The following is a 144,179-nucleotide window of genomic DNA, read 5'->3' on the forward strand; positions in this document are numbered from 1 at the left end:
ACCACTAGATGCAGCTAAATTGTACACACACCACCTTTAACACTAGTAAATTCGTACGCAGAAAAATTTACCTACAATATATTTATATACATACTTCCATTTAAAACATGGCTCATTTATTACTTAATTTTGACCTGAAATTAGTTGGGCTTGTAAACAGGCACTACAGTGTTTACTAACTGGATTGGGTTAAATGAGTATAAACTGCCATACATTCACTCATGTGAAACTTTAACTTTCTCATCGTATTACTATTAAGTGATTTTATTTGAATGTCTCTTTCCTCTCCCATAGTTATTTAAATTTCAATCAGTATTTTATTTTAGTCATTTGCTAAAGGGTCGTGCGATAAACAGGATAATTTAGTTATCATCATAATGCGCAATGTCCCAAAATAAACCCCCTCAAAAAAGCTGACTGTAATGCATTTACATTAGTACTATATGAAACAAAAAAGTGCATACAATCGTATAAATTAAGTCAAAGTATTGTACAGTCAGTAGAGTCTTGTACAGTAGAGTATTGTACAGTCTTAGGGGCCAGTCACACCAAAAGCATTTATGGCAGTTGCAGGCGCCTTTTTTGAATGATATTCTATGGGCAGGGCGCGTTTGCGCGCTGTTTATGCGCGCCGAGCGCCTTGCGGTTTTCTGCCGCCTGCCGCGCACGCGTTTTTGAAGGAGCGCTGAGAGCGGAGATGCGCCCGACGTCATTCGCGTCTTCCATTGTCCAATCGAATGACGGGAGAGGCGGGCCTTACGTTGTGGTGAGGGAAGTTTACAGTTGCTTTGAAGAACCGGACTCCACTCGCTCACTCTCTCCTGCGTGTTTGTGCACCTCTCACCCTCAAACAAGGCCAGAGCAAGCGCCCTCTTTTTAAAGTTTCTGCTAATATGACAGTTAACAGCAAAAGAGCGCTCACGCTTCAATATTTGATTGACAAGACAGCTGACTCGGTGGTTGCTTAGCAATATGAAAAGCCGCGCCGCACTGCTCTTTTTTTAAAAAAGGCAGTGCGTTGCGCCTTGCGTTTGCAAGCGTTTAAAACGCTTTTGGTGTGACTGCGCCCTTAGAATAAATATCCTTAATGCATCTGGCAGACACTTTATTTGAATCAACTTACATTGCATTAAAGCTATTAGTGCTGGGAACTGAACTCTTAACTTTATATCACTTTTTTTTACATTCTTGCACTCACATCCACTCTTTTCATTAAAGTAATAAAGAAAATCTGAGTGTTCTTGTAGTTCAACAGGCTGGGCATTATGTTAAAAGCACAAAGGTCATGGGTTCGATTCCCAGAGTATAAACTTACTGCTAACACATATATTTTAAATGCATTGTAAGTTGGTTTGGATAAAAAACGCCTACCAAAGTAAAAGTAAAATATTGCATGCTGACCACCACCCAGTTCTGTGGTTCCCCACCCTGACTAAGTTCCAGATTTCCAGCAAGGGTATCAACACCCAAGTATTTCTATTAAAAACAACTTTCCATTCATTTCCGAAGGGAAACATATGAAAACAATGTGAATGAGGAACAGCTAAATACACACTAACGGCAAAATGACTTAATGACAGGCATATCAAATGCATTAAGGCACACAATCATTATAGCTACAAATTGAAGGAAGTTGTTTACAAGCAAAGAAACACACCCATTTACTGGTAAGCCATTAGCTTACATGATCATACTAAAATTAACCTAGCACAAAATGCGAGTTAAAGTTTTAAATATATTTCAAAAATATACAAAATATGGCCAAAATATATGAAATATATTTTGGAATATGTTAACCAAAATATATTTTTGGCCATTTTTTATATATTTTGAAATATATTTAAAAAAAATAAATACATTTTAAAGCATTAAAGAATATATTTAGCTCTCCATATATTTAAATCCAAGGACCTATATTACCCTTGCATTGAAAGAAAAACTTTTTTTTGTTTTTGTTACGAACCTGTAAACATAACCATTTTAAAAAGCTTAAAGTTAAATATAGTTTCAACATCAAAAATATACTTTATAAAATTAACTTGTACACTGAAAAAAATGATTCATTCAATTTACAATTTTTTTTAAGGTAAGTGGTTGCAATCAATGTATTTAAGCTACATTTAAACAAAAACAATTAGTAAAATAAAATAAAAAACTTTAAACGTTGTTTAAATGTAGATTAAATAAATTGATTGCAACCACCTACCCCAAAAAAAATTGCAAATTGAATGAATAATTTTTTTCAGTGTATTTATTTAAAATATTTTTCTAAATAAATAATAGATTTTTGCCATATGGGATGTAAAATTAGAAATGTATTTGCTTGCACTTAAAATACATTTTGAAATATATGAAGGTTAAAACTAAATATATTTCCAAATTCAAAAATATATTTAATTGAGCATTACTTTCTAGAAAATGTATTTAGCATATATTTAAAATATATTTTTGCCCAGAGAAATTAATTTTTTGCTGTATGGGGTAATCTGATTGGACAAGAGCCATACAATGCTGACATACAACCGTAGTACTCTTTACTGTTTTGTATCACGTCCCACCTATTGTAACAATACTATTTAAGTTTACTTTTAAAGTCAATAACACACGCTTTCTTTGTCACTCATCATACACCAATTCTCATTCATCCATTAACTTCTCAGAAACAGTCCTTCCTGTTATTGCTAGTTTTATGTTAATTAGCTGATGCATTTTAAACTAGCACTAGCAAATCATAAATTCACTTTTCTTTACTCATTTTACACTTACTTTTGTCCACTAAATTGACTTTATAAAAGCAACATCACATTCGCTATCATGCCGTTACGGCGGATATCAGCATGCAGTTATTACTTGTTGCCTGATTATATGACAGCACTGTTACAGATCACGTGACTATGGTGTTATTGCTTTAATATCGCAAGGGCTACGCAGACAGCACCTCTCTCAGACTACCAGCTACTAGTAGTAGCAGAGCGACATGATTACATTCACTTTAACGGAAGCATTGTAACGTTGTGCGTTGCGAGCGTCAACGTTTTGAAAAGTTTAACTTTATGCAAATGATGATCAAGGAGAGCGAAGCAGTGGAGTTCACTTCATCCGTCTCTCATCAGTTATTTTATATATATATATATATATATATATATATATATATATATATATATATATATATATATATATATATATATATATATATATATAATTATTGTATTATTATATAGAATTATTATATATGTTATAACTTATGTTGTTTTTCTTACTTTTTGTTTTTGTTATAGGTCATTTAAAAAAAGATGCACACTTCATGTATGCAGTATTTTGCATTTTAATTAATGAAAACTCATATTTTCTTTTTTCATATAAAAATTGCTGTTTAACAGAGTTTAAAGTTAAAGTTTAACAAAGACAAATGTTAATAGTTTTTTTTTTTACAAAAAATGCATTTTATAATTTTTTTTAAAAAATGTAAAGATACGAACCGCCTTTCGATTGTACACTACATTCAGATGCCACTGCCGGAGTTCGCCCCCTAGTGGGCGCTTTGTAATGAAATTTCTGTTTAATCGTGTTAACATAGCAGGTATCTTTATTGACAGATAAAGTTGAAACGCGCATCTTCCAAGACACCTTTTTCCCTCCTCTAGCCCCGACAGGCCAGCTCTGGCCCAAGGTACTTGGCAGGCAAGAAAACTTGACCTTTGCCCCCGGCGAGGCACAAAGAAGTTGACTGTGCAAACGCGACCGGCCTTGGCATGCCTGCTTGTGGCACTGTAATGCAAACACGGCTATTGAAAGAGACAGGCGGCACACAGCGAGAGCCAATGGTGGTCTGAAAGAGGCGTACACACTTTATAGCGGCTTGCATCTAGCAGTGCATTAATGATAGTATTAGTTAGCTTATATCAGAAATGCATTAGAAGGAAGGGAGTGGCATTTCTAATCCTTGACCTTAAAGGCAGCAAATATAAAAGACAACGGTAACAAATATCGAAATCCATTCTTGAGCTCTACGCTGTACAGCAGTGCTTAAAACAGGCTCAGGAATCAGCTTATATTCCTTTACAACTTTGGTGTAATCGCGTTCGTGGGACATGCATTTGTAAGTGCCGTAGTCGTCTTTTGTCATTGCTGGTATGAGAAAGAGGCATTCTGATTGGGTCTTCTGGCATGTGCTGTTCTTTTCTTTATGTTCCCACCTGTAAGTTGCATGATGGGACTCGACAGGGCAGGAGAGGTAAAAGGGAACATCAGTGGGCACAGTGTGTTGAATTCTTAAAGAAACGAGTGGCGGTGAGCGCAGGTCTCGTTTGATTCTTCCTGCAAAAACATTAATTGGAGATGTAGTAATAATACATTTTCTCATATAACATGGTAAACAGTGTTACATTAAAAAAGTGACAAGGTTAATGTAAAAGCATACCTAGACTTCTGCTGCATTCACTTGTGCTTCCGTTAGCAATATTTTGTATTCCTCTGAAACAAAATTAGTAAATATTTTTAAAAACACATTTTTACATTTAAACATGTGGTGCTTGTGGAATATTCAAAACCATACATTAGTGGTAGTTGGGTGGATGGCTTGCACTGCATTGGTTTTTCGTTCCTAAGATGATCTAAGAGGTTTTTAATATGTTGCTAGGTGGTTGCTTTCACCCAAGTCAAAGCTTCCACAATGCGGTCCAAAAATATGATGGCTCCCTCCAAAGACTTAAAAGACTTGACATATCATTTATATCAACTGGGGTATGATGAATTTAATACTTTAGCTTAGGGCTTTTCCAAAATACAAGTATGAGCAATAAAGACAGCATCTTTAAACCACAACTATAACATGGGCGTTGGAACCATTATATGTGGGTGGGACACTAACTTTTTAAGGCCAGTGCAACTCACTTTTTCCTTAACGCATATGTCTGTTTACTTGTCAAGGGTGCCATCAGTAAAATCCATTCCACTAGAGCAATGGTTCCCAACCCTGGTCCTCGGGCACCCGCTCCCAGAAAGTTTTAGATGTCTCCTTATTTAAAACACCTGATTCGTCAATAAAAGCTCTGGCTCCCCTGCCAACGAGGCTATTGAAAAAGCGGAAGTTTCCGCCTTCCGATTGGTTGCGGCCGAACGTTTCCGCCTTCCAATTGGTTGCCGCCGAACCCCGTCATAGCTCAATACCAAAGCTGATTTCAACTCTACTCGACACACCGCTGCTCGCCTAACAGTGCATTCACACGGGGCGTAAGCGTTAACGCTTTCCATTCACTTTTAATGGGTGACGTCAAGCGTTGCCGAAATTAATTGTGGATCCGTCAGTGCCACGTCAGTGCCGTTGCTCGTGGCAGAAGTTGAACATTTCTCAACTTTTCAAGCGGCAACGCGTGCGTCAGCCAATCAGATGGCCTTATGCAAATAACCTAGGCAGAGCCAGCAAATTATGTTTATGGAAGACCGGAGCATAGGTTGTGGTCACTGTGATTGGCTGTTGGCCACTCTTCAGACAAGCCTTCCATTAAGCGTTAACGCTTACGCCCCGTGTGAATGTACCGTAATGCTACGTACACACCAAATGCTGGGAGGATACGTCTGATCACGTCTTTGCATTAATTTTGTACGTAATCTACTCGCGCAAATCGTTGAACTCGCATCTGGTGTGAACACACAGTAACGGTGCATTCACACGGGGCGTAAACTTTAACGTTTGTCTGAAGCGTGGCCAACAGCCAATCACAGCGGCCGCAACCTATGCTCAAGTCTTCCATAAACGTAATTGGCTGGCTCTGCCTAGGTTATTTGCATAATGCAATCTGATTGGCTGACATTAGCTTTTGACATTGACATTTTAGACATTGGCTTGTGCCGCGAGCAATGAAACTGTTCAATTAAGGGGTGCGTTTCTGAAACAACGACGTAACTCATTGCTGAACGACCATATTACAATGCATCATTGGAGAAACGAACTTACTTTTCACGACTGTTTCCCAAAAGCATAGTAACTTTGTCGCACATTCGTCATTTGAAGTATGTTGGTTTAACAACAGTTGATGATGTCACGTGGGAGGTGAAGTACTAATTAATCTGTGCAAATCGATTTAATGTCAGATTATTGCTGTAAATAACATATATTGCATCGGAAGACTGATTTTGTTACCGTGATTTAGTTATCTGTTGTTTATTTTCAAGATATTTAATTAACACGCAAGTTCCCTCTTACGTCACTCCTCCCAGTGATTTCCCAGGGTCTTAAAGCTCGAAAGTCTGCGCACATGCGCAGATTTCAAACGCCGTGCTTTGATTCTGTTTACAAATTTAAAGACGTAAAATAAAATTGTAATATATTTAGAATGATGGATATAGACTGTACTACATGTTTTTTGCTTATTTTGTTCAAAAGCATGATCAACGTAAGTCTAAATATGATAATAACAAGGAACGATGCTTCTAACGACAGGTGAAGAGCTGTCGTTCCAACCACACAAGTTAGCGATGCAGTTTGCGAATGTTCATTTGAACGATGGTTTCACGAAACACCAAATCGTTGAACGATGTTAGTAACGATGGAACTTACGATGTTCGTTGGCTAACGATGCTTTTGGGAAACGCACCCCAGATCGGCAACGCATGACGTCATCCATTAAAAGTGAATGGGCTGCGTGTACACTTACGCCCCGTGTGAATGCACGGTGAGCTCGCCGGCCGCTCTCATTGAAAATGAATGACTTTCGGCCACTTTGAGGCTCCCGCCAATGGCGGTGTGAAAGCAGTTACAATGTTTTATGTCATACATTTTCTTGGGGGGGGGCACGAAGGGATGCACTGTCAAGTGAAAAAGTTTGGGAAACACTGCACTAGAAGAATGTCCTAATAAATTAAACTCTGTTTTCAGCTAAAACATTGACTTCCACGCAGCTGCATCCGCAAATTCATTCCACTTGGCTCACTGGAAGTCCATATATTTTAATCTCCAGTGCAAGGTAAACAAAACTTTAAGGCTATAAAAGCCATTGTTTAATTTAAATGCACCAGAATACAAGAAAATAGCATCTACTCCAAAAAAAATTTCTGGGGGGCACCACATTTTTTTTCTTCAGTAGCCCATTGAATTAATGTTGAATAAATTTGCTTAACTTAATTTATACAGTAGTGATGTCCAGCTTTAAACATCACATTTAGCAGGACTCTATGTGAATAGGGCATACTTTGTTTGCGACATGCAGCCGTGTTCGGTCCAAGCGCAGTAGGGATCACGTGCAAGGACACAATCCCCACAGGATGCATTGTAGTCCTGACATCTTTGCAGGTCAAACACAGCCATCTGATCGGGATATCCTACAAACAGCTTTTTCTGGAGACACAACCGAACATAACACTCAGTTCCTGCAGAAGTGGCTGATATGTAAAATGTTGTATTTAAGAGTTTATTACCCTTTCAGAGTCAAGTTTCATAGACTGTATGGGTGCTGAGCCACTGGTCAGATGTGTTTCTGAGATGATGAAGGCTTTGTAGTCATCCTCCAGGACTTTGAGGATCGTGCCTTTGTCTAAGAGGTACAAAAATGAACAAGCATGTGCTTCACTCAAATAGCAGCCTTTAGTATTTCAATGTTTCTTAAGTCATTTTGTGAATCACATACGTGGATGGAAAAATAATATTTTGTTACAAAAATACCAAAACTAAAGAACAAAAAACGGAAACAAGGAAAGGGGATGCAAATTGTTCTCTTTGATATGAAGGAAGTCATGTACGCCGGTGTCGAATGGCGGATGGAAACATAGCCTACCTGTGGCCAGCAAGAGCACATTGTGTACGTGTCCATCAGAAGCGTTGACTCTGTCAACCGCTATCTTCGTATAGCTGTCGGTGCTTGTGAAGAAAGGTGTGTCTTTGTGGATAGGATGAATCCAGTCGTTCATCTCTGGGTAGTCTTTAATAATTTGAAGGGTAGGAATTGGAAGAGATTTGCTGTTTTGTACACACTAGGAAATGGAGGATGGAGGTTTTTTTAGGATTGAGATAAACTGGCCATTGTCTGAGGTCTGACAATTGTCTATGCAATCTTACTAATGCTAAAAACAAATGGCAAGAAGTGACCACTCATTTTTTCCAAGAGCCTATTTAGAAATCTATTGTTAGACAAAATAGCAATTCACCTTTGTGTCAAGGGTAAAATCATACAGGAAGTTTTCGAAAACAATGATATAACAGATGGTATGAATTCAAAATGTGACCCAGGACCACAAAACCAGTCTTAAGTAGTACGGGTATATTTGTAGCAAAAGCCAAAAAGACATTGTATGGATTAAAATGATTAATATTAAGCAAAGATCATGTTTCATGAAGATATTTTGTTCATTTCTTTATTTTAGTAAGTGAATGCAGTTGCTAAGGACTTCATCTGGACAACTTAAAGGGATAGTTCACTTTAAAATGAAATTCTGTCATCATTTACTCATTCTCATGATGTTCTGTATGAATTTCTTTTTTCTGATGAACACAAAAGAAGATATTTTAAGAAATGATGGTAAACACACAGCAGTAAGTGACCATAGACTTCCATAGTAGGAAAAAAAATATGATGGAATTTAATGGGTACCGTCAACTGTGTGCTTACCATCATTTACCAAAATATTTTCTTAGTCATTTATCACAATAGTTCCAAAATATTTTTTTTGCCTATTATGGAAGTCTATGGTCACTTACTGCTGTGTGTTTACCATCATTTCTCAAAATATCTTCTTTTGTGTTCATCAGAAAAAAGAAATTCATACAGGTTTAAAACAACATGAGGATGAGTAAATGATGACATAATTTTCATTTTAAAGTGAACTATCCCCCTAAAGGCAATTTTCTCAAACTTTTGATTTTTTGCACCCCCAGACTTTCAAATTGTTGTTGTTGATGTATAGATCTGAATAAAAAAAGACTTATGATTTTGTTTTGTGGTTCTGGGTCACATATAGTATTTTCAATACCAGATTATTTTGAATCAAGAGTTCACTCAGAGCATAAAATGTTATTGCAAGTACAACACATGGAAAATGTACATGTGTGGATGGGTGTTGCTCTCAAAAACATGGAAAGATATTGTGATATCGTCATTTTTGGGGTTTGTCAAAAACTGAAACATTCAAAGCAAACATGATTGATGGGCTCTATCTTACACCCGGCGCAATGCAGCGCAATGCGCGACGCAAGTGTCTTTCGCTAGTTTCCACCCTAATTTTCACGTTTAGCGCCGCGTTGTTTAAATAGCAAATGCATTTGCGCCCCCTTTGCGCCCATGGGCGTTCTGGTCTGAAAAACGAGGTGTGTTCAGGCGCATTGTTGGCGCGTTGCTATTTTGAGGCAACTAAAATAGACTACGCCATTGACCAACAAAAACCTGGTCTAAAGTCTAAAGTCAATGGCGCAATGTGTTTTATGTTATTTAAAGAGCGCTTTAGTAGGCTAATATGCGCCTATAAATGGGAGGACAACGCGGGTTTGCTTATCACAAAGTACATGAATGCGCAGCAGCACAAAAATGCTTTTAAATATGAAAGATTAAAGGATTGAATGTAAAAGATTATTATTGAGTCTCTTGGACATAATTGAGGACTTATTATGAGACGTTAGAAGGCGCAAAGAGCTGCTTCACCTGCAGCCTGGTAAGTAAATAAATGCTTTGCTTTGAACAAATGCGTGTTTTTAAATGTTTTTTTTAATGCTACCTCACGGATTTATTGTATATGATGACTCTGTACCTGTGGATATGGTGAGATGAGAAACATTTTTAAGTAATGCTTAAAAAAACTCTTTGCTAAAAAAACGCTGTCCAACGTGCTGAAACGTGGGGAGAGCCGTTTGTAAATTCTTTATCTCCTGTTTGTTACAAATAAAGTATTTTTAGAGTACAAACCTTATCTTAGATACTTGTAAATTATGTTTTGATGATATTGGATAACCATACATTTAAAGCAATTACAAGCCTGCTTTTTACTTCCATGACTAAAAGAAAACGGGTTTTAAAGGTTTCAATAAAAAAATAACAATTTCAATATAAGGGAAAAACAACACAATTATTTAACATTATTCTTAAACTGGGGATCTTCTACCTCCGCTTAGTTTTTCAGTTTACAAAGTCCGTCATCTAAATAGGGATTAGACATAGCGCCAGCGCAACTTGCTTTTAAAGGGATGAGAGCTGAGTCTCTCATTGGTTTACTGCACGTTACGCCCAAAATACTCCCATTACAATAGGACCTACCCTTTTCGACCATGCGTTCGGCGCAAAAACCATTTTTCCCGTCGTTAAATTAGCAAAAGTAGATTCGGACACGCCCATTTAGACGTTGCGTTGTGCGCTTTAGACAATGCGCTTAGATCGTTAAAATAGGGCCCTAAGAGTTATATGTGCAGTCTGTTGTTGTTACTGACTGTTTTGTTTTGGCCTTTGGTTCTTAGTGAAAAAGACGTGACTCACTTTAGCTGTTTGTTACCAAATCGTTACCATTGTAATGTGTAAACAACGTTATAAATTCATCTGTCGGAAAATTTTAATTTCATTGCATGTTGTAAAGTTGTGTGTTCCTGCAGCCTAATGCTTTAGCAGCACAAAAGGCTTGTTGTTGTTGATTCAATTCCAGGGAACACACATACTATAAAATGTATACCACTGTAATGCACTCACTGTAAGTCGTTTTGGATAAAAGCATCTGTGCATCACGTGTCTTGTCAAAATAAGTGCCTGCTGCAGATGCATCTCATGGGTTTATGATAAAAGAGACGCTTGCGTTTGCCAAATACTCGCATAATATCATGCGTAATCAAAGTTTACTGTTAAGGGAGTGTCTTGCGTGTATTTTGTGATCGTAAGCGTCTCTTTTATCATATACGGTTTTGACGCGTGTGCAGCAGGCACTAATTTTGCCAAAACACGTGATGGACATGGTTTACATGACGCAACAAACACATATTTTGAAAATGCAAGCAACACACATGACACTTATTTTAAATTAGCACCCCTCGGATGAGCAGTCACAAGCCGCCACTGCCTAAACCAGGGGTGTCCAAACTGTAATGGTGCTTTCACACCAGACACGAATGAAACATTAAGCGTGAGTGATTTAGATGTGAAGTCAATCCAAAGACCTGCGTCTTTGCATTGACTTCACATCTAAATCACTCGCGCAAATTGAGAGTTTCAGGTGTTTGACGCCCGTGATTCCTTCGAGTTTCTTTGGCGGATATTTACGCCGCATTTACCAATCAGGAGCTTGCTCTGGTGGTGACGTGATTATGATGTAGTTAGCTGAGGCAGAAATACAAAACAACAATAGAGGACAAAATCATCATAGCTGTGGACACCCGACACATCTATGTACTTTTATAGAAACAGGAATAAAACGGATCTAGCTTGGACAAGTGAGGAGGTCGGAAAATCTGGTAAGTTGTAAAAACGCTCTTTACTCAATAAAAAAAAAAAATTATATATACATATTAAGAATAGAAGCTAGCTAAAGCCAGCAAATTGAGCATATTCGCATTTAAAATTCATGTGCGAATGACACGAATTTCACATGCGAATGACGCAAATTTTACATGCAAAATGTGCGAACGAAGCGAGTTAACTCAAAATGTTCAACCGTCCAACTACGTACGAATAGTGCAATTTATCCGCTTCAATCACGTCTGGTGTGAGCGCACAGTTAGGGACACTGTCCTGGGCTGGGTTTCCCGATAACAATTGAACTTAGCACTTAAGAGCGCTTTCTACGAGCTACTTAACAAACATTCGTTGTTCATTTACGTGCGTTTCCCAAAGATGCACGTGAAACGATCGCTCGCAGCTGGGTTTTAAGTGCTACTTACGAGTCGCTATCCATTTGTCAAGTGCTGAAATGTCACCAATAGAAGGACTCGAATTCGTAGCAGAAGCTTGTTTAGGCTAATGATCTTCAGCCGATGTGCACTAATATTTTTAATAATATATTTTCATTATTGTTCAATGACTTTTTAAATGTTTTAATAATTTATTAAATATTCTTTTCCGTATTTAGTTAGGACTCGTCCCACTGCGAAATGCCTTCTGTGTTTTAGATTATTAATATTATTTGTTGTTTATTATCTATGTTTATTTATTATTATGGATTTTTGCATTGTACCGTAAATATTTATTTGGTTTCTTTAATTAGATGCCATTTCCCTTTAAAACAATGTTTAGATGAATTATAGCAACAATCGGTATGAACCATTTATCAATTTGCTATACCAACTTTTACCAAAATACAAAAAACTTTTACCAACTTGTACAAAATAAGTTTTCCTTCTTTATTAATTTATGTTTAGTCATTTAAATTTGATTTCTCGTTTGAATTTTAAATATATTATATTATATATTTAATATAAAATAAACAAAGAACCCAATAAATAAATAAACATTTAAAACATTACATTTTCGTCATTGCAGGAATGCAATTTGCTGGTTGTCCTGTAGGTGACCTTGTAACTCTTTTGTCTTACGATGCACTTATGAATGAACGATTACTCCAGAGCACTCGTAAATCTACAATGATTTTCAAGTGCTACTTAAGTTACGAAGCTTTTGGGAAACAGCCTGTAATTCTAAGATGATTTGTACGATCGTTTTTACGATCTACTTAGCCTTACGATGCTTTTGGGAAACCCGGCCCAGCATAGTTAAGGTCCAAATCGCTATATATATTTATATTTATATATATATATATATATATATATATATATATATATATATATATATATATATATATATATATATATATATATATATAGGCCATTTTTGCTTTTATTTAACAGAAAATGAGAAGAGGACAGGAAAGTACTGTGGGGAAAGAGGGGCACGGGATCAGCAAACGACCACAAGCTGGAAATCGAACTCGGATCACCGAAAGGACAAAAGCACCACACGTTGGAGCGCTGCCCACTACACCATGAGCTCCGACAAAAATTAGTTTTTGGCCTGTGATGTGCGGAGGGGAAACTCTGCAATGGCTTCTGATTGGCCAACATGGCTTTACAGTAAGAGATAAATCACCACCTGTTGGTTTGGCATGCTTTTGACAGTGCTTCATAACGGGTTTTTGCGTGTTGGTGTGGACCCAGAAGGAGGGGAAAAGTCAGCTTATAAAAATACTAGAACTAGGCCTTAGTAAGACCTTGAGTAGTTTGTTTAATTTTTAATTAAAGTGAAAGCTAAGATGCAGGACGCATGCATTTTATGATTAGACAGCCCTAACCTAAACAAACACAAACTATGAAAACAGGATGCTTAGAGGCTAATTACTTTGGAATGTGGATAAGGGCTTACCGTTCCTGGTCTTGGGGTGGGAATTTCCTTATTATAATCTTTAAATGATGATCTCTCAAAGACACCATCAAGAGCTTCCAACGAATATATGCAGACAGCCGTAAAGTTCCTATGACAAAAGTGTTCAAAGAGGTATTCAATACATCAGGTGCACATAAATGTCATTTTGTGTGATTTACTGTTTTCTATATAAAATCATAATGTAAAGAACTTCTTTGAAAAATAACCTTGATATCTTTAATATTGAAGTAAGATCATGAAATATATGCGAAATCAGTGAATGAAATCAAACTTGGATGATCCTGATCTCATCATTAGATTATAAAACTTTAGCCTGGATTTCACAGACAGTGTTACAAATGCTGAAATATTGTTAATCTCCTCCTTTTTTGCTTCCCTTTATATAGACTGCACTATTAACACACCACAATAAGGAACCTCACTAACAGAAGAAGTAACAATAACCCTTTATATTACAAAATAACCCTTTACCAGCTACTAGAGAAGAGGGCATACACCCGCGAGTCTGTCCAGTTCTCAGCATGCAGGACAAAAACGTCCTGCAGACGGTTGAAGTACAGCGACTCATTAGGAATCCCACAAACAAGCCGCGCTTTTAGGAACGAGGACCAAATGTTCTGCAGGAACTGCTTGGGTCCACCTTCATCGACCTACAGATGGATATTTTTATAGTTGCTTGTTTTATCACAGCGTTGGCAAAGATCATGTTACACTTGCTCTTCATTAATGCCCTTTATTTCTTGTTTGGTTTTATAAATAACCAAGAAAACAACACAAATCTAACAAACCCTAGAGATAGACAAACACTGTTTGTGTCAGATGTGAAATATTTGCAAAGTGTTCAATACTGAGTTGGATATCTGGGATTTTTTCAGTGGGAATCACAAATGAGATCTCTACAGACGACTACATGTTTGTCCAGTGGCAACTACCGTATGCGTTTCAAAATTAAGGGGTGATCTGTCGACTGAACAGTTGGTTGCAATTCGCAATCTCACAGCTAGATGTCTCCAAAAACCAACACTGCTCCTTTAAAGCAACACTACGTAGTTTTTTTACCTTTAAATAATGTCTCTAAAATTATTTCAGTGATAGAACAACTTTTAACTGGACAAATTGTACTGTTGCTGCAACCTGAGCAGCCTTCTAGCTGCTACAAGCACACTCTGAAAGTGGCGGTGGAGGGTAGAGCACACAGCCCCGCCCCTCCCCTTGCCTGCAGAAGAGTGTCTGATACCAGGCACTGTTGCACTTTTCAACCACATGGGGGAGCTGTAAGTCATTTTTACATGGAAACTACATAGTGTTGCTTTAATATAAGCTACATTTCTGAACAATAAAACAAGTTAATAAACTACTTCTCACAAATAACCAACTTTAGTTAAACCATTACTATGATTATTATGACTATGACAGAGATGTAGTTAAAGGTGCAGTGTGTAAATTTTAGCGGCATCTAGTAGTGAGGTTGCGAATTGCAACCAACAGCCTCGTCCGTAGCTCACCCCTCGCTTTTGAAACACATAGAGAAGCTACTGTAGCCACAACCGGACAAACAGGTCATCGTCAGAGACAACTTAGTAAAAAAAGTTTGTCCATTAAGGGCTTCTGTAGAAACATGGTGGCCCAAAATGGTGGCTTCCATGTAAGGGGGCCCTCGGTGTATGTAGATAAAAACAGCTCATTATAAGGTAATAAACACATAACGGTTCATTATGAAAGGTCTTTATACACCACTAATAATATAGTTTTGTATATTATTTTGCTTTTCTGTCAAAAGATCCTTCTAAAAATTACACACTGCACCTTTAAGATCATACATTTGTTTTTGGATTTGTTTCCCCTACTATAGAAGTCAGTGGGTACCGTCAGCTGTGTGCTTACGTTTGGAAAAACATGAGGGTGAGTAAATGATGACAGATCTTTTATTTTTGGTGAACTACCCATAAACTCCAGCCGTGTAGATTTAACACTGGTGATTTTGCTGTGTTACGGTATTGCGGATTGCCGGGAATACTCGTCATTGGCAGGGAAGTGTTTTCTCTTAATTGACGAGTTAACTCGTCAATGGCGGAGAAAGAGTTAATGATGGGAAACATACCTTACACACTCGAGCCACCCTTGATATCCAAGGATCTGCTTCTGGACTGGTGTCTGAGTTTTTCTCACGAAACAAGACGTAAATCTTCTCATTCATGGTATCGTCGTTGCGTTTGGCCAAAAAACTGGAAATGAAAGTGGGTTCTGCATGGAAACCCAGAGAGAAATGTTATCGATCAAAATTTGCTCTTTCATTACTCAGAAGATTATACGGAGCTCTTAGTTGTGTTTCATTTAAGTATCAAGTAAGTTTTACATGTTTAAAGTGCTTATAGAGAAATAAAAACACAAATGAGACACTTGTTAAAATTTTGAGTATGGAGCTGTAAACTAATGCACAATGTACAGGTAAAGACGTCTAAATTACGGTCAATTTGATGAGAAATGTTTGAGATCATACAGTATGTAAATCTTCGATAATATTTTTGATTGCAGACTTGGCAAATCGGAGCTCAGTTTATGACATGCTTGGATTTCTTTTGAAACACTAATAGAGACATTTGTGAGAATTTAATTATCTGAAACACAGTAAACTTAAGCAAATGTTTCCATTTGCTATCTATTTAATTTCACTGAAAAATCATTGAGTTATTAAAGAGATCACATGTACATTTTTCTTTCATACGAGAAGTGCCAACTTCTTTTTTGAAAATATGCTCATTTTCCAGCTTCCTTACAGTTAAACATTTGATTCTTACCATTTTGGAATCCATTCAGCTGATGTCCAGGTCAGGCGGTACCACTTTTAGCATAGCTTAGCATAATCCATTTAATCTGATTAGACCATTAGCATTGCGCTAACAAATAACCAAATAGTTTCGATATTTTTCCTATTTAAACCTTGACTCTTCTGTAGTTACATCGAGTACTAAGACCGATGGAAAATTAAAAGTTGTGATTTTCTAGGCAGATATGGCTAGGACTATACTCTCATTTTGGCGTAATAATCAAGGACTTGCTGCCGTAACCTGGCTGCAGGAGGCGCAATGATGTTACACGCAGCCTGAAAATAGTCCTTTGCTATTGAAACTTACCAAGGGGACTATTTTCGGGCAGTGCATAATATCATTGGGAAAAATAGGAAACATATCGAAACTCTTTGTTTATTTTTAGCGCGATGCTAATGGTCTAATCAGATTCAATGGATTATGCTAAGCTATGCTAAAAGTGGTACCGCTAGACACGGAGATCAGCTAAATGGATTCCAAAATGGTAGAAATCAAATGTTTACTCTTGGGGAGCTGAAAATGAGCATATTTTCAAAAAAAGTGGAGTGTCCCTTTGAAAACCTTATTTTTTTTTAAACACAGTGAACTTTGTTAATCATCAGATTGTTCTGGTGACGAGTGCATTTTGTTCTGTCTGCAGAAGATGCAAGGTCAGTAAATGCAAAGCTTGCCCAGCCACAATTTAATTATCACATTAAAACTAAAGTGTGAATTTAGCTGAGCAAGTGGGAGTAAAGCCACAAACGTTTGGTTGACTAAGCAGAGATGCTACTGATGGCTATTCAAAAGCAGTCATCAGCAATTTGAATATCAACATATTTCTTATAAATTTATAACAAATCAAAACCTGAGAGCCACTGATCATGCATCCATAAACTGATTCGGTTTCCAGCCTTCCTGCGAAACTGCAGAAGAGTCCCATCATTATACAGAGGAGCTGCAGCATAGAGATCTCCATCTTAACATATCATTAAAAAAAACAAAAAACATTAATTTACCAGATTGACACACTCACTTATACATACTATATGCATTAAAAGAAATCCTATGAATAAATAAAACTGTACAAGATATGCAGAATAATTAATGTGAGCTGAAAATGATTGGCTCTCTGATATACCTGCAACCAGCGATAAGGAGTTTTGCGTGCATGTGTGAGGTGAGATCCCAGTCCCTTCCATTGTCAGAGTATAATTTTCTCCAGGATACTGTTAAAAAGTAGAAAAAAAACTGGTGGGCTGGGCATAGTTTAGCAAAAAAATAAAAACCGTTGACACAGAACAAGCAGCTGTCACTTTACAAAGGAAGTATAAAACGAGAATACCACAAGTACGTGGCAGAAAAATTTTGAAGTTATAAATATAACAGAGGCTTAAAGTCTTCTTAAGAAATTTTACCAGTTTCCAACACCTTGGGTTTTCTCCGTTTGTTCCACACACGAATGTGCAATTTTGAAATTGCTCAATAACTGTGACGACATTCTCACAGGATTTCTGTATGGAAGAAGTAACAATAGTAAGACAAAATGTGAAAAAAAATATCCAAAACCCCATCTTTGAGGGGGGGTTGGGTCTAGAGTTATTTAATGCATTCTGACTTATTAACACAGTTTAATAGTTGGTTTCCTAATGCTAAACATAGGCAAGGTGTCAAAAAAGCAGCTGGAAGTGTGCACTTCGCCAGTATTCGTAATTTTTTTCGAACATGAGAGATTCATATGTAACAATCTTGTTTTTTTTTCTTTTATGGGCAATTCCAGTGCAGGAAGTACAGTGGAAGTCCTTATATGGGCACTTTAACCAGAATAGCGCACACACACACCAACGAAGAGATGACACAAAATCAACTTCACCAAATAAATGTGTTATTGTTTGCAAGGGAAATTTAAGTTTGTTCAGCTTCCCAATGAACCAAGCATTATGGAAACAATGGATATAGTTTATTTATCAGGGGTAGTAGCGGAGTTTGTGTGTGTGTTTGTTGAAAGCTGGATTTTGTTGAAATGGGGTGGCCCCAACCGGGTCATGAGTCACAGGTGGTAAGTAAAACAGCATCAAATGTTTGTGTTTTTTTGGCAATCGGCATGTAAGTGCATATAATGTAAATGACAAGAAAATTTAGTGAATAAAACGTTATCCAGAGACAAAGCGATTATGTTTTGTGTGTGTTGTTTGCTCGTGACTCGCTCCGCTCGTAGTACGCCTCCCAGAGTTTGGGTTTATTCGGAAAGTATCAGTACAGCTGATCTGTCTTTTAGAAATCTGATAAAATTAAGACTCTTCGGCGATATGAAGGATGTAATATTACTCTGTAGATACTTAAAGGGGGGGTTTAATGCTGCGTTCACACCAGCCGTGGAAGTCAAGCGCGAGTGATTTCAATGTTAAGTCAATGTGAAGACGCGTTGACGCATGTCTAGTTTGCGTGAATGGCAACATGCGAGTTGAAAAATTTTAACCAAGCGTTAACCAATCAGAAGCTTGATCTAGTAGTGGCGTGATGACAGGAAGTGAGCAGAGTCGCAGAAGCCCCTCCCACGACGCAAATTTGCGTGTGAATGTCTCGATGACTAGAATTTCACACGCAAATAAAGCGAGTAAACCCAAATGTTCAATCAAGCGGCGAACTAGACGCAGTAGACGCCAATTTGACGCCTCAAATGTGGCTGGTGTGAACCCACAGTAATGCTACGTACACATCAAACGCGGAGCATCGCATTACTCCCTCTAGACTACTCGAGGGATTTAACCTCGTGTCATGCAAATTTTTCGCTCAAGTTGAATATTTTTAACTTGGGCGAAGAGGCGTTTGAGGCGAATAGCGTGTGTTTTCGTGGCAAACGCGCCGCCCATATCGCGTCATTCGCATCGCCCCACATGAGGACGCGTCTGATCACGTCTTTGCTTTGACGTTATATGTAATCTACTCACGCAAATCGTTGAACTCGCGTCTGGTGTGAACCCACAGTTAGAGTTGGTTTCCTCATGCTAAATATAGAATGCTAAAGTGTCAAAAAAGCAGTTGGACGTGTTACAGAGTTTGTCTGTGCCGAATGCACTTCGCCAGGGTTCATGCAAGTGTCGGAAAGTGTTTTCGATTACGGGTCCAACTGACGTTTCAGAGGTAAGCCATACGATGTAATACATTTTGTGTTATGTTGGAAATAGGCATGTAAGTGCATCTTATATAAACGACACGAACATGTAGTGAATCATAAGTTATCCAGTCAGTGTTGTATAAAGTGTTGCATGACTTGTGACTCGCTCCTCCCGCAGCTGATAACTCCTTCTTCCGAATTTTTTCATACGTTATTAGAAAGACTCAGTAAAGCTAATCCGTCTTTTTTAAATCTGATAAAACTAAAGACTCTTCTGAGATATGAAGGATGTAATACTTCATAGCTCTACTTCACTACTCTATAGGTACCCCAGAGTAACATCAGATATGCAGAAACAGCTTGTGTTATGGGAGCTTTAAGATTAACATGAGATAAGCAGAAACAACAACATGATAACACAGCTTTAATAAAATGTTTAAACTTACCTCAGCACAAATTTCTGAACTCAGGGTAAAGTTCTAAAAAAAAGAATAATAAAATACTTAATAAAAAGCTAAAAAACACTTGCATATAGAAACAAGCTGTTAGCAAGAAGCTATTGAACCTCTCCCATTCAGTGTCTGGATGGAAACTTTGTTGTAATCAATAAACAAAAATGTACAAAACAACAAATCACAAGCTCTTGAAAACAATAGGGGATGTTTTCTCCCTGATCTATGACACCATTAATGTTTAAATAATTAAACACAAGTTTAGCAACAGCTTTCTGGACCTCCTGATAAAAGAAATATTTCATGAGTGGCGATCTGGGGTCTCATTTATAAAGCGTCTCATCCTCAGGTCCCACCCTGCAAGCCCATTCTCCCATTAAATAACCTTTGCATGTGTTTCCAGCCCCGTTTTTGTGCGCCAGTCCCACGCAAAGGTTGTGATCTATAAAAAAAACTTAATGGGAAAATGGGCTTGCAAGGTGGGATCTGAGGATGATTCATGTACGCACACTTGCAGGTGATTTGTGATTAGTAAGGTCCTACGCACAGTTTTATAAATGAGACCCCTGGACCATCCGGACTGGGTTAAATACTACACATTAATAAAAAACTTACAAAACAACCAATCAAATGTTTACCACTGTTTGCTCCCTGATCTGACACAATTAATGTATCAATAATTGAACACAATATAGCCCACTGATAAATCTTTCATGTGCACCTGTTACGTCCTCTGTTAAAACTTTTCCACTGCACTTGTTTATTTTTATAAGGACTCACAAAGCTTATGTTAAACACATGACATGACTTCTGTGGAAACTTTAGAGTCAGGAATGGAAAGCTGATGTACTGAAATCAACCCACATCTATAATTTAAATTACTTTGGACTACCAATTACCAAATAACCATAGTTTACAGCCTAAATACAGACACAGCACATTTTCATGTAATTTGTTTCATCTATTACATGGGTATTGTAATAATATGGCACTTATTTTACATAATTTATACTGTATATTAATATTATAATGATATATTGGTAGTATGTCTGTTGTTTAGTAATTACCTTTAGTATTTTTTGACCACTGTCCACATCAACCTGTAGTACATGGTTTATTCCTCCAATAAACAAATGATTTGACTCTTGAAATAAAACTGTATGGCTGCAATTTCTGTCGTATGACAGTCGCTTATCACCTGTGAAGACATATAATCCTGTGTAAAATAACACTGTCTAAAATATAAATTAATTATAATATGTCTCTCTCAAATATATTACAAGTTCGACTATCTCGTGTATTCTTTTAAAAGGTATATACAAATACACATATACAGCTACACAAAATATAGAATAAACTGTAAAATACTATCAAAAATATTGTATGCGGTTTAATATTGCGCATCATTCTTACCTTGATCGAGTGTCAATCTGGGATTAGGTGGGTCTTTAGGAAAAACACACTGAAAGCATACTCCACAAAAAAGCCATCGATACACCAAATATCTTTTGATATGGACAGAGAAACGGGTTTTCATGATCCAGGTGATTAGGCTACGTTCACTGGAACATCGCTGTGCTATCGTCTAGCAACGTACAAAAATAACAGCAGCACCCCCTGTGTTCTGAATGATATACTATAGGCGGTTCACTTCGAAGCGGCCGCCCATGGTCAACCAGAACCATAATTTTAGTTTATAAATGAACATGGACATTGACGAAAGAATTTAATTTTTAAAATGTTTATACATTTGAATGATGTGCTCCTTATGTTGTTGTGCATGTATTGTGTTATGTGCGGTTTATATATGTTTTTACTTCCCTTTAATATTAAAGTTTGGTTAGTCTTTGTAATATTTGCAGACAAGTTGCTATATGTACGCTTCAGTTTTCTTTTAAATGTGTGTAATAACAACGTGGTAAATAATAAGTTATGTTTATTTATAATTAGTATTTATACGAATCTTTTGCATTTTCAAAATTTGATTATTTGCTCACATGTGGGTGAATCCTCGTTTCCTTTCCTCGCGTCTTGGCCCCACCCTCCTAGGATGCAAGCGAGGAAGGAGGAGACGAAACATTAAAGTGCAACTATTTCATTGCTAAAAACCAACGTTTGTGTATTTGGTATAATACAATGTGTCCGCGTGGTTTATGGTTAAAAATCACATCTTTACATCACCAATCTCAGAAAGTAAACTGTTGTCTACAATCCGTGTGTTTGTAGTCCATGAAAAAAGATTTACGTTGGAGACGATAACTTGCGCTATCATTTACTTTGGGGTTTGTTTCTTTTGCATATTGTTAACATGTACTAACACACTTACACACCAAAGGAAATGTAAAATCGTGAATCAGGTGTTTTGGTGCTCTTTAAGCATTAAGTGAAATGGCATCTTTCATTCTCTATTATCAAATTATCAAGTGCATTAAAGGAATATTCAATTTTCTTAAACGAAAAATCCAGATAATTTACTCACCACCATGTCATCCAAAATGTTGATGTCTTTCTTTGTTCAGTCGAGAAGAAATTATGTTTTTTGAGGAAAACACTGCAGGATTTTTCTCATTTTAATGGACTTTAATAGAGACCAACATTTAATACTTAACTCAACACTTAACAGTTTTTTTCAACGGAGTTTCAAAGGACTATAAATGATCCCAAACGAGGCATAAGGGTCTTATCTAGCGAAACGATTGTCATTTTTGACAATAAAAATAAAAAATATCCACTTTTAAAGCACAACTTCTCGTCTAGATCAGGTCGTGATGCGCCAGCGTGACCCCACGCAATACGTCATGACGTCAAGAGGTCACAGAAGACGAACGCGAAACTCCACCCCAGTGTTTACAAATGTGTTGAAAGAGGACCGTTTCTACGTTGTTGTATGTCAACTGATACTAATTAATGTCTTTGTGTCAGTTTATTGTTTACAATGGTCCGCAAATTTGCGTTTTATATATGTAACGTGACCTCCCACGTCACTACGCATTTACGTTAGGTTGCGCTGGACTGGATCTAGACGAGAAGTTGTGGTTTAAAAGTGGATATTTTTTATTTTTCTTGTAAAAAATGACAGGTATTTAAAAAAATTGTGGAAATTTGGTAGTCACATTTCTGGTAATAGACTATAGTGAACGTCCTCTCAGAACTGCAGGCATCGTTCTTAAAACCATGGTTACCATGGGTCTGATGCCCATTCCAACTAAAACAGTAAATGTTTATGATTTAATTTGAAAGAACTACGAAAATTCTACATTCTGTTCAAATTTCATGAAAATATCTGATAAAGTGAGAAAGTTACAAGCAAAAACATGTGAATAAGAAGCATTTTTGGTCACACATCTTTCATAGACATCCATATATAATTTTTTCCTCTGATTTCTAATATTACAAATATCATAACTTTCTCAATCCTCAAAGGATTTTTACAATACATGTATCTTTGTAAATGGTAATGTCTACTCTGTAGTCATGTGATAAATTTTGAGCTTTGAGGTTTTTGAAAATTTTGTCATCATGCCTAATTTATACCAACATTTTATGCGTGTTTAAAGATGTGATGATGTGAAGAGGGAGGAGTTTTTCCATCGTCTGACCTACACGGCTTTCCGTAGTAAGTTACGCGAATCACAGGAAGTTGTTGAGCTAACCTCATCCAATCTGTCACAACAATGGTAAGTTAATTTGTTCATTTTATTTAAACGTTAACATCATATAATAGCTATTTATATTCCTGTTTAAGATTGTTTTATCCAGTTAGTTTTGTTAAACAGTAACGTTACGTCTGTTTCAGTGTTAGTTAGAGCTAACGTTAGCGCTATTCGTCAGTCATTGTAATCACGAAGGTCTATATTGTTAATAAATCAAAAAAAAAAAAAATATATATTGTTAATAAATCGTTTCTCTACCACGTTTTTATAGCGGTTCCGATTTTGTGGAGATCTGGACTGTCCTGACTGGGTGCTTGCAGAAATTAGCACCCTAGCAAGAGTGGTATGTGTGTTTTGTTTAGATTGTGTTATTTATGCCTTCACAATGTACTCCACATAAGAACAAGCAGAAATTTAAATAAAGTTTCTTTACAGTCTAGCGTCAAGATGAAACTTCTTTGTGTGCAAGTCATTAAAGATCTGCTTGATGAGGGCATCGATGTAAGACAACATTGGATACCTACGTTTCTTTTTTAATCTTTACTGTAATAGACAGACACTATACAAAATTTTATTATTTGTTTTCAGTATGACAAAGTTTCAAAACTAACGTCAGATGCGAAATTTGGTAAGTGAGACCTTTTGTCACGTGATCATGTTTGTCTGCTTTGTCAAACATAAATACTGTATGTTGCTGTTTTACAGAAAGTGGAGATATCAAAGCCAGTATAGCTGTCCTGGGCTTTATTCTGTCCAATGCTGCAAAACATGATGTAGACAGTGAATCTCTCTCTAGTGAACTACAGCAACTTGGTCTGCCTAAAGGTGAAGATACATGTATTTTTATAATACTCTCATAGCTGCATCCAGGCAAGTCCCGACTACAGTATGAGGCAGCAATGTTTAGTGATATCATAATGATAGGCTTAAATATGATTGGTATCCAGCTCTTTCTATAAATAGCTAAATAACTAACATTTTGTCTTCATGCTTTCTTAAGAGCACACCACAGGATTGTGTAAATCATATGAGGAGAAGCACAATGCTTTACAGGAGAAACTGAGAGAGAGCAGCTTACGCTGTAAGTACTGTGAAAAGACTGCAAAAAATAAATAAATAAAAGTGCAAAAAACAATTCAAATAGATTTTTGTGCATTACACAAATATAGTAAATAAAATGTAGTAAATAAAAGCAGAAAAGGCACTTAATGATTTTTAAACCTTCTGTGTGTGTTAGTGGGTCGCCTAGAAGCGGTGAACTGGAGGGTAGATTACACCCTAAGTTCCAGTGAACTAAAGGAAGTCAATGAACCCACAATTCAGCTCAGGCTTCAGTCACAAAACCCAGAAACAGACTCAACAGAGACCACTGTCATCTCAGTCAGTGCTGACAAGTTCAGAGTACTGTTAACAGGTAAGAAAGATACCGTACATTTAATATGTGATAGATAAATTATTATTTGTCTCATCATTCATTATTTATCTCAATGCATCTGTGTTTTAGGATCTAAAATGCTTAACTTGCTATTTTGTTTGTTTTCCAGAGCTCAAACAAGCACAGGCTATCATGAATGGGCTGCAGTGATGCATGCATCCTTCGTTGGAGCATTTACATTTTTATGCACTGAATCGACTTTGTATATGTAAATGTGCTGCTGTAACATTCAGTTACAATATACAGAACTGTTCGTCATGTACAGACGTTAGCTTTGTCTTTTTTGATTAGTCAAATGTTGCTCAAATTGAGCAGGCGGACAGCATACGGTGACACATGGTCGGTATTATTAACAGCCGACCTTTTCTAAGCTCTAATGGTCTGGAAATAAAGACCTACTTTGATCAATCTGGCCTTTGTAAACTCTTTGCTGTCAAATTAAAAATGACACGTCATTAAAGAAAAGCTTTTATATATCAAACAGATTTATATTCTGGGCTTTGCAAACTGTGCTGTCAAATTAAAAATGACACATCATTAAAAAAAAGCTATTATATATCAAAAATAGATTTACAATCTTTGTTCGCATTTGGTTTTTATCAGTCACTACAAATTTTGCCACTAGTCATAATAATAGTGTATATCTTAACATATATTAGTTATCATTCAATTAACATTCTTAGATTTTTTTTCAATAAAATATATTACCAGCAGTCTGTATGTGTATTGTTTAATACCCAGATAATCACTTTTGTGCTTTAGCAATATAACAATGACCAGTAAGTATTGAATGGGAATGTATATGATTTACTGTGTGTGTACTCATTCATATACAGTACACACAGTGCAGTTTGATTCATAAATACTGTATCATTTATGTATTATAGATTCCTAATAACATAATTCATAATAAACAAAACCATTTCACTCACTTTATTTCTCTATTATTTACAGAGGCGGACACTACTTAAGTATTTTTTACTTTCTACATAAAAGTACATTTTTAAGTATTCATATTTTATCAGTGTTTTTCTTTGGAAAACATACATTCCAAAGCATATTATCATCATTTTTACTCCACTACATTTCAAAATTTCAAGTTTTTGGTTTATATTTAATATTTAAGTACATTACACATCTAGTATTTTTTTTATTTAAGCAAAAAGTACTTTTGTACTTTTACTCAAGAAAAGTAAAAGTACACAATTTTTATGTAATTAGGTATTAAATCAATTTTAATATGCAATATAAAAGGAATACACATTATGATTCTATGCTTTAGTGAAACATTTTTTAGTAAAGTAAAAAATTTTCCCAAGACAAACACTTTGCTAAAGCACAGATGCTTGGAAAATTTACTCAAAGTACTCAAGTAGTGTCCACCTCTAATTATTTATATGTGGTTCAATAGTGGTTCGCAAATTGGGGTGCCAGCTGAGGAGCTTCCGTTTATAATGACATTTTATAAATTAATTTAATCATACATTCTGTGTAATTAAACCTCCGAAAAATAAGGCTACCAACCAACAGAACTACATTGTATTATTTTAGTATGCGCGAAGGGATGCACTCTACACGAGGGAGGGTCCTTAAATCTGCGCATGAACTACAACTCCCATGATGCCGTGTATCATCCGCTTGATAAACATCTATCAACAGCGCCCGTGTGTCCGGTGTGATATAACTTGCTAGGAGCAAAGGTAAGTTGGGTTTGCGCGAGTCGTTTATTGTTGCTAATAACGGTGACATTTACTAATTGTGTTGCAGAAAACTACATACATTTTTCGCGAGCATACGTTGCTAAGCGACGCAACGTGTGGGCTTTAGTTACGTAGTACTTGAACAGACTTTCCAAAAACTTGATTTACTTTTACACAAAACAAAACTGATATACCTGCGGCTTAGATACAAAACAATTGCGTACTCCAAGTTATGCGTTTTTTTCAAAATCTGTAATACTTGGATGTTGCGCTAATTGTAATACAAATGCCTGTTTCGTGGCACGTGCATTAACATTACACAATGTTACTTACAGTCTCACCAGTTAACAAGTAATGTACATTGCAGGTACATGGCAAAAGGTGAGAAGCAGATGAGTTTCAGTCTGAATTGAATCTTAAATGTGCGCAGGTTTAAATCAGTCCAGTCAGATTTTTTTTAAGATAAATTATTCATAGGATTTATTTTATAAAGTCAAACAGAACTGTAGTGATTAGCTTTTATTATTATTTATAAAATATGTTGTGCCTGTAGCGTTCCTGGCTATAGCACAAGTGGTAGAGCATTGCATTAACAAAGATCATTGGTTTGATTCCCATAAATATCGCTTTGGATAAAAGCATCTGCCAAATGCATAAATGCATGTAGGCCTATTTATTGTTGTAGAATGCAAGACTCAACATCTGTACATCTGGTCCTTAATTTCTCACAGCCTGAAAAATGCCTGAGGGTCCTGAGCTTCATTTGGCCAGCCTGTTTGTCAACAGGATGTGTGAAGGTGTTGTGTTTACCGGAGCTGTGGAGAAATCTGATGTAAGCAAATGTCCCGAGGTTCCGTTCAGCTGCGATACATATCGCATCAAAGCCCAATCTAGAGGTAAAGAGGTCCGACTCACGCTCACTCCAATCAAGAGCGATAATGAGAGAAAAAGCAAGACGGGCCAACCCCAGCAGCCAATGGATGTGGTTTTCCGGTTCGGAATGTCTGGATCTTTTCGCTTCACCACGGTGGATGAACTTCCGAAACACGCCCATTTACGGTTCTTCACAAATGAGAGCCCACCCAGAGCTCTGAGTTTTGTGGATGCACGCAGATTTGGCAGCTGGCAACCAAATGGGACCTGGCAAGCGGCTAGAGGCCCATGCATTATGTTTGAATATGAAAGTTTCAGGTGAGGAATGATTCAGCATTTCCCAAATGCATTGAACTCAGTAGAGCAAAGCATCAAATCCATAGCGTTGCATTGTGGAATGTGCACTTATGCAATAATACAATTGTATTTTTTCAGAGAGAACGTACTTTCGAATCTGTCTGACAAGGCATTTGACAGACCCATCTGCGAAGCGCTCTTAAATCAGATGTATTTCAACGGGATTGGAAACTACCTTCGAGCTGAAATTTTGTACAGGCGACTCCTTACAAGTTTTTAGTATTCATCCATCATCATGAATTATTACTTTCAACAGTGAGAATAAAAGCACATTGTCCAGTTGAGAGCAATTTGCAGCCATTTGGGTTTCACACAGAAACATCTGCATCTTTAATAATCTACTATCACGTCAATCTTTTTGAAGTAGAAAACAGAGCTGATTGTTTTGTTTTTCAGATCACAAATCCCCCCATTTGTCAAGGCCAGAACAGCACTTCAGGGACTCGAGTCAACCGATGAAGATAAAAAGAAAGTCAAGACGGAAAATGCAATTACCAAAGTATTTAATTATGACACTCTACACACTATCTCAGTCCATTTATAGTCACGCAATTTGTCACGAATCAATGCCTTGTATTGTCTTTCCTTCAGACTGCGGATGTAGCTGAGATGGGAATGAAGACTGAGATCCCAGATCTTCTTTATCTGTGTCATACTGTTCCTTTAGAAGTGGTGAAATTGGGTTGGTGCCATTCGTAACACTGCACCTTATTCTGATTTGGTTTTTCAGACGTATATATATTCAATTCAACCAATGGTGAGGCTTAACGACAAAACCAGAGTGATGCGGGAGCCAGGAAAGAAATCGCTATCTGAAATATTGCCAAAGACGGCGTTACAGGGACGTATGAAGTATGACAAGGGAGACACAGCGTCTCATTCCCTTCTCAGGGAACAACAGTTACATACGTAACCCAAGACGTTTTCATGTGTCAAACACAACTATGCAAAAAAGCATTTTGATATGAATCAACATTCGCATACAGAAGATATAAAGAATTTAAAGCGAACAGTTTAGCATGTGTGCTTAAAAAGTCTAAAATTGTTATGATATTATCCTACACTACAGGGAATAATATGGATTTTTTTCCAGAAAACTTCTTGCATAAAATAGATTCAAACACTTTCAATGGCCTGTATCTATGCATGTATATTTTCAAAAACTTTCCCCAGATTAACAAACTTTCAAGGATTTCAAGGACCCGTGGGAACCTTGGGATAGATATTTGCTGACTTCATAAACAATGCTTTAGTCTCACGCTTTAAGATCAATGTATTCTGTATGTATTTACATTGCATCTTTTTTTTGTAGGTGGAAAAGGCTATGACCCCCAAACCTCTGATTATGCCCCCCTTATAACCTGGATGCAGTGTTACGGCGTGAATGGGATGAAATCTATAAGAGACCGCAACGGACGAACAATGTGGTTTAAAGTATAAACATAAAGCTACAATATACATCTAAATTCTCCACATTTGCACCAAAAGCTATGATATACAGTATAAAATTTAAGTTAACTGCTCGCTTTACTTTAGGGTGACCCCGGTCCTATGGCCCCCAAAGGTAAAATTGTGGATAATTTTGCAATAAAACCCCTGCAGCTGATTGTAAACCCACAGGAATAACTAGAAATATTTTTTCTATTACATTTAAAATCTCCCAATGCAGGAAATGGTAAAATACAGAAACGAGAACGGGACTACACAGTTTCAAAGGTAAGAGGGCCTTTGTCTAAATGATTCATGATTCTTGAGATCACTTTCACGTTTATTAATGAGATCATGCATCATCGTCACACTAGAAAGCTAAGAAGAAACGCACTGACAATGCTTCAGACGTAAAGCCTGTTAAACAAAAGGAGATGAAGAATATAAAAAAGGAAACTAAATCATCCACGTCACAACGTCGCTCAAAAAGTCTGAAATGTGCCGAAAAGATCAACGCAGAAGAAAACAAAAGGCCAGTCAGAAAGAACCACACAACAGGTCAGAATCAGACTTTTACTCTACTGTACAGTCACTGTTAATGACATTCACATTCAGATCCTAATTTTACTTGCTGTCCTCTTAAAGGTCGTCTAAGTAGAGGAACTAATCAGGACAAAGGCCAAACTAAGAAGCAAGGGACTACAACTAAAGCAAAAACTAAATCCGTCACCTGCCGGAAAAGCACCACAAAAGGTATTGATTTGTCCTTGGCTTTTCAATACTGAGCCAGTGCGTTTAAATGTTCATTCAGTCTTTTTCTGGATTCTGTTGTAGCAAAGCCACAGCGGAGAAGCAGCCGTGCAGGACGAAAGACATAATCGATAACTCAAAGCAGAATCATTTCCAAAGCACCAAACTATTATCAAAGCACTCAAGACTTTAAACAAATCGAATTTAAACTTTATATTTTTAGTACCACAAAATGCGTTGTCTTGTTTTTCCATTTTTAGCAGTCTACAAAGTGCACAAAAGAACGATTAAAAGGTTGCGTTTTATAATAAAAGGTTGTACTCGTTTTTTGTAATAAATACATTAAAGCTAATCAGCGTATTCACTTGTTGCCTTAACCACATATTTTCAAAACAAAAAAACATGCAGGTTTTTGCATTTTATATATTTTGTTAAAAATTAATTAACATAAGAAGAGCCAGGACTGCACGTATTGGTTAGACTGAATGATGACCTCAAGTACTCTCCGTTGCATTTGCAATAACACCTGACTCCCGTCCTCAGGAGTTCGTTCTTCCGAGTCTGAACTTGCAAGTCTGAACTATGAAGGACGCAAATCCGAACTTGGCGTACTTGGTATTGAGAAACGGTCGTTCTGTCTTTCATCACTTGCAATGTTTCAAGCCGAATCTTTGGTGATTTTGCGACCTTCCTGTCGAATCTTTGGTGATTTTGCCACCTTCCTGCCGAATCTTTGGTGATTTTGCCACCTTCCTGCCGAATCATTGGTGATTTTGCCACCTTCCTGACAAATCTTTGGTGATTTTGCCACCTTCCTGCCAAATCTTTGGTGATTTTGCCACCTTCCTTGCGAATCTTTGGCGATTTTGCGAACTTCCTGACGAATCTTTGGCGATTTTGCGAACTTCCTGACGAATCTTTGGCGATTTTGCGAACTTCCTGACGAATCTTTGGCGATTTTGCGAACTTCCTGACGAATCTTTGCCGATTTTGCAACCCTCCTGACGAATCTTTGCCGATTTTGCGACCCTCCTGACGAATCTTTGCCGATTTTGCGACCCTCCTGACGAATCTTTGCCGATTTTGCGACCCTCCTGACGAATCTTTGGCGATTTTGCGACCTTCCAGCCGAATCTTTGGCGATTTTGCGACCTTCCAGCCGAATCTTTGGCGATTTTGCGACCCTCCTGACGAATCTTTGGCGATTTTGCGACCTTCCTGATGAATCTTTGGCGATTTTGCGACCTTCCTGACGAATCTTTGGCGATTTTGCGACCTTCCTGCCGAATCTTTGGCGATTTTGCGACCTTCCTGACGAATCTTTGGCGATTTTGCGAACTTCCTGACGAATCTTTGGCGATTTGGCGACCTTCCTGACGAATCTTTGGCGATTTGGCGACCTTTCTGACGAATCTTTGGCGATTTTGCGAACTTCCTGACGAATCTTTGGCGATTTTGCGAACTTCCTGACGAATCTTTGCAGATTTTGCGAACTTCCTGACGAATCTTTGCAGATTTTGCGACCTTCCTGTCGAATCTTTGGTGATTTTGCCACCTTCCTGCCGAATCTTTGGTGATTTTGCCACCTTCCTGCCGAATCTTTGGTGATTTTGCCACCTTCCTGCCGAATCATTGGTGATTTTGCCACCTTCCTGACAAATCTTTGGTGATTTTGCCACCTTCCTGCCAAATCTTTGGTGATTTTGCCACCTTCCTTGCGAATCTTTGGCGATTTTGCGAACTTCCTGACGAATCTTTGGCGATTTTGCGAACTTCCTGACGAATCTTTGGCGATTTTGCGAACTTCCTGACGAATCTTTGGCGATTTTGCGAACTTCCTGACGAATCTTTGCCGATTTTGCGACCCTCCTGACGAATCTTTGCCGATTTTGCGACCCTCCTGCCGAATCTTTGCCGATTTTGCGACCCTCCTGACGAATCTTTGCCTATTTTGCGACCCTCCTGACGAATCTTTGGCGATTTTGCGACCTTCCAGCCGAATCTTTGGCGATTTTGCGACCTTCCAGCCGAATCTTTGGCGATTTTGCGACCCTCCTGACGAATCTTTGGCGATTTTGCGACCCTCCTGCCGAATCTTTGGCAATTTTGCGACCTTCCTGCCGAATCTTTGGCGATTTTGCGACCTTCCTGCCGAATCTTTGGCGATTTTGCGACTTTCCTGACGAATCTTTGGCGATTTTGCGAACTTCCTGACGAATCTTTGGCGATTTGGCGACCTTCCTGACGAATCTTTGGCGATTTGGCGACCTTCCTGACGAATCTTTGGCGATTTTGAGAACTTCCTGACGAATCTTTGCCGATTTTGCGACCTTCCTGACGAATCTTTGCAGATTTTGCGAACTTCCTGACGAATCTTTGCAGATTTTGCGACCCTCCTGCCGAATCTTTGGCGATTTTGCGACCTTCCTGCCGAATCTTTGGCGATTTTGCGACCTCCTGCCGAATCTTTGGCGATTTTTGCGACCTTCCTGACGAATCTTTGGCGATATTGCGACCTTCCTGCCGAATCTTTGACGATTTTGCGACTTTCCAACTTTACTATGTCCTGTGGATTATTTTAGAAATAGAGGTTTTTGCAGCAAAGACAGTCAAATTTGTTAAATACATATGAAATGACTAAAGTGACATTTAAAAAAAAAGGCATTTCAGTTAATGACCAATACAATTTTTATTGACATTAAAGTGAAATTAAGCACATAAGAGCCTTTATTAAAAATGCTAATTTACAAGAAAACATTTTAGACACACTTAAGAGCGTTTTGCATTTGAACTAACCATTGATTATTTAAAGTGGTAAATAATAAACAGATTTTATTCCTTTTTTTGTTTATTTGTAGGAGAGGGTAATTAAATAATTTTCAAGATTATAACAAAATTTCCCACAGATTTGTATACAAATTGTAAGATTGGAAACAAGTACCTGCATCAAAGTTTGAACTATTTTAACTTTACCAATACAGTTAGCAATAAAGTAAGATTTTATCTATTTTATCTTCATTAAACTGTATCTCACTGTATGATTAAACTGTATTTCACTGTAGGATTAAAAGAAGAGATCTAATCTGGAAGGGTTTGAAAGTTAAGGATATTCCAGATTCTGGCTTTAATACAGGAATACTTAAATCGGGTCGCTCCAGGAGATCACAGCTGTAAAGAAAAGTTCAAAGTATTAATATTATTTGGCATTACGGAAACAGAGCATTAGTTATTCATTTCACACTCACTGCCAGGCCTCTTTCACTGAAAGGGATGTGGACAGGGTCGCAGTCACGCTGCTGCCGTGAGACTCATACAGGCGTACCAGAAGGGCATTCGTCTTTCCTTCCGCCTGCAGGAAAGAAGGAAACCCGGTTGACATACTGGTACCAGTGAGTCTGCTAGAAGAGGTCATGGTCAGGATATTTCGTGAAGGTGGGTACCTGCTTGATGGTCTCCAGGATGACAGCAGGCGAGCTTACAGAGAACGCGCTCCAGGGTTCAGAAATGACGCCATTAAACGGGCGGAGTGGGAAGTTGAGGTTGTAGGCGAATTGTATAACCGAAGCATCCTGAAAGGTGCCTTTTTAGACACAATAATTGTTAGTAATGCTTGTTTTGTCTGGGAATTCATTTTGTATCGCTTTACATGTGTGACCCTGTCTGTGAAATCCAGGTTAAAGTTTCATCAAAGTTAGATTTAGTCTTTGTCATGACCTTACTCAATACAACCTTGATATCTTTATTATTGACTTTCACACTACGTCCTTTACGTTATGTAGTAAATAAATAATAAACTGACTTGAGCTGGGTTTACACAGACTGGGTCACGTTTTAGATTTACCCACCTGTATGCGGCATCACTGCGTAGGTAAAATTGTGATGCCCCATATCTGCGTTGGCATCCGGAGCTTTCGGTGCCCGCAACCTGACAAGACATAGTGTTTAAAGACCTGCCTGTGCTTGTGTGAGAATGATACTGATGTTTTTGTGAACTTAAGTAACTTACAAGGATAAGGTCATGATGTTTTGACTGATGGAGTGGCCGTATTTACAGTCATTGAGAAGAGCGACGCCAAAACCATGCTCAGACAGATCCGCCCATTTGTGTCCCCACACCTATAAAACCATGAGTTCATCTCTGATGTCACATTCTTGAAAACAACATTAAGCCAAACATCATAAAAGTACAACTTTTATTAAAAAGACAAAGTTGATCCCCTTGGTTGTTTTCTTTCTTTTTCATGGGAGACCGCCATAGCTTTTGGAAGTAGGAGTTGTACTTAATCAAATATAAACATCCTGGTTGTACAAGATGGTAACCAAGTGGACTCATTTGGTTATACAGAACTTTGAATAAACCAGTTATCCATAATACCTCAAAGCGAGCCCAATCCCACGAAGTGTTTCTATGTGTAGGCCTTTGCAGGTGTCCAAACTGAATCTCATAGGTAGCATTAGGGCTGTGCACCTGCACGGGAAACTCCACCTTCAAAAACTTGTGTGCTTCTTCCCATTCCACCTGAAAACAAGATATGCGTTACGTTTCAGCAAGCTTCTTGAGAAATCTGTGCCCTAAATATCATAAACAAGATTCAACAGCCCTCACCTGCGTGTTGAATTTGATATAGGGGTCGCAAGCATCCAGAACGATCTCTTGTTTAATCGTGCTCTTTTCACTTATTCTTAGCGAGAAGGTGACGCTCCCACGAAGCCCTGAGCTCACCACTTTGGCGGGTTCAATGACCTCAATTACAGGCTTCCTATAAATTAAACCTGAGCTGTGAGGTTTACAACACCAATTTGGGTTCATATTGGGTTCAAAGCTGGGTTCACACTGGATCAGGATTGAAAAGACACAAGCTCACCTTGTCTGAAGGTGGTAGTCCATCACATCCCAAGCATCCCAGTACAAAGGGACATCATCGAACAAAACAAACTGATTCCCAAAGCAACCTTCTGAAATAGCTTCCCTAAAGGATGTAGGCAGTAAAACAGTTAGCGGATAAAACTAACAATTGCTATTGGTTAAACAATAAATAACCAACAAGAGCAAAACTTTTTTAAAGCATTAATCACGATTTAAAGCATACAGCTCCTTTTGAAAGCTACAAAGTCCACAAGATATAAAGAAATTATCGGAAAATATCATAACTTCAAAAAAGTGAGTAATAAAGTTTTAGCCCAATACAGAAAGAAGAGAGATCGAAACAGAGACAATGTAAAGAAAAAAGTAAAACATACTGGTTATACAGTTTTTAAATACATTTCATTATAATTTAGATTTTAAAAAAAATATATTATTATTAATAAAATAATAATAATAATTAAAGAATAATAATAATGATAAATAAAGAATAAAAATAAATACAAAAAATGGCTATAATACAAAAAAAAACTTAAATATTTTTTTGTATTATAACCATGATAATCAATATATATATAATACTACAAATATGATATCATAATTAATTTAGCAGTTATTTAAAATTTTGCCTTTGGACATGGTTACAAACTCTCTTTATGCCTTCCGTACTCTTGTATTATGAGTATAATTTAGGGTGTTTTCACATATAGTTCATTTTAAAAGAACCAAACCCAGTTCACTTAAAGTGAACCAGAAAAGGAACTAGCCGAATGTGACCTCAGTCCTTTTGGTGTTCACAATATAGTGGACTCAAAGAGGACCCAGTTCTTTTTTTAGTCCTCTTCAGAACTGAAGTGATCTCAGACCCTTTTTTGTTCACTTCACAACTTCATAAGAACTTAGACCCCAGCTTTCTGTGCAGCAGTTGATTTTGATACAATGTCAATACCACACGCGAAACAGACCGGGACCTCATTGATTTCACATATCAAAAAGAAATCGAACCACAAAAGAACCCAAAAGCAAACCGTACTCAGACCACCTCCAGATGTGGTCTGAGTTCGGTTCGCTTTTGGGTCTTTTAGGGGGGTCTGAGGTCACTTGGGTTGTTCACATATACACCCTGAACTGCTCTGAGAGCGTTTGGAGGGCTCAAACAAACTAGGTGTGAAAACACCCTTAATAACAAAAACAAAGAAAACATAATAAAAACAAAACAAATAAAACATAATAAACAATATTAAACATGAATTTGACTGATAGTATTGTTTGTTTATATAAAAAAGTCTTATAATTTCTTTGGGCCACAATGACTGTGTAGTGAAAGTCTGACAGCCCTAGTATTAAAGGATTAATCAATCCAGATAATTTACTCACCACCATGTCATTCAAAATGTTGATGTCTTTCTTTGTTCAGTCGAGAAGAAATCATTTTTTTTAAGGAAAACATTCCAGGATTTTTCTCATTTTAATGGACATTAATGGACCCCAACACTTAACACTTAACTCGAGGCATAAGGGTCTTATCTAGCAAAACCATTGTCATTTTTGACAAGAAAAATAAAAAATAAACCACAACTTCTCGTCTATCTCCGGTCCTGTGACGCGCCAGCGCGACCTCACGTAATTGCGTAGTGAAGTAGAAAGGTCACGTGCTACATATATGAAACGCCCATTTGCGGACCATTTTAAACAATAAACTGACACAAAGACATTAATTAGTATCATTCGACATACAACAACATCGGAATGGTCCTCTTTCTCCACACTGGGGCGTAGTTTCGCATACGTCATCCATGACTTCTGAGATAGATGGTTGTGGTTTAAAAGTGCATATTTTTTATTTTTCTTGTCAAAAATGACAACCGTTTAGCCAGAAAAGACCCCCATGCCTTGTTTGGGATCGTTTAGAGTCATTTGAAACTGTTAAGTGTTGAGTTAAGTGTTAAGTGTTGGGGTCCATTAATGTCCATCAAAATGAGAAAAATCCCGGAACGTTCTCCTCAAAAAACATAACCTCCTCTCGACTGAACAAAGAAAGACACCAACACCCCGAATGAAATGGTGGTGAGCAAACCATCTGGATATTTTTTAAGAAAATTGACTAATCCTTTAAGGCTAGATTAATAATGGTTAGTAATTGTAAAACAGAATTAGCTCTCCTCCTACTACTACTTTTCTCTGTACAAAGCAAAGCTGCTTGCAAAAAAAGTGGTAAACAACACTAGAGGATAATGTGCATTTTGTTCAAAGGCCTTCCATTTATGATTCACCTGTTTGTATCCACTAAAAGCAGTGATATCAAACGACCCGCTTGGTCGATCACAGCCTTCAAAAGGTCATTCTCCATGTGAATGGTCCCATCGTCCTGAAACACAAAGCGTTCACTTATTCACATGAAAGTCGGTGGGATCAACCAAAAACAAAATTATGGGAATAAAGTACCATTGTTGTGACAGAAACAAAAGGGGTAGGAAATGCTGTATCTGTGACCGGACAAAAACCCATACTAGGAGCTCGCACCAAGGCTGCGGAGACAAACAAGGACTATTATTCATGAATTACTGTGCTTTAATAAAGCCTTTCCATAACATGCGATATAAGTGGGAGATGTCCTCGTAATAAGGTCATCTGCACAATGCTATCTTGTTTCTATGGAGTACCTAATCTTGTTTGGGGTTCTTCCCCAGGTAGTGATATAACTTCAGTCCTCTCCCAGGGCAAAGTATTTAACACAGCAATGTTTGACCTTGTGGTGTTGATAGGACTGGATACTAGCGATTCACAGGCTGCCAGGAGAAGTTCAGACCCTGTCGTGCGTATCTCTGTAAGGATAAGATAAAGTCAAGCAGTCTCTAACTCATAAAACATCTGAATAACACCAATAGTAGACAGTATATACATGGTTTACCATCATAGTATTTTAATGCATCTTCAACAACCAACTCAATACAGCTTCCAGGAATCACATCATGAAACTGGTTGAGTAGAAGCAGTCTGTAATGAAATAAAAATAACACCCAGATTAATTAAGAATTCAAGCTATGCTGGTATCATAAGGATGTCTCATGCTTGAATACATGCCTCCAAAGTTCTTGAAGACTGCTTGTTGGGTATGTAAAGCTTTTACTCCTACACAAGGCCAGACAGCTCCCCACCTCTACATCATGGAGAAGAGCTTCACAATGGCGATTTCCCAATTTTATCTACAGCACATAAATACAAATAATAAGGCAAAGGCCCGTCTGCTTAATACGGTACATACCTATCTTTATTCAATGCGGGCACTTCATCTTTTGCACAGCGCGTCGTGAATGTGTTAGCATTTAGCCTAGCCCCATTCATTGCTTAGGATCCAAACAGGGATAAATTTAGAAGCCACCAAACACTTCCATGTTTTCCCTATTTAAAGACTGTTACATGAGTAGTTACACGAGTAAGTACACAAAATAAAACGTGGTGATTTTCAAGCGGATAAAAAATGAGAACTATACTGTATGGCAGAAGAGCACTAAGTTTGCAGCACTTTGATGTTACTGAGTGCCGAGGTCGAAGTGCTGCAAACTAAGTGCTCTGCCGCCCCATACAATAAGTTCTCTTTTTTTTCTCAAGAGTTTGGTGGCTTTTAAATTCATCCCTGTTTGCATCCTAAGGAATGAATGGTGCTAGGCTAAATGCAAACACATTCACGAGGCCCTGTACAAAGATTAAGTGCACACATTGAAAAAAGATAGGGATGTATTAATTTGCCTAAGTTATGGTAATACATAGTAAAGTATTGAAAAACTGTGGTGTTTCCCTTTAAGACCACATACAAAAAGTAACAAAAACAAGGGTTAACTTACAAAAGAAAGTTACCTTAAAATTTTGAGTTAATTCAACTTAAAAATATTAGTTGAATCAAAAAAGTTGTTGTGTAATTTAACATTTTTAAGTTAAATTAACTCAAAATTTTAAGGCAACCAGTGAATTCCTTTTCTTTTAAGTTTAACCATTTTTTATAGTGTAGTAAAGAAATTCCCCTCAACCCAAAGTAATGTTGAGATTAAAGGAATGGTTCTCCCAAAAATTTTCTCAATTTATTTCACCCTCATGTCATCCCAGTATATTGACTTCCTTTCTTCAGTTAAACACAAATATATGATTACATTTATGATGCAGACCCCACAAAAGAAAGTGTTTGCTTTGTTATCAATTTAATTTTCAAATGTAAATTTTCCATTTTCTCTTACTGTAAGAAATTGAAAGTTACTTGAATGTAATTTCAGTATCTACTAATAAGAAAGCTATAGACCAGTGGTTCCCAAACTTTTTAAGCTTGCGGCCCCCCTTGTGTACGGTGCATTCCTTCGCGGCCCCCCAAAGAAAATTTGTGACAAAAAAACTGTTCTAAAACTCAACATTTTAATAGAAAAAAACATTAAATTATACAAAAAAAGTAGTGCTTTTGGTTAGTATCCTTATTTTTTTAGGATTAATTATGAAATTCATGATAAATTAATGTATTTCATAAAATGTCATAAACCATCTCGCGGCCCCCAGTTTGAAAACCACTGCTGTAGACCATTTCAAAAGATGTAAACAACACTGGTCCAGAAGCACTTCTGTTTTCAGTTTTTTAACACTAGATAAATGTTAGGATAAAATACAACCAACAGAACATATAGAACTGAGTCAAAAAGTTAAACAAACATCTTAAAGATGTGTGAAATAAAAAAAACAAACTGAAACAGGAAGTGGTTCTGGACCAGTGTTGTTTACATCTTTTGAAATGGTCTATAAGGACTTTTAGGATTTGCTCTACCTTTGATCTCTTCATCTGATCATGTTCAGGTGATGGCCCTTCTTTATTTATTTACTATTAAGTGTGCTAGAAAAAGCACACTTATTGTTCTTCATAAGTTTTCTTATTATTCCGCCCAAATTTTTGGCCAGCTCCTGCAACTAGGCTGTTGCTTGAGGACATGATGTCACGGATCCATGTTGTTCTTTTGCCATATTGGATTGAACAGAAAAAAAAAAAAAGATTCACAGGTCACAATTTTGTCCGAACTTCACGAAACTAGACGTACATGATCCTTGGACCAAGCCTAACAAAAGTTAATAATGATTTTAGATTTTCGGAAGCGTTGGCCTGTCACAGCCCAAACTAAATCTGCAGCGTAGCCGGCAAAACAGGAAGTCCTTCATATCTCAGGAAAGCTTTCATGTATTAAAAACCAAACTTTGTGCATGAACTTGGGTCTCCATTGTGAGGATGCACAACATAAAAGAATTATATCTGCGACATCAGAGCAAGCACACTTTGGCAGTTCCTCCAGAAATGCATTTTCTAGTTTTTATTTCTTGTATTATGTCTTCTTGTTTATATGGTTGTGACTATGACATATGTTTACTATTCTGTATGTTCTGTAAGTTCTTTGCAATAAAACAAATGAAGAATATTTTATACCTATTTAGCTTAAAACCAAAACAAACACCCATTAGCACTAATAACAAATATTCAAATCTTATTGGTTCTTGCGTGTCTCATGATGAATAATCATATGACAACTAATGGCATTTCAAGTTTTAACGCACAACCAATCAGATTTAAAGTTTGAAACATATTTGATTGTACCACTTATCTGTTTATTTTGTGTGCCATTTTGCCAAACATGCAAAAAAAAAAAAATTCTCACATATTGTAGCTTAAGCACATTCTACATGTGGACATAAGACATCATTTTATATAAAGATATTTGCTTGTGTTCAGCTGATGAAAGGACGTCATTTAGTATACATCTGGCATGGCATGAGGAAAAAAATATTATATTTTGACATTTTTAAAACCCCTTGGAGAAAATAACTGCAGAAAGAACTTCCAAAAACAATGGCGGTTTTTCTGGTCTCTTTTTGAATTGTAAAACCCCCAAGGGAACATTTCTTCACTGTTTTGTCATTGTGATGACATCATTCCTTTTTTAATTAAAGTACAAAATATCTTACAAGATCTTTTTAAGCTGCCATTTTGTTTCTCTTCGGAGTTGTATCTGCTATCTATTGGAGTGGAGACAATGTTCATCTCTCTTAATAAACACTGTTTTTAATTTTTGTTTATTTGACAAAGAAATGTATATTGTTTCTGTGGTCATCCCCTCAGGTACATTATTTTGAAATGTGGACATCTATCTATCTATCTATCTATCTATCTATCTATCTATCTATCTATCTATCTATCTATCTATCTATCTATCTATCTATCTATCTATCTATCTATCTATCTATCTATCTATCTATCTATCTATCTATCTATCTATCTATCTAGGTGCCCAAAATCTTATAGATTCAAAAGTATGCATAATATTACATAAACAATGCTATTTAATGCATGTAAGGTTTTAAAAACTAAATCTTTCACCTTTGCTTGTGTGGTATAAGTGCCATTGTGTAGTTCAAGGAAAAGCTCGCCAACCCAGGTACACAAAAGTGCTGAGTCCGACTCTAGCTGAGAGAACAGGACACTAGGAGTGGACATCTGAACCCTGATGACAGATCACAATCATCAAATAAAAGTAAACTAGGAACAAGGAAATGAGTGTGTATGTGTTATATCCTTAGACACAAGGAAACTAACTTTGGAAGGCCATCTGTATCCCGGACGCGTTGCATGCGGTCGAGCATCAGCTGTGTGGGACCGCCGCCTCCATCCCCGAATCCAAACAATAATGCGCTGTGATTGGCTCGGCCCTTGTCTTTGTTGTTCTTCACTGTATTAATCAGCTGTGTTGAGTCAAAGAGGAGACAGATACAGTAAGAGATTGTTCCAGACGAAGTTCTCGAATAATACGTCACAAGATGACACACTTACATCCTCTACGGTACCCTTCATCCCATAGGAGTTACCAGGAGGAAAGTGAGTAAGAACTTGCGTGCCATCAATGCCTTCCCAAAAGAATGTGCTGTGCTGGTGAAGAGAGAGATTTTGTGGATTTAAATATCATAATTAAAAAATAATTATATGGTTAAGGTTGGAACGTACCGGAAATGTGTTAACAAGGTTCCAGCTCAGCTTTTGGGTAAGAAACCGTGATATCCCGCAACCTCTCATGATCTGAGGGAGCTGTGCCGAGTAACCAAACGTGTCTGGTAACCAAAACTGTTGGAGATAATACGGTAAACAGTAGATTAATAGATGCTATGTGTGTCTTTTTTGTTTTTACGGCTTGTTTGGACAACACAAAGGAATATATTTTGAGCAATGGTTGTAACCAAACAATTTCTGAGCACCATTAAAGTATTTATTTCCTACTGTGGAAGTCAATGGTGCTTCTGTTTCCTGCTTGATTACAAATATTTTCTTTTGTGTTCAGCAGTACAGAGAAATGTATATAGGTTTGTAACAATTTAAAGGCGAGTAAATAATTGTTATGATCCCTAATGTATCCCTCCACAACTTCTTGTTTTAAAATGAGATGCAATTTCATGTAGTGTTTGGGGAACCTCTTAAATTACTTTTTTTTTTGCAGATTTTGAATGTGGTTCCCTAAACCATTTTTAAAGGGACATTCCACTTCTTTTGAAAATATACTCATTTCCAGCTCCCCTAGAGTTAAACATTTGATTCTTACTGTTTTGGAATCTATTCAGCTGATCTCCGGGTTTGGCGCTAGCACTTTTAGCATAGCTTAGCACAATCCATTGAATCTGATTAGACCATTAGCTTTGCAGAAAAAAATTATCAAAGAGTTTCAATATTTTTCCTATTTAAACCTTGACTCTTCTGTAGTTACATCGTGTACTAAGACCAATGGAAAATTAAAAGTTGTGATTTTCTAGCAGATATGGTTAGGAACTATACTCTCATTCTGGCGTAATAATCAATGACTTTGCTGATGTAACATGGCTGCAGCAGGCGTAGTGATATTACGCACTGCCCGAAAATAGTCCCCTGCCATTGAAAGTAACCAAGGGGATTATTTTCGGGCAATGCGTAATATCACTACGCTTTAAATTTTCCGTCCGTCTTAGTACATGATGTAACTACAGAAGAGTCAAGTTTTAAATAGGAAAAGTATCGAAACTCTTTGGTAATTTTTTGCGCAATGCTAATGGTCTAATCAGATTCAATGGATTATGCTAAGCTATGCTAAAAGTGCTAGTGCCAGACCCGGAGATCAGCTGAATGGATTTCAAAACGGTAAGAATCAAATGTTTAACTCTAGGGGAGCTGGAAAATGAGCATATTTTTTTAAAAAAGTGGAGTGTCCCTTTAATTGTTACGGTTTTTGTTTAAGCTTACAATGAGTATGAGTATCTGTACCATCCTACATTCTTTTAAATATTTTACTTAATAAAGATTCTGCTGATGGTGCTGTAATGTGTTTTGGTTTGGTCTCTCTCTCTCTCTCTCTTGGCTCATTCGTGGGTTGTTGTTTTTTGCTCTTGACTTCAGGGAGGGAAGATATGCCTTGTTTATCTCTCTAATCGTTTAGTATCTAGGTAGATAATGCATTTATATGGTGATAGTTCAGTCCATTAATAACAGCAGATGGACTGTGCCTATGAGATATCCTGTATTACACTTAGCAATGTATGGCATTTCAGCAATGCCAAAGGTCCGTTAAACAGCTTTAATGAACAATAATGAATCATTTTGGATAAAAGTGTGTCTAATGCATAAATGTAAATCTTATTCAGCAGTGATACTATAGCAATAAAGCAAGCAAAGGTTGTCTAATGTAAATGAGTACTGTATAAAGAACTGCATTTATTCATATTTTTATAACAGTTAAGGCACCTTACTTAAAAAAAAACAAAGCACTTCTGGGTATTTATTAAAAAAATAATTTAAAAACAATGGTTTTTACCTCTTTACAGTATTCTCCAAATTCTTCCTTGAAGAAGTTCTGGCCATGGAGAAACTGTCTGACCATTGATTCCCCAGATGGCAAATTTCCATCCTGAGATGGTAGACCAAATGGATTTTACATTTTTTGCACAAAAGCATGTACTTGGAAATACAAACTGCTATATATAATGCATGAAATAGCTAAAGGGATACTCCAGCCAATATACAAAGTAATGTTTATATTTGGCTGGAGTATCGATTAACATCACAGTGTATGTCATTCATAGACAAACAGAATGAAGTAATATTAAATTCAGTCATCCATCTCCACCCATGTGCCTCCAACTGGGATAAATCTTCCTTTCTCTATAAACTTCTTCATCTCTGTGAACAAATCGGGGTACCAACTTTTCACCCAATGAAACTGCTGTGCCTGCACACACACACACACACACACACATAAATAAATATACAAAATGCATCAAGTAATTTAAATAAATTAGGGCTGTCAAAAGATTAACCGCGGTTAATTGCATACAAAATAAAAGTTTGTGTTTGCATATATTTGCATGTGTATTGTGTGTAATTATTATGTATATATAAACACACACATATATTTAAGAAACATTTTATTAATACATAAATAAATAAATAAATAAAAATATATATGAGTGTAAATGTTTCTTAAATACATACATGCATGCATGTGTGTGTATTTATATAAACAAAATAATTACACACAGTGCACACACATATATTATGCAAAACAAACTTTTATTTTGTATTCGCGATTCATCTTTTGACAGCCACAAAATAAATCAAGGTGTAACAAAGGTTTAAAACATACCTGTGAGCAGGTGAAGACAAATTCTGGGTTCTTCTCCATCAGTCTGATCACAGTCACCCAGCTGCGACCACATTTCCTGATGGTTTCTTCATATGGCCACAGCCATGCTGGGAATGAGATTGAATACATTAAACAAACCTATAGTATGAACAAGAATATCCTATACCTCACACAATAATGTAAATAATTATATAATCTTACCCGTGTCAATATGACAGTGACCCATGGCATGAATTATATGTTGGCTTTCTCCATTTTTCTGCGAGAAAAACTTCTCTGGTAGGCTCCGGACAGAGGGAAATGAATCAGGATTGGCTGGGTCGCACCGATTCACCATCTCATTGACCGTATATAAGGCCTGGTATCCACGCTGCTCTTCTTCCCCTAGTACCTATGTACAAATATAAAGGTAATTGGTTTGCTTAATAAGGCACTCAGTGTAGAATGAGACATCAATGAAGTCAACATAAATGCATTTTGCAAGATGGAGCAGATGGACCTCAGAGTTTGTGCACTTATGAACTATGCACAATTTTTTACATGCATTTGGTTTATGCATTACGATTAATGCAGTTGGTAAATGCTTTTACCAGAAAGAGACTTGCGGTGCATTCAACCTATACATATTTCCCCCGGGAATCGAACTCATGACCTTAATACTGCTAATGCAGTGATCCAAGGGCACTAAGATAAAGAATGTGTATTTGGAAAGAAAACAAAGAGTCTAATTAAATTTCATGCAATTATTAAACGTAAATACCTTGACAATATCCACAAGCATCTCAAAGTCTGTGAGAAGCTCCCTTACGTCCCGATTCAAAACGGCGAGCTCCGCCTTCTGCAGGGTGAACTTCCTGTTTGGGTCTGGGGCCGCTATCATGGAGCCTTGTCCGGCTCCAAACAGTCCATTACATGCCAGCTCAACATAGAGAGTGATGCTGTAATATGACAATAACATTGGGAATGGGAATTGAATTCATGTCAGAACTCGAATAAATTAAATAGATTTACACAAACCTATGAGGTTCAGTGTCCGTCAAACTCTCAGTCAGAATATAACACGTCTTCTCACCTTCATTGGTCAAACCCTGCAAAATTAAAGGAGGGATTTCAAAGGAGGCCTCTGGATTATTCCTAGCCCACCTCTTGCCCCAACACCACCTGCCTAGATCTGCTACATGGGAATTTACATATTGTGGTGAATGTCGATGTAACCCCCATGTCACGTGGACATCTATACCAGGTATACCTGTGTCCAGGTAAATATTTCTGGCTCTTCTCACCTGGACCGCTCGATGATCCCTCCACACCATTCCCTCTCCATCACTTTCCCATCTCAAGTGTACCTCCTTCCCTCTCCACTCATCTGGGATCTTCAGGCTCACTCTGAACCAGCATGTCCACCATCTGTAAAACATAAGCAAGCGATGGACCACTCTCATCTATGGTGGTACAGTGTGTAAACACATTTGTGTATGATTTAAAAACGTACGTGGGTCCGAATGCGTCACCAACTTTACAGGGTACATAGGTTTGCTGAATAGCCTCGGAGTATGGGATGCGTTTCTCGGACTTAAACACAGATATGGACTCAAGCGGATGAGTCTCTCCAAACAACCTGCAGAGTATGAGAGCCTGTTTACATCACGACTCATGTCAAGCCATCAGCATAAATAAACAGAGTCAATGATCTTTAATTGTATCAGTATGCATGCAATTATAGCTTATTTCAGTACACATATGTGACTAGTATGTGAAAACCAACCTAAAATCATTTTTGTGTGATTTTACAGACATATATTTACACATAATTTTAACAAATATGCTATACACGTTAGAAGATCTATTGTGATTTAATGCATTTGCATTCAAACGTGTGCATGCATTATACACAAATATATATACATATACACAAACTTTACAGCAAAACTAAGTTCACAGTGCTTTACCTTCCTCTGAGATTGCAGTCTGTGAAATATATATCAGAAATGAATTTATCTGCTCGCTCGAGTAGAGTTCGTCTGTTCTTCAGCACTGGCAGATGATACATGACTCAAACGTGAAGTTAAACACCTTTACGTTTGATGAAATGAATGAAGAGATGAGTTATTGACAGTCTGGTCCCTGTGATTTAATCGATGTGCACGTGAATCTTGAACCCGGAAGAAAAGCCGCTTAATAATCAACTGTGCTGTGTCAATGTTTGTGCGGTACGCTTTATAAGCACAAGAGGGCGCTATTAAACTATGAATATTTTACACCCGCTTTATTTCACTAGCAGGGTTCCCTAAACTTGGGTTCGCGACCCCCTGGTGGTGGTTGATGAAAAACAATAATTTTAAAAATGTTTATTTGATGTTTTATTTGTTTAATATGCATGTCATGTAACCATTACACAACATTATATCATATCAGAAAACTTAGAACTCATGCAAAATAAACAGGTTTATGTACCAATAAAAGAAAATTGACTGATAAAGGTTCAAAAACAGATAATAATAATATCTGTAAAATACTACTGATAAAAGCTTTAAAACACATGAAAAATACTTTTTTTTAAGTTAAACATGCAAATGTGCTATTAAGTTATTTAAAGATTTACTTAAAATATCAGTGGGTACTTAATGAATTTATTGTTAGGTTTATTTGTTATATGGAGGTTAGATGCTTTTTTCCACACTAAATAAAATGTGCAGCATAAGAATTTTGTATTACTTTAACTCTTATTTTACAATACATTCTGTAGTTGTTACAGTATCATTATGACATTAGCTTATTCTTATTATTTGTATTTGATTTTTTTATTAATAATTTATTGCAATTACTTATTATTTAGCAAACCATCCTTTAATTGATCATTGCACTGTAAACCGAATATTTGTATTGACTGTATCTTTATAATTTTGTCTGGATCTGCATATAGCTCCTAGTAACTATACTTTACTATACACTATGTCTATTTTTTATTTTTTGTATTTCTTATTTTATTACATGTTGAAATAAACTTATTCAACTAAAATTAAACTAAACTAAGAATTACATTAAACTTAAAATAACTTTAAAGTAGCTTATGTCAATTTGCCTGATATTCCACTTCACTTTTAGACACGCACTCGCAAACTTCTTCAAGCACTGGGATTAAGGAATGTTGAAGTGCATTCCACTTCGTGAAGTGGACGAGGAAAGTTCGTGCCCTCGATTTTGACAGAGGGAGCGAATCTGCTTCACAGATTGATGACGACACACTTTATTTTTATTGGCCAGACTCTCTGACAACAACAATGACGTTATCCTAACGCCTCTAGTTCCACTAATGCTCATAAAATTCATCGTTTTAAAACTAATTTAACTGTTTATATAATTTATATATGTTATACATTGCCATTGCCAATATTAAAATAAAAGTGAAAAGAACACAGACCTCCATATTATATTGTTTTTTCCAATAATATGCTCATCTATAACCTTTTTTTGTTATTATTACATTATAAACGAACACAAAACATTTTCAGTACAAAGTGTTTCTGGGTGCTAAAACGTTTGGATATCTTACAGATAAAACATATAATGCATTTTATCTACGATAAAAAGGCAAAGCGCTCGACTTGACAGCCGTGTTCTCTACCGCGGCGCCTGCAACGGTTTTGCTAAAGGGTCAGCTACGGTCAAATCTCGCGAGATGTTGAGTTTAGGGTTAGGTTTGAGGGATAGGATTAGGCTAAAAAACAACAACTCTGACTAGAAATTATACAGCTACGTACATAAATATATTGTGCGGTGTCATTGAGTGCTTTGAAATGTGCCTTTAAATAAAATGAATTGTTATTATTGTTATTATTATTAAATCCCGTGGAATCTTGGGTTTAGGTTTATGTGTGGGGTAGGATCAGGATGAAAACAGCGCTAATCTGGCGAGAAGTTCAGCACCGGATGAAATCAAACACACCTGCGACGTTTGCACTTTTTCATTTACCCCAAAGTGGTCAAGGGCTTAAAGTGTTCCGTTAAAACCCATTTCTAGTGTTTTTTTCGTTTTATTATTTTTTTTTCGCAGAACTAAGTACACATCAAATCAGGGAAACATTTCACTATAAAGTGCCTTTTGCTGTCCTCATCCGATTCACTCAGTCATCATGAATATAATCCAAAATAATGAAATTTTGAGGTTTTATTATAAATGGCCAAACATTCACACACATGATAAGTACAATGATAAGTCTCTTGAAATAGCCTGTTTTTTCTCATTTTATAAAATTTTCTTTGATTGGATATATGCGATTTTGGCATGTCCCACTGCTCAGCTAATTTTAGTGAGTGTAAAAGGTGAATAAATGACACAAAATTCAAAACCTTTTTGATTTTTCTTATTGTCCTCAACAAGTTATTTAATAAAACAAGTCATTTTTATAATTTATATTCAATATTCTTAATAATATTAAGCATTTTGCACGTGTCCCTGTAATTGCTATCCACCCTGTCATTGTGAAATATTAATTAATATAAAACTTAGAAAATCAAAATAACATGTATTTTAAACTGTGTACAGTCAGCTTCAATTGTAAACCAACTGCAGTTACATCATGTGTCCTTCAAATGCTAACGTTAGCTAAAAATGTCCACCCTGTAATACAAATGTACATTGAATTTGCATGACAGGGTGGACATATTTTATAGGTTTGTGTATGGTGTCTGCTTACAGTTAAATTATAAGAAGTGCTGGAGACCAATATGCATTTCTAACAGCCCTTAATACAAATCATATGAAGTAAAACGGAAATTGTGCATTGTCAAAGGGACTTTATAGTGATACTGATCCATTTACAACAAAATTTGGAGTGGAAAACAGCCCGCATTCGACTGCAGCATGATTAAATACAGCTATTTGTCCACTAGAGGTCATGCAATATTAAATATTACTACAATATTTAAAATGTATAATCTGAGCTTTTCATCTGTCAAAACACACAAAAAATAACTCATTTAAAACTAGACCTTTATTCGCTTTATCGAGACAGTTTAATGACTACACAATGAATTCCACAAGACCAAAATAATATGTTAGACGCTAAATAATAAAGAAAAAGTAAACAATTGAAAATTACAACAAAAAACATCAATCCAGTGTCAACTTTTCAGTGTTCAAGACAAAAACGTACAGACATGTGCACAAGTAACAAACAAAATAAATCAGATTCTATTTACTTACTAATTCTATCTAAATTAAATTTCTATTTTAATCTGAGGAGAGCCTATTATTTCAAGATGAAATTAATGTTTAGGTGTAAGTTAATGTGGAATGCTGTGATCAGATCAAGTCATGGGTTTGAATTCTAGAGAACACACAAACCATTATAATTTATTGCAAACTGTACAGTATAAGTCATATATGATAAAAGTGTCTGCCGAATGCATACAGTACACGCATATGTAAGAATATGGGAATCTGTGCTGCTGTTATCTGCTACAAAACTGATTTTACTAAGATCATAATTGCAGAATGATTATAATTTTATTCCTTTTAGCTCTTATCTTACATATTCAATAACCCTGCTAATCTTCCCTGCAGTCAAATACATGAAACAGCTCATCAAGTATTTACGGTCACTTTAAAATGACAAGCATTGAGCTTTTAGTATTCACAATCTCTCAAGTCTTTGAATTCGTATATGCAGTGCAAACTTCATTCAGTAGTATGCTAAATTCACAGTAGCAGTCTGAGCATTGCTTGTATCTGTATGTGCATGGGCGTTCAGTCTCATGATTGGTCAGGCAATGTGGGGTTAAAGGTCAACCTACACGCAAGCTGGAAAACAACAGACCGGTTCTGTGGCCCGGTCAGTGGGAACCAAGATGGGATCTTTCATTACTCTAATCGTCCGCACGATAGTAAATACAGGGTAGGGATTCGATAACTACTCATCTGGGGCTGCCACATATCCACGCTGAACCATAATGCTCTCTTTGCTTTGGGCAATAACTGCCTTCTCCCACCACATCTACCCAACGCTGCAAAAGAAGATGTCATACGGCAAAGGATGGCCACCTTGCCGCGTCCACTGTCAAACCAAAATGACTTGCATGTTTGCAAAGGACTGGGTTTAAAGTCGCATGGCGAAGGTTTATAAGCAGATGGTCACTGTTGCGGTAGAAGCAGCATGTTATACGAAAGCAATATATTTGTACTGTTTTCTCTTTCGGCGTCGTCTTAGGTTTGCGGGTACTGTTGGAGTAGACTGTGGTTGAAGAAGAACAGACATCAGTGGTAAAATTGCTGCTAAAACTCCACACACACTTCAGTCACTTGATCTAAATATTTCATGCATACAACCAAACAGTTTCTAAGTCACCACATCCTTAAGCCAAGGAAGGACAGATTACGGGAAAATGTATTATGTGCTTTTTTATAAAGGGATCGGCTCCGTGTGAATGTTGACTAAGCTGGTGCTTGGGTTTGGAGTTAAACTTTGGATGCGTTTTCTTCTTTCTCAGCCGGCTTGTATCCATTGCTTGTCTCTTTCTGCCCATCGTCTTTAGATCTAAAGAAAATAATAGACTTGTGACTCATGCTATTTGTGGGATGAAACCAAACAATCTGTGAATACTGTCTTGGTAATTTGAACCTTATTTTGTCTCTATTTGAAATATACACAGTGCCATACATATATAGCTTAGTAGCTAGTTTAAATTTTGATCTTAATACTTATTATTCTTATGACACCACGAAGTTTATAACTTTGGGTTGGGGCATATGATGACAGCCTGGCAGTTGTGTCTGAAATAATTCATTTAATTTTCTTGAGCAAGACCTTAATTTTGAGTATTTTGGAATAAACTTACCTTTTCTTCAGAATACACAAGGCTAATATAATAATCAGTGTGACTCCAAGCAAAGAGATCAGTGTTATTGTGACCACAGCACCTGTAAACAAATTCACATTGTATTCATTTTCTAACATATCATTTTATATGTTTACAATCATTTTTATAACTTTGTAACAAACACATCCCACTGACATAATGCACAAACATATGATTGCGTCTGTTTTGACAAAATTCAGTGATGTCACATGAGGCAAACATACACGTGTGACGGGCGCAGTGGTTTAAAGTAAACCTGTGTTTCAGGCACCATCAGCATATACTACAATTAGATCTTAGATACGTCAATAATAAAGCCCCTCAAGTCATGCAAAATGCACAAAAATGCCCCCCCATGTTAAGTCTTATGTCAACAGCAATTATGTTGCGGCCGAGCGGTGACGCGTGACCCCACGCTTTAGCCACACGTCACTGCCTGACCACAATCTTATCACAAACACGTCACGTCTGTTAGCCAGACGTGAGGAAGCGTCTGACATCACAAACACACACGGATGCACAAACTGCGGATAACATACCCCAGGTCATCCAAGAAAAGTCCTCTATGTTTAAAGAGAAGAAGAACAAGAAAAGTTATTTAAAGTGAAAGAAAGACAAACAAACGTTTTGATTGTAACATAATTATCGTACAATACTAGTCTATTAAGCTGTATCAGAATTAAAGGATTAGTCAATTTTTTTTAGAAAAAAATCCAAAATGTTGATGTCTTTCTTTGTTCAGGCAAGAAGAAATTATGTTTTTTAAGAAAAACATTCCAGGATTTTTCTCATTTTAATGGACTTTAATGGACCCCAACACTTAACAGTTTTAATGCAGCTTCAAAGGACTCTAAACGATCCCAAATGAGGCATAAGGGTCTTATCAAGCGAAACGATTGTCATTCTTGGCAAGACAAAATAAAAAATGTGCACTTTTAAACCACAACTTCTCATCTATCTCCGGTCATATGATGCGCCAGCGTGACCTCACGTAATTGCGTAATTCCGAAAGGTCACGTGTTACATATATGAAACGCACATTTGCGGACCATTTTAAACAATAAACTAACAACAACGTTGGAACGGTCCTCTTTCAACACACTTGTAAACACTGGGGCGGAGTTTCGCATACGTCATCTGTGACTTCTTGACGTGATAATGTATTAGGTGAGGTCGCGCTGGCGCGTTACACGAATGGAGGAAGACGAGAAGTTGTGGTTTAAAACTGCATATTTTTTATTTTTCTTGCCAATAATGACAATAATTTCGCTAGATAAGACCCTTATGCCTCGTTTGAGATCGTTTAGAGTCCTCCGAAACTGCAATTTTAAGCTGCATTAAAACTTTTAAGTGTTGGGGTCCACCAAAGTCCACCAAAATGAGAAAAATCCTGGAATGTTCCCCTCAAAAAACACAATTTCCTATCGACTGAACAAAGAAAGACATCAACGTCCTGGACGACATGGTGGTGAGTAAATTATCTGATTTTTTTGGACTAATCCTTTAAACTGTATGAGAATTAAATCTGCAATCTTAAACTTTATTTAGTTGAAAATATACTAAAATGGGTTATTAAACAAGTACCGTAGATAAAAAGTCAGGGTTTAAAAGTGTTTCCATACCTTACCCTGATTCAAAAAGTTAAGCTTATAATAATGATTTATAATTTTACAGCTTTAATATGATTCAAAATAAAAATGCCCTGTTTCCGAAATGTGACCGAATGTGTTCCTATTTATCGACGCTAAAACAGTACGTTACATAGCAGTGGTTTCAAACTGGGGGCCGTGGCCGAGACTGTGCCGGGGGCCCCTAGTTTTATGACATTTTATAAAATACATTCATTTATCATAAATTTAGTGTAATTAAACCTCAGAAAAATAAGGCAACTAACCAATGATACTGCATTTTATAATTTTATGTTTTGTTTAATTCTAATTTAAAGTTTTGTGAAGAATGTTTTATGTCATACATTTTCTTTAAAGGAAAACCATTTTTCAATTTTTACTATGTTCGTATAATCGTACCTCACTTAGTTTGCACCACTTCGACCTCGGGCGCAGTAATATTGACGGAAGTTTGAGCGAGAGGGGGATAGTCAGGAGTGATGATGTTACTATCCGCCAAGGTCGAAGTGCTCTTCCGCCATAAAATATAGATCTCATTTTTTAATCCGCTTAAAAATCGCTACGTTTTATTTTGTGCCACAATACTTACTCATGTAACTACCCATGTAACAGTCTTTAAATTGGGAAGCATGGAAGTGTTTGGTGGCTTCTGGGTTCATCCCTGTTTGGATCCTGGGGAATGAATGGGGCTGGGCTAAATGCTAACACATTCACAACGCGCTGTGGTATGTATTAATTCGTCTAAGTTGAGGTAAGAACATAGTAAAATATCGAAAAACGGTGGTGTTTTCCTTTAAGGGGCCACAAGGGGATTGGCGCACGGTGAAATAATTTGACAACCACTGATAAGTGGTATGAAAAGAAGTAGTAAGTATTCTGGGTTCTTTTTGCTTACTGTTTTTTGAATACTAGGAATTCGATAATACCTTTTGCCTACTATATAGTATGAAAGTAGGCGATGATCTTAAGAAATGGTGGCCTTGTGTAAAATAATATGTAAAAAGTAAACATGTGTCTGTGTTAGGTTGAGATTGCTTTTCAGCACCCTGTTTATCGATTACTAGACTTCTTTTTCGAGTGCACACGATGTGAAGCTCGTCAAAACATGTATTTAGCCCGTCATGTCAAAATATGTGCTCGGCGTGTCATGTGAACCTATGTGCATTACACGTCATGTCAAAATACCTGCCTGCTTCAGAAGCTTCGAAGGGGTTTTTGATAAAAGAGACACTCACGTTTGCCAGATAAGTTAAGTTAGTGTTTTATCATAAACCCTTTTGACACGTGTGCAGCAGGCACATATTTTGACATGATGCATGATGCACATAGGTTCATATGATGCACCAAACACATATTTTGAATTTACGCCGCTCACAAGAGAAGTCACTGGCCGCCACTGGTAACTAGTGAAAGATACAATTGTTTGCCATTTACAGTAAGTTATGATTTTATTTTACAATGCGCAGTCTAGACATTTAACAAAAGCACATGTGTATAATATAATGTATAGGAAAAGTCTACAAAAAGACTTTCTGTTTTGAGATCACACTACAAACATTGTGCCTTTTAATCCTTGCATGACTCTTGACCACTCCTGGCAAAATAATATATTTGTTCTGACATACAGCTTAGCTTTCCCTAATAAAATATAAAAATAAGCCCTAAAATTTGGGGCTTTTGTATTTCTTGTGCATATAGTAAAACCGTAAAGGCAGTATTATCACACAAAAAGACCAGCTTTCAGATAAATCGTATGTTGAAGCTACGTAAAAAGTCTATTGTGTGGATTCTCAACGTTTACGTCTGCCAAATGTTGTGTCTAGCGCACAACCCGGTTCAAAGTAACTAAGAAGTAACTACAAAACAAACATCTGTTTGACCAAGTCGTAGCCGCAATGTTGCCTATCTGCATCAAAGAACAACAAAAGCAAAACTAGTAAGTCTCGGAGGAGTCCCGTCAAACTCAATTCATATTAGTCAAACGTTATGCTGGAGCCCTAGGAGCCGAGCTGACTAAATCCTAAGTGTGCATGGCTGACTACAGCGGAAATCGAAGCTTCCAGGGATGTTTGAGGCTTTAATCCTCCCATTCAACATGCTGAGGTTTGTGGTTGGCAGAGGACAAGCTGAAGTCCTTCAGGAACGTAGCTCGAGGATGCCCCGTAATGGCTTTCGGGTTTGGATGTCTATGCCTCCTCATCTGTCTCCGCATGGCTTTGGTCAGCGATTGTTCGAGCTCAGCTGCCTCATCCGTAGATCTTCCCTGTACGAGTTGCCTTATAGTCTGGAGGTCCAGTTCAGATTTGCAATCCAAATAACTCCTGAGGTTTAACTCCGGGAACACGACGTCTCTCAAAGCCTCGACCATCTGAGCGTTTGCATTATGTCTCTGTATCTGATGTAACACATCATTCTCTAGGGTTTTAAAGCATAGATCTTTATAACCGTGTCTAGGCAAGTTTTTCCTAACGTGAACTTTGTTGGCTTGGTTATGAAGACCCCATCTTTTGGTGGTTTTTAACTTGCTGTTTAATCCAGGTTGGGGCTTTGGCAGAAGTTGGTAGAGTCCCTCATCAGCCAGGTCAGCAAGATCACCCGCCAGAAGCTTCTGGACGACTTGTCTTCTCTCAAAGGGGGATGACACTGAAAAAATACCATGCAGTCCTGCACCAGACACAACGTAGAGAGCTGTTCAAGTATAACATTGCTATTGACAACTCTACTTATGCTGACAAGCGCATACTAGGTGCTCAAGGGAAAATAGTTGGACCAGCCATGTTCTTCTGAAGTTCTGGAAAAATTGCCATGCAATAAAGACTGTAGACGGGAAGCAGAGGATTGGATATCCTGGATTGGACCTTCATGCAAGGACGCTAGCAAACAGCCATACATACTGAGAGGATGACAGCAAACAAGAAACCGTGTGGTGCACCAACTCTTTAACTAGGTTTAGAGGTAAATATTTATGTCAGATAAGCATCTACTTCAGAAACCACTATTTGCTTCTAAAGAGTCGGCAGTAGTGAAGATCTTTCATTGAGGGAAAGAAAGTTAACAGAGCGTAAATGGAGGACATATCACAGGAAATATCAAAGCCAGCTTGAAAGTTCACATTTGGGAAATCATGCTGCTCAGATAATGTGACTACAATCTATTATTGCTATTTAGCATTCAGTCCCACAATACACATTGACACTCACCATCCCTAAAGGAGACCAGGACCACTCGATTGTCTGTTTGTTGAGGCATCCGGTAGTTTCCGTAGAGAGGCACGGGAGCAGAATCTTCAGCAGAGGAGGCATAAAGAGATGTGGCCAGTGCCAAAAACTGTAAAGACACAACAATTACACTACTTATATAAACATTACCATGACTGTTTATGATAAAAGAGACGCTCACGTTCTCAAAATACACGCAAGACACTCCCTTAACACTAAACTCTGATTATGCATGAGATTATACGAGTATCTGGCAAACGCGAGCGTCTCTTTTATCATAAACCCTTTAGACGCATCTGCAGCAGGCACTTATTTTGACAAGACATGTGATGCACACAGGATCACTCGACACGCAGAACACATATTTTGAAAAAGGACCCACACACACGATGGGCTAAGTACATGTTGTGACGAACTTCGCATCGAGCGTCCTCAAAAAAAAAGTCACCAGCCACCACTGGTTTGGTTACATGTAGTTTTTGCCAAAATAAGTTGCGAGTTGTATGATATTTTTTCTCATGTAAGCAAAGTCAACTGTTCTTTATTTATTTTAATTCATTTATTTTTGTGCTTTGATTAAACGTCTATGGCAAGATGAGAAATTAATTTGTTTTACTTGTTTTAAAAGCATGCATCAGGTTTATTTCAGTGCACAGTGTATTTTTGATAATTTTATGCAATAATTTTTATGAAAGTTAAGACTGAATGGACATGAAAATGTCAAATGGTGTAACCACCAATTGTGCCAAAGAATTAGAAATTGTAAATATTTTATCCACCTTGATGGAATAATAAAAAAAAAATTTTAAAATATCATTTTATTAGTTATTTCTAAATGTAAATTGTAATGCGTTTTTGTAATATTTGTCCTGACATATGCTAAAAACAGTTCTGTTTTCTAAATAATCTTTGACAAATGATGTAAAATGTATGTAAAAATAATCAGATTACACTAAACTAGATGATTACATTTTATTCCACATTTTTTATGAATATATTTATATTTTAATTTAAAAAATACTAGTTACACCAACTGACACCGGTTACACCACATTGACATTTTTTGCAATTATCCCCAAAATATTCTTTCAAAATGAAATAAAACCAGAAATTTTAGACTTTGCCCTCAAAAAAGAGAATACATGCAAGTAATCTGCAAATTTATTTTGACATTTTTCTTACATTTAATTCCATATGGACACAAAATAATTAACATCACGTCATTGACCCCTATAACATTTTCACGGTCAGCCCAAATTTTACCTGGTTTTTGCCTAGGCATTAAATGCTAAATAACTTCCCTACTGAAAAATATCATAAGCTGGTAGGTGGTTTTAGCTGGTTTAAAGTGGTTTACGCTGGTCCTCCCAGCCTGACAAAGCTGGTCATGCTGGTGTGCCAGCTGGTATTCCAGTCTGACCAGCTAAGTCCAGCTAGACCAGCTTGCTACACCAGCAAAACCAGCTTCCTACACCAGCAAAACCAGCTATAACCAAGCTGGAGACAAGCTAAAACCAGCTCACCAGCTTATGCTGGTCTTAACTGGATTTTTCAGTAGGTTGGTGGGTAGCATATAGTATAGTTGGTCACATTCGGTCGGTAACTTTAAATCTCATTGGTTCTCACGTGTCTTGACAACTAGTCATGAGATTAGAGATCCGAGAACAAAAAGATTAGTTACCAATGTGCTGTCATATTTGAATTTAGTGCTTGGATCTGTGTGTGTATACAGTTCAAATTTGATAAATAAGCTCAAAATATGAATAGTGCACTTTTATAACCATATAAATTCACTTCCGAATACATTTACAGTATTAAGTTATTTAAATTACTTTAATGATGGATGGATGTGCTTTTAGGAGCTTTGCCATGTAATGTAGGATGGGAGGGTTTTAATATTAAAATATTATCATACACAGTCATATACATCCAGGATAGTATGAGGGTGAATAAATGATGAGACAATTTTTAAGTTTGGGCGAACTATTGTTTTAAGACAACCAATTACAGTGAGACATGACTTTAACTATAATATATATAAGTAATATGGCCTACCTGTTCGTGTGAAATGGTCACAGGTTTCCTAAACACCGTCCATAGCACACTAGGAAAGCAGGGTGGCGTTGTCAGCGAACCATCATAGCGGTAATATTCATTCAGAGTGTCTGGTAACAGCTCACGGACGTTAAAGGCAGGAACCTGTATTTTCTGATCTATTAGTTGAAGATAAGACAGTGTTAACCTGTGATAACGATTAAAGTGTAAATTGCATTCCCAGAAGAAATTATAAACTTCACAAGCATACCCTTGTACTTTATCCCTTCAATGTATTTTAAGAATTTGTCAAAACAAGGGTTGAACTCTCCAATCTAAATGGCATAAAAGAAAAACATTCAAAATGTTAATGTTATTTTATAATGTTATTTCTATAGCGTAAAGATATACCTACATTATGTTTCATATTATTATCAATTTTGCCTCAAATGTTTTTTTTAAAGGGACATTCCACTCTTTTTTTTAAATATGTTAATTTTCCAGCTGGCGTAATAATCAATGGCAACTTTTAATTTTCTGTAAAATTGAAAAATATCGAAACTCTTTGGTTATTTTTTAGCGCGATGCTAATGGTCTAATCAGATTCAATGGATTGTGCTAAGCTATGCTAATAGTGCTAGAACCAGACCTCGGCTGAATGGATTCCAAAACGGTAAAAATCAAATGTTTAACTCTAGGGGAGCTGGAAAATGAGCATATTTTCATAAAAAGTGGAATGTCCCTTTAAAATCTTAAGGAGAAATGCAAATATACACAAATTATTGACACACAATGAAAATATAGAGATATAACATTTTTGTAAATGCACATAGCTCACAAGATTTAGTTTTGGAAAAATGTTCATGTTAAATCTCTGACATTTGATTATAGTTTTTTGTATGCTGGCAGGTATAAATATCTTTCAGTCATAAGAAAATTTTTATTTGGTATATATTGATATTTGGTAGCAGTAAATGATGTTGTAATATTGACTATGTTGACCTATTTTCTGCTCTCAATGGGAATTAAACAGAATCTTTATCATCACATACATGTATTGAAATGTTGTAATGAACCTAACACACTATAAGGCTCATTTAAGGGTAAAGTGATTCATGGCTCTTGCTGGGATCGAACCAGCAACCTCCTGGTAACCTTAACTACACTTCACGGCAAGTTGTTTGGGGTCTGAACTCACCTCAATTAAAACTCCCAGCACGGCCAATCCATCTTTTTTGTCCACTGCCATGGAGATGTTGGGGAACTTATCAGAATTGAAATGCACAACATGCATCTAGATCCAACAGAAAGAGAGGCCTTCACTAAGAAACCAATTCACAAAATTTACATAATAATTCAATTATGCTAAGAAAAGCTGTTTTTAAAAGCATCTTTGGTTTTTCCCTTTAAAAGATGCTGTAATTTGCATATGATCATACAGATATCCATTTTGAAAACATTTAGGATAAACCATCATGAGATACGAAACAAACTTTCCACAAAGGCCATTTTAAATCACCATGAACAAAACACCAGCTCATGAGTTTGTGAAGCATCAGAAAAGCACATACGGATTTGTCTTGCCATGCTGTTTGTTGGATGGCTACCGAATTTTGGAAAAAAGCCATCATTTCTCATTGTGTCCGGTGAGAAATTCATGTAAAGTCACAGGATGTGACTTTTGGAATAGGACAACTTAAAGGTCAGAAAGCTACTACAAAGCCACATTTATTGGAAAACCATGGATTTTAAGATATAAGATTGTGTGTCTTTTAGAAAAGAAACAAGACATTTCTAAGACGTTTTATTATAACCTCCCTAATAATGTCTGGTTTGTGGTTACATAAGAATAGATGTACACAAGTGACTTATTTACACTCCTTAAATGATAAACAGATATTGAGTGGTCCATAATGTATCCACTCTGTTTACATCCAACACCCGGGCAGACGTTACAGAATATTGCATCATGACTTCAGGTCCTGCTGCCACATACGCTCGTTGTCTGGTGGCATATTTATGCACTTCTACACTTCTATTACCACACAAGGTTTTAAATCCTCTATAATGGATGTTATGCAAGTGAAAACAGTTTGATCATGCACTAAAAGTGTTTACAGTAATGCTTGCAGATCCTGCATATCTACTGTACCTCTGCCGCAAACTGTTTCCCATTAACAGTGTGTTCAGAACCAGTAAGCAGACTGGATGAGCCCCAATGGAAGTGAAGTTGAGCTGCTGAGTATCTGTTAGGTAAGCTGGAAATGTACATGTGAGACGGCAAAGATATCTTCACTGTGAACACAAAAGAAAAGGGGATAGCACTATAAGTTAGCTATGTTTAGCTAAGGCTAAAATCAATGAGTGAAATCAAACTAAGATACTCCTAATCTCATCATTAGATTGTGAGACTTTATCTTGGAATTCAAAGACGGGCGATCACTTCCAGAATATGCATATTGAATAATATTAGTAATACAATTTGAATCCAAAATATAATTGATACTAAACATAATCAAGAAAAGTAGATTTTAGCTTGGAAAATATGATCCGGTTAAAATACAAACATGTTGTTGCTTTATCATAATAAGTGGCAGATTATAGAAAATTGCTGACAATCTGACATACAAATAGATCCTCCTGTTATTTTCTCAAGTTAACCTACAAATTATACTTGAGAAGAAAGACTATTTATCCAGTGTCTGACACACAGGTCCTCATTTGTAGAGCGGCCGCAAACCCTTTAGTTTATTATTGTAGGTATATACAAGCTGTATAATCATATTGTAGACGGCTTTACCAACCAGAATGTCCGTTGTTGTGAAGAGTAAGCTGTTCGTTGGCAGACAGGTTGTAGTTTTGGACCTGGATGGGTGATAGTTGTGGATCGTATCTTAGCAGCTGTGTTTGGATATCAATGGGTGACTGAAATGTTCCTCCACAGTATGGGTAGTTTGTGCGCCAGTTGGGTTCTCCATCAGGTCCTGAAACATAAGTCAAAGGTTGTAGTTACTGACGCGGTTGAAATATGCGACCCGGTCAGGTTAAATTTAATCTAATTTAATCTAATCTAATCTTTTTATGAGATAAGTTTGATTTTAATGTTTGACATGACCTCACTCAGTCAATATTAAATATATCAAGATTATATTTTCACAGAATGTTCTGAAGATTATGTACAGTAGGATGACTTCAGTAAATCACAAAACATTACATTAGCTGCGTTTTCACAGGCAGGGTCACAAGATATTAGTGGAGCATGCTCATTTTTACTGTGATGTAGGTAAAAACTAAGTATTAAACTTTATGTTTATGAATGATATCCCAAATATGCAGCTTGTTGAAAGTAGGGCTGCACGATTATGACATTATGACAAAAATCATAATTGCAGATTATTCAACTAGATATTATATATTTAGAATATTATTGGTAATTAATAGACTTTACACTGAAGTTTTAAAAATGTTTATAACTTTCTGTGAAGCAGCTGCATGGTAAAATTATAAACTAAATAATATAAATGTAAATAACAAATAAATATGAAAGTTTTCCCATGAGTAAAAATCCAAACGAATGGCTGAAGGACATTTCAACTTATCAATTTCTCTGAATTTCGTGCCTAAACATAGTGCAGAAATGTGGCTTTTGGTTATTGTGTAATTGTTTCACTTGTTATTGTAATCCCAGTTAGTTTTTCGATTAATTGCAGTTCTAGTTAAAAGGATGATAAAAATGGTTTAAAGGACACCTATTATCAGGGTTCCCACACCTTAGTTAACTTCAAATTCAAGGACCTTTCAAAGACTTTCCAGGTCCAATACCCTCAAATTCAAGGACTAAATGTGGGGACACATTTCAAGTAAGAGCAAGGTTACATCGTGTTACATTTTAAGATACATTGTTACAGTTCCCTTTCGAGGGAACTTGCACTGCGTCACTGCGGTGACACTTTGTGGACACCTCCAGGGGTAAGTGCAGCTGAATGTGTATATCAAATTCAACCAATGGTGAGGCTTAACGACAAAGACATGGGGACGCGGGAGCCAGGAAGTATATCGCTATCTGAAATATTGCCAAAGACGGCGTTACAGGGACGCAGGAAGTATGGCAAGGGAGACGCAGCGTCTCGTTCCCTTCTCAGGGAACAACAGTTACATAGTTAACCTGAGACGTTTTCATGTGTCAAACACAACTATGCAAAAAAGCATTTTGGTATGAATCAACATTCGCATACAGAAGATATAAGCATTTAAAGGAAACCGTTTAGCACGTGTGTTTAAAAGTCTAGAATTTTTATGATATTATCCTACACTACACAGGGAATAATGTGGATTTTTTTCCCCAGAAAACTTCTTGCATAAAATAGATTCAAGCACTTTCAATGACCTGTATATTTTCAAAAACTTCCCAGGGCCTTTAATTTTTTCCCCCAGATTCATAAACTTTAAAGGATTTCAAGAACCCGTGGGAACCCTATATTATGCAAAATCCACCTTTACAAGGTGTTTGGACATAATGTGTGTTGGCAGTGTGTGAACACAACCACCCTATAATGGAAAAAGCAGTCTCATTAGACATGCCGTTTTGATTCTTTTATCAATGTGAAGTCACACTGATAAAGCCCCGCCCACTTACAGTCCTGCATAACCACAGTTTCCACCCTCAGCGAGTTGTACTCTGTCCACTATATACTATTGTCTCAGACTGTATTAATCAGATCTTTTTTAACCGAAAGGACTCACTGTTTGTTTGTAAGGAAGTCAGGAGCTGTAGCTCATTTGCATTTAAAGGTACAGACACTAAAACAGCGTGTTTTTGCTCCAACCCAAATAGGGGCATTTTGGACATGCTATAATAAATTATCTATGGGGTATTATGACTTGGAACTTCACAGACACATTCTGGGCACACCTGAGACTTATATTACATCTTGTAAAAAGGCCATAGGTGCCCGTTAAAAATCTTATACTGTCAACCATAAGCAGGAGAGACTGAGGGATCTCTCTAAAATATCAAAGAAAATGGAGCTAGACTCTAATGCAGGCCTACGTGGGCCAAGAGGCAACCACCTGAAACACCTCAGCAACCGCATAACATTTTAAAAGTACACACATAGCCGTACTTAAAGGTGTTATTATTTCATTTTCCCAGATTCAGTCAACTTTTGCATGTCTGACCTGAATTGTACCGCAAACCCCTAAGTTCTGGTAAGTCTGTGTATGGACAGCTGTCACAGAACACTGCCATACTAAATGCATGCTCTTACATCAATGACACACCCTGCAATAAAATACAAGGTTTTGCTCATCTTCAAAGTAAACATCAAAGCGGGGACTCCGCCAAGGTTTATACTGGTTTAGTAGACTGTCTCTGTAAAATACTACATACTATCATAAACTAGAAGGAAGACAACACAGCTCAAATTTTTTTAAATTGTAAAAAAAAATTATCATATAAAAACTAACAAATTTCTTGTAAAACGTTTTGCTTGATGGTTTGTTAATAGCCCGGTTCACACATCAAGACGTTAGGTTATGTTTCACCAATTACGAATCATAAATTCACGGCCAGCTTTTGTATTCTAGGCTGCTTTAACTTGAAGAACAAGCCAATGTTTTTTTGTAGCGTTTTGGCCACAATGGGAGACAAAAAAGCAATAAAACGAAACACACTCTTCCCTCACAGTTATAATTACTCACGGTCAAGTTAATTTATGTCTTTTATATCATCTTCTCCTTCATAATCACATCAGATGCTTGTGGCTAGCCATGAACGCAAAAGGCTCCTTACCACAGTCACCCTGGCCTGTTATGTATACAGCCGTTCTGGTCTGGAAACTTTAAGACAATGAGGTCAAAAATACAGTGGAGCAAAAGCAAACAAATTTGAGGAAAATGCAAGTGGTGGCTGCCATTACAATGTCGGACGCCACGCTGCAAGGGTATTGTGGGTATTTTGGTTGCTAAGGTGTTGTGAGTGGTTGTTATCACATTGTTAAGCGGTTGCTAGGCTGTTTTAAATGATTGTCAGGGCATAGCTGAGTGGTTTCTTACTGTTTCAATGAAAAAGAGCCATGTCTGGAGATGGCAAAGTATGCGATGAGTTGGCATTTATGTTTGTAACACTTTCATGCTAACATTTCAGTGATTTAGTATATACTACAGTACTAGTTCAGTCAAAGTATCTACATGAATGTGGAAAGACAGATATCTTTAAAGTTATGTGCTAAAATCACAATTAAACAACATATTTCTGACTAACAATTAAAGGGATAGTTCACCCAAAATTGAAAACAATGTCATTAATGACTCACCCTCATGTCGTTCCAAACTCGTAAGTGCATGCGCGAGACTAAAGTCACGTGACTGCAGTGACGCGGATAACGTGTTATCCTCAGACATGTTTGCGAAGTTTTTTTTCAGACTTACAGCGTCTCCCTCAGACTGTAAATGAAGCCTGGGCGCACAAAAAATACAGCTGGGGCGCACCAGATAACACGTCAGCCGCGGCGTACGTCATCCGCGTCACTGCAGTCACGTGACTTTAGTCTCGCGCATGAGCTTCCCAACAGATGCGGAAGAGAAGACAATGCTGAATAAAGTCGTAATTTTTGTTATTTTTGAACCAAAATGTATTTTTGATGCTTCAACACATTCTAACTGACCCACTGATGTCACATGGACTACTTTAATGATGTTTTTATTACCTTTCTGGACATGGACAGTATAGAGACAGAGCGCAGTTATGCAAATTTGAAAACCACGCCCACCGGGGGGGAAAGCAATCCAACCGTCTCCATTGACTTTGTATTGCGAGAAGCCGCCTCCTTGTCATTTCTGGCATATAACAAAAAACTGAATAATGTCTAAAAGCTGCTGTGTGACAATATGTACAGCTAACAAGCCAAAGAACCCAGAAATAAGTTTTTATAAGCTGTCGAGCCGTAAAACCCAGTCTTTAAGGAGAATAAAGTGGATCGCCGACTACGTTTCCCCCTAGTGTACGCAGTTTTACTAATAGGAGTACTATGAAAAGTTGCCTGTATCTATTTTTGTGTCTTTAAACGCTCGTTTTTTGGGGTCGACAGCTTATAAAAACGTATTTACAGATTAAACTTAAGAACAGAATAATACCTAAAAGCTGCTGTGTGACAAGGTGTACATATAACAAGCCAAAAAAAAAAAAAAAATACGTTTTTATAAGCTGTCGACTTCAAAAAACGAGCGTTTAAAGACACAGAAATGGAAACAGGCAACTTTTCATAGTACTCTTATTAGTAAAACTGCGTCCAATAGGGGGAAACGCAATCGGCGATCCACTTCATTCTCCCCAAAGACTGGGTTCCACGGCTCGACAGCCTACAAAAACTTATTTCTGGGTTCCTTGGCTTGTTAGCTGTACATATTGTCCCATAGCAGCTTTTAGGCATCATTCAGTTTTTTGTTATAAGCCAGAAATGACAAGGAGGCGGCCTCTGGCAATACAAAGTCAATGGAGACGGTTGGATTGCTTTCCCCCCCGGTGGGCGTGGTTTTCAGGTTATGACGCGATGCGTTCTGTCTCTATACCGTGCATAGATTTTTAATGAAGAGTCAACAAGCTCTCGGACTAAATATAAAACGCCTTAAACTGTGTTCCGAAGATGAACGGAGGTCTTTCGAGTTTGGAACGACATGACGGTGAGTCATTAATTACATTATTTTCACTTTTGGGTGAACTATCCCTTTAAGTTAAAAACACCTTTTTTTTACAAAGCCCCTCCCCTATGGTTGTCTTTATCAACTTATGATTGGTTCTTTTAACTGGAAGGCGGGGCTTCATTGCATTGTCCTCTATTCATATTAATAGCAGTGCCCAATCTTGTTTATATTTAATATCTTTGATATAGGTCAGGCCCTAAAAGAGGACTATGGGATACGTCAATGGGATCAGGCCCTGTGATAAGGGTGGCCAAAAGTCATTTATGTGACTTCACTTTTAAAAATAAAGGTGCTTCATGATGCCATAGATAGAAGAACCATTTTTGACTCAATTAAGATCCTTGAACATCTGAGGAACCTCTTTGTTTGACAAAAGGTTCTTTGTTTAGTAAGAAAGGGTTAATATAAGAAGTTTTAACTGAATGGTTCTTTGAGGATCAAAAAAGGGCACTTCTATGACATCACTTCTATTCTATGATATGACATCACTTCTATGACATCATTGTGAAGAACTTTTTAAGCACCTTTAGTTTCAAGAGTGTTCCACTGCATCAAGCTATACATTAAATCTGTGCGTTTCATTTTGAGCCAATGAGCTGTTGTGTATCTGATTTCATCTTGAGTTTCTCCAGAGCTTCAGGCACTGACATTTTGAATGTCATTCATGTCTGTCAAAGAGCCAGAAAGTCCTTTACTCAGCAAGAGTCAGCCGACAATGTCAAGTGTTCTTAGCATTAGTTGGCACAGTGGAGATCACTCATATAAGCACTGTTCGACGGTGATGATAATATCTACACTGTGGGCACAAGCACTGCTGTGTTTCTAGTTTGTATAGCGATCTGTCGTGGTCGCAGCAGTGCTCTGTTGCTCTAACCACTTCTCTCTATTGTCGCATTGTTCGTTTACACATTTATAATGTTAATGTTATAAGACGAATTTCTCAATTACTCAAATAAAACCCCTCAGTAGCCTACACCTTAACAACTAAATAGTCTACCTGTTTACCATTTATGTTTTGTTCACAAATCACAGAAACAGACTATATCTTATCTAAGTGTCAAGTGACTTGGCTCAGTGGCTGGCATTCACTTTGCACATTATTATTTTTATATAATAAAGCAACACATATCTGACCTACTGTACCTAAGCACAAGCACTACACTTCTGAACACAGGGTTCCCACACCTTAGTTAACATCAAATTCAAGGACCTTTCAAGGACGGGAAGTATATCGCTATCTGAAATACTGCTAAAAACGGCATTACAGCGACGCAGGAAGTATGGTAAGTGAGACGCAGCGTCTCGTTCCCTTCTCAGGGAACAACAGTTACATACGTAACCAGAGACGTTTTAATGTGTCAAACACAACTATGCAAAAAAGCATTTTGGTATGAATCAACATTTGTATGCAGAAGATATAAGCATTTAAAGCGAACAGTTAAGCACCTGTGCTTAAAAAGTCTAGAAATTTTATGATATTATCCCACACTAAAATAATATGAAAACTTCTTGCATAAAATAGATTCAAGCACTTTCAATGACCCGTATCTATATATGTATATTTTCAAAAACGTTCCAGAGCCATGAATTATTTCCCCCAGATTCACAAACTTTCAAGGATTTCAAGGACCCGTGGGAACCCTGTGAACAATGGCAACCACAAAACTAAAAAATGGCAAACTTTTCTAAATCTCCGACATAAATGAATGTTTAACACTGTTGAGTCTTTCTCTTTCCTGAAAACAAAGAAATCACTTCATTTCAAAAAATGCTTTCGTAATGCAGACTCATGCAAAGCGTACTGGAAATCTTCCTCAGCAAATCATGTTCATTTTACGTTAAACTGAAGTAAAGTGTCAGACTCTTTCTTAGCTTAACTGGCATAAAACTCATCACAAAAACTAAAAGTTTGCAATTATGTGCAGTGTTGGTTAAAATGATGCTGTGGTATTCAAATGGCATGGAAATAAAATGTTTAAGGGGCAGTTTCCCAGACACGGTTTATCCTAGTCCCAGACTAAAATGCATGTTTGCGCTGCTTTAATTTAAAAACTCAAGATGCACACCCATAGTGTTTTTTGTAAGGTATGTTTGTAAAAACTTAAATTATCGAAAATAAATAAGGTTGAGTCCTGGATTAACCTAAACCCTCTCTGGAAAACCGTCCCTAAGTTAGGTAAATTATTTTTATTTTAGTTTGTGAAATCGTTAAACATATGCCTGAATAAGCTTTTTTTCACAGGTTTGAGTACAGGTTGAGTACTCATTTTAAATAACTGTTCAGGTTTACAGTTACAAACATAAAACTAGGTTTTGATGTTTTTATGAAGAAAATGTGAATGGTGGTTCAGTTCAGTAGAGTTGTGATAGCATTGAAATGCGGTTGCTAAGGTGTTTATAATTTCCAAATTGAATTATTAGACTTTATTTTATTTATGAGGTCTACAAGATATATGATTTCGACACATTTCAACCCATCATGCAGTAAAGTCACTGTATAAACCTGTCATAATTCAACAGGGTCTCCTTGCAAATCCTGCAGGCAATCGGAGACCACATGTCCTCGAGTGAAATGACGATATGGGGAAAGGAACATGAATGGCATAACAAACATGGTGGGAATAATTTCCGAGCCAGGACATTCAAAGGGGGGTCACAAGAGGGTCAAATCAACACCACAGGTTAATTTTTCCAAGAAGAACGTGTATGTTGATACCTTGATCATGGCTACCAAAGGTCTCCTTGTACACTCTGGTATGGTATATTAGGATTTTTAAAGATAACCGTCAAAAACACTATTCATTAATAGTCTACTCTTGACACATGGGGGTGGAAACCGGAACCCTGTCGGGTTACCCAGTCGCAGGTAGCAGACCAGAACGATGATGATTAAGTAGGTTTATTTCAACAGTGTTAAGAGCACGTTCTGCTGATCTGCGTAACAGATTACTGGATGACCTTTTCTACTGTGAACACTGGTCTATATAAGAAAAGGCATTGTAGATCGCATCATTTAGGTATTACAGCTAATGCAATTTCTAAAGAACATCAAACATGAGGGTGACGTGATCCAAACACTTCATTAAAAGGAAGAGTCCACCCAAAAATAATAATTCTGTCATCACTTACTCATACTATTGTCCTTAGAAACCTGAATTGTTATCTTGTTTGCAGAATTTGCAGATTGCTAAACTTCTCTTTTTCTAGAATTGCAAGAAATATTTTTCGACTGAACTATTCCTTTAAATGACCTCTTTACCACAGAACTCTTAACCACTGAGTAAAAGTGTCATGTAAGAAGATCTACTTACCACTGTATGTCCATTTCGCCCCTGAAAAAGACAGAAACAAACATTAAACCTTGTGAAATGAGGATACTGTTGAGTCAAGATTCATTGAGAAAGCAACAAGTTATTTCATCTATATAGCTTTTTCTTTCAGTTCTAAGGAAGACACACAAGTGCAGTTATAAATCAGACAGATAATGCATTCCAATGCAGCTATCCAACCATTTGGATTCAACCTGCTGCTCTGGGCAGCGCTGGCTTTCAGTCAAACGGTCAGAAAGGCTGAGCCAGAATCTCAAGGGTCTTTCTAGAAATTTCGAGCGATCAATGAAGTACCCGAAAGGAGTGTGTAAATCTGTCATGGCATAAAATGCTATGAAATAAAATGTAATGAAGGCTGAAAAGTAACATTTGAAGATCTCAGATGCAAAATCCTCTTAGTGCATCTTGTAAGTTAGCATTTTTATTAGACTCTTAATGGATTCTTCAAACAAATTGGTTTCAGGAATGTCCTGAAGCTGGGATTAAGCAGATTTGAAGCGAAAGTTTTTGATGGAAGAATAATACGTACCGAAAGCATTTGAAAGCATTCGAAATCTCATTTTTGATAGAAGTGGCATATAGCGCCTTTTGCATCTGAGCTCCTTACTTAAAGAAATGCAACAAAATGAAGAAAAAAAACGTAGTATAGCTTTTTAGGATGAAACCGAGCTCAATTGTAGAGCACTGAATTAGCAGTGCAAAAAGTAATGGATTCAAACCCAGGGAGCACACATACAGATTAAACTTCATGCATTGCCGAACTGAATTGTGGATTCGTCTGTGTCGCGTAACTGCCGCTGCTTGTGGCACAAGTTGAAAATTTCTCAACTTTAGAAGCGGCAACGCGTACGTCAGCCAATCAAATTGCCTTATGCAAATAACCTAGGCAGAGCTAGCCAATTACGTTTATGGAAGTACGGCTATGCTTCAGACAAGCCTTCCATCCAGCATTAACGCTTTTGTCCCGTGTGAATATACCATAAGTGGGTAAGCTTTTAAATGCCAGGCGGACGCCGACTGACAGCTTTTTTTCAACTAAGAGCTTTGGTTGCTGTGAAACTTCTGCTTTGTTTATCAGTCACTGAACGATGGGCCGGTTGGTTGTTGTAATGTTTATCCCACCCCTGCTCTACTGTGATTGGACGGCCAAGTGAGACGTCACATTGACGAGCTGAGCTTTTCACCCAAAGTTGAATAATTTTCTCGAATTTTTTTTTTTGAAAAACACCGCACTTCCATTGGAAACTATTAAAAACGCCAGCCGCTGGCGTAAACGTCTTGGCATGCATGCCCGCTTAGTAGGTTTAAAATAAAGTCTGTCAAATGTAAAAAAAAAAAAAACGTTATGTATAAAAACGAATTAAACATCCCTTTAAGTAATTTGTGAAGGTATAGTAGTGGAAAATCGTCTAGATGGAATTCAATCCCGTTTCGGTCTATAAACCGCGTTTTTTTTTCATAACTTGGCTGGTGCTGCATCTTATAGTCAGGTGCGCCTTGTAAGTCAGTATGAATTAATTTTGACATTTATGAGGCAAGAGACAACATAACCGTCTACAGCCGCGAGAGTCGGCTATATGCTGCTTCTGTATTTATGTAATTCAATGGATTCTGTAAGGTCGAATGACGAGTATGCGAACTTCACGCTAGTTGGCTTGTTTAGGTTAATTTAGCCTATTCTACCTTCCAGGTAAGTTCTGTATGCTATGGTTTATCGTTTAAATAACTGATAATATTACGTTAATGTACAGACATCTATTCAGCCGGCTGTTTTATCTGCTATTGTTTAGTTGAATAACTTGCCTTTCCAGATAAATGTCTGTTCTTTGGCTTGAATTTTGTGAAATAATTTTCTAAATAAACGCGATGTATAGTCTACTTTGACTTATATATGTTATTTCGTCTTAAAGGAATAGTCTACTCATTTTCAATATTAAAATATGTTATTACCTTAACTAAGAATTGTTGATACATCCCTCTATCATCTGTGTGCGTGCATGTAAGCACTGGAGCGCGCTGCGACATTTTGATAGCATTTAGCTTAGCCCCATTCATTCAATGGTACCAATCAGAGATAAAGTTAGAAGTGACCAAACACATCTACGTTTTTCCTATTTAAGACGAGTAGTTATACGAGTAAGTTTGGTGGTACAAAATAAAATGTAGCGCTTTTCTTCGACTTGGCGCAGTAATACCCTCCCTCTCCCATTATGAGAGTGAGAAGGGGAGCGGACTTTTCAGGCGAGTCGAAGTACTCCCAAAAGTGCTATTACGCCATAAAATATAGTTCCTCTTTTAAATCCGCTTAGTTTTATTTTGTACCACCAAACTTGCTCGTATAACTACTCGTCTTAAATAGGAAAAACGTTGATGTGTTTGGTCACTTCTAACTTTATCTCTGAGTGGTACCATTGAATGAATGGGGCTAAGCTAAATGCTATCGAAGTGTCGCAGCGCGCTCCAGCGCTTACGTGCACGCACACAGATGATAGAGGGATGTATCAACAATTCTTAGTTAAGGTAATAACATATTTTAATATTGAAAATGAGTAGACTATTCCTTTAATGGCGCATTTTTGAGTGATGCGGCTTATACTCCGGTGCGGCTTATAGTCCGGAAAGTACGGTATTTTCCAAATATCACGTGATAAATTAACGTTTGACTGAAGGTAAAACAAGAAGGATTTTGGGTTTAACACAATCTCATGGCAATTTGTACATATTTTACAAGGTGGCTGGCTAATTGGTATGACCACATTTGTATGTTTTTGTATGACATGCTTTCACCCCTGTGACATTAGGGTTAGGTTTCATTATTGTTTTTTTACAATAATCATACACTTTTGTACGAATCGCTTTGTATTGCTGAAAACTTTTTTAGCGAAGAACAAGAGACTTGGTTTTCTTTGAGCTGTAGTATTTATTGCAGAACGCGATCTTTACATTAGAACGTACCGCTTGGGCACTGCAGTCATCAAGATTAAAGGCCAAAGTATAGTCAATTTTTTACGTGTACGTGTGACGCAATTTTCGTCATCATACTGTACGCACACCCCTAATTATTTTTTTGCACGTGCGCCTACAGGAGATTGGCTAGTATGTAGCTCAGGAGATGCAATGCATTTTTTTCCCAATGCGCATGCGTCGAACATCTTTGTACATGTTAGAATAAACTATACTTTGCAAGGCTGTGTTTTCGACTGTGTGCACGTACGTTCGCTTAGACGTAAAAAACAGACTATACTCCAGGCTTAACTTACAGTAGAACATTGCATTTATTCATATTTTATGGAGCAGTCCCCTAAAATGGAAACAAAGCACTTAACTTTAAACAAAGCATTGAAAGGAAGTAACACTGCCACCCCCAATCCTAGAGTTTCACCGACCCTTAATCCCATCAACATTTCTGTCTCACCGACTGCCTCACCCAGACCATTTCATTATCATAAAAATGGGTTCACACTTTAGGCTTGTCATTCACCTTTTTTGACTTATAGACCCTTGGCCAAAGCATATGCAAATGGACACCAACTCACACACAAAGGAACAAAAGGCACCAGAAGCCAGGTGATAGCCTTGCTCATATCTTTCATCTTAAGATGAGACAGGAACTTAAAGCAATCCACTTACAGTATCAATTAGATGGCAATGTTACCTGAATTAGCTCCCAATATACATACGAGTCCCATGAGATCAGCCTGAAACATCTCCTAAGCAATTCTACCTACAAATTTTCATTCACAAAAGTTAACCTTTTTTTGCTATTGTGGGACTTCACCAAAACTTTTCCCTGACCTGACCTTTTGATGAATGACCAACAGATAAATATCAGCTGTGCAGTGAAGTCAACACCTGGGTCTATATTTGGGTGACAAATGCTTCACCTGTGGAGTTCAATAATAGCAAGGTCACATGAGGTCATCTGATCAATTACTTCCCATATCTTACAGATTAAATACACAAACCCACACAGTGCCCATCTTCATGCTAAATTGGATTGCCTTGTTTGTGTTATGCTAATAAACACATGATGTGTCATTTTAACACATTATGGATCATTTATGTTAAAATAAATAAAAGGGACAACACAAGATGTGATACAAGTTACACAACATATAACTCAAAGATGTCTTAGGGACAACACATTTATACAGTTTATACTGTTTAAAACTAAATTAAATGTTCATATTTAACTTCCAAGAATGGTTGTAAACTGATTTATTATATTAACACAACCAAAATGAGTTTGATCAGTATCTATGATTACTGTTACAATTCCACCTTTAGTGACCTTAGGTATATTGTCCAAAGAAAGATAAAAATGTCAGTGTTTAAAGGTTGCAACTTGCTTCTAATTTAACTTAATTTAATTTTTCTTTTTTAAACAAATCTACACAAGCATTTCTGTGTAACTCAAAAATGTTTTTAATAGAATGTAATGAAAAAACAAAGACTTTATACAGATATTTAAAATATTACACCTGTTGCACATGTACATTAGGACAGCACTTTAATTATTTACATTATTAAACAAAATATGAAACAGATAGTTAATTTACATTTGAATAGTAAAATCCACATGAAAAATAAAGTACTATATATTTTATTAATTACCATAGTAAAACTGTGTTATACTATAGCATGTATAACCTAGTATAACTGCTATAGTATATATTATTATATATCATAGTATTTACTATAGTAATTTACGAAAATATAACGTTAGGAACTTCTAGTAAATACTTAGAAGTTAGCCTATATACTGTAATATATTATTTATTAAGAATGGAATCATGAAAATGATTCATTAACATTGTACTTAAATATATACAATTACTGATATACCTAAAATAACATATTTATACAGCTCTGTGAATGAAAGGTGTACTAGAAAAAGTTTGCAAGATAAACTTACCTCTGGATGCGATTGGGCACGCGATGAGGATGATAAACGCAAGTGTAGTTGTCACTGTATAAATGTTTCGGCTCTTGATGTCCATTTCTCCCTCAGTAATCGACTCAAAAGTCAAACAGTGACCAGCCGGCTTTTATACCTCTGTGTTAAACAATGACGTCCGAGAACCCATCACAAAATATCTCTCAGTCACGTTGACTTCATCCAAACTTAGTTGCTGTGTCAAATCCCAGCCGGCTGCTGTGCTGATGTTGTCCACCAGGGGCGCAAATGCCTGTTTGTATTGTAAGACCTCAAGAGTTTTTTTAACAGTCATCTCAATAAAATGTGTCCCAATCTACCTGAATTCGTCCTACTATACGGACCAACGATGTTTAGCCAGGTATCAGGTATAGAAAACACATTGAAAATGCATAAACTTAACATAAACTTTATCTTACTTCAACCACCGGGGCTTGTTGTCACAAGAGCTCTGTTAACGTTTTGAGTCAAAGCCCAATAAAAAAAGGAAAAAATATATTTATATATATATATATAATAAATTTCTCTCTCTCTCTCTCTCTATAATAAATAATATAATAATATATAATATAATATAATATATAAATAATCTGTTTGTTATTATATTTATATTTTCAAATTAACACATTTGAAATATGCATTTTATATATGCATTTATAATAAATATGTTTATATATATATATAATAAATCTCTCTCTCTCTCTCTCTCTCTCTCTCTCTCTCTCTCTCTCTCTCTCTCTCTCTCTCTATATATATATATATATATATATATATATATATAAAATAAATAATATAATAATATATAATATAATATAATATATATATAATCTGTTTTTATTATATTTATATTTTCAAATTAACACATTTGAAATATGCATTTTTTCCAAAGCGACTATAGTGCATTACAAGGTATACATGTTTTGTGTATGTTCTAGCATATGTGTTCCCAGGGTTCAAACCCATGACCTTCGGCGCTGCTAACACAAGGCACTGAACCACACAGGAGCAAACCCAGCAAGCAATAACCGAGACAGTGAAATGATGGCTAACTATAGACCAAATGTAGTCCAGCTATGATGACTAACACACTTCTACTCAAAATAACATTGAATTTGGTTACATGCCAAATTGCTTGGTGTTGGTTGAGAAAGATTACCCCATACGTGATAATAACCTTTAATAAAAGATCAGTGTGTAATTCACAGCACAAAATGGGACAACAAGCTCAGTCGTATGTGTTGCAGTAATGCTTAAGCCCAGTTCGCACTGGATTGGTATTATCTGCTGACCTCTAGTTATTTGTAATAATTGTCTTAATGATCTTAATCCATGTCTGTAATATGACCTACCATATTTCGAGATCCTGTGATAATTGAGTCCCTAAAGAATCTGCATCCTTGTAACTTGACCAGCATTTGTCAGGTTCATATATCATTTTTCAAGGTGTTTGTTACCTGTGCCCCCTCTTATCTATCTTTTCATTTTCTCTGTTTGTGACCTCTCGCACTGCAGCCGAGGAGCACACACACACATACAAAGATGCATTGATTCTTTTTTTTCATGCAACTTAAAGGTGCAGTGTGTAATTTTTAGAAGGATCTCTTGACAGAAATGCAAAATTATATACAAAACTATATTATCAGGGGTGTATAAAGACCTTTCACAATGAACAGTTTTGTGTTTATTACCTTATAATGAGACGTTTTTATCTACATACACCGAGGGTCCCCTTACATGGAAGTCGCCGTTTTGGGCCGCCATGTTTCTACAGAAGCCCTTAACGGACAAACTTTATTACTAAGTTGTTTCCAACGATGATATGTTTGTCAGGGGTGGCTATCATAGCTTCTCTATGCGTTTCAAAAGCGTGGGGTGAACAGTGGACTGAGCCGTTGGTTGCAATTTGCAACCTCACCACTAGATGCCGCTAAAATGTACACAATGCACCTTTAAGGGATTTGTTACATATTTCTGATTTAATGTCTTACCAGTCTCTCTTTGTCAATGTTTTATAATTAGTATTCATAATGCAGAACTTTAAATTTATAGATGGAGCTGTCAGCCGCAACATCGCAGAATGGGTTTTAAAATACAATCCACTAACGCTCGCAAAGCCTTGAAATCATATCTGGGAGATAAGTCAGTAAATTTGAATAAAATCACAGGCTTTGTTTATCCCATGTGAAGTCGCTACACAAAATTCAGATGTACCGGGGGAATTTCTAAATCACAGGAGGTCCCCAGACAATACTAGTCCTGTGGGAATAGGGCTTTAGTTTGTTATCTGCCATGTCAAGTATGATATATGTTGTAATATGATGTGTGTGTGTGTGTGTGTGTGTGTGTGTGTGTGTGTGTGTGTGTGTGTGTGTGTGTGTGTGTGTGTGTGTGTGTGTGTGTGTGTGTGTGTGTGTGTGTGTGTGTGTGTGTGTGTGTAAATATATGTATGAAGCAACATATGACTCTTCATACAGTATGTTGCTGCTCTCTTCTCTTCAGTTCACTCCAGTCATTTTCTGTCCAGGTCAGGGAACTTGGATGGCTATGGCAGACCCTGATTTTGATGTTTCTTTTGAACCAATGTCTTGATGGACGATTTAACCACAACCCATTATAAGATTTCTATCAGAGCAAGTCTTGACATTGACTTTAAGAGCAAGGTTTTGACTTTTTTTTATAAAAGTAGGTCAACAACAATAAATATCCAGGGGTATATTTAACTGTAGACATGGAGTGTCTACTCCATATGGCCGCAGGACCCAGTCCTGTTTAAAGTTCCAGTATGGCAAATAAATATACTGTTGTTTGTTTTTGCATGAGAGCGGAGGATTTGTTTCTAACACTGTCTCAAACTACTTGTGGTTATGTAGGTGCTAATTTATTTTATTTTTTTAAGCTTTCTGACATCAAAATGAAGTTCTCCATCTGAGATTCTTGGATGAGCATTAAAGCAACACTAAAGAGTTTTTGCTCTTTGCTCCCCCTACAGGTTGGGAGCGGAATTGTCCATTACCACTGTCGTAAATACTGCAGCATAGCTGGCTCTGATTGGATTGTAGGTCTGCCGTAAAGCAAGTTTTTGTAGTTTTCACTTGAGCTACAGGACCGCGACCCGACGGTTGGAAACTTCTTTAGTGCGGTTTTGGCCGATAGAGGGCTGCAAAGCGAATGTGAAAGTGCCGTTCGACTGAAACTTTTTTGGAAACATTATTTTAAGGTAAAAAAAACTCTTTAGAGTTGCTTTAAGACTATATATAGACACACATCCTATTTAAAGGGACAATGTGTAGTTTCTTAAGTATTTTATTAGTCAAAATCAATGTCTTTATTAATAAATATGTCCTCATTGGTGTCAAATGACCTCTGCCGATGATCTCACAAGGAGATCAGTGAGTACATAACGGCTACCGTAGTTGCAACAGGCATTTGGAAAAGCGACATGCTAGAGAGCACTATTCGTTTGAATGCAAAATACAATTTCACCACTAAATGGGGAAAATCCTACTTATTGTCCCTTTAAGGCAGTTTTGCAACATCTACACTCAATGAAATCATCTTCATTATTGCCCTGATTGTGGAAATCGATTGGTTTTAACTATTGTCACTTTATACTTTGTGTAGCTCAACAATCTTTTGCTGCACATTTGAACTGGTTTTACCAATTGCAATAAATGATACAGGGGATTTGGGCTTTGTCTTACTTAATATTTTTTATCCTGTGAAACTGGAAGTCATGACTGGACAACATCATGTTTCTAATTGCCTTGTATGCTAAGAAAATGTTAATATCAGTGGGAATATACTTCAGAGATTTTTTACTCATGAAAATGTTTAGGAGTTCCAATAATTGTGTCCGGTGTCTTTTAGATAAAATCATTTATTTAAAGGGGACATATCATGAAAATTTGACTTTTTTCATGTTTAAGTGCTATAATTGAGTCCCCAGTGCTTCTATCAACCTAGAAAATATAAAAAAGATCAGACCAGTAACTTAGTTTTGGTAAACCATTCTCTGCAAGCACGTAAAAGAAAAAAGGTCATTGAAATTTGGCTCACTTTGTGATGTCAGAAGGGGACCGCCCCTTGATCTGCACTATCCAACCATGGCACTGCCATTTAGTGCAGAGATCAGCTCATTTGCATTTAAAAGGACACACCCAAAACAGCACATTTTTGCTCACACTTACAAAGTGCCAATTTTATCATGCTATATAAATTATCTATATGGTATTTTGAAACTTCACATTCATATCTGGGGACATCAAAGATTTATTTGACACCTTAAAAAAGTCTTGTGAAATGTCCCCTTTACAAATGCATTACAAAAGCTCAAAAGGAGATCGATTTTTTACAGCTTTGATGCAACAAACACATACTTTGAAATGACGAGCAACACACATGACACTCAGAACACATTTTGAATTCGCGCCCTTTGGAAGAGTCATCAGCCGTCACTGCTTATGACAGATTATCTTTCATTGTAAGTACATGCCATTGAAACCTGAATCAAATTGCTGAGCCTTTAACTGGCATCTTGCCAGATACTATTTTCATTGGTAACCCTTCAATAATTGTCCCAAAGCAAATTGTACAGCACTGGTAATGTGAACTCTCCAGAGAGTCATTAATATGACATACACCCATTTTGCTGTTTAATTGTTGTCTCACTGTATTCTGAATGGTGAAACTAGACTTCTGGCATATCTACTTAATCTCTAGTTAAATCAATTTCTACTTTGTGAATACTCCAAGCATTATGTACAAATACTAATGTGGTCTACATGTCATGTTTATACATTTAATATACATTTAAAGAGGCAATGTTTCATGTTGCCATTTTTTTAAACTCTATAGTGGACCCTCCCTGAAGTTTATTGCTCTTATCGATAGTAAAGTACAAAGGGTAAAATGTCCTTCCTTCTTTCATTATATTTTTCAACCGTTCATCTTTGCCAGCGTTCACACGACTGTGTGGTTCACCATGAGGGAGTTTGGCCTTATTTTGTTCATTTTTGCTCTTTATCACAACATTCAGGCCCAGACTGGGAAACCGGGTAAGTGCTTTCTATATTTTTCATAACACACGATAAAAAAAAAAAAACGCAGGGTCATAGCTTGTAGCTTTAGGTTGGGTGTGTTTATAGGGACTCGAGGTCCAGGGGGCCCTGAAACAAAAACAATTTTGTAGAAAGGAATCTGGACCAGAGCAATATTGAGTCAAGTGACCCAGAATAAAGCAGATTTTTCTATGCTTTGGCTATTTATTTTTTATTAAAAAAAAAAAAAAATCTAAATGCCTAAATGTCTTCTGTTTTGTATGTAATTGTGTGATGAGTAGTAAACCCTTAAACAAACGACTGAACAAACTAAATGTAAACCACTTATTCTGTAGTGCGTAAAGTTAAAATATATGTGTATGAGCAAAGGTTATTGTTTGAACATACTGTAGGATTTCATTGTCACACCTTAAAGTCATCTCGCCATGTTGGGTTAATGGAAGGGGGAAATAAGCTTCTCAACTAAAACATAGGCCTAATAATGATGAACAAGAAAATTCACAGAATTAAAAAACACTTTGCAATTTGCAATAAAATGCAGGAAAATATCCTACATTTCTATTTAATTTAAAGCATTATGTGAAGCAGTGTTTTAATGTCATATATAATAACATGTTTTACTGTCGACTGGGCTGGTTTCTATAATTCATAGGTTAATCAAATCTTAAATAACATGCATTAGCTTAAACATAAACGTCATAACGTCAACATTATGAGTAAACGTCAACATAAACATAAAAATTATTCAGGTATTGAATAACCAACACAACCTACAGTTACTGAGAATTGCAAGGTATCATCAGTTGTTTAGGTTAATACTTGCACACCTGATCCTATTTTTTCTTTTTATATATGCAAAGACAGAAAAGTAGCCCTTATGCCATTTGTACCAATGAAACCACTGTCTAATATTTTTGTAAGACACAGTTAATCTCAGGTTGTACAGGTGTAAAATGCTAGTAAACATGAACATCTACAAGCATACAGTGTTTATGTGTAAAGAATGATGATTATAGACATTAATCATTCAATGGTCATTTGCACTTGGACTTCCAAGCATGTTTCTATTAGTGTAATGCAATACAAATAATGTAAATTTAACGAAAACACAATTTCTCATCTCATCTTGAATACATTTTTAAAATTGCGTTCATAGATCTTAGAACAAGGGTGTAATTGTTTCTGTCCTTCTGTTTACTAAAATCTAGATGTATGCAGAATGGAGCCTGAAAAAGATGATGGATCGGGAGCTGATGTTAAGACTTACATGTACTATGATCAGACTAAAGACAAATGTTTCCCTTTCCGTTACAATGGATTGGGTGGGAATGGAAACCGCTTTCTAACTGAGAAACAGTGCATGAGAAACTGTTCTGCTAGAGCTTCAGACCTGTACCCCATGGATGGTAATTCTTCATAATAGATTTGTGTACAGTAATGCTTTGTTTGTATCCCAGTCTTCTGTAAATAAAGAGAGACAGAAAGATCTCTCCTTAACAATTTATAAAATACTGCCACCCTGTGGAAAAGAAAAAAAACAATACCATTCTACTGACTATCCGTAAACCTTGCACTTTTTTTAGGTTAATAGTTAAATGGGTTGTGAGCTGATAATTCAAATTCTCATTGATCTTGACAGTTAAGAGGTTGTTATACTATAATAACGTACGTTACAAAACACTTCCTTGTTATTTCAAAAACAGCTTTTGTTTAAACTCAGTCCAGAAAACAACCGACTTTAAAAAGTGTGTGACTATGACGTCATAGTAATGAGTAAAACCGCCTCTGCAGTAGAATATTCACACATTTTTAAATAATTACAACATGCAATTCCACACTTGCACAGAAGGGAAACTTTTTACATTGATACCGTTACCCAATAATAGCAGTGAGTTGTTACCTATTTTTTTACAGTCTTTGGTGGTTACTTCAATTTGGCACACTCACAAAAACAGTGTGTCACACTAGTTGATTTTATTAAGATGCATTATACAGCATTTACAGATCAAGCATTCTCCCATTAAAAAACTATGCATTTATTCATTTTCAATTCAAATCTTCACAAAAATTGTTATAATAATATAAAACAGAAAATATGCATTTTCATCAGACTTCTGGTATGTGAGTTTTAAAATGATCTTTTGATCTTTTCTAGAAACTCAGGCTTGCAAACTTCCTAAAAAAAAAGGCGAATGTCTCAATAACTACATGAGATATTACTACAGCCCTGAACATCAAACATGCAAGTCTTTCTTCTGGTCTGGTTGTGTAGGCAATGGAAATCGCTTCCTCTCATTTAGTGACTGTAATGCTACATGTTACAGGGCGGAAGGTATGTGTAAAATAAAATTACATTGTTTAACCTCAGTTCTATATGTAAAAAACACATTTTAATGTACATATTTTGTGTGACACAGAGAATCCTTCAGATAAAACCAGTGCACCAGTCGGTAAGCATCTAAATTTTTCTACACAATATCTGTCTTCAACCATATCATTTAAACCATTGATATGAATCTATACTGTACTGTACTTAACTCCTATAGTAATTATCTTGGGCTCTAATATTTTAGCATATTAGAATTCAGACACAATTTGAACACCTGCCAATATCATACCCCCTTCATCTCTGAGGTTTGCAAGGTCAAAGACCCTCATGATTCATTAACACTGTACTTAAATATATACAATTACTGATATACTTAAAATACCATCTTTTTACAGCTCTGTGAATGAAAGGTGTACTAGAAAAAGTTTGCAAAGTAAACCTACCTCTGGATGCGATTGGACATGCGATGAGAATGATAAGCACAAGTGTAGTTATCATTGTGTAGCACTACGCCACTCCTTCAAAACTAATTTGAAAGAGAAAACTTTATTTAGTGCACGGGCACAAAATCAAAACTCTTCAAATTACTCAAGGTACAAAAAAAGTTTTACAAAAATAGGACAACAAATAATACGCACAACAATCAAACATATAGAAATTAAATTATTTATTTAAATAACTTGGTCTCAGCTCTCAAAGATGTTAACAGCCAGCTCAAATCTCCCTACAGTAGCTGGTTCGTTGCATGTGGCAAAACCTTTAAGACATAAGGAAACATCCCTTTTGCAATAAACACTAAAAAGAAATAACCAAAAATCAATTAGAAATAAACACCACAATTCAAATAAAAAAACTCAAAAAACATAACCCTTCACTCATAACTACAAAAAAACACAGCAAACACATGGATCACATACCCAGAGGGATGCACACACGTACACACAGGATACAAGCACCATGAATCAAGCTGGTGACATAAGGCTGGGAAGATGTCATCAATTGAGAGTTGTTGGCAGGATTTCGGCAGCAAAACATGATCGTTTACGTGTGTTGTTAGCTCGGTAGTAGAGGAGGTTCTCACAATTCCACACAGTTTTACCATGCCTGGAAGTCACTGCTGCGTTAAAAACTGCTCCAGTACCTCACATGATACATATGGAAAATATAGGAACAATGGAATACAGTTTTTAGGTTACCGAAATGGAGACACCATATGCATAACAAAGACATCTCAAAAAATGTTAAGGCATATTTGCATTAAAAATGTCATAATTGAACGAATGACACTTAATGACAGTTGTCATAAACATGCATAAAACCTCCTTCATATTCATGACATGTGTTATGAAGGTTTTATGCACCCCTTCAAGTAAAGTGTCACCCACACTGTTATTGGCTTTAATCTAACCAGGACATTTACATCTTGCAATCACACATTTAACTACCATAGCCAACCCAGAACTGGTTTGTCCACTTTGCAGTCCCCAACACAAAAACCTGGTACAACAGTATGTGTCATTGGGCAAAAATCAAATTACAACTAAATGGGTGATTCTCACGAAAACTTGGTTTTAAAAATGTCAAGCATGAAAATGTAAAAATTGCTTAAATTTACTTTTTTTCCCACCAGACATTGAAAAACAAAGTCTGGAGTAAATGGGAACATTATTTAAAAACTTTTACTTATCATTTAACACTTTTTGTAACATAATTTAAAATTAGTCCTAAAAAATCTCATTACCGCAACAGTCAGAAAACATCAACACTGACATATTTTCAAAATGACATGACAAACCTGAAAGAACATACTTTGGAGATTCTGCACATGCATTTAAAATCAAAGTATTATGCTTCTATTAATTAAATTAACATTTAATAAGCATCTGTTGCGGTAATGATAATCAAAATGTCGTGTAAGCATTCTGACAAGACAATATTTCAAATTAACTGTAAAAAAATGATCTTACCTGGTAGCCATCTTGAAGTAACTGGTCCATGTGCTTGGTCACTCAAAATCAAACTTTATTAAAATTCTGTATGTGTGCTTAAACTGTTCTCAAAAAGTGTTGCGGAGGATGAGAACATCAGGCATGGACACATCATTTTCCTAATTTTTCTTCATTGTTATTATACATGAATATTCAGTAAATATTTTTTCTGTCATCTAAAGTAGTCTAGCAAAACATCCATTTATTTTTTTTCTTAATATTTTTGTGTTAATTTGATTAAATTACAACATAACGCATGTTCAAACACAGCCGGACACATTGCGGTAATGAGAATTTCAGCAGAAAATGAGATAAAATTTACAATTATAAATTCTTATGTTGAAATCACACATTGTGCAAGGTAGAACACGGTATTGTGTTAATTCTGATGCTTTTTAATGTTACTATATTACACATTTTAAAGCTAAAATCATTAGTGCCGTGGTGTTTCAATGGTTTCGTGAGAATCACCCAAATACCTAAACATACACTGCTTTAGCCTACATCAACACATGTTGGAAATGTTTGTGTACATTGAACATCTCGTTACAATCTAGTGTTTACAAAACCGTCGCAGTTAATTACTTTGTCATTTTGGTTAAGAAGTGTCTGAAAATGCAAGGTAATTACAATACACCAAACGCATATGAAGAAACTTACCTTTGCCAGTACAACGCTGTTTGTGACCTTGTTCCTGTAAGGTTTCTTTTCTTTCGCCTTATCTTTTTCATTGCTTTATCGTATTTGTAGATCCCTCTCTGTCCTACTGAAATAATAAAAAATGCTGGGAACTGGGAGTACATCGATCTAGTACAAGTTTACAGGTAGGAAGTCACGGGTTTGACGGCCGTTCCAGTGCACTTTCACGGGTTACAGGTTGCTTGAACGCGGCATTAAAGAGCTCTGGAAGTCGCGCCTCTGTGAAGTTGCCCCTGGCAACCGATAGCGTCTCCTATCGTCATGGCCGACCGGCTCAGACCCCGCCCAAATCGGCACATGACTTCTCACTCTCAATAGAAATAAAAAGAAAAATGTCCATTTCTGGCCTGTCGCTGAGAAACAGCTCCCTCCAAAGATTCTCTATTGGGTTTAGGTCTGGAGACTGGCTAGGCTACGCTAGAACCATGATATGGTTTTTACAGACCCACTCCTTGGTTATCCTGGCTGTTTGCTTAAGGTCATGTCAAGTTGGAAGACCCAGCCTCGACCCATATTCAATGCTCTAACTGAGGGAAGGAGGTTGTTCCCCAAAATCTTGCATCATCCCCGGTCATCCTCTCCCTAATACAGTGCCGTCGCCCTGTCCCATGTGCAGAAAAACACCCCCAGAGCATTATGCTACCCCCCCATGCTTCACAGTAGGGATGGTGTTCTTGGGATGGTACTCATCATTCTTCTTCCTCCAAACATGTTTAGTGGAAATATGACCAAAAAGTTCTATTTTGGTCTCATCTGACCACATGACTTTCTCTCATGACTCCTCTGGATCATTCAAATGGTCATTGGCAAACTTAAGACGGGCCTGGACATGTGCTGGTTTAAGCAGGGGAACCTTCCGTGCCATGCATGATATCAAACCATAACGTCTTAGTGTATTACCAACAGTAACCTTGGAAACAGTGGTCCCAGCTCTTTTCAGGGGATTGACCAGCTCCTCCCGTGTAGTTCTGGACTGATTTCTCACCTTTCTTAGGATCATTGAGACCCCACGAGGTGAGATCTTGCATGGAGCCCCAGTCTGACGGAGATTGACAGTCATGTTAAGCTTCTTCCATTTTCTAATGATTGCTCCAACAGTGGACCTTTTTTCACCAAGCTGCTAGGCAATTTCCCTGTAGCCCTTTCCAGCCTAGTGGAGGTGTACAATTTTGTCTCTAGTGTCTTTGGACAGCTCTTTGGTCTTGGCCACGTTAGTAGTTGGATTCTAACTGATTGTATTGGGTGGACATGTGTCTTTATGCAGCTAACGATCTCAAACAGGTGCATCTAATTTAGGATTATAAATGGAGTGGAGGTGGACATTTTAAAGGCAGACTAAGGGCCCGTCCCAATACTTCCCCTTCCCCTACATTTTTGCCTTAACCCTCGCTTTTGCACATGCACGTGTAGGGGTAGGGCATCCCATTACTTTAGAGAGCAAGACAAAGTGCTATTTTCCCCTTAGAATCAACCCTCAAAATGTAGTCAGGACCAGTGTTGGGTGTAACGCGTTACAAAGTAACGTGTTACTGTAATAATATTACTTTTTTCAGTAACTAGTAGTGTAAGGCACTACTCGTCTGAAAATGGTAATATTATTACAGTTTTCCCGAGCTAGTTACTTGCGTTACATTTGCCAGTAGCACCTTCATCACACAAGGCACACAACACAAAGAACAAAAGGAAAGGGGAGAAAGGCGTGAATGGAACAGTGATTGGTCTAAGTTTGGCACGAGGTATCATTTACCATCACCGATTGGTCGACACCCGGCAGCCAGCAGCAGAGCGGCACACTCAAAGACAGATCGGGAAAAATGGAAGCGTCAACAACGGCAAGCTCTTTTTCAGAGGAAGGTTCCCAGCAACAGAAAGCTAGTTTCGACTGGTGGAGATTCAGTGATTATTTTGAATATGTTCAACGGAAGGAAAATAACTTGACGGTGAAGTGCACACTCTTTAATGTTTCTTCGAACACTGTGCCCCACGTCCGGTAGCGGGTAAGGAAGCCAGCAGTAATTTTTATGTTGTATTAAAAGGTGTTGTATTTACGGTGGGTTTTCTTGCCGTAGAGACCTTGATGAATGTGAGGTTATGCCACGGTCTCCCGTCGCTCGTTTCTTTGTTTGCATGTAAACAGGGGTTGCGTGCTGGTTGTTTATCCCATCAATTTCGTATATAAATTTTACGGTAATTGACGAAGGCTGTGTATTTAGCTTGAGTGATATTAATGATATTTGTTGAATGTGTATTTATTACTTCGCGGTGTTAAATTTATATATTTTTATGTTTGGGTGTTGGATGAATTTGCTGTGCATTGCTGTGTATAGTGGGTGGGTAAATAATGTGCACTAACATCATGGTATCCCCCTGCTAAGAATACAGAACTCTTGAAAGTCTTTATCGGGAAATAGTTTATTGTTAACCATCATTCTTTTGTCAGCTGTCCATTTAAAGGTGTCCATCTAAAATGAATTGCAACCTGTTGTCATCCCTGTATTTTGAATGAGTAAATTGTTGTCAAATTTTATCTAATAAAATTTTAACTTTTTATTGATTTGGGAGTTTTTTGTTTGGATATTTTCTTGGCCGTGGCTTGCCTAAATAAACATTCTTGTCCAGAAAAAAGGTAACTAGTAATATAACTAGTTACTTTCTCCAGAGAGTAATAAAGTAAAGTAAGGCATTACTATTTTTGAGAGTAATACGTAATATCTAATATATTACTTTTTTTGAGTGACTAGCCCCAACACTGCTCAGTTTACACCTATCACCATTTTTAACCAATTGGGGAACATAAACAGGCTGGTGGAACTCATATTAATGTTAAAAAACCTCATAAAGTTACATTTTCATGCCATGTGCCTTTTAAAAACTGTATAAAAATGTAAACTGATGTGTCAAGTTTTTAGGGTAAACTCCCCTTCCACTTGAGCAATAGCAGAAAACGTTAGGATCTCTTAAACCTAAATAAAATTAAATCCTAATTTCTCATTTTAAAGAAATAAGTCTTTTTACTTCATTCTGCTCAAAAAGCTCAAGATGTGTTTAGTGCCGAGAGAGGTCACACTAAACACTGAAGATGCCTAAGACATTTAGTCCTGAACATTTTTTTTTTGTACATATTTCCTGTATTTTCTGTTTGTATCTTAATAAAATGGATTGAAAAATAAATATGGATGGACATTAAAACTTCTAAAACAACAAGTCTGGTGGTGGTGGCCTAAGACTTTTGCACAGTACAGCTTATTAGCAATTATCTTTATTTAACTAAATTATTATTTAAAAAAAAAATAATTATTTTGTAAATTGGTATGCTGTGGTGTTACAGTGGACCTGTGTATATTGTAGGACCTAATATTATAGAGAGGATTTTAAAATCATTAAACTGAGGGTGACATTTTTAACAAAACATGAATTGAGTGAGATCAGAAATGCCATAGCACAAACTATGACCTTAAGTCTTTTCTCAGACCCAACTTCATGTGGACATTGTCTTGACTCGGACTCGAATGAGCTGGTCTCGAATACAACACTGTCTCTCTCCTCCCTGTACTTTCCTGTCTCTCCTCAATTACTGTCAAAATAAAGGCAAAATGGCCAAAAATATAACTTAAAAAAAATGCATTTCCACTCCAATTTCAATAGTTTTACTTCAATAAAACATTGTATTTTTGTGATTATTTTAAATTAAAGCACATATTTTGAAATGACGAGCAACACACATGACACTCAGAACACATATTTTGAATTTGCGCCCTTTGGAAGAGTCATCAGCCGTCACTGCTTATGACAGATTATCTTTCATTGTAAGTGCCTGCTATTGAAACCTGAATCAAATTGCTGAGCCTTTAACTGGCATCTTGCCAGATACTATTTTCATTGGTAACCTTTCAATAATTGTCCCACAGCAAATTGTACAGCACTGGTAATGTGAACTCTCCAGAGAGTCATTAATATGACATACACCCATGTGTAATCATTTTTGCTGTTTAATTGTTGTCTCACTGTATTCTGAATGGTGAAACTAGACTTCTGGCATATCTACTTAATCTCTAGTTTAATCAATTTCTACTTTGTGAATACTCCAAGCATTATGTACAAATACTAATGTGGTCTACATGTCATGTTTATACATTTAATATACATTTAAAGAGGCAATGTTTCATGTTGCCATTTTTTTAAACTCTATAGTGGACCCTCCCTGAAGTTTATTGCTCTTATCGATAGTAAAGTACAAAGGGTAAAATGTCCTTCCTTCTTTCATTATAATTTTCAACCGTTCATCTTTTCCAACGTTCACACAACTGTATGATTCACCATGAGGGAGCTTGGCATTATTTTGTTCATTTTTGCTCTTTATCACAACATTCAGGCCCAGACTGGGAAACCGGGTAAGTGCTTTCTATATTTTTCATAACACACGATACAAAACAAAAAGCAGGGTCATAGCTTGTAAAAGGTGGATGTGTTTATAGGGACTCACGGGTCCAGGGGGCCCTGAAACAAAATTTTATTTGTAGAAAGGAATCTGGACCAGAGCAATATAGAGTCAAGTGACCCAGAATAAAGCAGATTTTTCTATGCTTTGGCTATTTATTTTTTATTAAAAAAAATAAAAAATCTAAATGCCTAAATGTCTTCTGTTTTGTATGTAATTGTGTGATGGGGTATAGTGGAACCTTTAGGTTAAACAAATGACTGAACAAACTAAATGTAAACCACTTATTCTGTAGTGTGTAAAGTTAAAATATATGTGTATGAGCAAAGGTTATTGTTTGAACATACTGTAGGATTTCATTGTCACACCTTAAAGTCATCTCGCCATGTTGGGTTAATGGAAGGGGGAAATAAGCTGCTCAACTAAAACATAGGCCTAATAATGATGAACAAGATCATTCACAGAATTAAAAAAACTATTTCCAATAAAATGCAGGAACATTTAATATATGTAAGCAATAAGGTACGAGAGGCTGTGCTGTATCGTGAATAAGTAACGGCTGAAGGGCGTTGTTAGGCACGACGCGAAGCGGAGTGCCTGCAACCCCTTCAGCCGTTACTTATTCACGATACAGCACTTGCCTCGAGTACCTTATTGCTTTTATAAAACGGTTACCACACAATATTAAAGTAAAAAAATATATTAGTGCAACTTTCATGAAGTTAAATCAATAAAAGCATTCCTTCTCCTAGAAAAAATAGTCCCTGACTGCGAACAACAACATGAAAGCTCAAATAAAAACAACAAACTGTTCTCAGACTTTAGCCGTTTCTCAATATGCGTTCTTGTCTGTACTTGCGTTCTTGTGGACTTGTGAAACGTCATCAGTCGCGGCCCAAGTACTGTTCCAATTCAAAGTTCGCATCAAGCGCAAGTTCACATAAAATCCCCGGATGTGTTCTTGATCCGCCCATTTTATCGAGGATGCATCAGAGGAGACTTGTGTGGAGTTTCCCATAATGCATTTCGCGTCAGGAGTTCGTTCTTCTGAGTCTGAACTTGCAAGTTCGAACTACGAAGGACACAAGTCCGAGTTTGGCGTACTTGGTATTGAGAAACGGCTTTTGTCTCATTATATGTTTATGTGTTGCTAAGGGTGTTGCTAAGGGCGCAGTGATATTAAATAGAACCGTTGGGTGAAGCGGTCATAGCAGTGTTTTATTGTGAATAAAGCACACCTATTGACCAATCAGAATCAAGGATTAGAACTAACCGTTTTATAATTCTATTTAATTTAAAGCATTATGTGAAGCCGTGTTATAATGTCATATATAATAACATGTTTTACTGTCAACTGGGCTGGTTTCCATAATTCATAGGTTAATCAAATCTTAAATAACATGCAATTAGCTAAAACATAAACGTCATAACATCAACATTATGCATAGACGTCAATATAAACATCAACATTATTCAGGTATTCAATAACCAACACAACCTACAGTTACTGAGAATTGCAAGGTATCATCAGTTGTTTACTGGGGTTTATTTTTTTCCTTTTATATATGCAAAGACAGAAAAGTAGCCCTTATTTGTACCAATGAAACCACTGTCTAATATTTTTGTAAGACACAGTTAATCTCACATTGTACAGGTGTAAACTGCTAGTAAACATTAACATCTAAGCATACAGTGTATATATGTAAAGAATGATCACATTTATGGCCATCATAAAAACTAGGTGTGGACTGTCCCAGATTAGTTACACATTAATCATTCGATGGTCTTTTGCACTTGGACTTCCAAGCTTGTTTCTATCACCTTAGTGTAATGTGGTACAAATAATGTAAATTTAATAATAAAAAAATATTTCCATGTTTAATAAACCTTTGATATTACTTTTATATCATAGATCTTAGACAAGGATGTAATTTGTGTCTGTCCTTTTGTTTACTAAAATCTAGATGTCTGCAGAATGGAGCCTGAAACAGGTGATGAATCGGGAGCTGAAGTTGTGATTTACATGTACTATGATCAGACTAAAGACAACTGTTTCCCTTTCCGTTACAATGGATTGGGTGGGAATGGAAACCGCTTTAGAACTGAGAAACAGTGCATGAGAAACTGTTCTGCTAGAGCTTCAGAACTGTTCCCAATGGATGGTAATTTTTATCATTGATTTGTTTACAGTAATGTTTTGTTTGTATCCCAGTGAAGATGAAGAAAGACAGACAGAAAGAGCACCAATCCCTCCCTAACAATTTATAAAATACTGCCACCATGTGGTAAAAATAACAATACCATTCTACTGACTATCCATAAACTTTGCACTCTTTGTAGGTTAATAGTTAAAAGGGTCATGAGCTGAGAATTCAAATTCTCATTGATCTTGACAGTTAAGAGGTTGTTATACTATAATAACATCCTTTACAAAACACTTCCTTGTTATTTCAAAAACAGCTTTTATTCAAACTCAGGCCAGAATTTGACCCACTTTAAAAAATGTGTGACTATGACATCATAGTAATGAGTAAGACAGAATATTCACAGAATATTGATTTTATTAAAGGCGGGGTGCATGATTTTTGAAAAACACTTTGGGAAAGGGAGTCGGGACGAGTACACTTGTAGCCAATCAGCAGTAAGAGCCGTGTCTACTAACCGACATCGTTGCCTTGGTTGTGTATGTATGAGGTGGGTCTCTCAAAAGAAGGGCTGGGGCTTGTCTGTTTAGGTGATTTCAAATTTGAACATTGGCTTTCAGAAATCATGCACCGCGCCTTTAAAGGGACACTCCACTTTTTTGAAAATATGCTCATTTTCCAGCTCCACTAGAGTTAAACAATTGATTTTTATCGTTTTGGAATCCATTCAGCCGATCTCCGGGTCTGGCGGTAACACTTTTAGCATAGCTTAGCACAATCCATTGAATCTGATTAGACCATTAGCATCGCGCTGAAAAATAACCAAATAGTTTTAAATATTTTATATTTAAAACTTGACTCTTCTGTAGTTACATCGTGTACTAAGACCGACGGAAAATTAAAAGATGCGATTTTCTAGGCCGATATGACTAGGAACTATACTCTCATTCTGGCGTAATAATCAAGGACTTTGCTGCTGTAACATGGCTGAAGGTGCAATGACATACGCAGCAGCCGAAAATAGTCCCCCTAAGTAACTTTCAATAGCAGGGGACTATTTTCGGGCACAGCGTAATATCATTGCGCCTCCTTCAAATAGGAAAAATATAAAAACTTCTTGGTTATTTTTGAGCGCGATGCTAATGGTCTAATCAAATTCAATGGACTGTGCTAAGCTATGCTAAAAGTGGTACCGCCAGACCCGGAGATCGGCTAAATGGATTCCAAAACGGTAAAAATCAAATGTTTAAACTCTACGAGAGCTGGAAATATTTTCATATATTTGCATATTTTCAAAAAAAGAGGTGTCCCTTTAAGATGCATAATACATCATTCATGGGACAAAGCATTCTCTCATTACAAAACTATGCTTTTATTAATTTTCAATTCAAATCTTCACCAAAATTCTGATAATATAAAATAGAAAAGATTTTCATCAGACTTCTGGATCTTGCTGTATGTGAATTTTAAAATTATCTTTTATCTTTTCTAGAAACTCAGGCTTGCACCCTTCCTAAAAAACCAGGCGAATGTCTCGGTTACTACATAAGATATTACTACAGCCCTGAACATCACACATGCAAGTCTTTCTACTGGTCTGGCTGTGTAGGCAATGGAAATCGCTTCCTCACATTTAGTGACTGTAATGCTACATGTTACAGGGCGGCAGGTATGTGTAAAATAAAATGACATTGTTCAACCTCAGTTCTATATGCAAAACCAAATTTTAATGTAGATATTTTGTGTGACACATGAATAGACGCAGGCCTTGAGGATCATTCAGATGAAACCGATGTACCAGTCGGTAAGGATCTCAAATTACCCACACAATATCTGTTTTCAACCATATCATTTAAACCATTGATATGAATCTATACTGTACTTGACTCCTATAGGACTTATCTTGGGTGTTGTCCTGGGCCTTATTGGTGCTATCATTCTCATTGTGGTGATTGTCTTTGCTGTCAAGGAGAAGTAAGTAATTTACAATTTATGTCTGTATTATATTAAACCATTTTTAATAATGTGATATTATATAACAGTTAGTAACAGTTCTTTAACTTGACTGGGTCAGTTGTGTTTTTGCTTCTGGGGTAAAGTTTGAATATTGTATATCATTTTTTGTCAATTTTACATTTTAGGCCTAGCTCAAAAAAGCGTGAGAAAAAAGGAAAAGACAAGTCATCAGATCAACCTTTAAAAGAAGAGAGAGTCGAAATGGCTGGAGGAGACGTACAGTCAAGTCCGACACCATAATAGATCATTAGTGGATTTTTTATTTTAATTCCTTAACCTTTACAAATTTTACACCACAAATGTGCATTATGGAGTAAACACTGGCCAATTGTTATTAACCAAATACTCGACCATAAAAGGTTGACTATGTTCAGGGAATGATAAGGTTCATATACTCTCACTTGTACTTTATGCTTGTATCTGCTGTATTTTGATGTGATGTAACATTTGTTTTTATACTGTATGTCCTAAAACTTGTCACAATAAAAAATAAACTGTTAGTATGTTCTGAAATGCTTTAAAGGATACATATCATGAAAATCAAATTTTCCATGTTTAAGGCTATCATTGGGTTCCCAGTGCTTCTATCAATCTAGAAAATGTAAAAAAAGATCAACCCAGTAACTTAGTTTTGGTAAACCATTCTTTGCAAGCATGGGAAAAAATAGGTCACTGAAATTTGGCTCTCCCTGTGATGTCAGAAGGGTATAATTCCACCCCTTAATCTGCACTATTCAACCACGACACCATGACCATGACTTGCTCGGTTTTCTACCAATTTTCAAAAGGTTTGTTTTCTGACAAACGTTATTAACGTGGCCCTAATTCTGGATGCTTTAACATGTTTCATGATTTTTTTTAGTATAAGTATGCAGTGTCATAGTTACATATTTAATGTTTGTGACAAACCAAACCGTTTGAAAATCGGTAGAAAATTGAGGAAGTTATGGTCATTTAAAAGTACATGCACCATTAAAACGTAATGTTACAAGTAAGCGAGCTGCCTGAGGTAAGATGGCCGCCACATGCGGACGTTCCTCTCAATTGGCCAGCAGGGCGGGTGAGACATCTAGCCTTTATACACATCTATGTGCATTTCTACTAAACAACATTGTTGCCTGGGTTGCGTATGTGTGGGGCGGATCTATCAAAAGATGGTCCAGATTCTATTGGGGTAGGGGCGTGTTTGTTTAGGTGATTTCATATATCAACATAGCTTTAAGATCATGCACCCCGCCTTTAATTTAAAAGCATCTTGCACTGACATATCTTAACATATATAAGTGTCACTGTTTTGTCTCAAGATGCACACCAGTATTGTTTTTGTAAGGTATGTTTGTAAAAACTACTGAAATGTCCTAATATAACTAAGGCCTAGACCTGGATTCATTTAAATCCTGTCAGGGAAACTGCCTCTAAAACGCCATCTATAGGAAGAACAGCGACACCATCCTGTACCCACAATGCATTGCAACAAGCACAGACAATCAAAACTACTGTATATTTAAAATCATACTGAGATGCTACAGTATATTTGTGATCCAGTTTGGTAAAACCCAGCTAAAATATTTTTTTGTGAATTATTGTTTTTTATCTTTAATTTTGACTGAGTAAGGTGGTCATGTCAAAGGTCATCATCGCATCATTAATTAGATTATGACTTTAGCCTGACAGGATCACATATCGTTGATATTATTTTGTACACAACCTTCATAGTAACATTAGCTATTAGCTGAATTAAAAATGTAAATTACAAATCATTAATAAATCTTACTTGATACTTAGGAATTGTGTGTGATATGTTTTATAATATATGCTTTTATTCATTATCTCTTTTTTTAACATGATCTTTTATATGAAACGTCATTATCCTCTTAGGAGAACAATATTTAACATTAAGACAAATCCATAACAAAATTGCTTAAACTGTAGGCTCAGAAAGCAGGCTAGAAAATGATGATGCCTAAAATGCTTGCTAGGTAGTCAGCTCAGTAGGTTTTGAGACACAGAGTATGTGTATGCATTACTGCTTTCTAAACCTCATAACAATAAACTGTCAGACAACATCACCTCGTTATGCATTTAAGAACGTACCTATTGTAAAACTAAAATAGTAACGTTAATTCTGGTGGGTATTTATAATAAATAATTTTTTTTTTATCTTCACCCAGCGCAAGTCAGAGTCAGACTGGCGTACAGTAGCTGCTAGTGTTTTAGCTTAGCACAGACTCATGGAGTGTCCACATCTTAACTCCAGTGTCTGTGTCACGGTGGATCCGACCCGGTTCCCAAACGGTTCCCCTTCGTCATGGTGCTGTACTGGTGAGTTAGATGAAGATTTAAATAATTATTCACTAATAATTTGTGATAATACAGCCAGTTTTTTTTGTGAGAAGACTCGAGCTAGCTAAACCGGCTAGTGCGTCTTGCTCACAGCGGTTGAAGCTAAAATATTTTTTGTTGAGTTTACGTACTAACCTACTACCCTCTTAAACCTGAAGAAAATGAAAGATTACAGTATAATAATTATAATATACAGTACATGGGCTTATATTAAACACCATACCGATTAACGTTATTTCAACATCACATACCAGTCAAATTTGAGTGTGAACGCGCCAAACCTTTTGTTTATTTACACGTAAACACTTTTAAGGGAATAATGGGTTGGTTTAAAAATAACAGCTAAGTTACGTGCAACTGTAAGTTAGAGGTTTACTTCGCATTTTTCTTTTATTGCCATCATTTGAGTTAGTAAGCTAACGTTAAGTTATGCGTGTTTTTTAATCTGCTTGGTGTTTTTTTTAATCTTGTGATGTACTGTAATGTTTTTTGTTTACGTCGAGCACTTGATCTAATGTGGAAAAAGTAATTTATTAACGTTAATCTTTATATGGAGTGATATTGTGATAGCAGTCAGACATTGATATTATAATAAACCGGAAATAATGTCTGCAAACGTGCGTCATGGAGGCTTTACATTACTGTCAATGCGTACGACCGTAAAAAACACTGAAATGCACAGGACAGATTTATACCTGAATTTTTTTATATATATATCTGCTCAGCTCCCTCAAGTTTATATTTGGGGAGTTGTGGTTGTTAGGAAAGTATTGAAACAGCTTATAGTAATTATTGGTTTCTTGAGCGAAATCGGTGGTTTGCAGGAAATGTTCCCAAAGTACATGTAAGGAAACCATTAAGGGTTGCACATCTAACTCGAGGCATTGCAGTCTGATCTTCAGCATTTCTGCAATGATCAGCATCTCTTTGAAACAGACAGCTTATGATTATATATAAAATAAAATGAAAATAATGTTTATTGCAGAGACTACAGCATATCTTGAGAATTTTGGCCACTAATATTTTTATGTTATGGCCTTCAGGTAAAATCAGCAAAGATCAGTTTGGGACTTTTTCACTGTTATATAGTGCATCCCTATATGTAATAAGTTTTTTAGTGGTGATATTTATTTTGTTGACTACAGTCTTGCATTGACATATTAGACAGATTACACTAAAGACACATAAACATTTCAGGGTGTGACACCCGGTGGCCCCTCAGCACACCCACAGAACATGAGAACAGCCCCATATATCTTGTTTAACACATTTCATACTTACAAAACTTGTCTTTTGGGAACAGAAGCTTTAAGTATAAGAGAAAATAATCTATCATTGTGTTTCTGTAGCTAAGTTGGTTGAGCATTGCTTTAGTAGTGCAAAAGGTCATAAGTTTGAACTCACAAATGATAAATGTGACGCAGTTTGTGAAAAGTTAACCCAACAAATGTCATTTTAGTGATTTATTGTTTTGTTTTTTACATAAAATCATCCTACATAATGTAATGAACATTTGGTGAAAAATAACTTTGATATATTAAATATTGACTAAGGTCATGTTGTCAGTGATTGAAATTAAACTTTCTCAAAATCAGATTGAGATTTAATCCTGGATTTCAACGAAAGGGTCGCAAATGTGTAAATTGTAATTAGTGGTGGGCGATGGATGGCTTGCTATTCTCATGCGTATCAGTTTCATGATTAGTAGTAAATCGCCATCAGCTGCTTTCAAATGGAGCGGCATTTACTACACAGACAAATGGACAAATCGTCTTTGATAATGCATGCGATTTTGCCAAGCTTCTTGGTAAAAATACCCCTCAGGGGTGGGTTTCCCAAAAGCATCGTTGCTAACTAAGTTAGCAACTTTGTCGGTTGCAATGGTTAACAGGTTAGCAACATTGCTTTTGCGAAACGCACCTCTGTGTAGTAAATGCCGCTCTATCTGAAAGCAGGTGATGCTGATTTACTACTAATCACGAAACCGGCTTTGCTGATGGGATGCGCATGAGAAACGCAGGCCATTTATCGCCCACCCCTAGTGTAATGCACTTGCTATGTTCACATGCACAAAATTGTGTCAGTCCGACCGAATTTAATCCGATTGCAGGTTACGACAATACAGTTTACATGTACCCTAAACATTGCAATCTGATCTAATGTACATTCTATATAATCTGATCCAAACGTCTGCGCAAGCGCATAGCCGGGGTTGCCAGATCCACATAACAAAACCAGCCCAATGGACATTCAAAACTAACCCAAAAGTATCCCAATGACTATTCCCAACAGAAATACCAATAACTAATGAACAAAAAATGCTTATACATTTCCTGGACCTGCCTGTGTAATGGTACGCATATTGAGTTTCTGCACAAGAGCGCAATCTGGCTTTTGAGTGTACAGGCATTTCACCATAATTCATTGAGGGGCATATCAAGCTTGCACAATGTATCGTTACACCCCTATCAGTGATGTGCGGGTTGATCCAAAATGAGCGGGTGTCTGCGGTCACCTGCGACTACGAGTCATCCAAAAATATTTGTAATGATATTCGGGTCGTGGTCGGTCGGGTCGTTTGAAATAAAGATGGCAATTAACTATTTTAAACAATTACTTATTTAAAAAATGCGGGCCAGGAGGAAGCGAGTTGGGTACAATATTTTTTTTGCGGTCCGAGTTGCAGGTGGGTTAGTTGAAAATGTTGGTTGGGTGCGGGATGTTTAAACATTGACCTGCACATCACTGACCCCTATTAAAAAAAATGTTTCATCCGATTGAGAAAACACCACAATTCATGTGTTTACATGCGTACGTTTCTCCTGATGATCGGATCACAGATCGGACTTCACCACCCATTTCAATACGATCGAACAATTCAAACGACCTCAATCCGACTGAGCCATCAAGAAGATTACAAACCGATTATTTGGTTGCATGTAAACGCACCCAATGTGTGTAGCTTGACTCGCATTGGAGAAAAGCATCTGTTAAATCCGTAAATGTAATGTAAGTCGTCTGTGCAATAATTTGTAGATATTCTTTTAATTGTAATTTAAAAGTAGTCTAATTTTAACAAAAGAATCAGGAGTTTTCTTTCTACTAACAGCAGGCTTTTGTTATACCATCACTTCTGACTTTCTTTTGTGTAACCCACATTATATAAAGCTTCTTACAATATCACAGCATTACAGTTTAAATGGAGCTTTCTTAATAAGCGTGCAGGCAGTCAGCAGGTATAAAGAGCTCGGGTCTATTGACTTTTTCCACATTTGCCGGGTCGTGCACAGAACAGCATTCACCAGAATTGACCGTTCCCTAGCAACGGCTAATTCAGATGCTTGATGTGAGCTTAGTGAAGGTGATCAAGGCAATTAGAACAAAGCCCACTTTCCCAGCGGGCGAGCAAGAGATTACATTCAAAACAGATTCACTTGAGGTTAACATGCTGCTTATCTCTTCACAGTGTTTATCAAACAGTGTTTCATGCAGTAAGTGACATATTTTGGCCATGTGGTTCTGGTTATATTCATTTGTAAACCTTTTAGCCGTGCCAAAGTAGACTGCAACCGATTGTGGATGTTAATCATATGCTTTTCGATGTTTTGTAGTTTGCAGATCAAACAAAAGCCCGTGGGTTTGTCTGACGTGTTTGAACGTGCATTGTGGAAGGTGAGTGTTGTATATGTACACAGAAAACAGATAAAGTTTATATTTTCGGTGTGTGGTCTATAAAAAGTATTTTTCCATCTGTCATCAACATAACATTATGATTAAAGGGCTATGTTTGTCATCCGGAAGGTATGTTAATGGCCACGCGAAAAAGCATTTCGAGGACATTCAGACTCCAGGTGGCGGTCAGAGGAAGCCAGAGCGAGAAAAATGTCAGCAGCACTCCGTGTGCATGGACTGTAACAGTTATAGCACATTCTGGTTGGTTGAATTAAAAAAAAATTCTCATAAAACTGACACCAGTACACAGAGAGACGTCTCAAAGAGGCAGACCTAAATAGCAAACATTCTTGTTGACCTTCATGCGTGCTGTTTATCTGCAGTTACAGATGTGATGAATTTGTGGTGAACGACACAAAACTGGGCCACGTGCAGAAGGTCAGAGAGCATCTTCAGAGTTTGGAAAAGTAGGTCTAAGTTATGATAAAATATGAAAAGGCAATAGGAACCCAGGCTGGAGGTTACACATTTCATTTAACGTGTTAATGTTCACAAGGCAAAATTAATAGCTGCAGTCTCTAATGTTTTTTTCTGGCACACAGAGAAAATATTTTTAAAATAATTTGCTTCGGCCATATCAGTGGCCTGATATAAGCTGGTTTGTGTTACATTTGTCACATAAATACATCAATGTGTTTTAACAATGATTTCTTTTTACTTTGTTCAGCTCTGTGTCTAATACCGAGAGACAAAGGAAGCGAAAACTTCCAGACAGCTCCTCTCCTGACAGCAAGGTGAAGAAAGATGGAGTAAGAATAATTGTTGGTTGCTAAAAATGTATATGAAGTCACACTGTGCTTAAACATTATTCAGAAAAGCATGATATGACCATCCACATACAATATGTCACCACGCATTCACATGTAAATTGTAGATGAAGTACAAATACCAACAAAAACAATCATAAGTCACACGGGTACATTTGTAGCAATAGCCAACACAACATTGTATGGGTCAAAATTAAAAAAAATGTATGCCAAAATCATTAGGATATTAAGTAAAGATCATGTTCCATGAAGATATTTTGTAATTTTTTTTACCATAAATATAGAGGGTATGCACGTGACGTCACCTTCTGCTAAAGTGACTGCAGTTACGCCCACTGAGTGGCAAAAGACACAGCATTAGCATTTGTGTACAGTGTAAACACGGGGGAAACGCGTCTAAATTGGAAAAAGCTGTTGTGCGATAAACTGTACTAACAGATTTAATAAGAATTTGGAGCTATCGTTTTACAGACTGCCAAAAAAACACAGAAAGGAGAAGTAAATTGATCGTTCATTCCAACGTCCATAGACCACAGGTGGGTTGACAAGCTGCTAGGGTCACTATCAGGGAGAGGTTTTTACTTTCTACTTAAAGGCTGGTTCACACGGCAGGATAATTAGGCCGATTTTAGCCCCGATTCACCCCTTCCGACAATCTTAAGGATGCTCCGATAATGGTAAAATAAACTGATCAGATATTCTTGCCGTGTGTGGTGTGTTTAGACTGCTCTCGTCTACTCGGAAGGACCTCGGGACCGCTCCGATCTCAAATCGGGGATATCCAACATGTTGGATTTTTTTGGCCCGATTTCTTCTCGTGTGTGGTGTCTCCTGCGGACAAACGAGCACGCAGGCTGTGGACTGTGACATGTAGCCAATCAGAAAGCGAGGTGACGAAGCAGCGAGGAAGTACCGGGAAGTCACGGGTCATATTTACTGCATCTCAATGCATCCAACTATGGACTAGACCAAGGGTAAAACAGAAATTGCGCGCAAACGCAATTTTCGGTTAAAAACAAACTGCAAACTATCGCCACTGCATCCTCTTCGTCCGCCATGATTGTTTACTCTGAAATCACGTTTGATCGCGAGAGATTTTGCGAGATTTCCCGTCTGACCTGGGACTGCTCGGGAGTCAAATCGGTTCGTGTGTGATGTGTTGATTTTGCCATGTGGCAGCGCACCACTAACTGTACGACCAAAACTGTTAGACCCGCGATGTTTTATCGCCGTGTGTGGGGTCTCTCAGGGTTGGAAAATCGGCCGACGATTTTAAAGTCGTACCGTCTGTACCAGCCTTAAGTCAACTACTTCAAGTATTTGTATTTAATCAGTGTTTTTCTTTGGAAAAAATAAATTCCAAAGCATATTGTTATAATTTTTACTCTATTACATTTCATAAATAGTAACAAAAGTTACAAAGTTTTTGTTTAACATTTAATATTTAAGTAAATGAACATACTTTTACTCAATTAAAAATACACAATTTTAATGTAATTGGGTATTAAATACATTTTAATATGCAATATTAAAGAATACACACTATGATTCTATGTTTATAAATAAAAATTTTCCCAAGACACCGTAATAAATATACAAGTAAAATTTTTCCCAAAACACAGTAATAAAGCACAGATGCTTGGAAAATGTAACTAATGTAACTAAGTATTGTTCACCTCTGCTATCAAGTCCAACTAAATTCAATTTAAGCTGATAATAGTCAGGTTTATTGCCATTTTCGCAGCACCCGCTATGAAAACCAGCCATTTTGTTGAACATTTGCCACTCAACAGGGCGTGCTCCGTCGTGGTCACGTGGAAAAGTGATGTCAATGCATACCCTCTATATAACAAATTTATTTGTCTTTAGTTATGTGTGTTGCAAATGACTGCATTTGAACTTTAAAGGCGATTTTCTCAATATTTAGATTTTTCCCTGTATGATGACTGGTTTTGTGGTCCAGGGTCACATGTTATCATAGACCTTCTGCATGATGTTTCTGAACAGGCCTTCCAGAAAAACAAATTTTTTTTGTGATTGTTGCTGGCAAAAATTTGTGATCTTGTGGCACATTTTCTTATAAAATGCAATGAAATATATGGGATATTTATGCAATTTTATGCGATGAAATTGCGGGAACTTGCAAAAACTTTGTGAGCTTTTCATTGATACTCACTAGGGCTGGGCAAAAAAATCTTTTTTTTGATTAATCTTTTTTTTACATGGTCGATTCAAAATCGATTCTGAAAGGCCACAAATAATTTTTTGTCATACAATTTTTTTTCAAAGAATGCGATTGTTCTGACTTTTTTCAGCATACATTTTTCATCTTGCATCAAAATTGTATTGTATTTAACCTGATAAGGATTACTGTGCCATACACGACACACCCCCTCCCTTGCACATGAGGCTGCATAGACATCATTGTAACTTTGAAGCATTAAATCTTCAGAATATACGGTCATGCGGCACATCGCTTGAAAGCTTAGACTTTCGGGATTCCGTTAAGCGCACACCAAAAACATCATATGATTTATAGCAGTCATAAAACTGTAATCTAGTCCTGCTCAATTAATCGCATCGCAGCCTGTCCGATTATATGACAGCAAAATGTTGCAATTATATTAAATAAATAAATGTGTGGACTTGTTAACACTTTGATGATTTTCCTTGCTGTTTAAAAAAAGAAAGAAAAACGAACAAAAAAGGCAGTGCAAGTGTGGCATGCACGTGTGTGGCGTGCGTCGTCACTTGTGTGTGCGCAGCGCGGAAATACCAGAGCAAAGATGGATGCAGAGGAAATTGACAGTGATCTGGTAGCTAAAAAAAAACTCTACGTCTGTTGTATGGCAGTATTTTGGATTTAGGATTACTGACACTGAGTAGTTGCTACATCACGTGGCAATACGAAAACATTTCTAGCTTTACAAATAAACATTTTAGCATTATCACTAAACTGTGTGTGGATTTTCCTTAAAACTCATCAAGTTGATACCATTCATTATAATCGCAACAGCACATCGCAATATTAGCATCAATAACCGCAATGGGAAAAATTACCCAAATCGTGCAGCCCTACTGTGATCTAGTTGTTAGTTACCAGAACCGGGCGGCGCCGATTTAGGGTATTTACCGACCTTCAAAATCTTCCCTTTTTCCGCTTCGGTGATATTGTCCAAAACAAATTGTTCATAAATCCCCAAAAGTCCAAGGAATCGGAATATCCAAGCCTTTTAATCCAACACGATTTGTTCACCTCACAATCTCATTTCTGACCGAATTACGAAATAAATACTGTATACAATTAGTTCACTAACGGACATTCGTTCGAATCTCACTTTTCATTTACAATTTTAATGAATATATTCAGATGTCACGTTTATTGTGCAACGTCTGGGGAACAAATACGACCCCTTGTGGAATTTCAGCTGTTCCATAGTAGAATTGTATACATTAGAAAATTAGAGATGGGTTCTCTTTTAATGTACCCAAGTGTACCTAAAATAAAAGAGTTTAATATACAGGTTTGTGGCCCTTAATTTATTTTTATTAATTACCCACTTGTAAACTTATGTTCACTGTTCTTTTTTATAAATATAGTATTTGGCTTAAATCTATATTTAATGAGTTAAACGGAGAATTGAGTATAAAAACCGTCCCGAGGACCGGAATCGAAAATCGTACCAAAACATTGGATTCAATACCCAGCCCTAATGTTCACGTCGCGTAATTACGTCACTTCCTAACATTCCCATGACATCCTGCATGTGTGAAGTAAATGCAACATTTTTCAACATTCTGCTAAGATATATATGACTTTTTGCTACGAAAATGCGAGGATTATGAATTCATGCAAGCCCGCATATTTTGCGAGCAGGAATCTGCAATTTATGTGGCGAAAGTGCGCATTTTTAAAAAATAAATATGCAGACTTTGGCTGATTATGCATTAAATCATGCGATCACGTTTTTCTGGACTGTCTGAAAGACTATAAAACTATACCTTCTTGTTTTTTTACTTTGTAAATCATAGTAAATAGTTGACAGTAAACTCTTCAATTTGCAAAGTGGATGCAATAACTTTTTAATTCACTTGTCTACATGCATCATTTGTCAAATGTGTCCCGATGCCATATTTGTTCTCTCTAAATAATACCCAACAGGAAGGCACTCCAGCATTGTGTGCCACGGGCCTGCGTAACCTGGGCAACACCTGCTTTATGAACGCCATTCTCCAGTCTCTAAGGTAAGAGCAACCCATCTGACCCAGAGCTAAGGGCAGCCAGCGATGCGTAGCCCAACGGGGTGTGCGTGTGGCCTGGCTGCTTGAGGTCAGAAAGCCTCCCTGTTTTTCTGGGAGCCTCCGAGATGCGCCGGTAGACGGCGGTGTCTCTGTGGCTAGCGAGCTGGCTGGAGTAGAGGTTGGTGAGCAGCCAGAGGATGGATTAGGCCGTCTGCCTGCTCACCGCAGCCAACCTTAAACTGGCCGTGCTGACGCATCAACCACAGCCAGTAGCTCATGCCAGATATCACATCCACCGTACAGCCACTGTTATTATGAACTAGTCAGAGGAAGCATTCATTTTACTGACATTTTGTGCTTTGGGTTCCAGAGGTTGTTGAACGGCAAATTGTTTTGGCAGCTGTTACGCCAAAAAGTGATCTCGCTTAAAGGAAGAGTTCAGTAAAAAGGCTCCAAACTAACAAAAAGTACAAACTAACAACTGCTTGTGCAGGTTATCTTTATTGTGCTTTTATAGCAGCAATGTAATGCATTTGTGGCCTAGACTCAATGTTTTATGGCCTGGATTGAAAAATTCAAATCCCTTTCCATTTGCACACTTTTAATTCATGGAAAGAAAAGTATTGGCGGGATTTTTGTAGTATTTTGCCATATTGTTCATTTTTGCATTGGGAAAGGTCAATTTTAGATTAACATTAGCAACCTCATGTGGTTAAAAGCTGGTTTTTGTTTCTCATTCTCTCTAAGTAACATCCAAGTGTTCAGCTGTTATTTTAAGGAGCTGCCCTCAGTGGCCTTACGAAGCGGCAAGACGGCAGGGAGGAGAATGTACCACACCCGAAGTCAGGGGGACAGCAGTGTGTAAGGTCCTCTTCACTGGATGGCAAAAAGGGAGGGGGGTGCTTGGGTTCAAATGGTGTCTTTTATATAATAGAAATTTTAGGAATGAAGTCACAGATTCCTGACAACAGCTTTGACTTTTCAATCACATACTGGTGACTAATGAAACACTTTTATCTACTCTTACTAATACCTTTGAAATTCTTATTTGTTTTTTCATTGTTAGTGTTTGTTGATGAAGTCTGAAATCTAAATCAGGGCTCATTAAAATGCAGTTATTTTTGGTATTTTACAGATCTCTGGTCGAGGAGTTCAGAAAAACACTCTGTTCACTTTGGCAGGGGAGTCAGACTGCTTTCAGCCCAGACGCTCTCTTTTATGTTATCTGGAAAATAATGCCAAGTTTCAGGTATCTCATAATTATACAAGTTTGTTGCATATTTTTTCCTAATTTTTTAAAATTGGGTTCCACAAAGTTTAAATACTGTGTGAAATTTTATATTTTTCTTTGTCTGATGTACTGTAGTGTAGGGCAGTCAAAAGATAAATCATGATTAATCGCATACAAAATAAAAGTTTGTTTTTGCATAATATAGACGTTTCAGCAGGAACAACATAAACAAGCGGCTGTCGTGGTCCGCACGTAACTTCCGTTAAACTCCGCTAAGAATAAATAACAACAAAGTTCTTTAAAGTAGTTTATTTATATAACAAGCAAAAAACAACACATAGTTTACATAGGAAACCAAAACATTTGTTATTTTCGACGAGACATTTCTTCAAGACATCAGTTTAGCAACCAGTCAGACCATTAAAAAAACGAAACTGGAAGTAAAGTTTGTAAAAGTAAAAGCTGTCTGCTATTGCTCCAAGTGGAAGGGGAGTTTACTCTAAATACTTGTCTACTAAAAGCTTATACTTTTATACTGTTTTTAATACTACATACACATTTCCTGTATTGTCTGGTTGTATTCTAATAATGAGACTGAGAAATAATAATTGTATATGATCACTATACAATTGCAAAAAACAACAAATCTAATGGTAGCCTGGTGGCCACAATCACAGTGGCCGCAACACATGCTCTGGTCTTCCATAAACGTAATTGGCTGGCTCTGCCTAGGTTATTTGCATAAGGCGATCTGATTGGCTGACGCACGCGTTGCAGCTTGTAAAGTTGAGAAATGTTCAACTTCTGAGCAACGGCAATGACACTGCGCCGACGGATCCACAATTCAGTTCGGCAATGCATGACGTCACCCATTAAAAGTGAATTGCCCCGTGTGAATGCACCATAAGACTTTTGCACAGTACTGTATGTGTGTGCACTGTGTGTAATAATTTTGTATATATAAATACACATGCATGCATGTGTTTATATATATTTAGTAGGGGTGTAACGATTCAACCGTGTGTCCCATTAAAAATGCCTGTCTGAAATCGATTCTGAATCGCAAGGCTGCGATTCTTTGTTTCATGCACAGCTTGTGCGTGTACTACGGCATTTGGTTAGTAGGAAGTCCTTATCAATGTAAAATCATTATGAGTCGTTTATAACGTGCATTTAAAAAAGCAACACTCCTTAAACAAAATCATTTAAAATATTCTTTGTTATCATGAAAATACCTGAAACAATTTGAAAAACAGTTATATAAATATTCCTGTAGACATTTCCTGGAATAGCATTTGTAATGCTACTTCTTCTGTGGCACAAGGGAGTTTATGCACAGGAGCGCCCCCTGGGGTTTGGATGTGCCTGGATTTCACCGTAATTCATTAAAATTCATTAATTGAGAAAACGCGCATTTGCACGGTTAATCGTTACACCCCTAATATTTAGATTTTTAAAAATATTTTATATTATATAACGATTTAAAAAATCTATACATAAATAAAATTTTTCTTAAATGTTTACATGTATGTGTATATTTCTATATACATAATAATTACACACAATACACACACAAATATATTATGCAAACAATAAACCTTTATTTTGTATGCGATTAATCATGATTAATCTTTGATTTCGGTAGCCATGAAGTAAATAGATTTGTTTATGTGCTCTACAATAAACTAATTGTGTTTATTGCTGTCCTGATACATAACTCATGAGCCTGAATTTAATTAAATGTGTATTGCAGGGGATATCAGCAGCAGGATGCTCATGAATTCCTGCGTTACCTGCTGGACCATCTTCACAGAGAGATGCAGGGAAGCAAGAACGGGTCGCACAGTCATGCCGTGCCTTCGGACCGATCCAAACATCCCACTGAGAGCAACTGCTGCATGTATGGCATCGCTCTGAATGCCATTGTTTATAATTTCTACATTCGTTAGAGCTACATTTAAAACTTTGGGAAATTTGGAAAAATGCTCTAAAATATTTGTGAAAAATATTTGTCTATTATAAGTCTCATTTTACGATTTGGAGCATCAAAGTTTGACCTTACTTAGTCAATATTAAAGATATCAAGGTTATATTATCACAGCAACAGTATTTAACATGATTTAGATAAATCAACAAACAGCTTATTTATAATCACCTATGCATTAGGGCTGCTCAATTATGGGCAAAATCATTTTGAAAAATGCACTTTTTAAGTGTTGCAATAGGCTACACGTGTCAAAGCAGAGGTGCCTCACAAACACATCGGTCCAGCAGCTTGCAATTTATATTTTCTATCGCGCAATAATTATTTTACCTCGATTATCTTGTTTTTGTAATTGTTTGAATAAAAAATGTAATAGATAAATTGCATGCCCTACTATGCATATTGATCTGAGCTGTATGCATTACCTTTAAATAAATACATGTTTTAACTCCTGTTGGCATACAGATGGTTAGGGGCAAATTTTTAAATGAAGGTAAAGCTATCTCAGCATGTTATCTCTTATTATATATCTCCCCTGCTAGTTTAGCAAGTGCATGAGCAGCAGTGATAAAGATAACTGTTTATGCCACGCAGAGGCAACCGGGTTTCGACACGGAGATGAGTGTTCCCGCACTTCCCTGCTGCTACAGGCAGAGCTTCCCTGTTGTTTATGAATTAATAGCTGCTCAGCAAGCAATAACCAAGGTGGTGGAACAACATCTATAGACCCAATATAGTCCGGTTATGACTAACCCACTTCTACCCTAAATAGCCTTGAATTTGGTTACATGCCAGTTTTGCCAAAATGACTTGCAAGATATTTTCCATCATGTAAGCGAAGTCAAATTTCATTTCTTTTACATGTTCTGATTTATTAGACTTTCAATGAAAGCCCAAAAACGAGTGAGGAAGCCTCCGGTGACCGAACTCGGGGTGACCCAAGTAGATCTGCTGGGGTTTGCAGTGTTGTGTCGTGCTCAGTGGATTGTGTTGAACATAATGGCAGAGTAAATCCTGCTTTGAATAGATGGGCTTTACTTGCTCTTACAAAATCCAGATTGTCGGGAACTGTACTTATGTGGGATAATTTAATTATGGTGCATGGTTTTGCATGGCATACAACTTCATCCGGGCTGTAAAACATCATTGGCATCATGGTTTATTTAATTTTTTTTTTTTTTTTAGAAATGGGACCTCTACTATCGTTACATCTGTGTTTGGTGGTATCCTACAGAATGAGGTAAACTGCTTGATATGTGGGACAGAGTCTAGAAAATTCGACCCATTCCTAGGTGAGTCGTCAACTCGGTCGGTCAGTTTAACTCACAAAGCTTTGCTGGCATATGTTGCCATGGTTACACTAAATCCTTTCTTCTTCCTAGATCTTTCATTGGACATTCCAAGCCAATTCAGAATCAAAACCACAAAGGACCAAGAGCCACGGCCAGTATGCACTTTAAAAGGTAAGAAATAGTTCCCTGGAAAATCATTAAGAATTTGGAGGAATCATCATGTCGCTCTTTTCTAGAAAATTGCGGAATTACGTCTTGATTTTTTTGTTTTATAACATTAAGATGTGTGCCGTCTCTATAGATTGCCTGCGTAGTTTCACAGACCTGGAGGAACTTGATGAGACGGAGCTCTACATGTGTCACAAATGCAAAAAGAGACAAAAGTCCACCAAGAAGTTCTGGGTCCAGAAACTACCCAAGGTGACAGAAGTGAAGGAATACATACAAATAGTATGATCAAATGAAAAAAAATTATACACAGAGGGTTTGAAATGAATATATTATGTGACTATCCAGGTGCTGTGTTTGCATCTGAAGAGGTTTCACTGGACAGCATTTCTGAGGAATAAGATTGACACCTATGTAGAGTTTCCAATGCGAGGCCTTGACATGAAAAGCTACTTGTTAGAGGTAAGAGTTATTTCAACATATGAAGAGTTTGGTTCCAAAATGTGAAAAAACACCAATAAAAAAAGGAGTTACCGCCAAAATTAAAGTATTGTATCAGGTCGTATTAAAAGGTAAATTCTTGATTTTACGCAAAATCCAATATCCGCCATTTTATTCTGTCATCTTTTTTCCCAAAACGCGATAAACACCACTCCTTTTCTACAGAATGCAATAAATCTGCTCAACCAATCACATCGCACCATTCCATGCATTGTAAACAACAATGGCGATGCGTTGAATTCACACAGAATCCTAGTTTTCCTCATCTACTTTGTACTTCGTGATCAACAAACAAAACAAAATAATACTTTTGATGGCATTGATGAACCTGTGGTGGTTTTCTGTGATGGGAAAGAAACGCCTTCAAAATCCAAAAATTTACGCAAGAGGCACTCGGGAGCCGGAAAAATATTGGCTGTTGCTTGTTCTCCCGACAGCATCAAGCTTCTGTCATGCTAACACGTTGACCGCAGCGGATCTTATGAAAAACGTTAAAATTTTGTACTCGAAGCCAACAAAAATCGAGCAGGACCAAAACACTTTACAGCTGATCGGTTTAAAAAAGGTTTAGTGACGACATCCCATGTATAACAACAGCAATGACAGTGTTCCTAATATGACAAAGTAAATGTTTTGATTAATGCCATTTAATGTTTATTTTTTTAATCAGTGTATACAACTAGTCAACTAAATGAATATAACATGGCAAAGATTAATGCACATTTTTATATTGATTCAATAAATTTAAAGCATTTTGAAAAAAAAACTTGTTGTGGATTTATTGCATTTTGTGAAAAAAGAATTTGTTTTTATAATAAATCTTTGAAAATCAAATTATGGATTTGAATATTTTATGTTTTTATTACCTAAAGTTGCTATGTGAAAGTTTGTAACAGAAAATAGTGTTTTTTTATCTTGTCACTTTCTTGGTATAAAAAATAAGTTTTTACCGAAATTAGTCAAAATGGATTTATTGCGTTTTGGAAACAAACTTTTCATATGCTGTTTTTATTTTTACATTTGATAAACTTGTATCTAACCTTTTCATGTTTTATGCTCAGCCTGAAAATAGTTTGCCTGAGAGATGCCTGTACAATCTTGCTGCTGTAGTGGTGCATCATGGATCTGGGTGAGTAAAGTATTTTCCCTTTTGTAATAACAACACAACACAACCTACTGACAACAAAAATTAATTAATTAATTTAATTTTCAGAAAGAACTTTTGTGTTCAATTAATTCAAATGTCAGGCAGTAGTTTACTTCCCATATTATCCACTAGGGGGAGATAGTTTATCAGAAGCACTAGTGTTCACATAACTTACAGATTATGCAATATTACATGCTGTTTTATTTTCTCATGTCTGCATGCGCAGCATCGGGTCCGGTCATTACACGGCCTACGGTCGGCACGAGGGCCAGTGGTATCACTTCAACGACGGCACGGTCACTACGGTCAGCGAGGAGGCCGTGCTAAAAGCCAAGGCCTACATCCTGTTCTACACGGAGCACAACGATCAAGAAAAGCCAGTCTCAGCGAGTCAGTCCAAGCTTTAAGACTTACTGTACTACCTTCAGATCAGTACAACACCCCTACTGATCTCTGATCAGTTAATGGACCTTAAAATGTGTACTGTCTTATGTATCCACTCATGATTTCTTCAGTACAAACCGAATTGCTGCTTACGTCTTGTTGACTTTTCTTTAGTAGTCCCGGTTTTTGCTTTTATGTGTCACCGGTGCAAGGTCTATTAACAGAAATGAGAAATGATTCCAGCCGACTCAAATTGACTGAACAAAACGCTTTACAATTGCAAATCAGATATTTTCTCGCAGAGTGTTTTTCCATCAGTTGAAATGATTACAGCCGTCACATTTCTGCATCGGGCACAGCTGGCTATGTATTTCTGTTAAACTCAAAATCATTCTTTTTTTTTAAACGCTTTGCTTGTTTTTGAGTCCACAGTATTGGTCTGTATTGATGTGGGGGTGTTTCCAAAAACCAAAACTTGAAATATTTGATTTTGCGATTAAAATGTGTCGCATAGCAGGAGTTCAACACAGCTATCACCTCACTAATGTGAAAACGATTTGTCTGAAGGGTCCACTAGCTCATTTTTTTTATGTTTATTTTAAGCTTGAAAATGTTGGAGATGTTCACCTTCCATCCTTTAAGAAATAAAGAGATGCAGGTTGTGCGGAAGTATCTTTGCATCACTTTGCATGTGCTGAAAATAGTTTGACATGGGTTTTTTTGTGAAATGAAAATTATCTTTAATACTAATTAAATATTACTTTTATTTCATAATCTATATTCTTATTTTCCTGGTTAAAAAACAAATGAAGTTTATTTAACAAAGTTTGGGAGGTGCATGGTCATGTAATGCTGGGTACACCAAAACATTTTTGTTTTCAAAATGTTATCGACCACAAACATGAGGATAAAAAATCCTACATTTAACCGTTTGCTCCTATAGTGTGTTGTGTGCCATGATGTGTCAAAGACAGCACATCACACACAAACAGATTTTCAACCAGAGTCTCGATTGCGAACACAGGAAATCTCGCGAGACTTCAGAATAAGCATGGCGTACGATATGCAGGAAGAAATGTCAATGATGGTGTTTGGAATGATTTTCCCAGAAAATTCAGGGAAAAAGAAAAGGGTTTGGGTGAAATCGTGGAGACAGCAGGAACATGTTCTGTACAAGTTCACTTTGCATCAACTTCACTTTGTGCTGCGCCATGACTGCTTCCGTCTTCCATCATCTCGCTTTCTGATTGGATATTGTTTCGTTTCACAGGATAACCTCAAGAGCGTTCGCGCGTTTGTCCTCGGGGTAACCCCCAGACATCAGGATTTCTGATCGTAAATATTAAACATGTTTAATATTTAGGATTCGCGATCGGGCGGCTCCGACGTTCTTCCAATCGGGTTCAGACACTCTTAACACCTTTCACACCAAGAGAAAATCTTAAAAGATAATCTGTAGAACCATCAAGATAATCGGGACATAGCTACGATTTTCGGAGGGGGGGGGTCAGCGCAAAATCAGGCCAATTATCTTTTGGTGTGTACCCAGCATAATCCAACCAATCGGTGTGAAGAGGTCTCTCTACATAACTGTCCTTCACCTCTGTCCCGTTGCAGCATCCCTCCTCCACCCCATCGCCTCACTCTCAGCTGGTACATTTATCCCAGTTTAATTTTAGGAATACTTTAGATTTTGTTTGTTTGGCATATGTTTGTCCTTAAACACAAATCGTTTTTAAAAGCTGTTCTGGGATTTATAAAGGTGTGTTTTGCTTAAAGGAATATTCAATTTTCTTAAAAAAAAAATCCAGATAATTTACTCACCACCATGTCATCCAAAATGTTGATGTCTTTCTTTGTTCAGTCGAGAAGAAATTATGTTTTTTGAGGAAAACATTGCAGGATTTTAATAGAGCCCAACATTTAATACTTAATTTAACACTTAACAGTTTGTTTCAACGGAGTTTCAAAGGTCTATAAATGATCCCAAACGAGGCATAAGGGTCTTATCTAGTGAAACGATTGTCATTTTTGACAAGAAAAATTAAAAATATGCTCTTTTAAACCACAACTTTTCGTCTAAGTCCGGTCCAGCGCGACCTAACCTAAATGCGTAGTGATGTAGGGAGGTCACGTGTTACATATATAAAACGCACATTTGCGGACCATTGTAAACAATAAACTGACACAAAGACATTAATTAGTATCAGTTGACATACAACAACGTCGGAACGGTTTTCTTTCTCAACACTTGTAAACACTGGGGCGGAGTTTCGCGTTCATCCTCTGTGACCTCTTGACGTATTGCGTGGGGTCATGTGGTGCATCACGACCGGATCTAGACGAGAAGTTGTGATTTAAAAGTGGACATTTTTTATTTTTCTTGTCAAAAATGACAATCGTTTCGCTAGATAAGACCCTTATGCCTCGTTTGGGATCGTTTATAGTCCTTTAAAACTTCGCTAAAAAAACTGTTAAGTGTTAAGTATTAAATGTTGGGCTCTATTAAAGTCCATTAAAATGAGAAAAATCCTGCAATGTTTTCCTCAAAAAACACAATCTCCTCTCGACCGAACAAAGAAAGACGATTACATTTTGGATGGCATGGTGGTGAGTAAATTATCTGGATTTTTCTTTTCAGAAAATGGAATATTCCTTTAATAACTTGTATTGTGTACACTGGCCAGTGATCTCAGTGTTATCCTGGGTGGGTGTGTACCCGGGAATAAGAAGAACCTGACACCTGAAATGGTTTTGGTTTTGTTGGGTGTATCTTGTATGTGCAAGCAGATGTGTCATTGCTCGATTTGTATGTCATCATAGGGGTTGGACAGTATTGTACTTGCTGTTCTCAACTATGGGTGAGGGTTCAAAAATGCATGCAATGTGCATAATTGTCTCTTTTCTGGCCCATGTCTTTGGTCCAGGTGGAGTAGCTTTCTCTTTTAAAAGGAACACCCCACCCCCCTAGAGTTAAACATTTGATTTTTAACGTTTGGAATCCATTCAGCTGATCTCCGGGTCTGGCGGTACCACTTTTAGCATAGCTTAGCATAATCCATTGAATCTGTTTAGACCATTAGCATCACGCTAAAAAAAATAACCAAAAAGTTTCGAAATTTTTCCTATTTAAAACTTCTGACGTTACATCGTGTACTGAGGAAGACGGTTAATTAAAAGTTGCGATGGGAAAATTAGCATATTTTTTAAAAAAGTGGAGTGTCCCTTTAAAGAAGTGCTACATATACTGTACAGTTTTGTACCAAGTTCTCAGTCTTGTTCTTTTTTCAAACGACTCATTTTAATGTCACCCACTGTGAAATGTAGATGCTGAAAGCTTTAGTGACGTAAAACCACTTAGAAACAAAGCCGGCGTGCTTCGGTCTCTTTGTGAGCTCTACTTTTCCATTCTCCTCGCTCCTCCTATCAAGTGCCGCCGCCCACACTCGCACGAGTTTGTGGGGGCAGAACAAACACTGGGGCTCCCCACATGTCACGTGCCGTGTGGTACCGTTCATCACGGGCAGGAAGAACCTCCTGTGCGGAGGTGGTGAAACATCTGCTCAACGCGGTTTGTTCTCTTTCTTCACAGTTTTTTTAATCATTAAACTGTCTACTTTAGGGAGGGGAAGCAAGTTGAGTTATATTTCAGCTGCCAATAATTCCAAGTTACGTCGGTTTGCACATTGTCATGACTCATTGAGAGTGACTCAGATGGTGCAGGCTGGCCAAATCCTTTTATCGCTAATGCCAGAACATTTACCAGGTGGTATAGTCAGGTACCACATCAAGTGTAGATATTGACTCTGTCTGAATTCCAGACATTTCATGCATTCGTGTGCTAAAAAAAATGAACGAAGCACATTAAACACTTTTATTATATATACCGAAACGGTAACACTTTACTTGAAGGGGTGTTCATAAGACTGACATGACACGTGTCATGAACATGAAGGAGCCTTTATGAACGTTTATGACAACTGTCATTAAGTGTCATTTGTTCAATTATGTCATTTTTAATGCAAAGATGACACTATTTGAATGATCTTTTATGACAACTTGACATACACCTTTACATTATAACTTGTCATAAATCTGTCATAAACATGAGATAGCATAATAATTATCAAACTTAACAAACTACATTATAGCTTTATGGGTTGGCATTACATTAAACTGTCATTTAAAGGTGCAGTGTGTAATTTTCAGAAGGATCTCTTGACATAAATGCAAAATATTATACAAAACTATATGATCAGGGGTGTATAAAGACCCTTCATAATGCGCCATTGTGTTTTTATTACCTTAGAATGAGATGTTTTTATCTACATACACAGAGGGTCCCCTTACGGAAGTCACCATTTTGTGCTGCCATGTTTCTACAGAAGCCCTTAACGGACAAACTTTTTTGACTAAGTTGTTTCCGAAGATGAAGTTTGTCCGGTGGCGGCTAACATAGCTCCTCTATGCTTTTCAAAAGCGAGGGGTGAGCAGTGGACTGAGCAGTTGGTTGCAATGCGCAACCTCACCACTAGATGTCGCAAAAATGTACACACTGCACCTTTAAATGTCATTAAGTGTTAATACTATGTCAAATAATTTGAAATACCTTAACAAAATGCAACAGACACGTCAAAATTGTATACTTAACTTGATGTATGTGCACAATACATAAAAAACTGACAACTAACAGAACTTGCACAGGGTTCTAAAATTTTCTGACATAAAAGAAAAAACTAACAAAACATTTAATCAATTTAATTTAATGTAATTAACTTTGCAGCGATATGGACCCAACGCTTCATGGCTTAACCCATTATTGTACTGTTTTCATTTAATTTTAGGTAAATCGGTCTCCAAATGCAATAAAATATAATTGTATCAATTATTATTATTATTATTGAATTTTTGATTTTATTTTTTAAACACACAGTGGAAACTTAAAAAAAACATTATAAACTGAAGAATATTCATGAGTATCTTAATGACAAATTATATTTGTACCACTGTAGTTGAGGTCAAGAAAAATATTCATGCTATTAAAAACTATATGATATTTGACATTTTAATTACACATTTTATCTGTATCACTAGTAACTAGTCAGTTATGTTGTCTTGGTAATGTCAAGTTGTCATGACAAGTTATGATGTATTGGTTAATGTCAAGTTGTCATCTTTGCATTAAAAATTACATAATTGAACGAATTATGCTTAATGACAGTTGTCATATAAATGTGCATAAAATCTTCTTCATGTATATAGCACATGTCATGTCATGATTATAAAGGTGTCATGTCAGTCTTATGAACAACCCTTTAAGTAAAGTGTTACTGTCGATTCTTTAAGATGGCTAATGGTGGTGCATGAAAGTGTCTAGTAACACTTCACAATCTCAGCAAATGCAGGTTGTCCTGTTTGCGAATATTTGTGCTTCCTTTTTTTGACAAAGTACTGGATACTGTTAGTAAAATGAGTTTCCAGTAATAGGACAGGAATTCCTGTGCTAACTTTTTGCTGTACAGTTTGTTCTGCATAACTGAAGTTCACATGTATTCCTTGTCTCCTATTTTGAGTTTTATTCTTGATAAATTTGTCTGGTACAACATATATAATGTCACTGTAAGAGACTGGAAAGTACAGTACGTTTTATTACAATTCTCGTTGGAATGCTTGATTCTAATTGGCCGGTTGCGACATTTGCAGGGATGTTATTCCCAGATAACAACCATTCAAAACTGATAACACACTGTAAACCGGATGCCGCAAATCATTTTGACAGCAACAGTTTAATATTACACAAAAATAAAATATATGTTATATGTATATAAAATATATGTATAATTAAACACACACACACATAGACTACATATATATTCATTTAAGAAATGTTTTATTTATATTTTTTTATTTAAATATAATAAATATATATACACATGTAAATGTTTCTTAAATACATACATGAATGTGTGTGTATTTATATATATAATAATTACACACAGCACAAACTCATATGTTATGCAAAAATTACTTTTATTTTGTATGAGATTAATCTAGATTCATCTATGCCCTGCAAAAATAAAAGTATTGGGAATTATGCAGTGAAAATGAAAAAACTTGTTTTAGTTTTTTCAAAACAGCCTAAAATCACACTCAAAAAATGAACTTTCACGTTTGCCAATTTTACTTAATTATTTCATGTTGTGATAACTTATTTCGTGTTATGGACTTATTTAATCCTAATTAAAGGGGGTGGAGTTTATAAAATGGCATTATTCAAAATGTTTGTCATCATTAATTAAATTTTTATGTACAATTAACTCAATTTTTATTTGTTGAATCTACTAAGGTTTGTTGAGTTTACTTAAAGGTATTGCGGAGGATTTTCTTTTTCCGGGTGGACCATGAAGATTATTGGTCCTACTAGTTTTCAATCAAGAGTGTTGTGCAATTGCATTTTTTTTTAAAGTGGAGAAGGCGGTTCTTTTCTAAAATTCGAGAAAATCCTCCGCTACACCTTTAAACTTCTTTTGTAAAATGAACTAAATTATTGTTTGTTGAGATTACTTAAACAAATTGTGTGGAACCTGTTGACATATTATTTTTAATTAAACCCAACACTTCAGTTTTTTAAGATTAGGTTTGCATACTCTTGGCATTCCTAAAAATGCTTTTCCAACATTGCTGAATGAGTTCCCACATATGCCAGCTTTTTCTTAACTGTTCAATCCAATTTTTTTCCATTTAAAATACTTAACGGGATAGTTCACCCAAAAATGAAAATTCTGTCAACATTTTCTCACTCTCATGTTGTTACAAACCTGTATGAATTTCCTTGTGCTGATGAACACAAAGGAAGATACCCCGAGAAATATCTGGAACCAAACCATCCGTGGCCCCCATTCACCTCCACAGTAGGAAAAAAGAATACTATGGAAGTAAATGGGGTCCACAAACGATTTGGTTACAAACATTTCTCAAAATACGTTCCTTTGCGTTCATCAGAACAAAGAAATTCATACAGGTTTGTACCAACATGAGAGTGAGTAAATGATGACAGAATTTTAATTTTTGGGTGAACTATCCCTTTAAGTTACAATTTTAGTTCTGTGTAAACATTTCAACATTTTTATTCATGCATGTTTATATTAAAACTTGTTAAAAATCCAACTACCAGTAAGTTGAGAGTACTCCAGTTTGATGTACTGGACATTCTGTTGTGTCTCCACGTCAGCTCCATCCCCCACAACGCAAGGCGCTAAGTGAAGCCTCTTGCAAGTGATAAACAGAAGCCACCAGACTCTAAACGTCCCTCCTGTCCAAACGGTGGAGACAGATGGACCGGGAGAGTCCATGTGCCTCACACATTTCCATTTTTGACCGTGTCTGCAGTTGTCCTCCTAAAATAACCCCCATTCCTCACGACCTTATATGTGCAAGGCCTGTTCGAGACCACAGTCTGGAGGAGAATCGCATACAGTATCTAGGCCACGTAAGACACGGTCTCATTGTTGCTTTGCGGTTGTAAGCAGGCTAGGATCAAGCCTGTGGTCTGTATTAAACTCATTTGTTTATTTTTCTGTCCTACTATGCATCTCACAGAACTGGACCAGGAGTGTTTGCTGCACATTTTCTCATACCTTGATAAGGATAGTCGACGAAAGTTGTCTTTGACCTGTTCACGGTTGCGACAAGTCTTCCTGGACCCTCAGCTGTGGATGCTGCTCCACTTTGGATCTCCGTGCGAGCTGAGGAGGGATAACTTTATTCTGGGTGCTTCGCTAAGGTACCTGGCTATATGCTGGCACTCAAGTAGGGTGAAAGTGTGTAACATCGAGGACTGGATGAAGACAACATTCCAGAAGGACCTGTGCAGCAAGCATGAAAATCTTGTCAGTGACTTCCTGGAGCGTGTTTGCCACATGTGAGTGTGTTTACGAAACAGTTCATCCAAACATTTTAAGTATGTGAATGTCAACCAAAAAAAAAACAGTCATAGGTTGCACGAGTATATTTGTAGCAATAGCCACAATACAATGTATGGGTGAAAATTATAGATTTTTTTAACCTCTTAAGACCCGACCTTTGGTTTGCCTTTTTTCAGATTTCTCCCAGTTATTTTGGGGTTAGGAAGAACCAGTAAATATAATAACCAAATATTTTTCTTTGAACATGAAGCAGTGTATTTATGGTGCAAACAACCCAAAAATTTGATTTCCATGTTTGTGGACATCCAGGTTTTAGGAGGTTAAGTAAAGATCATGTTCCATGAAGATATTTTGTAAATTTCAAACCATAAATATATAAAAATTAATTTATCATTAGTAATATGTGTTGCTAAGGACCTTGGACAACTTTAAGGGCAATTTTCTTAACCCTTGTGGGTTGTTTTAATTCACTACCCTTTCGGATTTGTTCGTGGCCAAAAAGCCACTAAATTAAACGGCTGTAAAAATTTATCAGGTTAATGTTATTCTTTTGTTTGCATAAATATCTTAATCACCCTCAGTACTGTTGAAAACTACCAAATGTTTTAAAAAGTCCATGATTTGAAAAAAAGTGAAAAAAACTACCCAGTCTCATGTAGATGTGTATAAATAGCACGAAGTGTGAAAATCGTGCAATACAAACACATACAAATTCCAATTTGGCGTGCATATAATACGCCAGTCCTTCCTTTACACTTACACGGAGCATATTTTTTGGTTGTCTTATTTATTGGTTTCTCAATTTTTTCTGTTTTTTAAACCATTTTCACTTGGGTGTAGGGTTAGATTTGAGATTTGCTTAAGGAGGTTATTAAATGTACAGGTTTCTCCATGTTTTTGTCTATTTTTAAGTCATGGTCGCTTGGAGTTGGGGTTAGAATTGGGGTTTGGGTTAGGATGTTATTTTTATGTAACAAAAAGTTGTTGTAACCCTAAACAAGCGACAATGGTAAAAAAAATAGCAAAAAAAGAGAAACCAATATATAAAACGACAAAAAAGATGTGCCGTTTTAGTGAATAGGAAGGACTGGCGTATCATATGCACGCCAAATTGTAATTTGGTGTATGTTTTGCATGATTTTCACACTTTGTGCTATTTGTGCGCAACTCTGTGAGACTGGGTTAAAGAAAACACACAAAATGACAGATTTTCAATATAAAAAGTGATTGTGGACTAAACCTTTTTCACAGTCTTGGGGATGTTATTAGTACAAACATTGGATTTGATGCATTTTTAGTTTTTGTGCAGCATCAGATTTTATTTTTCTCCCCAATTAGTTGTTTGTGGCTTTTTTTGCCCCATTGACTTCCATTATAACAACATTTTTTGATTGCAAAGCTACAACACCATATAATCATGCATTCTTGACTGTTGGTGGTTTTTCCTTTTGCTTAGAGGTAAAATTTGTCATTTTTACGGTTGATCACCATGTGGCACGATTAACCCTTTAGTAGGCCTGTGTAAAAACAGAGCCTAATTTCTGGCTATTTGAAAATATAACCTTGCTATCTTTAAAGGGACACTCCACTTTTTTTGAAAATAGGTTCATTTTCCAGCTCCCCTAGAGTTAAACATTTGAGTTTTAGCGTTTTGGAATCTATTCAGCCGGTCTGGCGGTACCACTTTTAGCATAGCTTAGCATAATCCATTGAATCCTATTGGACCATTAGCATCGCGCTCAAAAATGACCAAAGAGTTTCGATATTTTTCCTATTTAAAACTTGACTCTTCTGTAGTTACATCGTGTACTAACACTGAAGGAAAATTTAAAGTTTATAGATGAATGATATCACGCAGTGCCCAAAAATAATCCCCAGCTTTTGAAATGTCGCTGTGTAATAACATTGCACCTACTGCACCCATGGTACGGCAACAAAGTCGTTGATAATTACGCCAGAATGAGAGTATAGTGCCTAGCCATATCTGCCTAGAAATGTGCAACTTTTAATTTTCTGTTAATCTTAGTACATGATGCAACTACAGAAGAGTCAAGTTTTAAAACTATCGAAACTCTTTGGTCACTTTTGACTGTGATGCAAATGGTCTAATCAGATTCAATTAATTATGCTCAGCTATGCTTAAAGTGGTACCTCCAGACCCGGAGATCAGCTAAATAGATTCCAAAACTGTAAAAATCGAATGTTTAACTCTAGGGAGCTGGAAAATTGGCCTATTTTCAAAATAGTGGAGTGTCCCTTTAATACTGACTGAGTAAGATCACATTAAAGATGCAAACAAAACACAGATTGGTACATTTTATGCTTTGCCAGCAACAACTGGTCCATGACACCATGGTGCACACCATAGATCAACAGAGAGACTGCCATTCCAAGTACAAAGTGTAATGTACAGTAAATACACTTTGCTTCTCACCGCAAAATAAACCCTGCAGTTATGTTTTGCCATGAGCATTTGAAGACCAGAACGATACGCCTGCCACTCTCCCGCTGTTTCCTCAAGTATCTTTTTCAACAGAAGTGTTGCAGTAAACAACTCATTTTCCAGCCTCTGTTGTATGTTGCGAAGTACATCAGGACAGAACATTCAACAATCACAAACATCTGTGGTTCTGAGGAGGACTGGAAATGAGGGGCATGCATGCATCCCACGCATTTTTTGAGGCACAGACGTCACTGAAAATTATTTCAGCGTGAGTCCTTCTCACGTAGCCATTCATCTCATCCACTGTTGAGTAACGAATGCCCAAATCTTAATCTCTTAAAAGTTCATTAGAAACACATAATACCTCATTTAAGGAAGTACGTCATCTGGGTTTTCCATCATAGATGCGTGCTGAGGTTGGGAATGAGGTTTTGAGTGACATATGAGGTCTGTGGAGAAGCAGCTGAATTACCCACTGAAGTTTTAAGGGTAGATCTGTACAGCTTCTCCCAGGCAGCCAATAATAGCGAACGACATGATGGACCTTTATGGTTCTTCCCGCTGCTTTAAACTCACTTATGGGAAGAAATGTGATTTGGCAGAAAAATATGTTTATTGGTTCGCATTCACTGGGTTTAAGTTTAATTAAAAACATCTGATAAAGAACCATTTAACATAACTTTTTATTTGGAAAACTAGGAGAGAATATATTTTATGGGCAAAGCCCCTCCCTTGTGTGCTGTCCTCTTAGGATTTGCATCGGCAGGTGGAGCTTACAATCAGTTCTTTGTTGATGTGGGTGGAATGGACATGTGCGTCGCAGTCACTGAGTGTTCGCACGTGTGTCCGCGCCTGGCTTACTTTCTCATAAAGATAGACACACAGTTACTGACGCCACTGTGCCGGTACATTTCAGCTGCAGAGGAAAATTTATGAAACACTAAGCGCCTGGGGAAGAGTCTCAGATGTCATTAAGTTCATGTTTTTAAATAAAGCTTGATCTTTAACACCTGATGCCAACTCACTGTTGCCGTCTGGTGAAATTCAGAAGAAAAAATGCAAAAAAAAAGATGTTTAAACTCTAAAATGACTTTAGGGTTGTGTATATTGTTTCTCATCATCTTGGGTTACTAGTTAAGAAATGCTTGTGAAGCAAAACGACAAAATAATTTCTTAACTGCTGTTTTAATCTCATAGACTTTTGGCTCCATCGTGAAGAATTAAATGACCTGTGAATTTGTTTTGGATATCGTGCTTAATGAATATTTATTCCGAAAGTAAAGAAATGTGGACATAGAAATGAAAATACATGTGCTGTGTGGGACTTTTTCGTTTTTTTACATAGACCAGTCATCAGGGCTGCTGTATAAAAAAGTCATTCAGCTGTAGACACACCCTTGACAACATCCCCTGAGTGACATTAGCCATCTGAAATACTACCGACTACGACTTCATAGGAATTCGAAATAGGAAACTAAATTCCTGGTAAATCACTAGCAGTTACTGTAATTTTTTTATTTTGTGATGTTTATAGCATTCACAGTGTTTTATTCTGGAAAACATTTGTTGCATTTACAGTACATCCCCCCACCCAAGCCTCATTTAAAAAGCCAAGTAAAACAAACCCTAAATATATATAAAAGTCAGCCTAGCTGTTTTTTGCAAATGTCTATGCTTGGAAAAGCCAACAGAAACAAAAAGTCTGCACAAGAGAGGGGCGGAGCTAGGGCTTGCTTATGTAACCGGGATATGATGCGACACATATATCAGGCGTGTTTACTTCCCAAAAGCTCCTCCCACTACTTTACAATGTCTGAAACCATCTCCAACCAACAGAAACGGTCTAACCAACCAATCCCTGAGGCTTTAAATTCTTCCCGTTGATGCTTTTATTACACCATCTTTGTCACCGATGGCTGCCTGTGATAATAAAAGCAACAGCACATGCGGCTTTAGACCCGCCCCATGCCCAGGGTTATTGGGACAGGGTGCATAACGCTTACAGCCGACTGGAATGCGCTGGCCTCACATGTGGTTAAGTGGTAAGATTATGTAAGTCTTTACATAATCTGCATCAGTAAACGCGAATGACATCTCAAAGCTGCAGCCATTAGGTCTCTCTCCGTGCGAGTGTGCGTGAGGGCTGACCCTGTGACAGTCCACCAGCAGGCTGCAGCAGAGGAAAAAAACACATGCGGGAAGGCGACCTGCCAGCGAGCTGTAGCCTGCACAGAAGCCTCCTGTTGCCCGAGCTCACTGGTGTGGGCATGGGAAATGGCTGGGCTTTCAGCTGGCCCTATTTAGCCACAGCACCAGCTGTGTTTATGCGGCAAAAACAGCTGATAGAATAAACACTGAAAAACATTTCTCGATATGCTACGGTTAGTATAATATCATACACATGCTTGTTGAGGCAACGTTTTTTAGGGTTTATATAACTGCTTGAACAGACCATCAGTTTATATTTATGCATAGACAAGCTATACATTTTATCAGTATGTTTGTTTTGGATCAAACCCATGACTTTTTGCGCTGCTATTGCAATGCTCTACCAATTGAGCTGCAGTAACACATTGGGGTATCATTTGAATGCATATCATTGACTGCATGGGTTGCCACAATAAATAAAAAAAATCCATTCATAATGAAGTGAACTATAAACAAGTGTGTTTTCCACAAATTGTAAACTAATCCAGAGGATGCTTAGGCTCAAGGATCACAATGGATTATTTCATATCCTGTTTTTTTACTGTCTACACACACTGAAAAAAATCTCTTTTTCTTAAAATGATTTTTCTTAAAAAACAATTGTTGGATCTACGTATTTTAATTATGTACACCAGTTCAACATGATTGAATCAAGTTTTCTTAATATTAACTTTATTTTAGTTAATGTTAATTTAATTTTAAGAAAACCTATTTTAATCATGTGCAACCGATGTCCAAAAGTTTAAAAAGTTAAAGTTAAAATGTGTCATTTTATTATAGCTACGCCCCCAAGCTCACGTCATTGGTTGAGCTAATGTTGCCGTTTTGAGCTGGTCATGCTACCTTAAAAACAAAGCAATGCTGGAAATGTAGTCGCATTGTTGACATTTTTCTTTAAAATTAACCCTTTCAATGGCTTACTTTAGATTAAACTGGGGAAAGTATTTTTGACATAAAAAATACACTTTAATTTATTTATTATGCTTCAATAAGTTTGAGATGGAGTTTCTGCTGAACAAATAATAACAGACATGTATGCATTTGTATTGCAGCACTTATTAAAGCTGCAATCCATAACTTTTGCCTCTCTATTGTTTTTTTTTTGTTACTTTACCTATCTATTTTCAATACGTGTTTATACGTATAAACAACCAGTCCTTCCAGGAAAACGTGGAGTTTTTTTGTGATTGTTGCAGGCAAAAATCCTTGAACATGCGGCACGTTTTCTTAAAAAATGCGATGGAATATGCAATTTTATGCGATGAAATTGCGGGAACTTGCAAAAACTGCGGGAACTTGCAAAAACTGTTTGCAGCTTTTCAATGATGTTCACGTCACATAATCACATCACTTCATAACGTTCCAATGGCAACAGGGAAGATGGCCGCACTTGTGTGAAGTAAAAGCAACATTTTTCAACTTTCTGCTAAGTTATATGTGATTTTTGACCCAGTCTCACAAAGTTTCGTGATATAGTCACGTATTTTTTTAGATTCTTTTTTCGTGCTATTATCACGAAATTTCGTGTTTTTTCGTGATCGTGTAGCGAGTTCCTGTTTTCGTGTGGTTGTCGCGTGTTGGTTGCTCGACTGTTTTGTCCTATTTTTAAACCATTGTCGCTTCGGTTTAGGGTTAGATTTGGTGCTTGCATTAGAATGTCACTTTATGTATTGATCTATACTTTTTTTTCTGATTTATTTTTTTATATGTCGCCTGGCGTTAGGGTTAGACTTGGGTTTGGTTAGGGATGTCATTTTATGTAAATCTGACCCTAAATCGAAGCGACAATGGTAAGAAAATAGGACAAAACAATACGTGATAATCACACGAAAACAGGAATTCGTTATACAATCACAAAAAAACACGAAAACTCGTGATAATAGCACGAAAAAAAAATACGTGACTATATAACGAAATTTCGTGAGGCTGGGCTGGATTTTTGCTACAAAAATGCGGGGATTATGAAATCATGCAAGCCCCGCATATTTTGCGCATGGGAATCTGCAATTTATGCTGCAAAAGTGTGGCGTATTTAAAAAAAATGCGGCCCCCACATAAATATACAGACTTTGACTGATTATGCGTTGAATCATGTGATCGCATAATCGCGTTTTTCTGGAGGGACTTAACAACTGAATTTCCGCAAGATTCGACCCAACAACTCAACCTATAAATGTGACCCTGGACCACAAAACCAGTCGTAAGGGTCAATTTTGAAATTGAGATACAGACAATATTTGACAGAGAGACAAAGAAAATCCAAATATTGAGAAAATCACCTTTAACCTTCTAAGACCTGGTGTGTCCACATATGTAGACATCACATTTTTGCATCATAATATTTAATGCTGTGTAACTTGGACAATTACACTGCTTCATGTTCAAAGAAAAATATTTGGTTATTATATTTATTGGTTCTTCCTAACCCCAAATAGCTGAAAGAAATCTGAAAAAAGACAACCCAAAGCTCAGGTCTTAGGAGGTTAAAGTTGTTTAAATCAAGTCCTTAGCACTGCATCCAGCCAAAAATAGTTCATATATTTACGGTATGAAATTTCAAAATATCTTCATGGAACATGAACTTTACATAATATCTAATGATTTTTTGCCATTATTGGTTTTAATTATTTGTTAATAATTAAACCCATCTGCTTCTGCTTATTTTCCTCAGGTGCCCAAATTTACTTACACTGACTCTTTCTGGATGCGGCCACATTACAGATCACAATGTCATTGACGTGCTACGGTGCTGCAGACGGCTGCGCAGCCTGAGTCTAGAGAACTGCTCTCGGGTGACGGACTCTGTCCTAAAGGCTGTGGTGGACCACGGCCACAATCTCACAGACGTAAGGGTTGACTTCTGCCGCAACGTGACTCAAGCAGGCCTGCGGGAAGTCAGGGAGAAGAGACCACAAGTGCACTTGAGCGCACTACACAGTGCAGATATGATTCCAGACAACAAGCCTGAGGAGAAGACACAGATCAGGAGAGCTCTGCAGAAGTTCCTGATCTTCTCCTGAGAGACTTTATTTGAAGTTAATGTTCAAGTTTCTTTTTTAAAACTTTTTAATGATGTCACACTTGTGGGGTTTCTTTTGTAATTTTGTATTTTGTTATTTCAAAGCTTTCCAAGTTTAAAGAGTTAAGTGAGGCCACACCTCGTAAAGCCTTTATCTAATAAGTTTCTTTTCCAATGTCACTGCAATGTCTTCAAGCATTCGAAATGTTTCTGTTATCACTAACTATACAGTATGCTGGTAAGGTTCATAAATGAGTCAACAGTACTGTTTGTACCTTCAGTGTCGTGGGTTGTGTTTCATTTATTTGTTTGTCTATTTGATTCCCTGAAATGATGTTTTAAAGTACACAGTACAAAGACTAAAGAAGAATTCAATATGCAAAGGCCAACCATCTAGATTTTTATATAATACTTTTGTAAGCTCTTTAGTAACTGTGAAAGAGAATATTTATATAAAAAAGTGAAAGCACAGCTTGTTTTGGTTGCATAATCTAAGGTTAGCTATGGAAATACTCATAGTTCATTTGTTTTTCTCCTCACTGAGAGTACTGGATGTCTTCCCAGTTGGACCAAAAGATAGGCTGCTTGGTCCATTACCATATTATATCTATTTGTTTTAGATAATACATTTTAACCATATTCATTATCAATGGCTGCGTCTGAATCGCATGAATTAGTACCATACTCATCGATTATTAATACAGTAGTATGAATATGGATAGTATAAATGAATTCAGACGTACTACATCTGCCATGTTGATACATCACGATCACGTGACATACATTGTCATAACAACAAGTTAGTCAGGATTGAGTGCAATTTAACCACAAGGAACAGCTGTTTAATAATGTATTTTGTAATTGAACAGTTGCGTTAAGACTTTTGGACATTTTGGTCGCAGTGATTTCACCAAGTAAGATGTGATCCTGGATCAACATTTTTTGTAGACTATTAGACAACATGTAGACTATTAGACAGACAAACAATTTACAGTGAATGCACAATGAATGCACACACATTTAGCATTATGTATTATAAAGTTGAGCTTAAAAAGTTACATTACTTCATGGATGATTTTTATTTGTTAATTAAACAATGGTGGGTTTTATTATATTTTTGTTTTAAATTAATCTTAGAGCTGTCATTCAGGACCAGAACTGCATGTAAGTTGTTTGATAAATTTATGGCAGAGGTTAGTTTTAGTTGTGAAAGACAAAAAGAGACGAGCTATTACTATCTTATCTGTCATAACGGAGAGTTATGACCTAAAGCCTGAACAAAGTTATTTGAGGTCATGTTGGCTGTCTGGCAGCATTGTGATTAGAAACATATTATGTAAGCACCAGAGGAGCGTATAAGTAGGTTGACCAGTGTCTGTGCTCTCCACGTGACTGCGTTATTCGCACAGTAATTGATGCGCGCACAAGTGGGCGGCGATCGATTCTTTTTTTGGCGCGCTTCCGAGGGACTTCTCAAGTCATGTCATATACCCCATCCACAGAGAAATGCAAAATCATTTCTAGCCTGTCTTTGCCCTCCACAAAAATAGCTGTTCTTGCTTGAGGAGTTACATAATTATTTCTTTCTCTATTGAAACTCGCTGACCTTTTTCTAGTGTGTGCTTCAGCATGCAAGTACAGTTTCTTACAGCCAAGTCAGGGCATAATCAATGCAATATGAAGAAAGTGTATTCTGTCACCATATACTCCATAAAATATTTACAGAGAAAAGCGAAATAATTTAAAATGAGCCTTAACAGAAAGTCTTTTGTTTCCAGTGGTTTTCACCAGGATGTTTCCTGCAATGATTGAGAAGTTTTTTGTTAGCTTAAGGCTCAAGTTGCAATAGCAGGTTAAAATTATACAATTTTCCCTCATTTGTTTATTTTTGTCTTTTTCCAAGTACACTGTAAAAAAATTGGTTTTTCAACTTACTATTTGAAGTTTTGACTTGAGATTAAGTTGACTTAACTTAATTTGTGAAAAAATATATGTTGATTTGATATAATTTTTTACAGAGTAATATTCTTAGTTATTGTAATAGAGCATCTGTTATTATTTGCTTACTATGGAGATTGAACAACTTTCATCTAATCAATACTTTACATTAATGGCCATGTCGAGGCCCATAAAAGCTGCTGCAAGTGCTGCACTGATATATACTTCCTTATTTTTCCTAAGTTACTGGATAAATGGATAAATGTGTGTGCTAAATTAATACATGCAAATGTAGTGGTGTAAAATATATAAATGATTCCCAGGATTCCCATAAAACGTAGCGCTTTTCCAAGCGGATTTAAAAGAGGAACTATGTTTTGTGGCGTAATAGCACTTTTGGGAGTACTTCGACTCGGCGCAGTAACACCCTCCCTCTCCCATTATGAGAGGGAGAAGGGGAGCAGACTTTTCGGGCGAGTCGAATTGGGCTCACAAACAATTTGATTACAAACATTCATCAAAATATCTTCCTTCGTGTTCATCAGAACAAAGATATTCATACAGGTTTGTAACAACATAAGAGTGAGTAAATGATGACATAATAAAACATTTTGGGTGAACTATCCCTTTAAATCACTCGTTAAAGGAAAACACCACCGTTTTTCAATATTTTACTATGTTCTTACCTCAACTTAGACAAATTAATACATACCTATCTTTTTTCAATGCATGCACTTTTAATTTTTGTACAGCATGTCGTGAATGTGTTAGCATTTAGCCTAGCCCCATTCATTCCTATGGCTCCAAACAGGGATGAATTTATTAGCCACCAAACACTTCCATGTTTTTCCTATTTAAAGACATAAGTATGGTGGCACAAAATAAAACTTTTGTTTGGAGCCATAGGAATGAATGGGGCTAGGCTAAATGCTAACACATTCAAGAAGCACTGTACAAAGATTAAAAGTGCACTCATTAAAAATATATATGTAAGTATTAATTAATCTAAGTTGAGGTAAGAACATAGTAAAGTGTTGAAAAACGGTGGTGTTTTCCTTTAACTTAGCCCATCTTTGTTCTTACCGTCACAAACGGAAATGCCTATAAAGAAATGTGACGCATTTTTACCTGGCGGGAGGGGTTCTAGTGGGCCAATCACAGCCCTTGCTGTCCGTGTAGAACAGACGCACTGTTAAAATTTTGCCGAGGTGCGCATCACGATATGCACAGCCTACGGATAACCTACGGCGTAGACCTTACGGACGACTATAAATTGCACTTTACAACTGTAGTCTCAATCCCTGTTAATTTAAGCAACAGCATTTGACACATCCCTATAAATCCCATTAAATCCCAACTGTATTGTTTTTGAATACTTTCGTTCTTTTGTAAGAGTCTGTAAGAGGCTAAATGAGCCATGAAACATGATTAGCGTGCTGTGATTGCCCAAATCTACCATCAGGTATTTCTTTTGTTGTGGGTGGCTAATCACTCTGCACGGTTATGCAATCTAGTTAATGTTTCACAAGTTTTCAGATAATGTAATGTGTCTGGTATGCAGATTTTCAATGGCTGAAAATGTTAGGTTCTTGTAATGTATGTGCTCACGTGTAAGCAATCAGTCACGAATAACCAAAAAAAAAGCTGTCACACAGATAATTTAGAACAGTGATTCCCAACCCGGGGTACGCGTACCCCAGGGGGTACGTGAAGAGTTTCCAGGGGGTACGCGAAAAGATTTACATTTTGCTTTGATCTCATTTACTTTTAATAAAAATGTCTTTCGTTTGTCCAGTCATTGACCTACGATTGATTTTTGTGAGGAAAGCATTGTAAAAAGGACAACTTTGTAATTATCATTAATATAATTAGCCGTCAAGAGTAAATGCGCCGCATGATCCAAAACGCAATAGCGATGTCCAACTCAAGAACGATCTGACTATTTTTAATGAACCTGAATAGTTTCTAAAGACACAAAGTTTATTAACTATAATTAATGTTTAAATAATGTTATAATATTCATTCCCGCTGCCGTTGCATTTTCAAATTATGCAAAAAAAACTTTTGCATTGTTTTTGGCTAACATATTTTGTCCCACATGATGTATTTTGTATTTATAGAGAATGCCTTAACACATTTTGTTTCTCTTTATATTTGAACAGAATAATTTAACTTATTTGCACACTTGAATTATGAGTAACTTAAATTGAGATTTTAGTAAATTTAGGGCATTTACTAAAATGGACGTGAGAGCTCAATTCCAAATAAGCGCCGGAGTTGAAAATTTGCGTGTGATTTTAGAAAACTAGTTAACGTGCATGGGGGAACTGCTTAATGCTAGGAGGGTGTTTTCATGGGGTTACTGTAGTGTGTGCATTGTGCATGTTTCACATCACAAATATTTTTGGTTTCTTGTTTTGTCATTGTATTGTTTGTTTTACTTCAATAGAATAGAATATTTTCATTTAATTTGATACAAAGTAACGAAAATTCCCAACCACAAATGTACCTCACCATACTATCTGCTGCTTGTCACAAAGATTTAATCCCTGTCAAAGCAAACGCTCATAAAGAGGACCTTTATCAAACTCCTATTTGTTCTGAAATCAATAACTGAAATGCCTTAAAGCAATTTAACTGAACTTCAAAGCAAAGTGCTAAAACAAAATGAACCACAGCCATTTTTGTCAGGTGCAGTTATTCATGTGGGATTATAAAACTGAGCCAGACCATCTGTATATAAGACAATGTCCTGCGGGCTTTTGCTACTGCCTATAGAAACATTTTTATCAGTCTGTATCTGTTTCTACGTGTCTGTTCTGAAAGTCTAATCTTGTCCCAGACAAACAGCTATGTATTTGTATGACATGTTCTTATTAAATTAAAGTGTTTATTAAAGACCTGCTACTGTATCTGCATCTACCAATATCTGTACCTAAATGGGACATATTAGTACTTTTATAAAGGGTAGAAGCACAGTGGTCATGGGTTTGATTCCTAGCACTGTAAGTCACTTTAGATGACTTCCAAATGCATGAATATAAATGTAGAAATCAATCAGTGATAACTTTAAGCATTGGCCTAAGATTGGGGTGGACATTGTCTCATGTTTTTTTAGCCAGGATTATCACCATTGCCTAAACATCACACGTTCACATGCCTGTCGCTTGTCTTCGTATGCCATATAACTTTTAAGGTTAGAGGGTAGGTAATAAAGCACTGCAGAGGGCAATGACTGTAACAGAGGACGTTTGTTGTTAAGGTTGCAACACGTTATGACATAAGATCCGCACATACATGTACAACACACAGTCTCTTTTTCTTCCTCTGGGTGGTGGAATGCAAAGGCATCTCAGGCCACGAGCTGTTTCGTAAAACTGTGGGAGGGAAGTCACGTTGTAGCGAATTTCACAGGGTGAGCGGAAAGGAAGGGGAGGGGGAGTTGATTTATGTCATACAGGAATGGCTGTTAGTGTGCTGGCTGCTCTCTCAGACCCCACTACATATATCCATAGACATTTCAATTGCATCGCACATGTGCTGAGATATGTGTTTACAATGAATTTTGCACATTGGGGATTCACTGAATTAGAATTTGCTGATCAGCTGCCCAGCCTAAAAATGTTGACAAAATTTGACAATTATAAGGTCTGCTTATCTTTTAGAAAAAAATGGCTGTTTTTGAAGATGTGCCTTTAAAAACACATTATTTGCATTTAGAATGAACAACAGCCTTGGTGTTAAAGGATTAGTTAATTTATTTAAAAAAATCCAGATAATGTACTCACCACCACGTCATCCAAAATGTTGATGTCTTTCTGTGTTTGGTCGAGAAGAAATTATGTTTTTTGAGGAAAACATTCCAGGATTTTTCTCATTTTAATAGACTTTAATGGACCACAACACTTAACAGTTTTAATGCAGTTTAAAATTGCAGTTTCAAAGGACTCTAAACGATCTCAAACGAGGCATAAGGGTCTTATCTAGCGAAACGATTGTCATTTAAGGCAAGAAAAATAAAAAATATGCACTTTTAAATCACAACTTCTCTTCTTCCTCCGGCTGTGTGACAAGCCAGCACGACCTCACGTAATTGTGACGTTAAAAGGTCACACGTTACATATATGAAACGCACATTTGCGGACCATTTTAAACAATAAACTGACACAAAGACATTAATTAGTATCATTTGACATACAACAACGTTGGAACGGTCTTCTTTCTGTACACTTGTAAACACTGGGGCGTAGTTTCGATACGTCATACATGACCTCTTGACGTATTACGTGAGGTCGCGCTGGCGTTACTTTTTTAGTTTAATTAATTTGATTTAAAAAAATTATGTACTGAATTAAACTAAACAACATAGTCACATTATGCACTCAATGCGTACACACCTGTGTGGGAACAGTTTGAGTCAGAAACTGTGATGGCAGGTTAGAGCTCGACAGTTTTGTGCTGAAATATGCAATTTCTGAATTCAGAACTTTTCAGTCATAAAAACACCTGCAAGGCCTGAAAGATATCAAGCCTTAGCGAAGAAAAAGTAATGCAAAAGTAACTAAGAAGTAACGTAACGCAATTAGTTACTTTTTTGGGGAGTAACTAAAAATTGTAATGCATTACTTTTAAAAGTAACTTTCCCCAATGCAGACCATGCCTAAGTATAAAATAAGCATAAATAAAATCTAGGATAAAGTCTCATAATCATAGTTTGATTTAACATTGATTTCAATCTTTGACATGACCTTACTCAGTTAATATTAAAGATATCAAGGCTATATTGTCACAGAATGTTCTTTACAATATGTAGGATGCACACATGAGTGACAATATGGTGCTCTGAAATAACCTTGTATAGTCGCAGCATGGTTTGTTTTTAGGATGGGGTGAATTAGAGCCAAGAACCAGAAAGACCTTACGTAATGATGCTTTGAGGTGGAAATGTGTACAGAGAGACTTGTACAACTTGTTTTCAGGCAAAACTGTTGCTTGTCTGAGTTTAAACCAAGTTTACAATATGCACTGTTTAATACACGGCTCATCAGTTTTGATATATAAAGTGGTAGCTTACAAATAAAGTCATTTGAGTGTAACAATTAGACATCAGTCTTTGGTTTTTCATGCATTTTTGGCCGGCAGTCTGTCGACTGTGGTTTGGTGTTGAGCATTTTATAACCACATGAACTGTCTTTCTAAGAAAAGGTGTTTAATATGCAGCACTCAGGTTTCAAAGAATCTCATTTAGTGGAAAACATCAGAGACCGCAGTCTTTATTTTATGTGTGCCTGCTCTTCTCTCAACTTTGGTTAAGAGAAAGTGGTCTGAATCTGCGTCTATCTTTCTACTGTAATACATTCAATATTAGCTCTTAGCAGGTTTATTAAAAACCATGACTAGTTCCAAGCATGGACAATTTTTACTTTACTGGTAAAATGCCTGAAGAAATTGATATTCTCCAAAGTAGTCTAAAAGGATTCACTGTAAAAAAAAAAGTCAATTCAACATACTATTTTAGGATTTAACTTGTGATAAGTTGACATAACTTAATAAAATCAAGTTGAAATTGTTTTTAAATTTTTTTAAGTAACATAAAAATATATGTTGGTTTGACAAAATCCTATTTTTTACAGTGATATATAAAGAGATCAGATGCAAAAACATCTACTGTAAGTGGTCTGACATGTTTTCTTGTAAATAAGCATTTTTTTTATTAGACTCTTAATAGATTCTGCCTAAAAACTAGTATTTCTTAATGGTTTGAGGGCAGGATTTAGCAGATTTGATGTGAAAGTATATGATGAACGTATGTGTCATGAGCATTTGGTTAAAAATCATTATCTTATTTTTAAGCTATATTTAGCGGCTTTTGCATCTGAACACTATAGTTTTCCATTTAGGTGACCCTACCGAATGAATAGTTAAAATTATGCATGCCTCATGTTGAATTGTCTTTATTTCAAAGATTTGACACTTTCCAGTCATTCCTGATAACAAAATGTTGGTTGAGAATTTTCATTTTATCGATTAGGTAATAAAACATGAGTGTTACTTTTCAGAATAGATGTGTCACCAAAATAAAAGCCATTTTAGAGTTATTCTCTTTAAAAAGACTAACAAAGTATTTTTCTATGTAACATGCACAATAAATACCAATGGACAAGGATTAGACAAATACAAAGAATTGATTTTGCGTTGACGTAAATCTACACTGTAAAAAGTGAAAAGTTGGTTAAACTTAAAAAAAATTACTACAATTGGTAACACATAAAAATGTAAGATTTTTTCAGAGGTGTATATTACTTAAGTATTTTAGTTACATTTTCCAAGCATCTGTGCTTTATCAGAGTGTTTGTCTTAAAAAATTTTACATTCTAAAGCATAGAATCATACTGTGTATTCCATTAATATTGCATATTAAAATTGATTACCTAATTACATAACAATTGTGTACTTTTACTTTCTTGAGTAAAAGAACGAAAGTACTTTTTACTTCAGTAAAAGTAAAAAGCTGTACTAGATGTTTAATGTACTTAAATATTAAATATTTAAACCAAAAACTTTAAATTATGAAATATAAAATGTGAATACTTGAAAATCTACTTTTATGTATAAGTAAAAATACTTAAGCAGTATACACCTTTGGATTTTTTACATTCAAATTTCACTTTAGTTGAATAAAATTTTAAAAATATTTAAGATGTTACAATCTAAAGTAATTTTTAATTTGAACCAACATTTTACACAGAAAAAAATGATTCATTGAATTTAATCAAATTTTTTAAGGTAAGTGGTTGCAATCAATTAATTTAAGCTACATTTAAACAAAAGTTTTATATTTTACTTTGCTTTACTAATCTTTTTGGTTTAAATGGAGCTTAAATAAATTGATTGCAACCACTTACCTTAAAAAAATTGATTAAATTCAATGAATCATTTTTTTCTGTGTACTTTTTACAGTGTATCAGTAAAAGGTCAAAAAGAAAACAATTATCATATCCATTATTAGGGAATAACATTGTAAATTATTTGTCTTTCCACATACATTGGCTTTTTAGTCATGAGTGCAGCAAACTGGAATAAAGAAACAAACAATGTTGATATTCGTATACTCCATGATTTGAGATAAACAAATGAAGGTCGTTTTTCCACTGAAGCCACATTTTAAGTACTTGGATTTCCTTTGGGCGGAATGGCAGTTCAAGCCTTCTGGCCTGCTTCAATGCTGTTCATTTTACAGATCCTATTTCTATAGCAACAGTCTTTTCATTTGAAAATCAAATTGAGAAGCAGCAAACCTCCAGGCACTGGGAAATTATGAACAGGCTAATCGCTCTGAATCAGTTGTGATACAGTATGCAAAGAAGACTGCATAATGATTATAACTTTGGTGCATTCGCTTAGCAGTGTAAATGGACTTTGGCTGGAAAATCAAAATACCCCAAAATCAAAATAAAACAAGTTTTGCATAAATGTTTATGGTTTAGCGGTTGTAAAAGCATTTAGTTCCTTTGGTCATTGTGACATCATTATCTTCATAAATATTTTGTCAACAATATTTTTATATTTACTATAATGCAACAGATTTTTAGCCTGGGTGCCAGCCGATCTTAGCCCCGCCCACAAGAATGTGAAAACGGGAAGATCGGTCTGGCGTTTCTCCGTTGAGGAGCTACTATGCTTGGACAAATGCTGGTTGAACCAATCAAATTGTGAGGGCGGGCTTTATACGCTGATGGACAGATAATCAACAGTAACGTAATGAACCACGTCACCAAAGAGCGCGTGTGTTGAATGGCTGCTGCTGTAGAGTTCAGATGTGTGGATTCTGACATTGAGTCTGTACTAAAAGATATCGACAGAGCATTTATTTTAAAAGAGGAACAGAGAAACGCGAGCAGGGCATTTGTTGATGTTTTTGCCGTCCTTCCTATTCAGCAAAAGTTGGTCGCAACTGAAATGGCTAACGTTATCACGGCGATGCAGCTCAGCGTGCATGACGAGATGGATATAATTAGCGGTCGTTGCCAGCTTCTTTTCGGAAGCCCGGAATCGTGGTTGCTGAATAAGTCGAGGGACATGCTAGGCTCCAATATTTTCAAGCAAACGTAATGGGTATTGTCGTGGATGAAGTTCACCTAACGTACAAATGGTAAGAGATAGTCTTACTCTATGACTTAGTAAATACTTCATGTTGTGATATAAACGAAATGTTGTAAACATAATAGGTGTTGATGTACATTCGCTAACTCAGTATAATCACAATGTTAGTGTCATTGTTGCGAAATAACTAGCAGTTCGGTCAGGCTGTAAAAGACGTAACGTACGTCACACACTCCGTTGCTCTGATTGGTCGTAGGTCTATCCAATTGAGTGCAGAGGCATTTTTCGTTTGAGACACGCCTCATAATTATAGCTCAATGGAGCGGTATCAGACTCAAATTCTGACTAGAATTGAGTATGACAACGTCAGGCTAACAGATTTTCATTTAAAATATAAAAATTCTCTCATAATTTACTGACCCTCATGCCACCCCAGATGGAAATTACTTCCTTTCTTTAGTTGATAACAAATTAATAATTTAATATTAAAATGCCATCATGTTATCTTCTTGTATAGGGGTCATATAATCCAAGTAACTCCAGTGAGTTAAAATATGTTCTCTGAAATGTTAGTGGAGAAAACATTTATATTTTAAGCTTATTTAACAATCGATATCTCGCATATTGTAAACATTCAGAACACCACAGCAAGGTAAAATATTTGTTCACTTATTGGTTCTTGCATATCTCGTGACTAGTTTTTATATGCCTGTATCATCAAATATATAATTGTTGTATAAATTAAATAGTACATCATTGCTTTTAATTGATACGAAAACTCTTTAATTGTATTTAAAAAGATAGTTCACCCAAAAACTTTAATTCTGTCATAATTTACCTCATGTTGTTCTGCTAAACACAAAGGAAGATATATTGGGCATTTTTTGTAACCAGTTTTGCAGCACCATTGACTTCCATAGTATTTTTTCTCCAACTATGGAAGTCAGTGGTGCTCCTGTTTCCTGCCTGATTACAAATATCTTCCTTTGTGTTTAACATGAGGTTAACATTTTTGGGTGAACTATCCCTTTAAGCACAATAAAATCTATGATTCTTTAACTAAGCCCTAAACATGTTTTTTAGATTTGTGAGAGTCGCCCGGTTGTACTGTTCCCTATAGTGTTAAATTCTATACATTCACAGCACAAATAATATAATGTTATTGCTTTCAACTGAAGCCTGGGGAGAACCAAGGGAGCTTTTAGTTATGCTTGAATGCTTTGATGTCCCTGAGATAGATGTTTTAATGCGCCTAATGGCCCTTCTACGCAGTATCCTGAATGTTTAATTGTATTAGCATACATTAAGACCACAGTCTACAGTGAATATGTCAGTGCCCTTATCAGAGATGTGTGCATGCAGTTTCTTTCCTTTAGTGGATGATTATAAAGAACAGGAAGTTGATGTTGATGGAAAGCTAAAGTGTGTACGCTTATCTGTGTGTACGCAGGTGTGCGTATGTGAGACAAAGTCTGGCACTTTGAAGGGAATGTATGACGAATAGCTGTCTGAGAGCCCAAGATGAGCCACCTCCTGTTTTATTTATAAGGTCTCGTTCTTAAAGTATAAAGGCATTCTCTTTATAGATCTGTTTTAATGGTCGGAGTGCGTTTGGACCTTCTTTGTGCTCCCTCCAGCACTTGGTTTAAAACATCGGGTGCACTTGTGTGGCAATATGAGAAAATGCAGAAAGCGACTGGAGTTGTGGGAGGTTTGGAAAGCATTTTTATATTAATCGGTCACGAATCAAGGATGGAGCGAGAGCGGGTGTGTTATCTGATCCTTTAGGTAATCTCATATGTCCACAGAGAGGGAACATCTATACCAGGCCTGGTGTTTTTCTACTTTTTCCTGTCTCTGTACACGTTGGTTCACATATCATCTGATAGCCGACCTGAATGCACAATGTAATGTTGTCTGGACCAGCAGCACTTACTCATTTTTCAATGGCCAGAGCTTGGAGTTGCACAAGATCCAGTACAAAGATCAATAATTAGAATGGGTAAATTATTTTCTCTTTCCATTTACTGTAGCTTAATACACCTTGTGGATTAGATTTGTGGATAGTGATAATAGTACTAGTTACTAGTAGTAGTAGTAGTAGTAGTATTTTATTATCATTCCATCAAGTTGTTCAAGGCTACCTAAAAATTAGAGATAGGTGTGTTGGAGCAGGGTTGGAACTAAAATATGCAGGACATGTGCCCCCCAGGAACAACGCCCTCCAGAAATCTCTCAAACCTTTAAGAAGTGCATGGGTCAGTGACAAAAACGGTTTGGCACGATGAGAAATTAAAAAATATATTAAAAAAACGTGTTTTAAAAGCATGCATCAGGTATATTTTAATGCACATAGAGTATTTATGTTGATTTTATTAAATAAAAAATTACATTTGCACCATTTTTATGAAAGTTGAGACTGAATGGACCCGAAAATGTCTAATGGTGTAACCGTCAATTGCGCCAAAAAATGAGAAATATTACATATTTTATCCACCTTGATGGCATGTATGCATAATCATAAAAAAATTGAATATCACACGAAAATACATTTATTATTTATTTCTAAATGTAAATTTTAATGTGTTTTGTAATATTTGTAATTTATAAATAATCTTTGACAAATTATATAAAAATGTATGTAAAAAATTATATCACACTAAACTAGATGATTATATTTTATTCCACAATTTTTATGAATATTTTTATATATTTATATTAAAAAAATAGTTACACCAATTGACACAGACCGGTTACACCACATTGACATTTTTGCAAGTATCCCCCACTTTGCACTTCATCTTTATCTCACACCTGCAATGCCTGAATTCAACTGTTTTTTATTCTACATTTTTTATGAATATATTTATATTTTCATAAAAAATTACTAGTTACACCAATTGACACAGACTGGTAACATTTTTGCAGGATTCCCTAATTATTCTTTCAAAATTGAAAAAAAAATCATATTACACTAAACTAGATTATATTTTATTCCACAATTTTTATGAATATTTTTATATATTTATATTTAAAAAAATACTAGTTACACCAATTGACACAGACCGATTATACCACATTGGTATTTTTGCGATTATCCCCCACTTTGCACTTCATCTTTATCTCACATCTGTAATGTCTGAACTCAACTGTTTTTTATTCCACATTTTTTACGAATGTATTTATATTTTCATAAAAAAATACTAGTTACACCAATTGACACAGACCGGTTACACCACATTGACATTTTTGCAGGATTCCCTAAATATTCTTTCAAAATAAAATAAAACCAGAAATTTGAGACTTGGTTCTATTAAAAAAAGAGAATTTATGCAAGTAATCTGCAAATTTATTTTGAAATTTTAACCCTTTTACATTTAATTGAACCATACGAACACAAAATAATTAACATCACGACATTGACCCACATAACAACTTTGATAAATCTTCAGGTCTAGACTACCAAATCCTGAAGTACAAAGACTTCAGTAACATAATTCCCCATAACTCTTTCCAGTATAAACATACCTGCTTTAATTGATGCCTAGTATAACATACATAATAATTATAATATGGCCAGTATGGGTCTTGTAGACATACCAGAGACTAATATTATCATATTTGTTGTATAGTTGTGAATTTTTGTCTCCATTTGCACTTCATCTTTATCTCACACCTGCATTGTCTGAACTCAACTGTAAGTATTGTTGTATGTCGGTATGGAAGTATACGCAATGTACTCGCCCACATGAATGCATTTCTGCCCTTGCTGTGCATCTGTTGTGTCTCCTGCCGACTGTGCAGGTGTTGAGGAGGTTTTTAATAATGCACAGTTAGCCTGCTTTGAAGCCCACTGTTCCCAGTGCAGAGTATTCCTTTACTCCCCGTGGATCAACCTGCCGGTTGCTCTGCCTGGAGCTGTGTTGCCTCAGCCATCAGCTCTCCTGCCAATCAATGTAGTGATGAAGCAAGACTCGACACCACGGGGTGTGAATATAGGGCAGAATGTTGTATAGGAGCACTAGCTTTGGACAGCTGCGTGTTTCGGCTGCTAAAACTTTTATTTTGTATGAATTGTTCATGAAAATGTCCATACACCGGTTCTGTTGTCATAATCTAATCCTTATGTTTTATGTTTGTTCTTTCGGCAGGGGTATGTAAAGATTAAAATTTTTTATGATAAAGTACACCTTTAACAACCCTTGATGTTGTTGCGGACGTTGTGTATTAACTAAAAACCAAAACGTATTGGTGTAAGAGATTGGTGGTTTGGAGAAATAATCTCCAAAGGTATTAGAAAGAGATTAAATCAGCCACAGTTTCACAGTATCATTTCAGACTTTCTTAAGCAAGCATTGTCAGCTTTGCCAAAGCCGGTATCTACTGAAAGAAAGACCAGCTCAAGTTGCAATGAACTGTTTATTTTTTAATCCGCTCCTTGTAACATAAGATGCGACCCTCTCTGGGCTGAAATTTGGGGGTTTATCCTCTCCTGTAAAGCAGAAGCCAAAGCCTTACTTGCCATCATCCACATAAAACATGCTCACGTCACGAACACGCTATAGCTATAGGTGTTGCAAAAGCGATTTAATGTGGATGAGCCACCAAGCTCATGTAGTAATATAAGAGGTCCCATGTAATGTACAGTCAAGGCCAAGATTCCATAGAGACACATAAAAGGCAAGCGGACGAGGCTTGCACATACAGGTATGTTTGTGTTTGTGATGCAAGGACAAGGTCGTCTCAAGGACAGACTAGCTGTGTTGTCTAGGCAGAAAAGCCTGTCTGCCACAACACAATCTGTCTGCCAAACAAAGCAAATGAAGCAACACACAGACATCCCGGTGACTCACAAACACCCACTATAGCAGCACACACAACACATGCTCATTCTGTTTATTTAAAAGCTGGCTTACATTTCAAAAACAAGCCTAAAGTTTCATACCAAGCCATTAAAGGGTAACACTTAAGGATCTTAATGGTATCAAAATTACCCCTATAATTGACTCACCCTCAAGCAATCTAAGATACATATGTCCAGCATCTTTCAGACAAACACATTTGGAGCAATTTTAATAAATGTCCTTGCTCTTCCAAGCTTTATAATGGTAGAAAACAGGGATTAGGGAGTAGCCATTCGTTGTAAAAAGTACGAGTGACTTTTGTGAAAGTCCAATATGGCATCATTAGAAAGTTAGTGATAAATAGGGCTGGGTATTGGCAAGGGCCTCCCGATACGATACATGGGTCATGCTACAATGTATCACGATACAATACAATACGTTGCAAAACATTGGAATAGTTTTTCTTTCTTTTTTTATCAAAAATGTAAAAAAAAATAGAGCTGAACACCTGCATTTTTAAATTTTCTGCCATTTTCTCACTCCCTCTAATTTCTGAGACATTGGCGGAATGGCCGTATATGGCAGACAACTGGACAGTGACAACTACAGCAGCAGCGGCGGAGGAGGTCGTTTGACGCACACAGAGGGATTTAATGGGTTTCAAAATATTGATAATAGAGATCGAAATATCGATACACTATCGATACAGCTAACTATCATGATAGTTAGCTGTATTGATATTTTTGCACAGCCCTAGTAATAAAGTTTAAAATATGGATATTTTTCCTACAAAATCGCATCATTTACCAGCAGAAACCCTTTATTAACCCATTCGAGACATGTGAATTACTTCTGACTTTTACAGTACTAAATAACTGTGTTCGCCTGAGAGATGATGGACATATGTATCTCAGATTGCTTGAGAATGAGTAAATCATAGGCTAATTTCTTACTTTTGATATTGTCTGACTATCCAGGGCCCAGGTCAGGAAACAGACAGATCGGCTTACCCATCAGTCTGTTAGCTGCCTTGACATGTCAAGATCACATATATCCCAGCACATAGAGCCTTTTTTAACAGAGTACCAACACATCTCGACTGTGTCTGTTCCTCGAACAAATAAATACAGAGCACCGTTTACCTCGTCTCGTACAAATCTTATTAACATAAAACTAGAACATAATACATTAACAGATGAAACTCAAATGTTAAAATTCGGCCTTCTTAACATTAGATCACTTACCAACAAAGAACCAATTATCAATGAAATAATTACTGACCAAAACTTAGATGCACTCTGTTTTACAGAAACCTGGCTTAAAGCAGACGATTACACCAGTTTAAACGAATCCACCCCACAAGACTACTATTATAAACATGTTCCTCGTCTAATAGGGAGAGGGGGTGGTGTAGCTACAATATACAATAAAATATTCAAAGTAAACCATAAATCCAACCTAAAATTTAATTAGTTTGAAATAATACTGTTAAATATGGAAATAACTGATCGCAACAACAAACGGCTTTCGTTCATTTTAGCTACCATATATAGGCCTCCAGGCCACCACACAGATTTTCTTAAAGAAATAGCAGACTTCCTATCTGAGCTTACAGTCACTGTAGATAAAGCTCTTATCGTTGGTGATTTTAATATCCATGTGGATCATCCAAAAGATGCATTAGGACGTGCGTTTATGGATGTTCTAAATTCTCTCGGCATTAAACAAAACGTGTCAGGGCCCACGCATACTCGTAATCACACACTAGACTTAAAGACACACCATGCAGTTATTTTACCTTAATATAACAGCTTCAAAGTCATTTCGATGGTAAACGACGTCATAGTATGGCGAATCATCCCCCTGTTGAAGCTCGGGAAGGACGCCGCTACCAGAACCAGCAATGCAAGCTTGAGAGAACCGCCCCTGACAAATCTCGCGAGAATCACGACTTGCTTTACGGCAACGACGTCACACACGTTAGGCTTGTTCGACTTCGTGCAGCGCTGCAGGAGCCGGCAGTCGGATGACGTGAAAGTACCGCGAGAATGATCCGAGACGGACTTTGACGTCATCCGACTGCCGGTTCCTGCAGCGCTGCATGAAGTCAAACGGGCCTGTAACAACAACTGCACGCGCGCATTTCAGACGTGATGCTCGATGAGGGAAACAGCTAAGAAAACCCGTTCGGAAGAGAGTAGAAATCGAAAAAGAGAATCTGACCGAGTTAGGTCAGGTTTTTACTCGTTGGCGTGAGCTAATAGACAGCCCTGGATGCAAAAGGGATGCTGATCTGGCGATCTTGTTGATGGACAAGTAAGTAAATCTCTTATTTGTAAATGTGTTTGCGGTCTATGTTGTATGTGGTTGCGCTTGCTTGTAGTTTGTATTTTTTTTACTATGCTGTTCATTCATCCAGTGTTGATAATTAGACCAGTAAAATAACTTCAACAAGGGTCTAGCTAGCTTACGATCATAAGAGCATTTAGCAGACCTGCTAACAAACACTCGTTTCTCTTACATGTTTTTTTTTTGGCCATCTAAAGTGTTGTGTTGTGATGTGTACGTAGTCATTTGTCTAATTTCGATTTCTTATGGCCAACGAATAACGGCCAATGTTATGAAATAATGCAACGTATACAATTAACTTTGTCAATGCATTTTGTAATGTTTACATTACAATTAAAAAAACAAATACAATTATACAGTAGACATAACGTTAGACTATAGACTGTTTACTTGTGATTAAGCTGCAATCTTAAAACGTAATAAGCCAGCAAACGCGGTAGGCTACTTTATTATTATATGCCTACTCTACACTTGGCATAAACTTCTTATTATCCTATTACCATCATCTGTAGTTTACTAGACATGCAGTAGCCTAATATTTGTATGAAATTGTGAAACATTCCCTGGTCATTATCTTCGGAGTCCATCTCACGCCCAACACTATCCTTACAGGTACGTACAGAGTGGGCGTGCGAAATTACGACAGTTGCAAGTTTTCCCCAGTGACTCTAGGGGTCGCTGTTTGACAAAAACGTCAAACTGCATGGAATGCCTTTAATTCTGTCACTCGGAC

At 36.8% G+C, this 144,179-nt stretch overlaps 9 protein-coding genes across 16 annotated transcripts; 6 read left to right on the forward strand and 3 right to left on the reverse strand.

Moving 5' to 3' along the window:
- Positions 1–3,306: 3,306 nt before the first annotated feature.
- Positions 3,307–21,323, reverse strand: sema7a (semaphorin 7A (JohnMiltonHagen blood group)). The gene is made up of 14 exons (XM_055192826.2): positions 21,128–21,323; positions 20,782–20,912; positions 19,709–19,741; positions 17,563–17,658; positions 17,286–17,373; positions 17,013–17,123; positions 15,439–15,581; positions 13,809–13,987; positions 13,317–13,425; positions 7,773–7,968; positions 7,417–7,532; positions 7,191–7,336; positions 4,421–4,473; positions 3,307–4,317 (listed from the first exon to the last, which is right to left on the reverse strand). Exons 1-14 carry the CDS (start codon positions 21,249–21,251, stop codon positions 3,950–3,952), a joined length of 1,893 nt encoding a protein of 630 aa, XP_055048801.2. The 5' UTR covers positions 21,252–21,323; the 3' UTR covers positions 3,307–3,949.
- A 1,958-nt stretch (positions 21,324–23,281) lies between these two features.
- Positions 23,282–25,210, forward strand: commd4 (COMM domain containing 4). The gene is made up of 8 exons (XM_055192827.2): positions 23,282–23,391; positions 23,639–23,710; positions 23,803–23,868; positions 23,956–23,995; positions 24,073–24,192; positions 24,368–24,448; positions 24,605–24,781; positions 24,912–25,210. Exons 1-8 carry the CDS (start codon positions 23,389–23,391, stop codon positions 24,950–24,952), a joined length of 600 nt encoding a protein of 199 aa, XP_055048802.1. The 5' UTR covers positions 23,282–23,388; the 3' UTR covers positions 24,953–25,210.
- A 1,134-nt stretch (positions 25,211–26,344) lies between these two features.
- neil1 (nei-like DNA glycosylase 1) lies at positions 26,345–30,223 on the forward strand. 2 transcript variants are annotated; one of them, XM_055193180.2, is made up of 11 exons: positions 26,345–26,502; positions 27,234–27,693; positions 27,811–27,930; positions 28,129–28,231; positions 28,324–28,414; positions 29,045–29,166; positions 29,269–29,296; positions 29,402–29,448; positions 29,535–29,718; positions 29,806–29,913; positions 29,995–30,223. In XM_055193180.2, the coding sequence occupies exons 2-11, from the start codon at positions 27,242–27,244 to the stop codon at positions 30,036–30,038; spliced, it is 1,299 nt and encodes a 432-aa protein (XP_055049155.2). In that variant the 5' UTR covers positions 26,345–26,502; positions 27,234–27,241; the 3' UTR covers positions 30,039–30,223. The 2 variants fall into 2 exon arrangements, with proteins under 2 accessions (XP_055049155.2, XP_055049156.2); XM_055193181.2 differs by lacking the exon at positions 26,345–26,502 and adding an exon at positions 26,730–26,883.
- Positions 30,224–32,782: 2,559 nt separating this feature from the next.
- Positions 32,783–46,639, reverse strand: man2c1 (mannosidase, alpha, class 2C, member 1). The gene is made up of 26 exons (XM_073868797.1): positions 46,401–46,639; positions 45,944–46,069; positions 45,735–45,858; positions 45,469–45,539; positions 45,212–45,389; positions 44,653–44,842; positions 44,452–44,558; positions 43,923–44,037; positions 43,624–43,712; positions 41,796–41,912; positions 41,625–41,720; positions 41,391–41,536; positions 41,175–41,298; positions 37,859–37,980; positions 37,686–37,771; positions 37,438–37,599; positions 37,220–37,302; positions 37,048–37,142; positions 34,776–34,880; positions 34,517–34,670; positions 34,286–34,429; positions 33,917–34,026; positions 33,756–33,835; positions 33,351–33,490; positions 33,156–33,259; positions 32,783–33,078 (listed from the first exon to the last, which is right to left on the reverse strand). Exons 1-26 carry the CDS (start codon positions 46,499–46,501, stop codon positions 32,964–32,966), a joined length of 3,084 nt encoding a protein of 1,027 aa, XP_073724898.1. The 5' UTR covers positions 46,502–46,639; the 3' UTR covers positions 32,783–32,963.
- A 2,788-nt stretch (positions 46,640–49,427) lies between these two features.
- Positions 49,428–74,368, reverse strand: ca12 (carbonic anhydrase XII). Of its 4 annotated transcripts, XM_073868800.1 has the most exons (11): positions 74,135–74,361; positions 69,202–69,222; positions 60,994–61,173; positions 60,342–60,484; positions 59,388–59,483; positions 58,461–58,524; positions 58,211–58,368; positions 56,138–56,264; positions 51,849–51,872; positions 51,289–51,370; positions 49,428–50,987 (listed from the first exon to the last, which is right to left on the reverse strand). In XM_073868800.1, the coding sequence occupies exons 1-11, from the start codon at positions 74,217–74,219 to the stop codon at positions 50,909–50,911; spliced, it is 1,059 nt and encodes a 352-aa protein (XP_073724901.1). In that variant the 5' UTR covers positions 74,220–74,361; the 3' UTR covers positions 49,428–50,908. The 4 variants fall into 4 exon arrangements, with proteins under 4 accessions (XP_073724901.1, XP_073724902.1, XP_073724900.1 ...); XM_073868801.1 differs by lacking the exon at positions 51,849–51,872 and having other exon boundaries at positions 74,135–74,360; XM_073868799.1 differs by lacking the exons at positions 49,428–50,987; positions 51,289–51,370; positions 51,849–51,872; positions 74,135–74,361 and adding exons at positions 54,232–55,601; positions 73,020–73,109.
- A 4,524-nt stretch (positions 74,369–78,892) lies between these two features.
- LOC129433765 (inter-alpha-trypsin inhibitor-like) lies at positions 78,893–81,849 on the forward strand. Its single transcript, XM_073868803.1, has 5 exons — positions 78,893–79,209; positions 80,421–80,618; positions 81,368–81,544; positions 81,630–81,662; positions 81,759–81,849. Exons 1-5 carry the CDS (start codon positions 79,137–79,139, stop codon positions 81,791–81,793), a joined length of 516 nt encoding a protein of 171 aa, XP_073724904.1. The 5' UTR covers positions 78,893–79,136; the 3' UTR covers positions 81,794–81,849.
- Positions 81,850–88,459: 6,610 nt separating this feature from the next.
- LOC129433764 (inter-alpha-trypsin inhibitor) lies at positions 88,460–93,326 on the forward strand. Its single transcript, XM_055192405.2, has 6 exons — positions 88,460–88,619; positions 90,631–90,828; positions 92,303–92,479; positions 92,570–92,614; positions 92,706–92,784; positions 92,952–93,326. Exons 1-6 carry the CDS (start codon positions 88,547–88,549, stop codon positions 93,064–93,066), a joined length of 687 nt encoding a protein of 228 aa, XP_055048380.2. The 5' UTR covers positions 88,460–88,546; the 3' UTR covers positions 93,067–93,326.
- Positions 93,327–94,908: 1,582 nt separating this feature from the next.
- On the forward strand, positions 94,909–111,320 carry usp3 (ubiquitin specific peptidase 3). Of its 3 annotated transcripts, XM_073868802.1 has the most exons (16): positions 95,021–95,148; positions 98,636–98,660; positions 98,781–98,841; positions 98,971–99,102; positions 99,225–99,308; positions 99,569–99,650; positions 103,831–103,913; positions 104,658–104,771; positions 105,046–105,159; positions 106,895–107,041; positions 108,311–108,417; positions 108,508–108,588; positions 108,719–108,837; positions 108,934–109,047; positions 110,148–110,215; positions 110,460–111,320. In XM_073868802.1, exons 4-16 carry the CDS (start codon positions 99,074–99,076, stop codon positions 110,638–110,640), a joined length of 1,323 nt encoding a protein of 440 aa, XP_073724903.1. In that variant the 5' UTR covers positions 95,021–95,148; positions 98,636–98,660; positions 98,781–98,841; positions 98,971–99,073; the 3' UTR covers positions 110,641–111,320. The 3 variants fall into 3 exon arrangements, with proteins under 3 accessions (XP_055048379.1, XP_055048378.1, XP_073724903.1); XM_055192404.2 differs by lacking the exon at positions 98,636–98,660 and having other exon boundaries at positions 94,909–95,148; positions 99,590–99,650; XM_055192403.2 differs by lacking the exon at positions 98,636–98,660 and having other exon boundaries at positions 94,911–95,148.
- Positions 111,321–117,965: 6,645 nt separating this feature from the next.
- fbxl22 (F-box and leucine-rich repeat protein 22) lies at positions 117,966–126,492 on the forward strand. 2 transcript variants are annotated; one of them, XM_055193089.2, is made up of 3 exons: positions 117,966–118,106; positions 118,217–118,538; positions 125,865–126,492. In XM_055193089.2, the coding sequence occupies exons 1-3, from the start codon at positions 118,046–118,048 to the stop codon at positions 126,211–126,213; spliced, it is 732 nt and encodes a 243-aa protein (XP_055049064.1). In that variant the 5' UTR covers positions 117,966–118,045; the 3' UTR covers positions 126,214–126,492. The 2 variants fall into 2 exon arrangements, with proteins under 2 accessions (XP_055049064.1, XP_073724915.1); XM_073868814.1 differs by lacking the exon at positions 117,966–118,106 and having other exon boundaries at positions 118,204–118,538.
- The last annotated feature ends 17,687 nt before the right edge of the window (positions 126,493–144,179 follow it).

This window comes from Misgurnus anguillicaudatus, chromosome 6 (genome assembly GCF_027580225.2).
Source record: "Misgurnus anguillicaudatus chromosome 6, ASM2758022v2, whole genome shotgun sequence".
In the NCBI taxonomy this organism is placed as follows: Eukaryota; Metazoa; Chordata; class Actinopteri; order Cypriniformes; family Cobitidae; genus Misgurnus; species Misgurnus anguillicaudatus.

Coding starts and splice junctions, on each gene's coding strand:
- sema7a (XM_055192826.2), bottom strand. CDS start 21,251: ATGAAAACCCGTTTCTCTGTCCATATCAAAAGATATTTGGTGTATCGA. Junction 17,659..19,708: donor GTTCAGAAATTTGTGCTGAG/GTAAGTTTAAAC, acceptor TCTTCCATACAG/AAATCCTGTGAGAATGTCGT. Junction 7,337..7,416: donor TGAAACTTGACTCTGAAAGG/GTAATAAACTCT, acceptor TTGTGTCTCCAG/AAAAAGCTGTTTGTAGGATA.
- commd4 (XM_055192827.2), top strand. Junction 24,449..24,604: donor GAGAGAGAGCAGCTTACGCT/GTAAGTACTGTG, acceptor TGTGTGTGTTAG/TGGGTCGCCTAGAAGCGGTG. Junction 24,782..24,911: donor GTTCAGAGTACTGTTAACAG/GTAAGAAAGATA, acceptor TTTGTTTTCCAG/AGCTCAAACAAGCACAGGCT.
- neil1 (XM_055193180.2), top strand. CDS start 27,242: ATGCCTGAGGGTCCTGAGCTTCATTTGGCCAGCCTGTTTGTCAACAGG. Junction 29,167..29,268: donor GACGAACAATGTGGTTTAAA/GTATAAACATAA, acceptor GCTTTACTTTAG/GGTGACCCCGGTCCTATGGC. Junction 29,297..29,401: donor CGGTCCTATGGCCCCCAAAG/GTAAAATTGTGG, acceptor CTCCCAATGCAG/GAAATGGTAAAATACAGAAA.
- man2c1 (XM_073868797.1), bottom strand. CDS start 46,501: ATGTATCATCTGCCAGTGCTGAAGAACAGACGAACTCTACTCGAGCGA. Junction 41,913..43,623: donor TTGGAGAATACTGTAAAGAG/GTAAAAACCATT, acceptor TATCTCCAACAG/TTTTGGTTACCAGACACGTT. Junction 41,537..41,624: donor TGAAGGGTACCGTAGAGGAT/GTAAGTGTGTCA, acceptor GACTCAACACAG/CTGATTAATACAGTGAAGAA.
- ca12 (XM_055193010.2), bottom strand. CDS start 74,219: ATGGACATCAAGAGCCGAAACATTTATACAGTGACAACTACACTTGCG. Junction 58,525..59,387: donor TGCTGGGAGTTTTAATTGAG/GTGAGTTCAGAC, acceptor TATGCCATTTAG/ATTGGAGAGTTCAACCCTTG. Junction 58,369..58,460: donor TGAAGGGATAAAGTACAAGG/GTATGCTTGTGA, acceptor TTCAACTAATAG/ATCAGAAAATACAGGTTCCT.
- LOC129433765 (XM_073868803.1), top strand. CDS start 79,137: ATGAGGGAGTTTGGCCTTATTTTGTTCATTTTTGCTCTTTATCACAAC. Junction 79,210..80,420: donor GGCCCAGACTGGGAAACCGG/GTAAGTGCTTTC, acceptor ACTAAAATCTAG/ATGTATGCAGAATGGAGCCT. Junction 81,663..81,758: donor TAAAACCAGTGCACCAGTCG/GTAAGCATCTAA, acceptor TAACTCCTATAG/TAATTATCTTGGGCTCTAAT.
- LOC129433764 (XM_055192405.2), top strand. CDS start 88,547: ATGAGGGAGCTTGGCATTATTTTGTTCATTTTTGCTCTTTATCACAAC. Junction 92,480..92,569: donor TACATGTTACAGGGCGGCAG/GTATGTGTAAAA, acceptor ACACATGAATAG/ACGCAGGCCTTGAGGATCAT. Junction 92,785..92,951: donor GTCTTTGCTGTCAAGGAGAA/GTAAGTAATTTA, acceptor TTTACATTTTAG/GCCTAGCTCAAAAAAGCGTG.
- usp3 (XM_055192403.2), top strand. CDS start 95,058: ATGGAGTGTCCACATCTTAACTCCAGTGTCTGTGTCACGGTGGATCCG. Junction 95,149..98,780: donor TTCGTCATGGTGCTGTACTG/GTGAGTTAGATG, acceptor GATGTTTTGTAG/TTTGCAGATCAAACAAAAGC. Junction 105,160..106,894: donor AAAATAATGCCAAGTTTCAG/GTATCTCATAAT, acceptor TGTGTATTGCAG/GGGATATCAGCAGCAGGATG.
- fbxl22 (XM_055193089.2), top strand. CDS start 118,046: ATGTGCAAGGCCTGTTCGAGACCACAGTCTGGAGGAGAATCGCATACA. Junction 118,107..118,216: donor GCATACAGTATCTAGGCCAC/GTAAGACACGGT, acceptor TGCATCTCACAG/AACTGGACCAGGAGTGTTTG. Junction 118,539..125,864: donor CTGGAGCGTGTTTGCCACAT/GTGAGTGTGTTT, acceptor TATTTTCCTCAG/GTGCCCAAATTTACTTACAC.